The sequence below is a fragment of the Diadema antillarum genome, unplaced genomic scaffold (assembly GCF_040938485.1).
Source record: "Diadema antillarum isolate AM-2024a unplaced genomic scaffold, OU_Dant_1.0 seq00000510_RagTag, whole genome shotgun sequence".
Classification (NCBI taxonomy): Eukaryota; Metazoa; Echinodermata; class Echinoidea; order Diadematoida; family Diadematidae; genus Diadema; species Diadema antillarum.
The window spans coordinates 399,888-544,066 of NW_027271464.1; the positions used below are offsets into that span (position 1 = coordinate 399,888).

A 144,179-nucleotide genomic window follows, 5' to 3' on the forward strand; every position below is an offset into this window, starting at 1 on the left:
GCAATATTATATGTAAAGCTCTTTATCACACCTGCCAATATTCACATAATCATTATGATGTAGGAAAATAATCCTTCTTATGACTTCTAAACTTGGTATCGAAATCACTTGATAATGTCTGCCAATTTTTGCTAAATTCTTTTGTTTTATTGAAATGTTTTTTTATTAATGAAATTATTCTTTTTTTCTTGTGCCTTAACTTTTTCGATCGAGCCACCAAGACTTGATACTTGATAATTTTGGTGGCCCATGATGCAATATGTCCGGTGTTAAATACGAAACACCGAGCTGATGTTAGAGTTTCGGTGCTCGTTTATGGTGTCAGATTAACACCTTCGGGTGTCATTTAAAACATGAAATTGTGTTTGGAATAGTTTCTTAGTTACTATTCTTCGTGTTGTATTTGAACTTCAACAAGACGATCAAGAATTTCCGATAAAGTATTTGACTTTTGAAAAAAGAGTGTGAACACATTTACACCATAGTAACACCAGTTAGTGTGGTCTCCTATTGAAACTGGATGGGTGTTTATACCATTGACATTAACACCAGCAATATCAACTCAATACCATGCGGTGTCATTGTTGAATTAACACCACGACGTGCCAGGTGAACACTTTTCAACACCATCACAACACACTTTCTACACTTGTGGGTGTGGTCTTCTATTGACACTTGATTAGTGTTAGATTTAACATCCATGGTGTTAAATCTTACTTATCTGACGCCAATGTTTTTGTAGTAACGGGCCACACACACGTACACCCACAAAAAAGAAAAAAAAATGGTGTTGAGTCTTTTTGTATTCTATTTCATAAATAATAGAGTCTATAATACCTGTCAGTGGTGAGATCCAAACACAGCCTCCGGACAGTGGATCACTTGTTTTATTTCCCTATTTATACGCAGAACATCCGATACCCTCTGATCACGTGCTGATTATGTTCATTAGTGTGTAAAGAAAGAGCAAACGATACTGAATCAGGACAACGATTTTTTTTTTCTTTTGATAGAGCAGTAAGTAACGACAAGCTTTTTAATCCTATATGATGCAGTGGGGATAAAGATGACGACGCAGTTACTAATATATTTTGCCCACGTACGTAAAGTAGGGAATCAGTACGATGTCCGCGTTCGATTTTTACACACTGCACATAATAGAATGAGGCGTAAAGATAGTCCTCTGCATGCTGTGTAGTCTTTGTGGTGATGCTGCGGAAGTCATTATCACGACGGTATAGCGTTGAAAGTACTTTTTTTTTCACAGTACTTCACTGGTAGCAGTGTGATAAAAAGAATAACTTATTTTCCTCCTCCACTCATCTCATGTCTCAGTACAGTCTTGTATTATAATATGGTATAGTTTGTACATAAGAGCACATGGATAAGATTTATCGTGTAGAAGTAACACGGATTACAAAATCTATATGTGTACCCACGTGAATTGATTTGAGTTAAGGTCGGAATATAAATTCTTCAGTTCAAGAATTTCTGACAGCTTCTCTTATCTTGAGAGAATTTCCCGTGTGCTAATTATGATACTTGCAAAATTAAATGTGATGTGTCGTTAGCAAGATAAAAAAAAAGATTGCAGATCTATAGCCACGGCCTAATATGACGACGCAAGGTTGCGGACATATTATTCAGCTCCTTATCAAATACAGTTTTCACTTTTTTCTTTCCTTTTTTTTTTGTTGTTGTTGCAATGAACTTACTCCAAAAATGGTGCAATGTTTGAATATTCTTTCATTATATGGTTTAGTTGTGACAGCCTTTGTACATTTCCTATTATCATTGTATATACCTAACATCCTGTATATAGCGTTTCTTTTTTGCAAAAACCGATAAGTCCATATTTGCCAAATGGAGATATTTGCGATTAAAGGTCAAGAAAAATAAAGAGAATAATAAGAAAACGTTTGCTTCTTTTGACCATAACTTCAAAAACATAACTTTATATGTAGTGTGACCAATATATCGTTTACAAGGTACACTGTATTATTTTGTTCCTAATTGACAGAGGCCGTACTTAAAAATCTTCAAAAATGGACTTATCGGATTTTGCAAACAAACTCTTCAGACGTAACTATAAAAAAATAATGTATAACATGTGGACGAATTTTCCGATTTTCGCTTAACTTTCACTGACGTGTTCCACTACCACCTTCGAATCTACTGACAAAACATATTGTATGTAATATTTCTGTAAGATTTTATTTACTATATGTGGCCCGTAGTGGTGATTGACGGGTGTATCATTAATCGCTTGACCGCTTTGATGGTGTGGTGAATAACATTCTTCGGAGAAATGCCGCCTTGTTGCTGTAATACTATTCCACAGTTCTAGTCATATACTATTAATATCTAGTACACTGGCTTGCCTCAAAAACCGCCGATTGAATCCATTATGATATCTCTCAATTCAATTTCAATTCAAAGGTTTTATTTTCACTTCTTTCAACAGAATGTACAAAAAATATAAATTCGACATACGTTTGAAGGAATGATACATAGATAGCAAAGGATAGCATTTGTCAATAATCATTACAAATTTAGGCATTTTTCATACAGACATATTTATACATTCTGCCAAAAAAAGTGGAGGTACCCACTCAAAAGACTATGCTTGTACAACGTGGGCACCTCACAGGAAGAAAAAAAAGGTGAAAACTTAACTACAAGTGTGCGGGATGAAAAAAGAAGTGGAAAAGGGGAAAGGGAAGAAGCATAAATACAAGTAAAGAGACGAGACAACTAAGAACAAAGAGCCTAGATCAATCGGTACATTCAAGATCAAACCAACAGAGACTATTAGCCATATTAGAAGTGTAGAGCATTAAAAGCGACGAGAAAGTGATATATACAATTGTATGGAATTGCTGATAGCAGAACACATTATCTGTTCTGTGAAGGCACGTAAGTTTGCAATAGGAAAAACAGGGGATGCGATGCGGAATTCCGCGAAAGACGCGACCTAACAAGCCTATGAAAAATCAATAGCATCCTGGTGCTTACAAAACCTACTTACTGAAAAAAATAAACAAACAAAATTAATTTCTTTCTGTTACATTATAAGACTTAAGAAGGAATGATTTCAATCTTTTTTTGAATGAAAACAAAGAAGGAGCATTTTTTATGTCTGGACTAAGGGAGTTCCAGAATCTTGGGCCTGTATATATAAATGTCTGCTGAGCTAAAACCGTTCTAAGCAGGGGCAAATGAAATTCATTAGACTGTCTTGTTGGGTAACTATGGTATGTCAGGTTACGAGGAAACATAGAATCGAATATAAGCGGAAGACAGTTGTTATTATAACTATACATAAATTGTCCTAAATGAAATAAAAACAAATCCTTAATTTTCAGAATCTTATTTTCAGAAAACAAAGAAGCTGTATGAGAGCAAGGAGCGGCATTACAAATGATTCGAAGTGCCTTCTTTTGTAACAATAAAACCCTATCTAATAATGTTTGATGCGTGTTTCCCCATGCCAAGATTCCGTAATTTAAATAAGGTAGTATCAAAGACGAATACAGTATGAATAATGAATGTTGGGGAAGAAACAATTTGAACCTGTTAATGACGCCTATATTGCGCGAAATAATTTTACAAACATAATCTATATGAAATTTCCAAGAAAGTTTATCATCTACTGTGATTCCAAGAAATTTTGTATATGAAACACTTTCTAAAACAGTGTCATCAAAATAAATATCCATATTCAAATTATCTAAAGTGTTACTAAAAAACATATACTTGGTTTTATTGATATTCAGGGACAGCTTATTAGCTCGTATCCAATCTCGTAAATTTTGTAACTCCGCATTTACTGTGTGCACAAGAATATTTGGATCTTCATGTGAATAAAACACATTTGAGTCATCGGCGAAAAGTATGAATGATAACACTTGGGAGGAAGCACATAAATCATTAATATAAACAATAAACAACAACGGCCCCAATATACTACCTTGTGGCACGCCACACATTAATTCTCTCATATCAGAGTTATAATTGTTTATTGAAACATATTGTTTACAATGAGGTTTTGTAATTATATTGGGATTTTGAATGTCCAATCATAAGTAATGTTGACCAAGCAAACTTAATAATTGTCAGGTAAAAGTGTAAATCAAAGATTGCTGCATTTTTTTTTTTTTTTTTTTTTTTTTTTTGGTGGCAAAAATTGAACAGGTCCCAAAAATCAGGAGAAACTGACGGCAACGTTTTGAGGCCGATTTTTCTCCAGATTTCAACATCATTTGTCAAGTCTGGCACATTTGACAGAAAATATATTCGGACCTAGATGGCTTCACATGATGAGTTATGCATTGAATCAATTTTCTTGATGTTGGGTTTACTGACCGTTGTATACGCAAGAAGCTTCAGCAATCTGAATTATGGTTCTTTTCGACATCGAATAGGCATCATTAACTAAAGCTTTTATGGTGAACATTCCGTCTTAATTCAGTGTATATTTTGTGTACGTTCTGTGTCAATTAAGTGTACTTACATACACTGTACGTGTACCAGACGATGCCTTCATTATATATCTTTTCTACATCAATCTATAAAAATGATACGAGTTTGGTACTGTACATACAGTTATATATGATTTCTTACTGGTCCGTGTGTGAAATGTTATCGTTCAGGTCATGTTTGAGGCACGATTGACCGAGCTGTGTTCTGTATTTTCTTGTGTAATTACTCTTCTTGTTTCTCTTCTCGATCTCCGACGTCTGTGCTTTCTCTTCAACAACCCTTTTCTTCAAACCCTGACAGTAATTTCTCTCATACCTTGTCACAGACCCATACAGTTTTAGATTACAGTACATGTGTAGATGGACTTTGACACTGATGCCGTTATAAGTATCAAACTTCTTCCGATCATTCCAAGATATTTCGATTCGAATACAATGTGCCTTAATTACTTAGTGCTGCAATTATATTGTCATAATAATTGTAGGTAGAGGTTTATTATATCTTTGCTTGTGCAGCAAAAAATTTCATTTTGCATTCCATGTCAACAATGTATAATTGCAATATTATATGTATTTTTTCAATATATATTTTGTTTATACAAATAGTCATGTACAATGTATGGTTCACTGGAATAAATTTCAAGAAATTCTAAATCTTGACTAATGTCCCCTCAATGTTTCCATTCTTTTCATGTTCTTTCTTTCTCTTTATTCTCCTCCAATACTTGTTCATTTGTCTGCCTCTCACTTTCCCTTCTCCATCTCTTTCTGTGATTTTTTTCCCTGCCATTTTCAATTTTGATTTGTGTGTGTGGTGGCACAAACAGGCTGTGTGACAAACATTATGGAAGTTTATCCAACAGTCATGATACATGTATTACAGAATTTTACATTTCTCCTACACACACAGAAACTGTGACTACGTGCAGTCTGCTTATGTTAGGCTAATGCAGCAGTCATACTACAATGGCCCCGTTTCATCAAAAGATATAATCGATCATGAATTTTCTTAAAAAGTTCTGTTTACCATTGGAAGTGATTTAAAAAAAACGTTCAAGATATCAGTCACATTTGATGCATATTTGCACATCAGTTGTATCGAAAAACATCCTACCATAAAGTTATCAAAATTTTCCAGTAAAGCCTAAAATGTAAGGAGATACATGTACTATTTTTCTCACTAAACCATAATTGTAGACGGTATAGTCTAGAGTAGAAACATTTTTATTAGAACTATTGCACACATTTTGTATATTTAATTATACACTGTACTTAACATTGTTTATACTGATTCAAATTTTTACATTTGTTTTTATCCCTAACTCATATTTTAAAAATATTTTGAAGCACTAAAGCTGGGTTTTTGTTTCATCTGCAAATGGTAAATAATGCCTGTAACACACAGGCTGCCATAGACTTATGATAGAAATCAACTACATAATCAATTATATCTCTGCATAAAACAATTATGCCATGCTCAAGTCCACATAAATTCACATATTATGTGGTACATAGTCATGTTAGATCATGAATATACTGGACATTGATGAAAACACTAGTTTCAAAAGATAGAAAATCAAAATTTTCCTCATATTCTATTGTTTTCAAGCCCTGCTAAAGGAAAATGTTGACACAACAGTCATAACATAGAGCCTAAGATATACATGTATGACAAGAGTCAACTGTATACTGTAATGTTGATTTGTTGCCAAAAAACAAACAAACAAAAACCAAAGCTTAATCCATTGTATCATACTCGGATGTATAGTCTGTTGTCTGTGGAATTAACCCCCCGACTGTTCCTCCGAACAATTTCAAACCCAAAGCATAAGGTTTTTTTTCTTTCTCTCGCATCTGCACATATCTCAGACTTTCTCTCTCTCTCTCTCTGAAAGAAAAGTTTTCAGCAATTCCACAAGAACAAGAACAACAACAAAATGCAAACACATACACTAAACAATATCAAATCGTTATAATTATTATTATTTAATGTGTCACTGACATGATCTGTTACTCCCTGACAGATCACAACTTCCATGAGAAAATTTTGATCTCATTACAAATACTTTTATTGGAATCTATACATTTGTCTAGAAATTTGTGACATTTCTTAAAGTCGAAATGTAATGATAAGGGATGAGTGGAAATCTTTATCTCACCCCAAAACACACAAAAAAGACATCACAAATATAGCCTGTGCATGTTTCCAATATATTCTTCCCCTAATCTCCCTCTTTGAACAATATATCTCTCACCTCGGGTTTGTGTGTATTAACAGTACACCTTCCATGGAATATATCGTACAAAAAAATGTTGTTACCAGGAGTATCTCCGTTCGTATAAAGCTTTGTGGTGGCACACAGCCAGTATCAGAAATCCACCCTCATCCAAGAATATCCTCTCCCATAAAACATTTACATATCTACAACATGCACATAAAATATGTGTGGAGTACGCACCCTGGCATCCTACGTCGATACACCAGGGAGGTGGGAAGAGACAGCCCCACCTCACTGGATGCACCCATAAACCTGCAATACAGAGAGTAACTGACCATTAATGCATTTATACCTGTCATACAATTATTCCGGTTTTGATGGTCATTAACTGAAGTCTGTCCATATTTAGCATTGTTCAATGTGTGCATATAATTCTATTCTCCAATTCTTTGTCTATCTAATAGTGTGTATGTGTGTGTGTGTGTGTGTGTGTGTGTGTGTGTGTGTGTTTGGTTTTTCAGGCACATTAACTTGATTGTCCCTGCTCACTGAGTGATGAGGCACAATGAATGACATGAATATATTCACTCACAGTCATTGACCTATATAAACCCACATGCTTAAATCTGACCCTTTTGTGTGGCTTGGTTTCACGCTCTCCTGTTCCTGAAAGACAGTCAACTGAAATGCAGAACTGGTTCCATTGAACTGTTGCCCTTTTTGAGGTAGTTGCTACCTCTTCTCGTAGCCATCATGAAAACGACAAATTCTCTTTACCCAACCACCTGACCTAAAACACGTGAAATAATTGACTTTGTAAGATATTGCAAACATTGCATTTTCCAGTAATTGTGAAAGAATTGAACACATTTGCTTGAAAGTATTCCAGGACACTACCTTAAATTGTATTTCAATTTCAATTTCTTTGGTAGAAGAGAGCTCTTTATAGTAACTGCTGACACAAATTTTAACTGTACTGCCTTCTTCTATGACTCTGAAACACAAGTTTGCAATTCAATTTTCTCTCTCTCTTCGTTTTCAACCTGAAAATATCAAAATCTTCTTTTTCTTTCTTGCCTTCATAAAGATTATTTTATGATATTCCTGTACACGAGTCCACTTTCTCCAAAATAATATTTTGTCCAGTCAAAGCAGAATGACTTCATTGAATTTTAGACAGTCCACCGTGGCCATTTGCTCTACTTCCACATGTTTGTAGTGGTTTCTTTTTTGATTACTATTTCAATCCTTAATACTAAAGAAAAATGATTTGATATGATAGAAAAATTACCCTCACATATTACAATGAAGAATATAAAAATGCTAAGCTGAATCACAAAAAAAGAAAAAAGAAGGAATGTTTCATACTCGCAATTAATAATGATAACAAAAAATGCCTGGTGTGACCAGCTTTTGCAAGAATTAGCATTACATGTTAATTCATACAATTCTGTCATTTTGAACATGCTGAGTCCTGCGAGATGCACTCGCTGAATGTTTCAAAACATCTGGGACCTCCCATGTAATACTTTAACAAGATTCTGCACTCCATACACATCTCACTAATCCATATCAATTTAAAAGGGAAAAAAAATCTTTCATACAAACATGATCACTTCAAACCAATACTATATGCTGTTTCAAATGCCTTCTTATCTCATCATTTATACATCGAGTCTCATTCAATTACTTTTGAGTATTATATGCACAACGTACCAAAAGTGAAAAAAAAAAAGAATGCCCCCGGCACCAACGGTACCAAGAGTCGGCAAAGACATATATAGGAAAGTTGTGAAGGGAAAAGCAGATACCCAAACATCAGCAAGCAGTGCAGTTTACCCTCTTCAACAGATAAAAAACAAAAACAAAGACAACTGCTGCTAGGTTCAGCGTCGTTCATTGCTAATTACCATGGTAATTTGATTATCAATATTACAAAATGAAACTGGGTCATCTCATGATACATCAATCTACGATCACTTTCTGACGTGGCTCACTTCGGGATAGCATCTTCTTCCACACACAACCATGGCAATGGACAATGCTCTTGTTCCGCAGCATAACTACAACTGTGTGCCTTTAGGGTTCTTCCATTTGTTCAAGCGTGGTTTCAGTACCAAGGTCTACCACACTTATCATTCTAGCAAAGTAAAGACAGTTTGCAGATGGGGACTATGGTGCATACACTCACAAAAAGAAGGTCAAACTAAATTCATCTTTCCACATTACTTTCTGCACACATTTCTATGACTTCTGGCAATAAATGGTTTAGACATAGGGCTTGGCAGTTGGGAAAATTTACGTCAGTTGATAAGTTGCAGGGTAAGACCAAAAACATCAACATGTTCCCTAAAGTGGCAGCAAGACAGAGCTCCTTTTTTTCAATCTTTTTTAATACCAAAGATTTGCACAAAAAATTCTGCCCCAAATTTTTGGCATGCCTTGCGTGACACATTCATAAAACACTCTTGGAAGGACTTTCATGGTGTGAAAGACATTGGCTAGACCACGGTTTCTCTTTCAAAAGAAAGCACATGAGTCAAAATAGCCACGTTGATTCTGCATGGGACTTCACGATATCATTCTTTATTTTCCTATGCTTGTACTACTCCCTTGCCATTCTTGCCCACGATATATATTTTTTTTCCTTCTGCTGCCACAGCACAGTAGATGTCTTAGACTACGGTCCACTGCATGCACGACATGTCACGACCTCCGGTGGAGATCAGCTTCGTCGAGTCCTCGTTGAAGATGACGCTGGTCACGTGACTGCTGTGACCTTTGAAAGAGCTACACGCAGCCTGAATGACAGTAACAAAACAAAGACAAAAAAAGTAGGCAAATTATAACAAATACAGATATGGCTGATTCACTGTATTGCGATTCTATAAACAGTGAATTTCGTGCACTACCACATAATAAAGTAACATGGTAATGCTGTGGTCATAGATGGCAAACCCAAAATATTCACAGCATGAAACTTGCATGAATTGGAGCCGACAAACTTTTTTGCGGCATGAAACTTTCGGGAATTGACACTGGCATTCAATACATCGTGTAAAAAAAATTTTGCAAGTGCATTTTACTTTCAGGAATACTGGCTCCTTGCAAAATTCACAAAAGTCATGTATCATATACAGGAAATCTATGGTTTTACAGTGTGAAATTTCTCTCTGCTTCCTCAAGTTGAACATGACAATGATACAATTGCAAAATTCTAAACACCTTCAGTTTTAACCTGTTGAGGATGAGTCCTGAGTATACTCAGGCAGGTGTCTATGGGAAATGCGTGTTGTAGCAAAATCAGTCCATTTTCAACGGGTTAGTCCCACAGAACAAAAATTTTCAATGTGGACTGTCACACTTGAAATAACATGGATTTCCTGACCGCACATCATCACACCATCACACCAAAACGCCAAATGGTTTCCTGAGACTCTGATTTGATGTTTTATAAACCTGCCTTGTAGTCCGTTGACAAGATTTCTTGGCATGCGTATATATTCATCATTTCCAAATTCTCACAGTGCAGAAAACATTCCTCTTAGAGAACAATGCTGATGGGCTCATTTGTGACTGAGAGCAAAAAATGATGGCGGAGAGACAGACTAGAGGGGTAAAATAAACGGATAAATTTTAGGATTTGACCTTGACCTTTGACCTCTGTCCGATTTCACACAAATAAGTAATTGCCTGTCATACATCATCCTTGGACAAAGTTTGATGAAATTTGCTTGATGCAGTCTTGATTTATCGCATAAACGGATATAATTTCAGGATTTGACCTTGACCTCCGTTAGTGCATAAGCAATGGGGACGAACGTAAAAGTACGGACGGATGGACTACCTGAAAACATAATGCCTCCGGCACCCTTTGGGCGGAGTCATAAAAAAGCTCAGACGACGGCACTCACCTTTGGATGATTTACCGGGTACCGGAAGAGATTGACCTTTCCAAAGTCATCTCCGGTCGCCAGCAGGGTGCTTGTGGTAGACCGTGCCACAGTGTTCACATCTGTACCGTCACTCCCCTCGGGCCAGATTCCTAGAGAGCAAAAAGTTGCATAGCAGTCAATAGAAAATTTAACTCAAATATATAGTACATGAAAACCATAAGCCACAAGCACCAGGCAGTACCACATTTGTAAATGGCGGGGGGGGGGGGGGGGGGGGGGGGGAATTATATCTGTTGAATAATATTTTCATTGTTGAATTTCATGTCATGTTTGAGTATAGTCAGTTCTAAACTGTGCTGTACATCATCATTCTATCACTACCATTACACCATCAATATTATTTTTCTTTTCTTTTCAGTAAAAACAAAATATGCAACTTGCCCAGTGCTACCATACAATGCCTCAGTGGGTAAGCTGAGATCTGGTGACAGATGTAACATTGGGACCTGTAGATAAAAATCTAAACATTTAAGATCACAATCTGCAAATACATTGTAAGGAGACACCACATCTGTGAAATGTTTAAGTTTCTACAACTTACCCCCAGCTCTCTCACAGAATGTTTCAAAGGATTTATTGCCACCTGAGATGCATTTCCAGCTATTTCTACACAATTTCAGGACTGCTGAAAGGAATCTATTCTGGACAAACGGTCACTACAATGCAACCAACATTTTATAAACTCTAGGGTCCTATATATTCATTAGTGGAACAGGTGAATGTGCCAAACTGGTCTATTCTCCCTTTATATGATGAACCCGTGTATAGGGAGCGGTGGCGGATCCAGAGGGGGGCGCACCAGGCATGCGCCCCCTCTTAGTTTTTGTCTAAACAAAAGGAATAAAAAGGAAAAAATGGGGGCGCGTGAGCCCCTATGGAATTTTGTAAAGGTGCCTCCCCTTAACGGAATTCTTTGATCTGCCCCCGGGGAGATCCCTTCGCCCTAAAAATTGGCAAGTCTGGTCTTGTTGCACGACAGGAGCCCACTCACCGCAGACCGGGTAGCCAAGGACACAGGTGAAGGTGGCCCACTCAATGTCTCTCGTCTCCTTGCTGTTGACGATCTGCTTGCAGGTGGTGGCATCCCAGAAGAGGAGCTCGTAGTCGCCGGAATTCGACTGCAGCTTGGTGGAGTCGCTGGACCAGTCGATGTGGGTCACAAAGCTGGAATGTCCCTGGTAACCACAGGCGCAATGATTGAAAGCAAAACAAAACCAGAGCGAGCCATCAACAGTAAAATCTTCAGATATGCAATGATCACCTAAGAACATAGTTACACATACAAATACTTTAATTGGGAAAACTGATCTTAAATGTATTTAAAAATTTACCTTTTTTTTGTAAAGATTGAAAACTCTATTTATTAGTACCTCATCAATAAAATACAAAAGTGTCTTTACTGTAATTTTTTTTTTTGTCTTTTAGCTGCTTAATTCAGATATGAATCTTTGAGTGGTTTGCATGAAAAAAAAAAATTTGAACGATCAAACAGTAATTGCTTTAACTACAAACAACTGATGTTAGTTGTCTGTGAACCAAAAAGTAAACTTTGAATCTGCCTTTGAAAAATGGTAGTATATATTGTGTGACAATATTTTTGAAGTGGGATGAACAATGAAAGAAAAAACAAACATCAATATGGCAAGTTTTTAAGACCACATTGTGTTTTTGTGAAAAGTATGACCATACATACAGTAATATGCAATAAAAAGGTTTGGATCAAGTTGCTGCAAACAATCTACAAGACTTTCAAACTTCCAGACAAAGAAGGGCAAGAGACTATCTAGCATTTGTGCCCTCACATAGTAGACCCATATCCCCCTTCCCCCTCCCTCACTGCAAGTTTCCCCTGCTTCTCCTGAACCTCTTATAAACTTTATCCCATAATCCTAAACACACACACACACACACACATTTTCATAAGATATGCTTCAACCGAGGATATGATAGTTTGCTCAAGGTTACTGGGCATATTCCATTATTCGTTTCCGAAAAAAGTATCTTTCTTTTTCCGATATATTAGCTAATTGCAATTGAAAACCACCAAAAAATAATACTTAAGGAATAAATTCTTTAATGATACTTTATCAAAAAACACTTTAATGATATAATAAATACAGTTTAGTAAGTTAAAATCACGCTTCATCTCGTGTATACGCAAGTAGGTGCATACACAACAATCAAGGATATGTGTAAAAATTTTCAAATTTCCCCATTTGAATAGTTTGAAAACATTGCTCCTACATACACGTCCTAAATATGTAAAACGGGCAGGTGTATCATTATACCCCTAATTACCCCAATCTAAGGGCCGTGAGAGGGCGCTTTTTCATTTGTTTCAAATACTGTAAAACGAGAGATTTTCGTGTGCATTTTAATTTCGCGAATTTCGCGAGCGCCAAAATTCGCGAAATTAAAATGCACGCGAAAGTTTTTGTCTACACTACATGCATTGAACACCAGTGGCAATTCGCGAAAATTTCATGCCACGAAAAGGGCTGTCAGCTCCAATTCGCGAAAATTTCATGCCGCGAATATATCATGTTTTACAGTACTGTGAACAAAGGGTATATGCTGATAGTGTGATGTGTATCCCCGGTTGCCTGAAGTGAACACTACAATTGAAGTCGTTTGCAAGAACACGCACACACATACACACAAAGAAATCACATGGTAAGAAATGGGGAGTCCCCAACTTACAGAGCACTTGCCCAGTTTGGAGTACTTCCTTCCCTCCTCCGACACGGAATAAATATAGATGAAGTTGTCGTGGGATGCTACCGCCAGGTAGTTTCCATCTGAGTGTGAGGACAGAAAAAGAAAAGTGTCACAAGGAATGACATATTCAAGGGCTGCCAACATTCACTCATCAACATCAGGGATATTCCAGAGATTTTGCAGGGAGATATGTATGTGTGCTACAGGCAGCTCTTAGGGCAAAACAAGTTTCAAATCAAGGAGCTTGTGATATTCCTTTGTCAGGATGCGGAAGGAAATTGCATATTTCCTTTCCCTTTTCTACAACCTCCCCACCCCTCCTTACCCTCTAACTACTCCTCCCTACATTGTTCTCAACCACTTCTTCCCCCCCCCCCACATCCTTCTTACCTCTCTCCATTACACCGTACACCTTCCCTACCCCTTTCTCTCCCCCCCCCCTTCCCATTACTCCTTATACCTTTCCTACCATTTTCTCTCCTCCCAATTACTACCTACACCTTCCTAGCCCTTTCTATCCCCCTCCCCACCACTCCTTACCCCTTCCCAACTCCTTTCTCTCCCCCTTCCCACCACCCCTTACACCCTCTATACCCCTTTCCCTCCCCCTCCCCACCACTCCTTATACCAATACAACCACTTTCCCTCCCCCTCTCCATACCACTCCTTACCCCTTCCCAACCCCTTTCCCTTTCCCACCTAACCACTCCTTACACCCTACCAACAATTTTATCTTTCCCTCCCCCTCCCCACTACTCATTAAACACCTTCCCATCCCTTTTCTCTCCCCTCTGCACCACACCCCTCACACCCATCCATACCACTTTTCCCTCCCCCATCCAACCACTCCTCACACCCTCCCTACCCCTATCTCTCCCCCTCCCCACCATTCCATAACCCCTTTCTACCCCTTTTTTCTCCCCTCCCCACCACTCCTTACATCCTCCCTACCCCTTTCCCTCCCCCTCCACACCAAACTCCTCACACCCATCCATACCACTTTCCCTCCCCCATCCAACCACTCCTCACACCCTCCCTACCCCTATCTCTCCCCTACCCCTATCTCTCCCCTTCCCCACCATTCCATAACCCCTTTCTACCCCTTTTTTCTCCCCTCCCCCTCCACACCACACTCCTTACACCCATCCATACCACTTTCCCTCCCCCATCCAACCACTCCTCACACCCTCCCCACCATTCCGTACCCCCCTTTTCTACCCCTTTCTTCTCCCCCTCCCCAACACTCCTTACACCCTCCCTATCCCTTTCCCTTCCCCATCCAAAACAACCACCATGACTCATCACACCCTCCCCACCCTATCTCTCCCTCTTCAAACCATTCCTAAGCCTTACACCCTCCCCACCACTATTCACCCCCTTCCTACCTGGAGAGTATCTAATGATGTCGTGCTGCTCCTTTCCATCAGTGTGGACCGTGATCAGTTCCTGGCTCTGGACGTCCAGAGCTACCCATCTCCCGCTAGTCATGCCGATGGCCACTACGTTGCCCGAGGGGTGGAACCCAGCGGACTGGCAAGACTCCTACAGGACGAGTATGTAAGAAGAACAGACCTGGTCACACCATGCAAAACTATGCATCGCTTCACGATCTGGTACTCTCCTTCGTCTAGTTTGGAAACTGTGACAGCAAACTTCTCAAGAAATTACCAACGAAATTCATCGCAAAACTGCCTGCATGCACTAGGCAACATCCAAACAAAACCGATCTCACTTGATTTTTATATACTGACATATTGACATAAATGATAAAGTTTAGATATGCAAAGTATAGATTAGATTATGACTTTCTATATCAGGAATAACCCACATGAAGCTTGAGCTATAAATAAGCATGAAGTAATCAAATAAGTGAGAACAAAAAAAGTTCGCAAACAAATACAAAACTCACAATCATCTTTATAATAAACTAAAAACAAAGATAGCACATGGGCGATCTCTCTCAAAGAAACTGAAGAGCGGCATACCTCCATGGTCTTGCTCCAGATGGGCTTGTGCTGCTCAAAGTCCCAGAGGAAGACATTCTTGTCGTAGGCACAGGTGAGGAAGAGGGCCTGAGAGGGGTGCAGGGCCAACCCCCACAGCTCTTCTGTGTGGGCCTGGTGGAAGGGAGATATCAAGATACTATCAATCATACAGACACATAGAGACATGGCTTCATCACTGCGGTCAAAGTTACTTATATTTTTATTTTATTTTATTTTTTGGTGGTGTGGAAATTTTCACACATTTTGCACAACACAAAGCCAACATGTGCATAAAAGCTGACAAATTTTGTGCTTGTTCTAAGTCATACTATTTAAGCTCTTATTCTGCAAAATCAAAACCATGCAAAATTCATCTCATCCAGTTGAATGTGAAAAATTAATGAGAAAATTTGTTTCTACAGTAGTCTTGAGTAGAGTTATAGATTTCTCTCATCCATTTAATACACATCCTTGATCTGTCATCACATTTGAACATTGCACAGAGAAAGATTCTCACTGTTAATAACTGCAAGAAGGCAGTATTTGCATCTGCTTCTGACAAAATAAGGGGGCCTTAAATGTGATTGCTTTCAAACACCCGTGTCCTCTTAGAATGATTCTGGGCTAGTGCTGAACACCTTTTGATACACAGAAATTTCATATCCACCTCATAATTTCCACATTCCTCAAAAATAGCATTAAATACCATGACTTCTCTTTAACATCAAACTTCATTTTTGAAGGCCATCAAGCATGAATATTTCAAAAGAATGTAACATCTGAACCTGCTCTTTTGTGACATGACTCTGACCAGTGTGGTTTACCCATCATTGTAATTTCCTGCGTTGAAGTCTTCCCTTTAACCCGTCGAGGACAAGTCCTGAATATACTCCGGCAGGTGTCTATGGGAAATGTGTGTTGTAGCATAGCCAGTCCATCCTCAACAGGTTAAGACGAGTTGTGGTTTTCTTTGTTTGCTTGTTTGTGTCCCCCCCTCCCTCCTCCCCCCCCCCCCCCCAAATCAGGGATGATATTGAGTTTTGTTGAAAAAATCTGAAATCAAAATTTTCAGGTGATTTTGATACATGGAAAAGCAAAATGTGTATAGATTTGAGAAAAAAAAAGGTCTGAAATCAGATCTAAATCTACAGAATATCATGCCTGCCGAAAAAAGCTTGCACAGTACCTGGACCAGTGTCTGGAACTCTCCTTCCATGTCGCCAGTGAGCAAAGCGTTCCTCGTGGTCCCTACAAAGAAGCCCTCACCTTTGCCCTTGCACAGGGTCCTGACTGGTCCCGTCGTTTCTGGGATCTACAAATTAATGGTGAAAGAAAGAGACTCAGAAAAATAACCAAGACTTCAAAGCTTGGAGATGCTTGGCCTTTAAAAAGGTCACTTTCCATTTATTCTCATACATTGAATTTCCCTTCAATTCTTCATTTCTCTTTCTCTTGAAAACTCTATGGCAATCACTAGGGTTATGAATGAACACTCTTGGGACCTGTTGCATAAAACGTTTCACTTGAGAAAAACTGTGGTAAGAACTGAAAACGTCAGGTTAGTATTCCGTCAAAAATCAACCCGAGTTTTTCTTAGGTAAAAAGGTTTATGCAACAGGCCCCTCATGGTAAATCTGGCATCTCGGCAGCATCTACAAAATTAAAGCAAGATACCGGTAAGCCATTGAAAAACTATTTGACATCACAAACTACAAGTGCATTATGCATTGTCAAAGCATTCCTTAACTTACACATACTTCTCATGAACAGAGGTATGATGAACATGTCTAGGATTACACATGCATACGAAACATAAATCTACATGAAGAATTTTCTCCATGTTGGCCTTCCACTTGTAAACAATCCTACTTTATTTGCAATCCTCGCTTCAGCTTTCAACTTGAGAGAGTTTAGGTACAGAATTCACATTCTAAAAAATGTTGCTAGTTTGAAGATTCACGATCATAAATAAATGAGTGATTTTTAAAAATTCTTGAACTGAAACAAACAACTGTAGAAGACAAATCAAAATCTGAAATAGAAGATTTTATTTGTTTTACTCTATCTCATGAAAGACTAACAATTAATATCAAATACTGAAGTAAAAAGAGAAACTGCACAAAACTGCAGTAATGTAACTTCTGGGACTTTCTGGGTCAAAGGTGAGTTGTCTGACCTGGGTGGTTGACTGGCTCTTGTAGTCTGAATCCCACAGCACAATCTTCCTGTCCTTCCCGCCTCCAGACAGGAACGAGCCGTCATTGAACACGCAGAGTGAGAAAATCCCGCCCTCGTGGGCTCCAAGAATGGCCTGGCTGATGCGGGTGTTCCCTAACAGGAAAAAAAGAAAATTGACAAGAAAATATAATACATTGAGAAAGGAAGGCAAATATTGCAATAATGATGCTGTGGACGTTTCAAAGCACATTTACATATACATTTTGTACACCAGAAAATTGAACTGGTGGAGTGTGCTACATTAAAATTCCATATTTTTCCATTTTCACAAGACTTCTTCACATCTAATGTGACAGTCATACACTTTGTTTGGTCTACTTTGTAGACTTGAATATATATTATTTCTTTCTAATGTTTTAACAGCCAGCAAAATTATGAAGACGGGAAATTCATCTCAATTTTAACGAGTGCAAACCTCCCCCCACCCCCTCCCTCCCCACACACAGAGATAATCCTGCATTAACTAAATATTTACAGTACTTTTATACATTGACTCTTGCCAGATATTGAACTGTATTTTTCTTACCTGACAAGCAGTGTTAATGTCTGAGTTCACATTATGAAGTGGGATGATGATACAGTCTTCACAAAATATGAAGTCTTGATTTAAACTAGAAATGTCGCTAAGGCGACTGCTATGCCTCCGCCATAATGCATGATTCTCCTAATAGGTCTATAGTACATGTGGACAATGCATAATTACATTTTCACAATATTGGCAAAATATTGAAATTACATGTTTGTCACAAATGTGTTGAATGTTCACCTTCCTTTACCTAGGTTTAATTAGATGAATAGGAGAGCATGTATTTGGAGATTCAAGGACTTTAACTTGACTTTGACCCATTCATAAGTGTATGAATACTGTAATTTTCAAGGTATGGAGAAAAAGTGTAATTTCTGTATTGAAAAGTACACGGTTACCATTTTCTTTTGGCCTTTGACCCTAAAATTCATAGGATAATCACTGTCAGGCAGAACATGCATAAATATGTAGTAAGTTTCAAGATAACTTGAGCCACTTCTGAGATATGGAGGAAAAAGTTAGTTCAGCACTTTCCCTTGATCTTTGATCTTTTGACCTTTGAGGCAAACCCCCACCCCCCCCCCCCAAAAAAAAAAAAGAGAAAAAGAAACTTTTCAGATAATCTAGGTTATACATGCATACACCAAGTGTAAAAAAAAAAAAAATTGCTGGCATTACATAAATGTGAGGGAAATAGTAACAATTTGAAGTGTTGCACTTGACCTTTGACCCCTGACCTTTGACCCTATGAACCCTAGATTCTCTAGATAATAACTGCCAGTCAGTACATGTTTATATACTATGTTCCATGAAGATACCTTGAACAATTTCCAAGGTACGGAGAAAAAAAGCGAAGTTTTAATATTTTAACTTGACCTTTTGACCTTTGACCTTTGACCTCATGACCCAAAACTTTCACCAGAGAATCTTAATTGGGTAATACATGTATACACTAAGTTTCTTCTTAATATCTTCAGGCATTGCATAGATATGGAGGAAATAGTGAAATTTTACGTATTTGACCTTGACCTTTTGACCTTTGACCTTGACCATGTGCACCCAAAAGTTGATAGGCACAACTTCACCCCCTCATACACATACATGCCAAGTTTCATTAGGATATCTTCAAAGGTTTTGATAGTTACCCTGTCCACAAAATTTATTACGGACGGACGGAAGGACGGACGGACGGACGGACGGAAGGACGGACGGATGGACGGACGGACGGACGGACAACCCGAAAACATAATGCCTCCGGCACCACTTCGTGGCGGAGGCATAAAAAAAAAATCCTTGTGCCATGAAGAAAATCGTTCACACATAACTTCTCACTTTAAGCTTGTGTGAGAAACTCACAAGTCTTTTCCCACAATTGTGGCCCAAAAACTCACATTCACATACCTGCCAACCCTGAGACTTAATAAATCTGAACAAACAAAGAAAAATTATTCAAAAATCTGAACTTTCATAAATTTCATACACTTTGCTATTACAGATATTTCCAAAAAAAAAAATCAGAACACACTGAAATTGATGCACTTTCTTTAAGTGAAAAATCTGAATATTCAGATTAAAACTGAACAGTTGGCAGGTATGGATTTATTGCTGTAATAAATGAAAACTGCTATGACAAAAATGAATAGAAACTCAATATACAATTAAAAAGTGAAAACAATATAATCTACGAGGTAATATCACAAATGTTTGGAATTTCTTACATGCTTGAAAAAAGCATACGGCATGAAACTTATTTCTTCTAAAAACTAAACATGGATCTAACAATCTCTGATAAGATTATCAACCAAACTTGTTAGTGAAAACGAGTCTGACAATTTCAGTCTGCTTTCAGATCTGTCTGACCACCTGAAAAATCAGAAGTAAGTATTTGACTAATGTTTGGCTAATGTTTGACTAATGTTTGACAAATATTTGACTCACCTTTGCCCCAAATGTAGATGTTTCCGTTGGAGTCTCCGGTAATGGCATCACCATTGGGAGCAAAGGCTAAACTCAGCATGAACTTTGGCTTGTCGTATTTCTGCAAATGCATGTCGTGGAAGAGAAAACAACATCGACTGAAAATGCTGACACATAAATTTCCTTTAGCATGTGCACACAGGCTTCCTCTAGGGATGAGATAAGTGTCATATGTAAATGAACACTTTAAACAAATAAAATGTGGTTCAAATTTGCTGAAGAATCTCTATTTGACTTACATGCCGTTAGACGTTAGACGGAGCAAAAACGTGACACTTACACCATCACTATCACAATATCAGATATTATTCTTGTATCTTTTTTTTTGTTCAAACAACAAAAATGAGTATAAAGCATAGCTGCAGTAACAAATTCCTGAAATCCACTGCATCAAATTTAAAGAGAACTTCCACCAAAATAAATATTTGTAGTGTCAAGGATGTCAAATACCCAAAAAAGAAAGGACACTATAATGGCAGAGGAGTGACATTTAAAGAAGAATGCATAAATGTACTATTAACATACAAGATACCAAATTCACACGCATATCTATAACACAAGAAAAACAAAGGGGACATAATCAATAGACAGAATAGAAATGCTTGCCTTCATCTACACGAGGACAATATAGAATACAATTCTTTTTTTTTTTTTCTTGTTTGCAAACAGGAAAGGAATGATGTTCCACAAGTATAATATATCTCTCTATCACTGATTATCCTTGGCACATGTTCGAGCATGACTTGGCAAATACAAAGCTGGAAAAAAAAAACCAACAACATAAGTATGAATTCCTTCTGGCATGACCAGAGAGGCATCCCACTGAAAGGTTGGCAAACCCATGAGGCGTGGCCACCCACCACTCGTGATATCGTGTTTGCACAGTAGAGTTGCATGACACGATAGAAAGATGGGCCGAGCTGTTTTCCCAACTAAAGGGCTAAAGGGGCGTGAGCGAGGAAGAGGAAAGCATGGGAGACAGGAATGGTATATGTGTGTGGGTGCTGGGTTTGGGCTGTGGAAGAAATACCGGTATGAGTTTGCTGCCATTTTGTTTTTCTTTTTTTTGTGTGTTCCTGCTTTAAGGTACCATGATCAAAGAATGTAGGCCCCATCTTGCATGTTTTGTTTTTGTTTAATCTTTTGGCATATTTTTAAAATGCTGCCTGTAATTTACTACCATTTTTTTTTTTTTTTTGCAACATTTGCCCCCATATATTCCTCCACATCAAATAAACTGGTCACAAAGTACGGCTTTTCTATCAAATTAGTTTCAGCATTTCTGCAAATAGATTTTCTGATTGCCATACCAGAGCCTTTTATCATCTTATAATCCACTTTCATTTTATTCCTGGCACATATGACACATTCCCTGTGTGTAAATTAAAACTATTCGAATAATTCTAATTTAAATGACTCAATCAAGTCTGTGCATCATATGTGGGCTTGCACTCTTCACAAAGTAGATTTTGAAGAATATGAATGCACAAATACAACTGCGTAATAATTATGAAGTACCCAGGAACGAATAAAAGCTCTCTGAAAGTGAAACTTCCGATTTAATAAACATTTCCTGTACAAGCTTGGTGAGGTCTTGCCAAAATGTTCCTTAGAAGGACAATTCTAGGTCAGAAATGAATTGATTTTTATTCAATTCTTTTTTTACTTGCAACCACAACAATGAATTTTTCATCAAAAATTATAAATAAAATTCTGCTATGAAATGCTAAAGATTAGCTAATTTTTATTCAGATTACTTGGATGCTCCAGCAAAAACCTTCTAAACACAAAGTGGACCTGTGCGCTATACAAGTAGCCACTATTATTATTATTATTATTATTATTATTATTATTATTATTATTATTATTATTATTAAACCAAGATCCTGTCAATGACATTATTTGTCAATCATTGCTAAAGTACTAATATGATTTATAACAAGACACTAAAATGTACACTACCATAGACTGTGCATCGCATGTTTCCTTGTTACTATTAAAACATGACTAACAAAAGACATTGCCGACATCACATTGCATAGTTCCATTAATAACTGGTCCAGAATTTTCCTGTGAGCAAATGGGAAGAAATGCTTTAGTTGGGGGTCAACGTCGCCGATGCTGCGGTCATTACCTCAAAAATTCCAGACTTCTTCACCAGCTTGCCCGTGCTGAAGTTCCAGAAGTGGATGTGCCCCTTGCCCAGGGTGATGACCTGCTCTTCGATGTTGGGGTGGAACTCACAGGCCAGCACAGGATCCTGGGAACTCTGCACAGGGGCATTGTGGGTAATATATGACACAGCATTCATTAATAGCACATCGTATCTTAACCGTTGCACATTACATGCCGACATCCCGACACAATTTCAACAGACATGATAATATTGGCTTCTCTATGAACCTCCTCACTTACTATATGTGACCGTGCACCACAAAACGAACAAAAAGTTGCACACACACTGCTTTTGTGTGAGGACTGAAAATAGGTGAAATGAGTCAACCTAGCCAATCTTGACTTTTTCATATTTTCTGAAAGAGCAAGTCTTCTTCTACATTATGTTAAAATTTGGGATCATAAAATGGGCGGGAAAGTTTTTTTTGCAGTTAATATCTCGAATAGATTTTTGGTAGAATAGTGTGATTAGGTGTGTCTTTAGAGTCCCCTTTTCATTTCGTAAAAATCTTGGACACACTCTTCACTTTCAACTCTTATAACTTTTGAAAGAATGATGCTACTGCTTTAACCCTAAAAAGACTGGGCTATTTTGGTAGCTCGTCAGAAAGACGGGGGGGGGGGCCTCAAGGGCCCCCCCTTAAGATCTCGGCCGTGGATCGCACGATCGCCGCGGAACTTTGCACAATGGTAGTGTGCGATGTAATCTACAAGATCGTGTTTTTAAATTTTCCAAAATAGTCTTCTTTTACTTTATTTTGATTAATTATGATAATTTATGCGAGAAATCAGAATCTTTCATCTAAATCAGTAAATAAAGCTCCAAAAGTGCTCATTTTTGGTATAATTATTCTTCGTGGCATTCTTAGCAAATGTACTTGAAAAAAAATTCGGTATCAAAATTAATTTCTTGTTATTTTATTGTTTCATGAATTTCTTATGTATTTCTCTGTTTTTTCGACCTTTTGTTTTTGTTGTTTTTTGAAACAAAATTTGTCACAGACACTTTTTGAAGCATAATACTCCTAAAACAAACTAATTTTAGCCATTGAGAGTAAAAATAAGCATATTTATATGAACCATGTGAAAAAAATCAATTTGCATTGACTTTGTACACAAAATCACATTTTTAAGCCATTTTTGGCCTCACGTGCATGTACAAAAAGTCATGTAACTTCAGAGCCGTACCCCCAGGTGTCACAAATTTGGTGTCAAAATGTGCGGGAAACTCAAAAAGTCATGGAGCATCGCGGCGAGAGCATTGCATGTTGCAGAGTAATCGTGCGAAATGTCGAGGGGGGGCCTCTGAGCCCCCCCCCCCCCCCCCCCCCAGTGCAGTTAGGGTTAAAAGTTGGCATTAATTATGGACAGAATGTGTTAATAAGGCATGCTCAATTTCAGTTTAATCAGATAATCCCTTCATTGTTGTTACTCTGGTGGTTTACATCCTGTTTTTTGTCCCATTCATCGCACAGACAGCACAGCTTGGTTAAAATTTAGCGCTTGAATAGACACGGTACTTCAGAGCGTCTTTTCTCTGTTCACACTTTTCCTGAGTTTGTGCTTTCTTTACGATATTTAGATAGATTAGGAAAGTCCATTTGATTTGAGTTATACATCATTTGAAAGCTTAAAGTCTGGTCTTTCAGAATATGGTCTTAACTAAAATTTCATGTCTGGCGACTTTGTGTGCGTTTTGTGATGCAGGGTCACATATATGATTATTGTAACGACAATCCAATTTCCACGATATCATAACCCTATAGCAATTTATTTTAGTCAACATATGATTGCACAGAATTGTCTTTAAGATCTCCCCTGTATGGAAACATCCAAAAACAAAGTAAAACAAAGCAATCGTAACAAAGTGTGGGTCCCACACTTTATTAGAATCGCTCTTTTTTGGATATCTCAGCCATTTCAAAACCAATTTTCATCAAATAAAGGTTGAATTCCTCATAGAATTACATGCTCTTTCATATTTTATAAGAGGTTTCTCATTATCTCACAAAAAAAATGTTAGAAAGCTGAAATTAGGTCTCAACCAAAACTGTACAATCCCTTTAATCATTCCAATGAAAATAGGAATTGGGGATTCATATGAAAAAGTAAGTGTGGAGGGAATTTAAAAACAAGTATATCAATGTCCACACCACTTGCTTCATTTCAAAGGTTGTGACTGCACTGCATTTGTGATTCCATTGGTAGTCAACACTGAATCTTGGGTCTTTTGTTTTAGTTTAGTTTTGGTTTGGTTTGGTTTTTGACACACAAATGTATCTGCTGGTAAACTTTATACAATGTATCCCTTATACAGACAGAGTGTACCATACATGAAAGGGCTAGTCTCATTCCTTCAAGGAATCACATACCTTTACATCGCTCAGTTTCTTCTCTTTCTTCCAGTCCCAGAGTGAGAGCACATGTTCATTGGATTCATCCACAGCAGCGAGGTGGAGTCCAACATTCTGTAAAATCACAGTCAAGGCATCAAGGAATAAAAAAAAGACACAAAATGAAACAATAGCACAATAATGCGCTTATTGTGTACAACGCTTCAGCAGTCTACAAGTTTAGCAAAGCAAAGTAGTCTATGTTGAAGAATTACACAAATTCAAAAGGGAACTAAAATCACAAGTAGGGAGGAATTATCATGTACAGAAAAACATGTCGCGTAAAGTCTGACTGACTATTGTGACGATTATGGGCTGCCAACACTTTCATACTTAAATCAGAAAGGATCTAATGAATGATTATGGAGATAAAATGTACTTGCGTGTACATGCATTTCACTAAACATATATCATTCCCAAATCTGTGAAGCTCTCATATTTCATTGACAAGTCATGAGAAATGTAAAATATTTCAGAAAGCCCCTGGAGAATGAGGAGGACTTGGCATGTTACACAGATCTTCCCTCTAATTATCCCCTTTTAATACCAGTAATAAAAAAAGAAAAAAAACAAAAGAACAAAACTTTTCCTTTTGGGGCATCCTGCCAATGTCTATTGTTGCAGCCTTTGTGAAAAGTCATGCTCAACAAGCTAGCTCTGTCAAACTAACAGCACTGTTCCACCATTTACTCTACACTCTCTCATACCACTTTACCCCACTCTCCTATAGTTATGACAGTACAATGTTCTCTTCTCTGCGATGCTATTGGACAATGCAGTGTATGCACCCTGATACACTCAAACAGGCATTAAATTTGACTGCAGTGCAACATTGTGGGCAGAGAAATGTATCATAGCAGAACACAGCAAATCCTAGAACTGTTGTGGCCTTGAGTGATCATACTCCACAAATGACAACAGCACGCCTTGGCAATTTCCCAACTGTGATTGGGTTTACGATCAAGTTAAAGTTCCACAAGAATATTTCCACACTTTTCATTTTGTTTCTTTCTTCTTCTTTTTTTCAGTAATTCAGCTTTGCTCAAATCAGACATACCTGTGGGCTTAAGAGAGAGTTAAGTGTTTCTGTATTTGCGGTTTGTTGGGTTTTCTATTGTTGTTTCCATGGTTCAATTTTGAACAAACAAACAAACACATATTCGGTGGAACTTCTTATGATCAAGAAGCTTCTTCTAATGCCTTTAATGTGAGTGGAAATCCTCTTTGACAGTAACCGACTGTTGCTAGGTGCCTTCCATGCAAGTTGCCATTTCGAAGTTCCCATTAGACCCCATCTCTAACAGACTTCCCATAATGCTTTGCAAGTGAGCTACTTTCCCAATGACACATCTGTGTACACCACGGAAGGAATTCTATCACTTCGATACCATTAAACCCTTCAACGAACAGAAACATGGAACAGTACTGGGTATGTCTTTTTTTTTCAGAGGCCTGCAAGAGAAAAGCAAATGAGTGTATCCTGTAAAAGCTGTTATTTTTGCAAAGGTCTAATTTTCAAGAATTTTGTGAAGTACTGTCTGGCCATGAATTTAACAACATATGAAAATGCACAGGCCCAAGAGCACTTACAATAGCCTTGATGTCAAATCACAAAAATAAATCTTGTGAAAATGCCTGTGACCTCCTCATTCGTGAAAATACCTGTACGCAAAAATAACAGCTTTTGCGGTATTCTGCCGCACTTTTTGACAGGTTGCATCTGATTTCTTACCAGCTTGGAGAAGCTGAGACTACACACGGCCCTGTCAAAGAAGCCCAGGCCCAAGACATGCATGGTCTCCAGGGTAACGGAGTTCCAGATTCTCACATGAGGCTACAAGGACAAACATTAAAAACAAAACAAAAAGAGACGAATACGTTTATTTTGTTATCTTTGATCCTATATTTATGGAAGAAAAATAGCCCTTCCCCTATCCTCCTTCACAAGATCATCCAACTCTCCTGATACTGTATAGAGAGTAACCACATATTATCTACCTCACCTTACTTACAAGCACATTTTACATGCAGCTAAAACTGTTACGCTGTTATTATGTCCACACTAGTGGCCACAATAATATCATTTGTCAACTGATGATACTTGTTGGTTTTCATAAATCATTGTTAATGACTGTTATGTAATCAAGCAAAAAGTTCCATCAGAAGCCCAGAAGAGACTACATAATTGCAACATGACAAACAATTTGAATAAACTAAACAGTGTCTTCCTTTATTTAATAAAATTACAGACATGTTGCTCAATACTGGTATTTCTCTTGACACGTCTTGGCAACTAAAAGTGACAAAAAGTTTGGGTACCTTTCCTTCATCTGGATCATGACCCGCAACTTGGCCTGTTGCTATGGTAACACTATCTGGATGGACAGCAATGCTGCAGGCAAGAACATAAAAATGAAGGGGAAAATCAACATAATACACAAATAATCAAATCTGATGCAAAGTCAAGGGAAAGAGAAACAAACAAGAAACAAAATACACAATAAAACAAAAAAACAGGGATCTGATACTGCTTACATGTCACGAGACATTGGCGGAGATAGAAAAAATTATACATAAATCATTATCAAGCCCATAAAAATGTTCCACTTTGCCCTTTCTGGTAGCAAAGTGCTGGTAGAATATTGAACAGGTGGCATTGAAATATTTATTGTTTTTCTGCAGAGCAGGATTGTGTACCTGGGGGGAGTTTCATAAAAGCTGTTTGTAAAGTTACGAACGACTTACGAGTGACTGGTGATCAGTTCTTGTGCTGAATTATGGAAATTCTGATAAGTATAGCACATCTGAACTGATCACAAGTCACTCATAAGTTGTTCGTAACTTTACGAACAGCTTTATGAAACACCCCCCAGCTGGTAACATAAACAGCACTGTACATTACCCTACTATTTTTCATGAACTTTCATTACATCATATAAATTATGCTATTAAAAAGAGGATTAAAGGAAACCGTCAATGGCAGCTGTGTTGGAGCAACCAAGAGGCATAGATTGACATGTACCGGGTATTGAGCAAAAGTTTAATGCAGCCATTGCAGCAGCTATTGAACATTTTCTTTTTGAATGAGGTTTCTTTGATTAAGTCTTTCCAAAGAAGATCCATTCCAATCTTGTGCATTGAATAGGCACTGCATCAAACTCTAGCATCTCAAATCAATCAACCTCAATAACTCCACACCAAATGCACAAACTGAATTCTGCCAGTATCCCTTGTCATGTATCATTCTTTCGCCTCTTTTTCTGTCTTCTTTTCTATAATAATTTTCCCTTTCTGATAAATACCTACTGTCGAAAATGTCAAGTACAGTTGGCCAGGAGGGGCCAGTTAATGGAAGTGCCAAACTTGATCATTCACATCTTCACACAAATGCTATCTTTATATTCACTGCCTACAGTTATTATTTCTTTGCGCATCAAAAGAACAGAAATGACATGGCTGTTGATCTGCAGAAGACAGCACAGTCTAATTTTGGTGCAGTCTCGCTTATCCTCTCGTAGTGCTCCCATGCCCCGGAGGAACATTTCTGGGATAATGACACTGTGTCTGAACATTCAGAGCCTCTATCTGCCCGCAACAAAACATTCTCGAGTCTGGCGCAATTGACTGTGATGAATAACATGCTCAGGCAGCCAACTCTTGACAAAGTGCTGCATGTTTGATGAGCGATGGGTTTTGGTGGATCTCTTGCTTCAACACACAATCAGAATCTACGAGAGGAATTGACAGCATTGTACGTTCTCCATACACTGTAACCTTGGAGGCAATTTCAGACAGCTTTATGACAAAGACTGCTTCAAGGCTTTGATAGTGGTGGGCAAACCCCATTCTAATCCTTCCAGGTCCTGGGAAAATTTTTGCTCCAGATATAATCTTGATATCATCAAATAACTCAGAATTTCACTTCATATCTTATGGACCCTATTGGACAAAGACTTGATGGAACAAGTCAAATTCATCACATTTGCACAAAATCAGAAAGAAATTGATGAAAACTTGCTAATTTGAGAAATGTAAACTGTGAGTTTCTAAACTGTGTTGCTAACTGAAGGATTGTTTAGAAATTTTGGCAAATAAGAGACTTTTGACACTTCTGAAACCAAAGCATCTTTATATCAACAGCAAAATGATGAAATGAAAAAGAATATATTTTCCAATCTTATAAGACACTAACAGTGAATAGTACAAGTTACAATACAAACCATAAAAATTTAGTTCCTGGGACTTGATTAAAATTGTATAAATAAATTCTAGACTTGAAATTACAAGATCAAGTCTCACCACTTGACGTCGTCGTTGTGGCCTAGGTAGTGCCTCTGTTGCTGCTCCTCGACGTTGTAGAGGACGACGACAGCCGCCATGAAGTACACGATTTCTCCAGTCGGCAGCAGGTACAGGTTGCATCGACTGTCACGACCTCTATAACCATAACTGGAGCGACAGTTGGTTAAGGCTCACATACATTTTGTAAAGGTTAGTAACTACGCATGCTTGCTACTCTTTCTTTATGCTTTACTATTTAAATCATAATGAAAAATGAGCAAGAATGCAACCATTTTTCATTTATACCTTATATCTCTCTTGACAGTTTCCATTTGTTTGCATTTTTTAATCAAATTCTTACTACTGTAAGAGCTGAAATTTTCGCGGTGGTTTTATTTTCGCGAATTTCGCAAATCGCCTTTGAACCGCGAAAATAACAACACGCGAAAATAACAACGCGCTAATAAGTAAATTCAGTTAGACCTTCGCAAACGCGAAATTAACAACACGCTATAATGTCCTCCAAGTAGCAATTCGCGAAAATATCTGTACGCGAAAATTTCAGCTCATACAGTATTGTGAGATGTTTCTTTTTCATCTTGTTTCTCGCTCATGTTAACTTTTTCTATATTTCGTTTATTGTCTCCCTCCCATCTCGGGTCTTTTTTTTTTTTTTTGTAGGCAGATGAAATTACAAAAACGCTTCTCAGAGGAGAAATGTGTGCATCAGACGGATTCGAACTGACCAGCGCTTTGGGGAATCAGCAACAATAGATGCAACAGCAGGAATGGATTTGCTGCAAAATTTTTCGAACAGATTAACCCTTTTCATGTGAGAAGCAGATATAACAGACATCAACTGGGATTAACTATGGAGAGTTGCCAAATGTCAGAGACAATGGGTTAAGTTGTTTTAAATATTCCCTCAGTCACATAGTCATTAATATTCCATCCAGCTCCACATGAAGATGGTCAACATCAACAGCGTTACCAATTTGACAGCCACAAATTCAACTGATCACCGATTTTCAGGGTCCCACACAACATTCCATGTAAACATCAACCTGGTTCAATTTTTGTAATCATACAAAACAATGTATGTGTCTCCACAAGGGTGTTTGTATCACATGTGAGTGGTTTATGAAAATGAATTAAAATTGAATTGAAATTGAATATTGTAAATACATATACATATGACTAATGTAGGAAAGGATTAAAATGGTTGGATTGTGAGAAGTGACATCGTGTCAGGTAGTAGGCTTATGATTCAAGAATTTGACTGGCTGCTGACAGGGCTAGAATGAAATAATGTGTATTCATGTAGACCATATGGTGTAAACATTACATTTATCATTGCAGCATAACACTTGACAGTCCCTTGCTTAGGAGCTGTATTTTTTTCCTCAAGGCCATATTTTCCCTAAACACTGCTTACTTTGGGGAATATACAACTCAAACAAGGATGCACAGTGTTTTATCACATCTCTAATGAGCCAATATCTGTAAATATGTCGCAGCCCTCATTTACAGGCAGGGAGTTAAACATATATATGTCTGTTCCCCAGATACAATACATATCATACCTCCCTGGTCACAGTGTAATTACATCTTCAGGGATTAGTAATGCATCATTAATATTTTTCCCTGGCCTAGGAAGCCATCAAGTGGGATTAATCTGGATTACATCATGGCTAACGATTCATTTTATGATCTGGGCTACAATATCATCCACAGAGCAACGTGTAACAAGAGGTCATTGACTGTGGTAGTTCTCCAGTATATTACATATAAAATACTTCCATATTCCTTCAGAGTTGAGAAAAACAATTACATTTTTTTACCCTTTCATTTTCGAGAGTTAGTACTCATAGAGTCATGAAACAATACAGGGACATTGAGAATTTAAGTCCATACAATACATAATATATACCTCCTTTTCACTGGTTTTTTCTCTCTGCCTCTCTTTCTTGCGCCATGAGCATCTTTTCATGATGGATACCGGCGCATTACAAGTGTTCATATTATTATTATTATTATTATTATATGAATATTTCTAGGATAATGAAAGAGGCCTCGACTTACATCCTTCAGAAGGCAGGGGGATAATATTGCCTTTGACAAATGTCAGTGATAAGGGAATGCATACTTTTCATTTAAAAAAAAAAATCATTTTTTGCTTACTTCTCTTCATAGTTTCTACATTTTTCCAATGCTGCTACATCCCAAATGGTTGTAGCAGTATTCAGCGATGAAGGCACAAGGATTTATAAAGCAATGATTTTAAAAATGCATAACTTTTGAATGGATTGACCAATCATTTGAAAAATTTCACTGCGGATTCTGCTAGATGTAATTATGTCCTCTTATAAAAGAAAAACTTACTTTAGATAATACCACAATTTTCTCATCAACTTTTCTGATGAGCCAGCAGTGGTGGGGTATCATCAGCTGGGCATACACCACTTAATGGATCTAATCATCTCCCTAACTGGAGGAGCAGACAACCAACATCTGACAAAGCACTTGTTCTAGAGGAACCCATCCCTCCCTGTCACTACTTATTCCTCATGCAGCAATGGTGCAGGGGGGAAATTATTACACCACCACGCTATCAGATCACTTGCACAGTAGTTGGGGGAAGAAGAAAATGTATGTGTTAGACAAGGAACTCCTACAACCTTTTCAGGACAGTCTATGAATCTAAAATAACAGAGAAAACTCTAAACTTGATAATAAGTTGAAAAGAGGATACGATATCTCATGCCTACATATCATTTTTAAATAAGACTGTTATTCACACATAGATAAAGTCAATTAATATCTTTACTATTAGCTGAGAATATATGACATTTTCTCTTTTATTTTCTTTATATCATTGTCCTGTTGTGACATCAAAAACTGATAATGGCAACTAAAATTCATAACGTTTGAACATATTATTGTCTGATTTTCCTCAAACTTCACTGATGCGTTTTACTAATATTGCAGCATCTACTCAATCCACATAGATCTTGTTATATTCAAATTTCATTTCCTTAGGCTTTATATCAGGGTACATCTGGCTAGCTATGGGATCCAAGGATACCACGACTACAAGCCAATCACACATCATAGCCCTGAGAGGTGGCAGACGACCACAATGCAGGGCAGTTACTGAACCTGCCAATGTACATGCACTCGATATCAGCTCATAAATATATTCATATAACAAAATATGCATCCATCAGGCCTTTGCAGCAGTAAACTAATTAAGTAATTGTCTGTCACCAACCAGCATAAGTGAGTGTACAGGTCAACATACCCACCCTATGGTGATATACAGTGTGATGCCCTGTGCAATAATGATCATGCTGAAGATCATCTACCACCTGGGGGGGGGGGGGGGGGGGGGGGTAGAAAGGGAGGGGATCCATAACGAAATTAAGCGGATAAAAGCAATACGGAGAAGATGATTAAAAAATATCCAACCATCAGGGCAAGTTAGCTGGCACCCATTTGTTTTATTTCATTAATTATGATCAAATTTTTGAACATCCACACGGGCTATCATTATTGATATTAAAATCATTTTTGCAGACATACAAGGAATTAAAAGCAATAATTCTGAAACAGTGAAAGTGAAACATTTGGATTTAGCTAAAATTTCATACTGATAGACTTGATATTGATGAACGGTATAGTATAATTCACAGCAGATACTTTCACTGGTCAATTTTCTTGTATGTCTTCTTTGTTTCATCCTTTTTTTCTTCTTCTATCATAAATCGTTGTGGGCATTCAAGGAGTCCTAAGGCTGTAATCAGATTCTTTACACAGTTATAATCTGATGTTTCATCATCTTCTTTATTTCTATCCTGATGTGTCTAAACATATTCAAAATGCCTGGGCTCCACTTATATTTTTGAGATGTATGAAATAAAACAGACATAATGAAACACCCTCATTCTGTGATTAGATGGTTACTCTGAAACTAACCTTTATCATAACATACTGGTTGGGGAAAAATGGCATAATTAGCTGTTACCAAATAGACTGAATGCAATGGTAGCATTTCATCACAAAGAATTATCCAATATCAAGCAATCAAGAGAGGGACAGCCTGACCCTATCACCTATATGTACCATTCCTATTTGTCTTGAATGACAGACCGGTATATGGGAGTTCATTACTCCATGGAATGAGGAGCAAGTCAATGATGCAGAGGAAATAATCTTGCCAATATCACCCAATCTAGAAGACCAGCCGTGCCATCCGGCGGTGAAGCCGGTATAGGCCTACATATTGAAATCGCAAGGCGAAACAATTCCGGGAGACATTAATATTTCATCCGTCCTGCCAATCTATCCTGCATTTTCTGAAGGTTCCTTTAATCCCTCCTATCTCTTCCCCCATCCCCACATACCTATCTTACCCCTTTTCTCCCCTCCCGGCTTCCCTTACCCCCCTCCCCCACTCTCCTCTTCTCTTAGCCTGCATCATCAAACGATATGGCAACCCCACCCCACCCCACCCTTCCTGTAAATTGCTCCATAATGGGTCAGGAGGGTCTGGACACTCTGGCCGGAGTTGCTGGCGAGATTAATGAAACGGTCACCCGGTTTGGCTATTATGATAATGAATGGTGGCATCAAAAATGAGATACGAGGAAAGACAATGAGTTTGGACAAGGGGACAGTTTTGAACACAGCTGCCAGCCATAGAATAATATTTGATGCTTGGTAGGGTTTGGGTAATCTACCACATTCACTTTGCTGAAATAACTGGGCTTCTTTACAAATTGAAATACAGAATCACCTCTCCTTTCCCTTTGAAATCTTCTAGAACAGTCCTCAAAAAATGGTCCTACATTGAAATAAATGTCTGCATCTACTGATATCACATACTGTAAAATGAGGAATGTTCACATGGATTTAAATTTTGTGAATTTTGCAAGAGCCAAGATTCGCGACATTAAAATGCATGTGAAAGTTCTCGTCTACACTATACGCATTGAATGTTAGAGGCAACTCACGTAATTTAATGCTGCGAAAAAGGCTGTCGGCTCCAATTCGCCAAAAATTTCATGCTGCGAAAATATCGTGTTTTACAGTATCATGTGAATTGTTCATTCCTCTCAAAAACAGTCAAGGAGTAAGCACTTCTTGGGAGGAGACTTCAACTCGGGTTAGTCCTTGCAAAAATAAATTTAAGCTCAGTTTCGAAATGACCAACATTCATTAATTGACAAAGGTCTTATTTGAAGTTTCCAATGGTATGCATTCCATTCATAATCATACAACTTTTTTTCATTATCATATCTACAACAATAATATCATATCTACAACAATAATATCAAATTTCTTCGTCTCTTTTTTTTTTCAAAGGGTTATTTGCCTATCCTTCAAATGATTCTCTCTAGGGGACTACTTTCATACCCCTTAAAACCACTATTCATACTGGCATACCTACGTACACTGGCTATGGACACTAAGCTTCAACCTTCGGCAACCTACATAGAGGAGGAATTAGGTGTACCGTGTAATCTGATTACACAGACCAGTAATTCAAGGACCTAGGTATAATGTAAGACGTGTAATTTCATTTACTTCAGACATCCACTGCATACCCAGACACAGCAAATCTGTGCATCAATGCAGGGGACACTGGGATTCTGTCTGGCTGTTCATTTCCTCTCTTTGGCCTACTTACAAGAAGCATCAAACATAGAGTAGAATGATAACACACTTAATTGGATCCACTATTCTGAATGAAGCATGTCTTGTTCAGATACAAAATCATGTGACACAAGATACTGCAAATTTAAAAGGATGAAAATTATAGCTTATCAAAGTTTATCTAGAACTAAGTTCCCATCCTCAACCAAGCATTTTAAAATATGGGTGTGGGGTAATCCCGGAACGCACAAGAGTGATGATTCAAATTGAATAACAAAACTAACAAACAAATCCAAAATATGCCTGGTTCATACACCATTCAGTTGTATAAATGTTCAATGAAAAGGACCAAATAGTGTTTGACATACTTTTTTCCCAATCAACTCTTGATTTGATTATAATGCCCTGATACCATTCACCCACTGGGGCCAAGCTATTTTTGCTATATAACACACATTTCTTACAGACACTAACTGGAGTATATTCAGGACTAGTCTTCAACAGGTTAAGAATCACTGTCTCCAGCCCCTACCAAAAAACACTGAATGAAATGACCAGAATCCCTTATATAAGACTTTTGTCTGTGTTTTTTTTTTCCCCGCAAAGATGAGAACTCTCATTTGAGATAAATCATAGACGGTCTACAGATATAAACTAAGAGCACATGCACACAACTCCTCTAATGACACATATCACAACCTTTAATTTTTTATCATATTTAACACATTCACAAACATTATTAATTCTAAATGTTTTTATAGTAATGCATCTGGGAAAAGTTTTGTCTGAACTGAAAGAAAATAAATAGAAACATAAGTGACCCACTACCATGTCAACAAAATTAAGTCAGAGATATCAAAGCCAGAAACACGTTGGGTAGGCACAGATTAAAAAGTTTACCCCACCTTTAAAAAGTTTTGAATGAAATGACAGACAGGCGCACATGACGTCCGATGACTCATGTGCTGTTCAAACTTGTCAGAAATCTGGATCAATTCGGGTCTTATTATTTACCCCAGGGACTAATTCGGTCCACCGCTAACTGTACTTTACCTGCATGGCCCATTGATTCTTTTCAGGTGCACTTCCATTAGTGTGAAGTTGTATTGAAATGCAGAAGAAAGAAAAATGAAATGGTTACTCTTTACTGTGCAAATATTCTTCAAGGTAATTTCCTTGTTTTGTTCTTTTTTCTTCCCCCCCCCCAAAAAAAAAAAAAAAAAAAATATTTTTCTCCATACTCCCAAGCGTCCCACTGAATGTGGAATTCTATCTCCACTTGGCATGATGATCATGTGTCAATGAGCATGTTTAGATAAACTGCTAAAAAAAAGCAATCATCGCTATATCGAAAGCTATCAGTCCTAGAGGAACAGAATGTGATTCTAACTGTACATCATTCAAAGGTCAGAGGACAGCATAAAGGAAAAAGACTGGACTTTTTTTTCTAGCATACATTTCTCTTCTCATTAATTTACAGTACAAAAATAATGCAAAAAAAAAAAAACGCTAAGAGATGGAATTTAAAAATGAATAACTTTGCATCATCAAATAACATCTGCACATTTGGAACACCACACTCTACGCAATCTCAGTCCATTGTAAGACTTTGGCACACAATGGATGTTAGTCACAAATCAGCATTTATTATGCTATTCTTGCTCCTATGCAGAAATTCTAAAGAGCAGGATAAGTTACAGAAACAGAGGAGCAAGCCAGAAACAAACTCATTTTCCTGCACGCTGCGGCCTTGTGGCGAATGACTACAACGAAAAGTGATGGCCCAGGACCATATGCTATGTTTGCAATGACTGTTTGCATCGCAATAGCTTCACCCCAATTGTTTGACGTAAAATAGAAAGTAGACCGGGAAGTTCAATTTTGGTTTCACATTGTACTGTCTTTCCCTCGTAGTGTCCCCTCTTTAGTATCCCTATGTACATGTGCCAAACATGCACTGGACAAAACTATCTTCACTGAGTGTGGTTCCTTTAAAGGCATTGTTTACCATTGATGATTGGGAGCAGTGATCTAAAAAATGTTCAAGTTATCACATTTGACGCATATAGGTAGGTCAGTTGTATCACATAACATCCTACCAAACAAGTATTTTGCATTAATGTCTAAAATGTACGGAGATATCACAATTTTTCTCAATAAACCGTAACTATAGACGGTTTATTCTGGAAACAATTTTATAATAATCATTGTTCACATTTTGTATATTTAACAATACTTACATTGATTATACTGATTTAAATTTTCACATTGGTTGTTTCTATCCCTAATTCACATTTTAGAAATATTTTGAAGCACTAAAGCTGGGTTTTTGTTTCATCTGCAAATGGTAAATAATGCCTTTACAGTGAACAAACAAACGGTAAACCAAATAAAAGCAAACACATTGCATGGACACATCTCCCTATAATGATCAATAAATTTGTTAAGTGCTGCTCAAAAGGATACACCCAGTCCAGCTTGAGTTTTTCCGTCGGAGCAGGGTGCTTGGCGTTGAGGTCGTACTCTTCCACGTCGGATGGGAGGTATGAGGTCACCGGTCTTCCTCGCAGGTAGATGCGGATGTAACCCTCCTCTATGCAAATTAATGAATAATGGTAGCACGTTCACATTCAATGCCAATGCAATGGCTTTTCAATTGAAAAGTGAGGGTCACTTGAATATGTGACATGCTGGCAAACATTTCTTGGAACTGTAACTTTCATGGTCAAAGTTAACATTTCCGTACGCTTTGACATAATAACTCTCAGAGTACATCCTGTTGATATAATTTCTTTTTTGGCTATGGACTTAATCACTATATAGGCCTACTCCCCAAACCACTCACAACTAATAAGAATGTTCTTGATATAAGAGCCGATTGAAGTAGACAACATGCAAAACAAGCAAAACAAGCATGAATCATTAACTTAAAGAGAAAAAATAAACTATAAACAACATTTCTGAATCCTTTCTATTTAAATCCATCCTCTTCCTTGTTCAATATCGTCCCTCAAGTGCATTCATACCTGCCAAACTGTTTAGTTGTCCTTTCTAGTCAAACAAATCTCTATTTTCTCTTGGGCATGCGAAGAAACAATTCTGTAACAATTCAGGTCAATTGTGCTCTTAGCTATTAAAGCCATCTGTTTGCATATGATGACTTCTGTTCAATCAGTTGTTTTAATTTTTTGAATCACATATTATTTTCACTCAAATGCAGCAAAGGGAGATGACAGCAAACTCCCGTATACGAAATTTTGCTCATAATCTAATATTTCCTTCATGCTCCCCAGACCAGCAACTATGCAATATTTGGCATACCATCCATGCAGGGTAATATACAGATTGGGCAGGGGTATACAGGGGGAGAAACAACAATGGCCAAATGCGAACAGTCCAACCATTGGCATTTGCAATAATACATGAACATCAAGCACATGACCATATGCCACAATACAGTATGCAGTCTTCAGGGAATGCATGCTGTGTTAGGAAATTAACATGACATGCTTCAAATCAATAAAAGGTTTTAAACAGTACAAAAAGGGGAAAATAAATAAGTACGGTAATCACTTTGGAATGTGGAGCTCATCTCTATGTACCGTCCTCACGTAGTGATGAATAAATGAACGATGTTGCGCCAAAAAATGCAGTGATGTTTCGGTGATGAAATAATGTTAGAAATGTGGATTTTATGCAAATTTTTTTTTTGCTCTGCGGTTGTCTTCATTTGGCCTCAAAAACTTTCTTATGACATCAACTACAGCCTTACAGATTAAGATCTAAGATCAAAAATAAATTACAGTGCTGCAGATTGTCTTAACAGAAAGGCTCAATTAGTGGCTATACCTCTTTGCAAATCAAGACATGAGATTAAATGTGAGTCAGGTTTGAGTGGCATTTATAGGACCTAGTGGGCTAATAATATGATGGATTAGGTTGTAGTGAGATGACCGCGTGACTTCAGAAAAAAACAAACAAAAAAACTTCCATTTAATTTGACTTTAAGGACTCTCTGTACCGGTACTGCTGTGATGAAGTGAAAAGTTCAGGTTAATATATGCATGTTTGATGAGTAGTGTTGACTTTGGAGAATGATATTCACTTCCATGATTATGCTCCTTGAAACTTCTTACATCATTGAATCCTTCACCTCAGTCCCACATATATCAATTTGTGTTGGTGGGCAGGTTACCTCATGGCAGCCACAATGTATGATAAAAACAAGAAGTTAATCTTCAGTGTAAATTGTTACGGTAATGTGTGTATTTTTCTGTGAGTATTGTAGGTGCAACAGGATGACGGGGAGGTGTTGGATGGGAACAGTATGTGTCATGTTTCTTGCATTGAAAAAAAAAAGGGGAGAGAAAACTCATTGAAGAATGATGTGAGAGCATAACTTTGTGAAGCACACATTAAGTGCATGCCACACTACAGCAGGCGCAATGTGTTGTTGTTCCTCTGCTCCACACAAATCCAATTAGCAGTGGACAAGCTCTGCCAATGACTCAATTCCTGTGTATCAGCACACTCATCGGGGGCCGTTACCAGCGCAACAAACACCGAAAGGGGAGCGTGAAGACTCCGATTCGGAGCGAAGATTGCGATTTTGAGCACCTGCTACTTAATGTTCGTGTGCCTTTAGTTCAGTGCATGCCAGTTTTTTTGTTTAATATGTTGTGTTTTCTTTGGTCATTACTATATGGAAAACCAACCAGGAATACAAGATGCCCTTGTTATCAAGTCAATGAGATGGTTACATAATGTAGTACATGTCTAAAGAATCCTCGTTCTGAATTGCTGGACTGATTTGGGCAAAGATTGTGGGACATTTCATTATACTGTGGGTGGTTCAAACTATGATGAAAAAGTACATGATATAATCCCACGAAATTGTAAAACTGAATATAACAAAGGTCACCCATGTAGCACAGGTCTTTCTTTTCCATAGGTAATAACCTATTGCACTGCATCAACCCCTCCCTAACCCCCCCCCCCAAAAAAAAAAATAAATAAAATAAAATAATAATAACAAATAAATAAATTTAAAAAAAAATGGATGAAACACAGGAATTTAAAGAAGAACAAATGCATGACAAAGTCTTCAACTAATCCCGAGACAAGAAGCACAAGGGCAAAAATGTCATATACCCATAAACATCTTTCTGGCTTTCACCTGACATATAGTGTGAAATCAATATCTGCCATATAGGCCTAAGTTCTCAGCTACACAGACTAATTGAATTTGAATAGACATCTTTTTGTTGCTGTCTCATATTTTGATCTGAAGATTATATCAATCAAAATAAAATAATCAGCCCCAGTGACAACAAACTTCAAGAAGAAGATCATCACTGTCCTCTTTATAGTACAAATGACAAATGGCATTCTCTGCATTGCTTCATGCCGGCAGACCAACAAATCTTTGCCCTTTCGAATAACATCTTTCTGGCTTTCACCTGACATATAGTGTGAAATCAATATCTGCCATATAGGCCTAAGTTCTCAGCTACACAGACTAATTGAATTTGAATAGACATCTTTTTGTTGCTGTCTCATATTTTGATCTGAAGATTATATCAATCAAAATAAAATAATCAGCCCCAGTGACAACAAACTTCAAGAAGAAGATCATCACTGTCCTCTTTATAGTACAAATGACAAATGGCATTCTCTGCATTGCTTCATGCCGGCAGACCAACAAATCTTTGCCCTTTCGAACTGTGCACTCTTGCTACCATGCTGCAAATTCATGGAAACGTCAGAGTTTAGTTCACAGCTGACTGGTAATGTGCGACAAGATGAAATATTAAAGGGAACCGAACGGTATGGATGGATGGTCCTGGAGTATGGCACAAATGCATTATGGGACCATGAACTTACACCCCATGACTCATGACATTCAAAGAATCTCATTCCAATCGAAGATAGATCGCCCTAGTCTGATCACAAGGACATGATACTTATTTCTCCATGCCACATGAGAAGTTAATAATTGGACAGCAACATCTTTTTTTTAACCTTTTTTTTTTACTCTTTTTGCCTCATGCAACTTTTTTTCCCCCTGCAAGAGTCACTCAATACTACATTTTATTACTTTCTTACTTGGATATAATAATATGGCACTAAATAATCTGCCAATTCATCTCCAAAGGTTATATCTTGTATAATGCATTGAAGGAGGGACTTTCATTCTGCTACTGTAGTTTGCATCCTACCAAACAGGACAAACACTATTCAAAACTGTGCTTTTACAGTGTAATTGCATGCATTTTGCATATCTTTTTTTGCAATGTTCATTAAAACACCCATGTCTTCTAGGTGTTCTGGTTGATCATGAGTAAAGAAATAAATCACTACTCCTGAGGAAAAAAGACTATCTATCCTAAAGTAATGGACTAACCATCAATAAAAGGACATGAAACATAATAATCTGGGTGGGGGAAAAGTTGCTTTACTTTATACCGATGGCAGAAAAAAAAAACAGATGCAGTATTTAGAGACTCCTCAATGTATTTCCCCTGGGTAGGGGGATCTTAATTATTCTCGGTATCTTATGCTCCATTCCAGATGGTAGTTTCCACACCTGCTACTCAAGCGAATAATGACCACCTCAAGAAAGAGAGGGGGAACTACGAAGGAGCCGATTCGTTCTCCCAGAGCCCTTGGAATATGAGAATATTAATGCCGGCGCCTTGATCGGAGCGCTCTTATTAACAAGATGGCACTTGTGCTCTGACTGTCAAAGTCATGATTTTCTTTAGTTTTGATCTTTTCCTGAATAAAGAGAACATCTGCCTGAAGATCATGTTACTTGATACATGACTCATACAAAATGAAAAAAAAAAGACACACACAAAAAAAAAACACCAAAATGTTTCCTTTTCTGGTGGTAGAGCTTTTTACTGATTTCTTCCTCATATGATTGTGGAGATGGACATAATGAATATTGAAGTATCACAGAGTTCTTAAATGCTACTTTATATTCCCCCTTCAAATCAGAATAAAATTGTATAAGTTGGTAGTTTTAGGTGGTGATGTATTTCTGTACATCAATAAATTGTACTTCATAATCAGGAGGTTAAAAAAACTTTAAGTTCCTGCAAGACTCATGAATGAGGAAGGGGAAAAACATTCTCACAAGACTGATGACTGATCTTGCAGTTGCAATCAGCTGGTATATTGGCCAGCTGCCTTTACAACGTATGTCAGGCTGGACAAATACAGTGATGTAGGTGTGATTTTCTGTAACCTGGTGCTGTTGTACCTCATGTGTTGGTGTAAACAGACATACATGGTGCTAAAAAAAACCCACAACATGTGTGCTCTAGTCCGCTTTTGAAGAGTTGAGATTCTAATGATTGGAAAGTGATGAATGATCTGATGAGTTGCATCAAACAAAAACCAGGAGTTGCAAGGGTAAGAAATAAAACTGTTAAATAAAAATGCATATTCATATCCTCATGCCTGGGGGACTGATGGTGAAGTACACATGCTTGAGGCTAGCTGCTTTCTACAATTCAAATACTTCAAAAAATGGCACAAATTACTCTGGTAGTTTTAAGTAATGACTTTCGTTCCAATAATTTCTAAAAGACAGAACAGAGAAGAAATTCCAACTTGTTCTTTGTCATGTATGCAGCAAACTGTTTTATCAGCTCTTTCTTATCCTATCATGTAATGAATTATAAACTAAGGTATTATTTCCCTTCCCCAAAATGTTTGATTACCAGTAATGTGCAAAATACTAATGTTATCAGCATTGTCATGCAACATGCATCTAGCTTTAAAACAAGATTATCTGGATATCATTTGTGTTAACGTTGTTGATAATTTTGATGGGTTATTGATTGCAATGTTGTTGAGAAGTTGAGAACAATCACAGCTGTCAAATGGACCAGTCTGCTAATGTATGCAAATTTATGGATATTTTTTTTTTCTCTGAGGATCAACTCATAACTTCTTCATTGCATCAATTCCAGGCTATCAATACATTCTGATACTCAGATAGCCTACATGCATTTGTTGTTGCTATGCGGGGCAAGTCTGGGGCAAGCTTTGGGCGACCATTCTGGGTCAATTTTCAGTCCTAACTTTGCTACACCTATGTGAAAAGTGTGCGTGCAATCTGTAATGTGCTGGTAAAGCGGTTAACGATTTTGCAAAATCCTATGGCTCTACAACTGTGAAGAGACAACGTTGTACTTCATTCTGCTGTACAGATCCCTCTATGCAGCGGTAAATCTACTGGTTAATGGTCCGAATGACGGTGAAGATGGCCTACATTTTCCAATTAGTGTTAATCTGTGACGACTTCATCCGTAGCAACAGAGATCAGAAGCACTGGCCATAAAACATGCACCGGGTGTCACATGCCACTTCTATTGTCTGAATGAGTGATATGATGATTTCCCTCCTCATTAATAATTATTAATTCATGTTATCTCAACACTACAGAGAGGTACAGCTTTTCTAAGCAGGAAGCTCATTTGATCAAACGATAAACTGACAATGCACTTATTTATTTTTTCTCTTTTTTTTTTAAATAAAGGAACATTTTTGCTGTATTCAGGCACCATGTAACTTTCAATGGAAAAACACTTCACCTGTTAGAGTGATACATAATATCATTATATTCCTTTGATCAATGGGCTACAAAATTTATCAATGGGCTACAAAATTTATCAATGGGCTACAAAATTTTCAAAAAAATATCTACAAAATTTGATTCATGTCTACTAACCATAAAGATGATAATGAAAAATATTGATATTGATAATCCTAATATTAACTTTATAACCATAATATCAGCATTCCTGACAGTACTGTATCTTCATACTTTATCATCACCATCATTTATATCATTATCAATTGTTGGTTTGTTTGTTTTTTCAAACCTTTATCATCTTTGTGGAACAGTGGCTCATCTGACATCATGCCGCAATGAAAATTATTGTTTGTTTGAATAAAGAATATATTTCAATTACTATTTGTTCAATGAAGCATGCTGAACTAATTTTTACAAAAATTATAAAATGATAGCATGTTAATAGTTCATTCCTCTAATGCTTGCATGGAGACGATGGAAAAAAAAATTTCTTTCTCTCTGTAAAGGTGCAAGAGAGGCGATGGACATGTGGTAAAGGTGCCTCCGTGCTATCATCATGCAGGACGCTGGTTCAAGACTTACCACTGTTGTACGAAGCATGAGAGGCTAAACGGGCAGGCGGAGAGGATACACACAGGGGCAAGGGGAGAGGGTGAAGGGGGAGGCATTGCGAAGCGAGATTACAGACAGGGTTTGAACAATAAGACAAACAAATCACAACAAATATGCATTCAGAAAACGCCATATATATATATATATATATATATATATATATATATATACATATATATATATATATATATATATATATATATATATATTTTTTTTTTTTTTTTTTTTTTTTTTTAAACACAGCACAGGCAGCAAAGGGTAAATATCAAGAAGAAACAGTGATTTCAACAATACACATGATAATAGGGACAGAGAAAAAACAGACAACAGCAAGTCTATTTCTATGCTTGTATAATATACAGCAAATGCAAGCCAATTCCTGTGAAGTGTGATTATGATAAGTTTTTATACACAGTGATAAGAAATCTTGATACACAAGCACAATATAATCAGGGGTCGCACTTAACTTTTTTCTTAACTAGCCAGGCGGACTACTTAGAATCAATTTTGACACTGAAGCAATATTTTGGCTAGCCAGACGGACTAGTAACTTCAGAATTTTATGATTTTTAGCTAGTCCGATGTGATTTTAGGTGGCCAATGGCCAGCGGACCATCGCCAATTTCGAACCCTGATAATGCAGCTTAAACACAAACTACTACCAACAAATAATAACTGTCAGTTATGCTAAGAAAGGCGGTTATACAATGCAGCTAAACCCATTTTGGTTATTTTTTTTCCACAGTTATACATACACATTCCCTCTGGGATACGCATTCATCTTTTTTTTTTCTTTTCTTTTTTTTTTCTAATAGGCTTCTCTTTTTTTTTCTTTTTCTTTTTTTGGTAATAGGCTTTGCCTGTGGTTTTAAACATTTGAGCATTTCTGTTCAATAAATTCTATAAATTTTGATTCCCCCCCCCCCCCTAGTTTTGCTGAGGCACCAAAAGCAATTCTCAATGAGAAATGCACAGAAAATAGAGCAGGTAGCTATAGGCAATACAGTATCTGTAAATACTTGTATATGCAAGCCCACTGCAAGTCACAACTACGTGTTACTGCATCATAATTTTACCTAAGTTGCCAACACCTTGATTTGAGCTCCAGGCTTATTGATTCTTGTTCCTTTTTTTTTTCTTCGTTTTTCTTTTCTTTCAAGCGATTATGACCCTACAGTATTTCTAAAGGGGAAACTATATTTTGGTAGTGCAGGAGTGTCTTAAAGGGGCATTTCATATAATTTATATAATTTCACATCATGTAGCACATAAATCAATAGTGCCATGTATAGATTTGCGGAATTTATGGTGGTCCTTGAGCAGCTAAACCACTGAACAAGGATGATGACATAAGCGGCTCACATATTCCAGTATTGTAGCAATGTAATTCCCTTACATTATTATATACAATATTGCTTGCTTAACAAGTGTTTGATTTACATGTTCTTTCTTCTTTCGTTTTACTTCCCTGAACATCTAACCATGCATTCTTATGTGAGACTGCTGTGTCAATATCCTTGTTTGTTATGATTTGTTAAATAGGAAATTTGAATGTATTCTTATTCCTCATCCTAATCACCATAAATTCTCAAACTCTGTGCTCAGTATAACCAATTTTGATGTTGAAATGCAAAAGTCTAAAAAAAAAAAATCAAGAGGTCTCCTTTAAATATCTTGAGAGTGGGAGATAGGGATGGGGTATATGCAAAGAGATGATGACTAATCGGGCTATATTTTGCATCATTATGGCACAAGGTCTACGAACAATCGTGTCACTCCCGTTTGACCTATCCCTGACTCTGGCTGAGGTTACATTTTGCCCATGAACAGCAGCAAAGCAGGCAGGTTTTTCGCACCGCGGCCAAATAGGCAGCTCTCTCTGTACTGATAATACAGGTTCGACCCTATGCTGGATTAAAGCCAAGGATTTTGAAGTCTTTCATACATTGCAACTTTCTGTCATCTTCGCTTTCTCATTCCCATGGTGCCAGCAGAACACTGAGCAAAAATCAGTGATATCCAAATACTGGCTGTATTCCACATCTGGACAGCTGAATGACAAAGGAATATATATATATATATATATACTCCATATCTCAGAAGCAAAATGATGAAGAAACATATCAGGTATTCCATACTTTCACTGTGCTTTAATAACCAGCACAGGGTTAAACTTTGCAATCTACATTCTACACAGCTCTGTATATATCATATGCTTTCATTTTAAAGTAAAAAAGCAGCATCGATTTGTATTGAAAGTGACCAAAAATTACAATCACATTTCAGAAAATCTTACCAGCATTGTACTGAGGCTCCTTCTGGAATCTGTAGATGATGAAAGCAGCAGGAAAGATGGAGAAAAAGAGAGAGAAAAAAAAACAAAAAACAAACAATAATTAAAATATAATTTCTTACTGAATGATTTCTCCGATGGTAAATTAAAGTGTTATGATGTCTTTCTGAAGATATTGCAGGGAGCATGCATTGTTGCCTTCAATAAACTGACTAATGCAAAAGTAGGGAGTGAGACAATGCATCACATGAATTGGTTTGTCTGGGAGAGGTATCAAGTCTGACGAATCAAACATTTAAACAATAACAACAACAAAATCATGCAATATGCTCATTGCATCCATTTTGGCTTCCAAAGCCAATTTTGTCATATAAAAATTCAAACAAGTACAATATTGAGGCACACATTTACCAGGCAAGGCAGCATCACAAATAGCTGGGCAACTTGCATCTTAAATTGCAAAGGGTCAAAATTGCAAATCATGCTACCACATATCTTGATAACAACTTGATTTACAAGACTTTTTAGTCACAAATGGGATGATTTTATATCACAGTCTGAATTATTCAAAATAAATTTGTTTCAAATTCACAGCATCTCTTTTGACACTGGCATATATGTAAATGATAGAAATTAATCTAGATTTGAAAAGAAAATTTTCCAGCACATTTTTTCTTGTTCTTTTTTCATTTATAGGACTGTTTCGAGATAAGCATATTTTGAAAATACATGTTCATAAATGTTACCAAAAAAAAAATAGAATAAATATTCCTTTAGTACATTTACCAATAGCCAGTGCACTAAAAACAAAAGATTAATGTAATCATCAGTACTGCAACCTGTTTTATTTGCTTGGCATGGCCCTGGATGGGCGCAAAAAACAACCACTCATCTCATTAACTAATGCTCTTGTCCTCTGGAAACCCCCATGTTTGATTTGTTGTTTGTTTGTTTGTTTTTATACATAATTGTAGACTCAGGATACAATTTCATATGATTAATACACACCACAAAAAGTGAGATTAGTTTGTGCTCTGATCCCATGCAGCTTTTATTCAAGCTCACTCCTTCGCAATGAGGGTAAAGAACACCTGAATAATGTGCTGTTAAAATATGAATGCATTTCAAGTGTTTTTTCATACACCAGAAACCAAGATAACAGTATTTGTTAAATGACACCATGTGATATAATAAATTATATATAAATTCCCCATATACTTTATTACTCTTGACTCTGAGAGCAAATCTGTTTCCATACAATTTACAATGCTATCAATAACAGTGATTGTACTAGACCATGACTAGTGAATACAATTCTAGTGGTTGCGATAATACAAACTACTTATAAAACTCTCAAGATCAATGTTACACACTAGAAGTAGCTCCCAGCGCACAGCTTCATGTGTGCATAGCATGATTATTCAAATACTGAGATTGTGGGAAAGTAAATAGAACATGGCTCGCACGGGAGCTTGAACAGTTAAAAATGTAAACGGGAGAAGAAAAAATGGGACAGTCAGGACCGAAGAGCAAAGTTTCTTCATCATCTCAGGAGCTATAGAACTACGACAAATTAACAATCCATTCTTTGATACTAAAGTGAGGATTATGTAATCAACTCTGTGATATAACAGCATATCTTCAATTTCTTTATTGTCCGATTCTCTTATCTGCCATAACTTTCCAACTCCATTCTTAGATGTTCTTTTTTTCTATTTCTTTTTTCCACTGTATTTTGCTTTTTAATTGGGGGGGGGGGGGGGACATGGCTGCCAACATTTACCCATCAATATCAGAGGGACCCAAAGAGCAATAGGAGATACTAGTATGTTACATGAATCTCAGTGGGCAAACATAACTTTCATATCATTAATTTCTTCCTTTTTTAAAAAATTCTCTTATCCAGACCTGAAGAGACCTTCCGGGCATTCACATGTACCGAGATTGCTCAATTTGAAACACGATTGTAATTAATCAAACTCGAATTGTGTTTCAAATTAAGCAAACTTGCAGTGTGAATGCAAACTGGAATCACGGAGGGTGATTTGAAACTTAATTGCAATCGCGTTTTATTAAAATGATGGTCCAGAGGTGTTTTTCAATCCCGTTTTATCAGAATTAAGCAACAAAACTAGTGTGTGAACGTAACTGAACTCCAATCATGTTTTTGTGTGTTTGTTTTTGTTTTTTTTTTTTTGGGGGGGGGGGGGGTGGGGAGATTATGGCGACCTTCCAATCACTCCCACTGAAAGAAGTCTCAAGAGTGACTGATGGGAACATGGAAAGAAGCCAAACCTCCCCTCCTCGCTCTGAAATTCAAAACAACAGAATTCGCGAAGCCTTTATAATTTGTGCCCTGTGAACGAACGATGATTTGAATCGTAATTGCAATTGTGTTTCAAATTAAGCAAACTCGGTACGTTTACAAAGGCCCAGAGACATTTTTATGAATTTTTCCACAGAATCAGGGAGACTTGGCGGGGGGGGGGGGGGGGGGGGGGGGTTGTTGTTTGTTTGTAGACAATCAGACTTCCTCACATCTTTTTGGATATACTGAAATACACTTTTTGAAAAAAAAGAACACTTTCGAAATATAAGAATATCAACAATTTCACACTCGCGTCATATTCGCTGTACTTGGAATGCATCACAGTGGCTTCAGTAACTGTGCACCTATATATGGCGGATGCATTATAATTTGTCATTGAGTATGGATCCTCCGCACACATTCCTCTATGAAAAGTATGTCTGTCTGTGTATGGCTTGGGGCACGTAATAATGAGATATGATTACACATTTTCTGCTGGTATGCACCAGCAGTGTGCCAGGTACGAACCCACTTATCAAGCCAACACATGCCATCATGAAGGCTAATAAAACTCATGATCAACAAGAAATCAAGAGGAAAAAGCAATAAAAAAGTTAGGGTTGGGTAAGAAGTCTCAGACAGAGAGAGGGAGAGAGGGAAAGACAGAAAGACTGACAGACAGACAGGTCCGGATTCACGAAGGTGGTTTAAAGTTAAACCATGGTTTACACATATTTTTTCCATGTAAATACGATTGGCAGATTGCATGTATCAACAGGCGTCCAGTATTAACAAACGTGCGTTGATATGCGCATGTCAAAGGTACCTGGTATGCCTATATTTCCAGCTTATTTCAGACCATGGTCTAAATTTGTACCACTTTTGTAAATTGGAGTCTATGAGCCAGAGAGAAAAAGAAAGAGAGGGAGGAGAGACAGAAAAATACAGGCAGAGATGAACTCTCTTATCTAACAAACTTGAACAATCCCATGCAACCATCTCCAGTAAATGAACCCAACCCATATGCAACGCATGACAGCCCTTGCACACAAAAAGCAGAAAAGCCAAAAGCTAATTCACATAAAGTGTCTGGCTGACGATGATTCCCTCACAATTGCGGTCTAGCACTCGATCTGCCACTACTGTGCATTTATTGCAGATTTGAAAAGTTTTGAACAAGGTCTGTGTTACAATGTGTAGTTCCACACCCCTCTCCCTCCCTCCGACAAACCCAGCCAGCCAGCCAGCCAGCATCGAGACACAACTTTGTACTTTGATCGCCCCTAGTTGAAGAAGATTTCCGGAAGAGGTTCTACATTGTAGTAGACTCAATTCACAAGTCATAGTACAGGTGTGGGTGTTGCATTTTGAGCAAATAATATGATGTCATTCATCCTGCTCAGCTCATAACTGATTAAAGGTAAAACGTAGTTTCAAAATGCCTACAAAAACTGTCCATTTTCGCTCTAAAATGGACATAATGGTATGCATAAAGAAATGTGTGCTATCATACTGTAATACCACATTTCATTAATGACGACAATGTAAAATATTAGGGTACACCAAAAGTATTGTGATCTTGGAGGATACCCAATCGCAGTTCTGCTGCATAATGTTTCAAAATCAATAACAAATCAGGCCATAGAAGCAACCATCAATCTTCCTTGTGAGAGTAAATCACGTACATTTGTTGCTAAATACTACTGCTAGGGCAAAAGCAATCACTATGTAACATTCTACCTAATCGTTATCAAACGGAAAGGTTGCTAGATCATTCATTTTGGATAAAAGTTGTGTATTACGACCCAAACTAGCTTACGCTTTTGATCTCATATTACCCACGAAAACTCAGTATCCAGGCAAATCACGATATCAAAGCCAGACATGTTTCTTGGAAGAACTTTGCAACTTATTGCACACAAATTCAATAGGGTGGAAGATTATTTTTGAACCCTTCCCATGACTAGTGGAATATACATATAATCCCCTGGAGGCCATGACCTCAAAATACCATCGGTATAATGCACACACAGGTTGGCAGTGGGAGTAACTGATTTATAGCCTTTGCTTGGAATCCTGGGGGTTTCACAAATGAAGATATTGCCTTGTGTTAAAAATAGCAGTCAAATCCATGTGACAACTCCATGTTGAAATGTTCAACGCAATACCAGATACGTTTCGTATTTTGGAGTGACTAAGCTTGAATTTTGGATACTGGGGGAAACATAAACGTTCCCTTTCACTACCTATGATATTTAATTCTGAGAGAGGGTTGTTCAGATGATATAATATGTCTGGAAAGACGTTACAACTGAATGAACTGAGTTTGTTGTCGATCACTGATATGAAAATGACAAAACAACACCATTAGAACAGCCCCGACCCCTCCCCCCAACAGAACCCCACCCTTTGTTTTCAAGTCATTCAGGTAGTAATTCTTTTCAACCACTGGGGCTCATTACAATACATACATGAACCAAATCACAAGTACTGTATACGCTATATATTTCGCGTGGGTTTTATTTTCGCGAATTTCGCGAGTCCGGGAGCTATTCGCGAAATTAACAACAAGCGAAAATATTACCTTCCAAAATGAATCCCTTGCCTTGATGATACGAACATTTCAGTACTAGTATACCATGTCACGGCTTACCGAACAGACCATACTGGCTCAGCTTGTTTACGTTTACGCACGTCCACGTCTACTTACGAATACTGTAGAGAGCCAATCCATTATCGCAAGGGGACCACTCGTCAGAAATCTAGCGCGATGGACTTAACCACTTCAAAAATGTTGAATTCTAACTTACTAGTTCGCAGAGCTTGGTAAGTTTTTTCATGCAGTGTATAACTAGTATCATTCTTATTTGCTAGTAAGTTGAAAATTCACACTTTCTTTGCCACTTCATATTTTCTCTGGTCCCCCAATCGCGAATTTAACCACTCGCGAAAATGTGTGACAGCGGTAATTCGCGAAAATTTATGTACGCGAAAATTATAGCGTATACAGTAGTTAACAGGGAACTTTATACAATCCTTTGTCATCACCAATGCTTTTCTGTTTTCTTTTAAACTCCAGTACCTGGACTCTTTGAGTATCAAGCTGTAAAGGAAATGTCCACTGACTTAATTTGTATGCTAACTGGCCTAGGTACTGTATATAGACCTAATATCATGAGCATAAAGATACCACCAGCCATGGTCTGTTCCGCTCTCGTGCTATTTGTGGTCACGCTCTTTCAGGGGAAGGATGCCATTGCATACTGGTGCAGAACAAGATATTTCTGAAGGCCATCGTTCAATAGACACCTGGAAAGGACAGTGGTCATTGTTGTTGTTTTTTTCAATCAACTTAGTTTCAGTTCTGTCTGGTTGTATTACGAGCCATCATACAGGATATTTCTCTTGATCCTATTTCCTTATGTACATAGCAGTACTGATGAAATAAAGTGCATCATAAACAAGGCAATCTGGCAAGGGTTCATGTTCCAAATACAATATACAAATGACAACAAACACTTCACTGTTTCATTGGCACACTTTCCAGGCTAATCTTTAATCTATGTGCAAAAGAACAGAATGCTGGTGGTAATTTTGAAATATATACAAACCCTGACCCATTTCCTGAATCTTTGAATTGCCCAAAAGCAGGAAAAATACATCGTTATTTTATATGCATGTAATGTATCTCAGATAGATGTTATATGTGATATGTAAGACCAGGGAGGCGGAAAGAGACTGCTTCATTCAAACTCCTGGGGCACGGCTCACAGCACATTTCACGGCATTTCCAAACATTGATTAATCATTCACAGCACAGCAAATACCAGTAAGTCTCCCGGCAATTTTCCTCAGCCGACAAACGATGATATCCCTTCCTCCCCACATCAGTCATAACTTCAACAAGCTTGCCTGCTGAAGTTTCATGTGTAAACTTCTCTGCACTTTGAGATCTTCTCACATTTATTTCTGTACATTTCTTTCATCAGATCCGGCACGACAATTCCTCACACTTGCAGTACTTTATGGTCTACAGATTTTTGTCACTATTGTACAACTTTAAGCTGCATGGGATGGTACAATTGTACACCCTGGTAGCCATAATCTTAATATTACCTTAATCATTACTATTTCAAAAATATGTGGTTGTTTGTCTGTTTGTTTGTTTGTTTGTGTTATTCCATATGGACATTATCAAGTGAGAAGAAAGCAGGATTGCAGAGAGGGAGCCATGCATGATCTATGCTTTCTTTCTTGCAAATGATTGACAAATTAGTTGTCAATCAGTTACTGTCTTCCTTTCTTGTGTTTAAACTTGGTCTTCACATTCTGATTAATGGAAATACCCCTTCTCTTTCACAAGCACAGTCTCTACTCATGCTATAGGCCTACTTCCTGTGGATATCCACACAAATCAGAGCTCATGTGTTTCTGCTGTGCTAGATGTGCAAAAAACCAACCAACAAACTAGCAAACTATGGCATGAAAAAAAAAAATGGGGGGAGACATTGTTTTGGATGGAGGTACTTCTACTCTTCAAAAGAAATAAAACAAAAACTATTACAGCCACTTAAATAAATATTTTGTCTCTAGGGTATAGGTGGAATTTGGAGAACAAGATTTCGGTAGCCATGGCAACATCATTATTGCAAACTTTCCATCTGGTACTTTACATCTAATTTCCTTTTTCATTACTATTGGACAGATAATGATGAACCATAAAATATAAATGACAGCACAGGGGTCTTCCCATTTAAGAATTTAAACAGGGACGGTTACATTGTAAATTGTATTAGCTTTGTAATGCTTCATTGAAATGTTTACTCCACTTTAGAAGACTCAGTGTACACAATTTCAAACACGGCTTCTGGGTCAACTATAGAAAGGAAGAGAGTCACCGCGCGTCTCTTCATTTGCATGACGGATTACGCCATTGTGCATGTAGACCACGCATACAATGATGGCCCCTCAATTTATTGATTTACACCCCCTGAACTCATCAACCACTCTTGCACAAACTATGCCTGTCCAAGAAAACTGAAATAAAATCAATGATTTAAAGGTCCTCACTATAAACATCAGTTAACACCAACGCCGAAGCACATGATACAGTCTTCTTTGATGAAATATCTTTGATCTAAGCTGTTAGTTGTCATTGCAAATTGATTCACTTTAGGTTTCTGCTTTTCACCTTCTCTTTTTTCGGATACACATGTATCACATTTCCCAGAAGTGACATAACTCTATGTGATATAGTCTACATAATCTAGACTTGGATGTACCATTAAAGATCATATTTCTCATGAAAGAACCAGGACACTTAGTGTGAAGGACACTTTGTGTGAATGGCACTAATATATGCAAGATAGGGGTATTTTTTGCTTACCAGTCTGTGCTCAGTTACCTTCTGCACCGATGTTGTAAAGGTTATAGTATATTATAGTATAGTGCACAGTTTTGTGAAATAATGGGTGTCAATGTAACCCCATACAAACAGGTTGTTTTGTTACCCAGCGCCTCAGATGAATACATTTGATTTAAGAGACCAGTGCAAGGGGAAACTCACTGCACGGTTTATACAGTTCGCAAACTTGAAATGAAGCATTCGCGGGAAATGAAATATAAGGGCTGGATGTGAGGCTAATGAAGGACATGAATTAATCTCTCCAAATCTCGCCACACACCAACATTGTGTGAGAATTGGGCCACTGTTATCAGAGCAAGTACAGGGTGACAATGCCGCAAAGGGCAAAAATGAGGGAAAAAAAGGTTTTGACAACCCGTTGTAATTTGAGCCGGAAGCGCTTACTCCTTTTCTCTCTCTCCCTCTCTTCCTGCCCAGCCTCCCCGGATCAGGAAGCTGACACGTTTCCTCTCGCACCGTGGCCCTGCCAACGCTCCTCGTAGGTCTGTGCCTATGTACCGCTCGCGATGATTCGAGCCCCAACATATTGTCCTGACTGATCGCTTCATTACTAAACATCCCCCGCCTCGTTACATTCCCCCTCCCCCCCATCCCAACCTAAAAAAATAAAATAAAAGGATGACACACATTCTGAGAGGATACACTTTAATGGCACCTGTCTCACGCCACTAGGCATTACGATACTGCCAGGGTTGAGCATTTGGTCAATGTGGCCATACACAGTCTACGAGTGAATTTAACCAAACACACAATGTACTCAACTCTATACACAGAGAGCATTGTTACACTAGCACAAGGCAGTTCCCGGATAAAAATGGAAAAGTTCACACTCTTATCAGTGTAACAAGTTTGTAAGTGAAAAACTGAGCTGAGAAAATGGGATTCCACCAGAATTCGAACCCCAGACCTCCAGAAGATTGTAAGCATATGGAAGCTTGACTGCCAGTGAATAAAGAGTTTATGGCATTTCAGTGGTGCTGAAGTATGAGACCTTTTGACCATTAAAAAAAGACAAAAAAAAAAAATTGGAGAGGTCATTCATGTCAACATCAGTGGAAAAAGATATATTCTACAGAGTATTACCAGATATTAAGATGCATTGAAAAACATTGTTCTCCTAAGTAAAATGCAAAAAAAGGAAGAGAAAAATAAAGAAGGAGGAGGAGGTAGCAAGCTGAATCTAAACAGCCATGATAGATACGTAATGGACAAACGTATCATACATGGATTACCGGTACACAAAGTTGATCAACAAAGGTGACATACGGTAAAAACTTTAATCTGGATAGAGTGGAGCTCCCACGTATCACTACATACATGCCCTCCATGAAAACATGACCGTACTTACCCTCCCGAGCTGGACCCGGAGGAGACCCTCCTCTCCCTGCGACTCCCCGAGAGATTCGTGAGAGAGGCGCTTCGTCTCGATGATCCGGAGCTGGAATTGCCAAGTTTGTTGTCAAGAGTGAGGGTTTTATTTTGAGGGAGGGTGGGAGGGGGTGGAGTCAAAGCATGAAACGGTGCTAACTCTCCCCGCTCTTCCACCATCCATCTATTCAATATTTTACTTTCCGTCCCCTTGGGAACAACTTAACCCACTTTTCTCCCCATGCACTCAATGCTGTGAAGGTGAGAGTAGAGTACTCATCTCATTCCCAGGTTAATCTGTGATCTAAATTGTTTGCAAATCACGCCAATATCATAAGTTTTTTTGCTCCCTTGAAGGCAACAATCAGTATTACCGTACCTAATATAAAGTTGGCTGTTGGGCGCACACATGAAATTTACACTTATTGCTGGGCACAATACTGAATAAACACACTGAGTTGAAAACATATATGAAATCATGTGTGCTAACTTTCACATTCACCAGGAAATGAATCTCTGCTCTGCATCATAACATACCGGGTACAAACTATCAGTCAGTGTCAAATCACTGCACTGTGCACACTTGAAAGTTTGGCCAAGTGCCGCACTGTACGTAGCATAGGGTAATGCTCAATGTATACTTTGTGAGTGTGTATAGGTATGCTGGAGAGACTCCCGTACGAGGAAAATCTGACTGGGGGAAAAAGAGGCTTATTATTTGATTGACACAAATCTTATGATCAACTCTTTACCTTCACAGCATGGAATGCAAGAGGTATTTCCTAAATTGAAGTGTAACCACAACATATACACACCACCTGCTGAGTGAGCGATAGATAGGTATGCATGGCATGGCTCAGACCACAAAGTACACTACAACACACAGTGAAACCCATGTTATGTGCATGTGTGTTGATATACTTTGTCTGTATTTATAGACTTTGAGTTGTAGGACATTCAAAGGCAGCCCATAATCTAGTGGCAGCCATTTTTCTTTCTTCGTTCATGATTATACTTGCCTCTTGCTGCTAGCGGACCCCCCTCTCGGGCTAGTGCGGGGCCGGCCGCTGGTGGGGCGGCCGCTGGATGGTCGACTACCGCTGGCAGACATGGGGCGCCTGGGGCTAGCGCTGTTGGGGCGAGCACTCGATGGCCGACTCATAATGCTTCTATGGATGTGATTTCCTCAGAGCAGCTCCTCAACACTTTTCATCAAACAATCACAAACTTTGTGGGAATTACAAAAGCCAGCGGCTGACTCCAAGAATATGGACACTTGAAAAAGTTGTGATCAACTTTGTCAAACTGTAGAAAAGTTGAGGAGGGGCTGCCCACAAGTATATTCCTCACGACCAACAAGTGATCAACTCGACAGAACTTGCAGCAAAACCAATATCCACCAGCAAAACTACGTCCAGTAGCTCCTGTATTTTCCCTGCTAGGAGTAGATTCCGCTTTTCCATATGCACCACACCACACCCTGGCCAGTTCCTTTCCCGCTCACTCTACAGCTCTGCTCGCTCTCCAGCAACACACTCCACTGCAGCAGTACTACAACCACAGTGATCCCACACAAGCACGCACCCACATGCGAGGGAGATTAGAGAGCCAACCCCCCTCAAACCCAAGCCTTATGTGTTCAGTCAGGCTTGTCCAAGCCAGTTGACTGGTTAGAAGGAAACCATGTGACCAAAGCCAGCAATGAGCACACAGCAGGCTGCCCACGCACAGCCGAACAGCCGTCTGGGGTAGGCTAAACACACACAATAAACCAAGCCCCTGCTGAAATAAGCTTCCTTTCATTTTACCATGGAGGTACAACCTCCATGATATTACACACACATTTTCAGACATACACACACTCTTCAAAGTCTAGTCAATAGAGTATGAGCAATCAAGTGGAACACACTTTAATTCGGTCCTGCTAGCTTCTTGTCCAGATCATAAAGTACTCCCTCTATAGTCAAAAGACTATATAATCATTTCATTGACACTATGCCTATAAATCACACTAACAACTCTCAACTCGCAATTGAGACACAAAAATGATAAAGAAAGTGATACAGAATTCTCCATCATTATCGACACAAAATGAAAGCAATTCTTCAAAATTTTCAATGCTGCCTTCTGTCAGACGTCACTAGATGAAACAAACCAACTTGAAAATCAGTTGTCCACATAACACCACATACTGATGAAACTTGGGGCAAAATTAGCCAGGTATCTCCTGTATCTTTTGATTGTTATTATTGTTATAACAAAAGGTCTTATGGTGTTAGAATATAGCCCTCTTTATCACATGACCATGAATAGACTTCCTGACACCATGTAATCCCCTTTTTGTTGTTAACCTTTTGCTTCCCATATCTTATTTTCCCCATAAATTTGCTGCACGATAGAGCAAACAACTGTGAGCAATGGGTTAAACATCAATGTCTGTCAACTAGCCTGTGTCACTGCCATTTTGTTTTGTTTTGTTCTGTACAGCACCTTTTCAGAACGCTTGAAACCACTCAGGAATATCTCCAGGAAACAATGTTCTCCTTAGGCAACTTCCTACAAAAAACATGGTGGTCACAGGGTGATATTGGTAATGTTTAAGGTGCAGATAGTTCATGCCACAGAGCATGAAACCAATGTTGTCTCTAACCAGTCATGCATTCCAATTATTTGTCAAATTTTTGTTCAAACTTACATCTGACATACTGGTATTACATTTATCTTCTTTAAACAACAAACAAACAAAAAAACAAACAAATAAACAAATAAACAAACTTTTTTTTTTAAAGGGTCAAACACTCTACAAGGTTATTTCATGAAAGTTCTATCACACGATCATTCCTGATGATACAAAATAACTGTTGCAAGCCATAAAATATAATGTACCATAAGATTTTGTCAGCATTTTTGGTGAAAAACTTTACAGTATTTCAATTTCACTGCTTTGTCTGAAATATACAGCACGATCAAGTGTGTCAATTACTGGATGAATAAAGAACATGAAGTTATCACTAAGACTTGATTGATTTGGATATTATTTTATAACTTTTCATCCTAGCTCTTTTCAATACTTTTGATGCATATCAATCTAAAATACATGCATTAAGGTCTTATTTCTTTCTTTCCTCAATGACAACTATCAAGAAAACACATACTAGGACAAACAGTTAGATGTCATAGTGCCCATGATATGTACAGGACCAATCATGATCTGAAATATATCTGTAAGATAAGAGGAATCTATATGATATTGAGTATGTAAGTTCCAAGTGTAAATCAAGTTTATGGCTGGTGCAATGTTTGATAGTACATGTGGTATTTGGGTAGTATGTGCAGAGAGAAAGAGAGAAAGAGTTAAAACATAATGACATACTGAAATTGTAAGTGCACATGTATGAGATATAAGGTAGGGTCAATTTGGTTTCTGAATATTTCAGTGGGGTACATACAAATTTACTGCCCTTTTCCAACTTATGCTACCTCTATTACACAATGACATAAAAAAAAGAATATCTGTTACTTCAAAGAGCTGAAAATACAGTGTAAGCTACTATTCAAATAAAATAATGCAAACAAAATGTCAAACTAACAATAATATGTTGCTTCCAGACTTCACTGAAGAGAAGCACATATGATACCTATGTATGTCTGTTCACATTAGAGAAGGAAAATAATGTAACAGTATACTGTATACTGTAAAACATGATATATTCGCGGCATGAATTTTTTGCGAATTGGAGCCGACGGCCTTTTTTGCGGCATGAAATTTTCGCGAACTGCCACTGGCATTCAATGTATATAGTGTAGACAAGAACTTTCGCGTGCATTTAAATTTCGCGAATCTTGGCGCTCGCAAAATTCATGAAATTAAAATGCACACGAACATTCCTCGTTTTACAGTATGCTATAGGCCTATAGTGAGTCTAGTTTTTTCACAACTCAGGACTTTCTAGCAATTTTACAAGTGGTTTGATAAATTCGTGAATGTGGAATACAGTAATGAACAGAGCAATATAATGTATGTGTGCATATTGCATTCATGTCTAGATCAGAGTTAATTATTTCACATATTTCTAAATGTGACACCCAACTATCGCAAATTTTGCAAAATATATGCCTTATACAAAATTCAAAACAGATTTTAAAGAGGGGACCTTTTCAAAATCATTCCAAGAGGAAAATAATTTGTAATAGACCATCACTTAAAGGACAAGTTCACCTTCATAAACATAAGGATTGAGAGAATGCAACAATATTAGTAGAACACATCAGTGAAAGTTTGAGGAAAATTGGGCAATCGATGCAAAAGTTATGAATTTTTAAAATTTTTGTGTTGGAACCGCTGGATGAGGAGACTACTACAGCTTGTGAGTCATATGCGTACAACAGTATAAAGAAAATGTAAAGAAAATTCAACATATTTTCACTTTTTTCGCATAATAATAGAGCACTTGAATTGCCTCTTTCTAAAGGCAGGGGGAATAATATTACCCATAACATTTGTCGGTAACGAGTCAAGGGAATGTGTACTTTTTTCAAAAGATGAAATTTTGTGAAATTCTCTTTATATTTTCCTTATATTGTTGTAGGCATGTGACATCTAAGTTATTCACACACTGCAGTAGTCTTCTCATCCAGCGGTTACTGCACAAAAACTTCAAAAATTCATAACTTTTGAACGGATTGTCCGATTTTCCTCAAACTTTCAATGATGTGTTCTACTAATATTGCTACATTCTCTCAATCCTTATGTTTATGAAGGTGAACTTGTCCTTTAATTATTTCCTGTAGCAAACTCATCTCCTAAGTAAATGTGACCCACTACAACAAAAGGATCCGAGAGTCGAGGGAGGACAATTTTCTGAAAATGGCATGACATTATTCCCTTACTCTTTTATTTTAGTTTCACACATAGCAGATGCGGAGATTGCGGAGATATTGATGATTTTATTAGCACATGTCAAGTGGTTGAGGAAATCAGAGTATCGAGAAAAACGCCTTAAAAGTTTTCCTTCCGCCGCTATCATAGTCGAGGGGAGGCAAGACACTTTTAGCCGCTTTGACCCCCGCGATGTTCATTCAAGCTTAGCGCGAGAGGTCTACACAAGACCAATCAGTAATCAGGATGCCACGCACTGACCAATAAGATGTTCATAAACCAGCACTTAGTATGGGCGACAAAGGAGCAATTCACCCCTACACAGATACTGTAATTGTGTTGAAGGGTCATCTCCTTCAATAGTGGAAGTTTTAATTTCCTATAAAATCATACCATGCTCTTGACATTTAGCAAGGAAAAATTATCATTTCTTGTAAAACCAAATATTCATGGCACAATCTTTTCGCAAATTGGAGCTAACAGCTTTTTTTGTGGCACGACACTTTCGCAAATTGGGGGTTGGCATTCAATGCATTATGTAAACAAAACTATTGCGAATCTTGGCTCCTCGCAAAAGTTCCATGCATATGAAAATTTCTGGTTTTACAGTAATCAAAAGTGTAAAATATTTTGGAATTTTCTTTCATAATCTATGACTACTGGACAGCATCAATAGAAACCTTCATATGTGAATATTTAATTTTTCAAGTAGGTGTTAATCCATGACAAAGAATCTAAGGTTATATTATCCTATCTATGACAGCCTGTAAGTTTACCTGTTCACGACCCGAAAAATGCTTTGCTAATAGTGTTACTATTTCTCATACTTTGTGAAACCATGGTGTGACCAATTTATCAACATCATTTGTGTCAGGAACATGATATGTGGTTGGCAATAAATGCATCTAGTTCCATGAAAAGGCCATGATACCATTCCATTTGTTACAAGGTTAGTTTCTGGTGTTCACTCAAGTACCCAAACCGTGCATCATGTAGCACAGGGCCATTACGGAGGTAACAGTCTTGGCACATTGCCATAGCAACGAGAGTACCAAAACACACCTACACACACCCACACACAATTTTTTTTAACCCAGTCCCATCCACTTCATTCTGTGTTGGCAAAGACTCACTGAAAATGTACAATGTGGCACAAAGGAAGTAATGCATACACTGCACATACACAGAAACAAGTTAAAAGGAAGTTTCATTCCAACAGCCATGGAGAGAGGGGGGTTAGTTTACCATCACGGTGGCAAATCATCCTGCAAACGGTGCAAGTCACGGCAAGTACAATCCGGTTACAATCATTCCGCGGTTTAGGTCGGTGTTTACAATGCTGGAAGTTAGGTTTTCAAACCACGGGCTTACAGAAAAAGAGCGTAATACCTTTTGCAATCATTCGGTCAATGATGGTGTGGGTGACTGTCAGGTCTAGCCATGCCATGCAAAACCACGAGTCCAGTTACATAGGGATCAGAAATGTCATATCAAGAAGGGCAAATCACAATTAATGGAGATGAGACAGATTTAAATAAAACATGAGACACAATTAAAAGACAGTTTCTATGATATGGTCTGAGAGTTGCTATTAATGCAGACACACGTCACAATTACACAATGTTTGACACAAATCTTTATAATTGTGATGTAACACAGAAATGGGATGGTCATTAAATAAAAGGAATGGATCATTAACCTGTGCAACTGGAAATAAGATGTCAAGCACGAATAAGCTGAATGAAAACTTACATTTAATGGGCACAGCCATTTGGTTTGCAGTCATTTGTTTCCATCTCTTTTTTTTTCTTTTTACCTCAGAGATTATAAGCATTCACTCAATTTTTTATACATCTTATAAATAGCAAGCTACTATAAATACATGGCTGAAAATGTTAAACTAAAAACGATGTCTTGTGCAATAACCAAATTCAGAAATGCATGAGTAATATATTTCATGACAATCGTATATACAAGTCATAGAGTGTAACTGTTGGGCTATCAGGGTTTGTTTTGTAATTTTTGTGTGTGTTTTTGCTTTCTTGTTGTGTTCTCCCTTCTCCTTTGCTGAAACAACATAACTACCAGAACATATAAAATCACTGTCTGTAGAAGTTGGGAGTAAACCAGATTCTGCAAATTTACATGCACATGAAAATAGGATCCATCCCTTCTCTACTGGTACACAAAGGTTAATATTGCAGAAAACAATATCAAAGTAACATTGCAATTCTTGAATATATACTAGTCTGTATTATACAACAGAAAGGAGTAAAAGTGTGACAAGCCAAAAGATCACTGGTATTTGTGTAAAGTAGTGGCAAAGTTTGATTAGTGCCAGCCCACTTCAATATCTTTTTCATCAAATGAAGAGTCCTGCAGTCACAGCAACCATCACAGACCATACCACAGATTGGGGCATGCAAAATTCAAAAAAACGAAAATCTAGTCCAGCAGAACAGAAAAGTTCTTAACACAAGTATAAATTACAGACATACTGAGCAAGTAGAAGCACATTGTAGGCAAACTGTCTACACATAAAATGGCAGAGTTCTTCATATGTCTTATTACTATGATTCATTTGTAAAGATAATGAAAAGAAACAAATGTGGACATTGCATAAAAAAGAAGCATGTATCAATACATAATATATCATTCCCACATGATCCCAACATATACATATGAGAGAGAATAAAGGATTTGCTTCTACAAATGTTGTGGCTAGAAGGCTCAGATAAGATCACTTACAGTGAGCCATACTCATTGAAAGACCTGTGAATGTGTAGTTTCAGTAAAAAGAGTTAAGTGCATATTTCATCAAATTACAATTTAATTTTAATTTCATTCAATTTAACTATTAATGTTACAATCTAATTTTAATTTCATTCAACTTAACCATTAAGGGGCCCTGAAATCCAAATGCATGTTGATTTGTGTTGATTTATGATACCCTGAACATCACTTTTGCGGTGAAACGAATATCTAGAAACATTCCATATATTTTTAATGATTTTTTCTTCTATTTTTCTTCAGATTACTTGGGAACGCCCTCAAAAAATCCTTCCAAACCAATCAATATTCATATTCTTGAGATGACATCATCTGTCAATCATTGCTGAAGTACTGAAATGTTTAACAAAAGACATTGGAATGCACCTTCCCCTTGACTCAGCATAACTTGCATGTTTCTGTCATATTAATGTGACTAACAAAAGACATGGCGAGGGAACATGCAAGTCATGCTGAGTCGAGGGGAAGGTGCATTCCAATGTCTTTTGTTAAATATTTCAGCACTTTAGCAATGATTGACAGATGATGTCATCTCAAGAATATAAATATTGATTGGTTTGGAAGGATTTTTTGTGGGCGTTCCCAAGTAATCTGAAGAAAAATAAAAGAAAAAATCATTACAAATATATGGAATGTTTGTAGATATTCGTTTCACTGCAAAAGTAATGTTGAAGGCATTATAAATCAACACAGATCAACATGCATTTGGATTTCAGGGCCCCTTTAATGTTATTCATTATTTATGCCTTCATTTATTAAGTTCAGTGCATTTTTTTTTAATAATTTCATTCACACTTCAACTTCTATTTTGTCAATTGGGTTCCAGTTGCAATCATTAGTTAGTGATTCTCTAAAATCTCTTTCAAAATCAGTATGAATAAGTTTAAGCTATGCTCATGTTTAAATTATTCTGAAAATCAGTTTGTCCTTTATACTCATGCATTTAGCTTTTCATGGCAGACACTGAAGACCAGTGGATATTACAACTTTCAGAAGTTCATAACAAGAAGAATATCAGTCTCCTTTGCCAACTGGCTTGAAATGTGAAACTCCTATTTTAAAATATAATTAATTACAGAGAATCATTAGTTTGGAGGAAAACTACCTTCATCGTAAATAAATGTATAGTATGTGGCTTAAAATGAATGGACTAATAAGTCATACAAACAAACAGAACTTCTCTGGTTAGGTGATATTCATTTTAATCTGCTATAGAGATTGTTTCAACTTAATTGATATGAAGCATTATACTTGAAACAATATAATTTATTGAAACATACTGAAATGATGTTCAAAACGTGTAATTACGTCATATTTTTCTTGGGTGGGAGATGTACAATAAAGGAATGCATTTTGATCCCTATTTTTATTTCACTTTATTTCAGTTATTTATTATCATTTATTTATTTGCATTAGTAAAAAGGTGGTAGATGTGACAACAAAAAAAAAAAAACTTACTCTGGAAAGAATCCATCACTTTCTGTTGACCCCCATCTTTTCAGCCGGTCCTTCTCTGAGTTGCCGAACGACGCTGTTCTCCTCTTTGGCTCTGGTGTGGAAGGTCTCTTCATGCGGTGCCTGTCCCCCGAAGGAACGGGCGGTCTTGACGGTAGGGGTGATGAATTGAACAAACCTACAGAGGTTTGGAAGCACACATCGAGGACAAGCATTAAACAGTGATGTTATCTCCTAAATAGATGCATACCTTTACCTCTATGGGGTTGATAGTTGGAATAAGATTACAACAGGCCTTGAATGGCACATCAAAGGCTGAGAGGAAGCATTCATTGCTTTAAAGGTAGCCAAGTACAGCTGCTAACTACACACTCAGTGAATGACACACAAGCATATGCAACATCAATGCTTTTTTCTTCTTCTTCTTTTTTTTGTGTGTAAATGCATGATCTTTACTTTACACTCTTGCATTTTGAGAATAACAATCTCTTCGCCACTGACCAACCAGTGAAATAACATTTTCTGCTACAGTGAGACCACTCCAACTATTTCTAAAATGCCACAGCAGGCTACAGTTTTCCTCCATTCTCATCACACAGCGCCCTCTATATACATTGTGAGAACAGGGTCTCTCACTGTTCCTGCAGGAGTTCATTCATTTCTCTAGCAGCCTAACCACTGACAACTTGGTCCTCCTTTTGATTTAGATAGTGATTCGTGTGAAGTGCTGGATATCCTTCCTTATCTGAGTTTTAGTTGTCAGCCTCTATTTTTTTTTAAAGTTTTTGGAGGACCTTCAACGACATTCCATTACAGTTATTGAAGTCATTGAGGCTTCTTGCTTCATTCATGTCATGGGGGAAATATGAGGAATGTTTCTTTAGATGATCAAGGAGTACTTTTGTGGTTATTTTAGACAATTCCTCTTGGCACAAACTACTCCCTCCATCATGTTGATTGCACAAAAGCAATTTAGCATTGAACTATTACATAATGCACTGATTTGTTTTGCTAGCTTGTTTTGCAAAATTTCACTTACTCATGTCATTTTTGACGGTTCTGAATCAAAAGAGCACATAGCGTATAAACACACATTTCAATTAGTTTTGTTGATAAATGATTAATATTTAGTGTGTCTGAAGCTGAAGGTCTAACACAATAAATGATATCATTTTTTTAATAAGGTCATGTAACCATGTGCACTTATAAGTTTTTAAAATAAATAACCATGGATATATGTAGAAGTAGCAAATGAATGCATAAATACTGGTATCTACTGATTTATAAGACTAATTCATATCAGAACAGGATTATGATACTGTTGGTCTTTTCTTAGGTTCTATGTAAAAATGTTTAAAAAAAGAAGTACATAGGATGGTGAAACATATTTGGGAGCTTATATCTGCATGTTTGTTTGGGTTAATAACTCAGATATTTACAGGGTTTGAGACACGTATCGCCAGTACCATCACTGACAAATAATTAATGCCCTTTTTACCAGAATTTCATCATTCTTGTCCTATTTGTTTATACACATATATTTATAAATGACCATCACTGTGTCAAGTCCCGTCAGGAGGCAAAATGATCAGCTCTGGGCAATAGACACAACACATACACCAACAAGCTGATAGCAAAACAGCACACAATCATTATACTGCAGATACCTCAAAAGCAAGGTGCATAAAAAAACTCCAACTCTGCATGGCCATAACGATTCATACAAGAAGGATTCTCAATCTGCAGTGCTTTCAAATTCAGATTAGTTTCACAGCAATCTTGCAACGTAAAACTGATGTCATGCTACTAAATTCAGAGACACTACAATGTCAAGAACGCTTCAAACCTACCACATACACTATCGCCACCGGTATAGCAAATATTAGACTGATTTGCTAATAAATATATTAAAATTTTCAGCATATATTAACTTTATCACAGAGGGTGCCCCTGACGACAAGAAAGCATGTTTAACATTTGGCTGACATAACAACAAAAAATATATACAAATCTGACTCCAAGTATTGTAATGCAAATAGTATGCTAAAGTAGACATAGCTCGTTACTAAGTTTAAGGAGGAAAAATTTCCATAAATTCTCGACATTTGTAGACTAGCCCACATCACAAAGGCTTGGTGTCCTTCTTCTTCTCTGTGATTGGTATTAATATACTATCTACTTAATTAATCATTTACTTATTTACTCATTTAATCCATTTATTCATTCATTCATTCATCTATTCAGATGTATTCACACATATCTATTTCATTCATTCATTCAAACATTCAACTATTTGTTCAATTACTTTTTCCCCCTAGTTATCTGATATTAAAACAGCATGAAATGATCTACCCCACGTTTGCTGATACAATTCTATGGTGAGCCATATATTACAGAAAAGATTTGCAATTACTGAACTTTAAACGATAACTAAAAAAAAAAAAAAAAGAAGCTTGTGGTCACCACAGGAAAAGCTGATGTGCTCAGGATTATTTTTCCCTTACTGTTGGCATGGCAACTGCAATCACTGTGGGTTGTAGTTGCCAGGAAACAGGACCCTGAACTTGACAATCATAACTACCAAGAGTGTTTTGCTATACTATTCAAACATTTTAATATACAGCTCTCTTTTTTTTTTACCAAATACACAAATAAGTCTACAACAGGTCAAACACTTCCAGTTAGGAGATTGTATGGTAAGTGTGATCGGGTTACATTTAGATGCTAAAATAGAACATGCTGTATTTATCACCTATTTAATTCACATTCACACAATCTCCACATGACATGTTATTGAAAATATGCCTCGTTTTCCTGTCACATGTGATTTCTATAATGAATACTATCACTTCATGCATTCTACAAGATTAAGATGCAACATATACCACATATTCTCTAGTACTACATGTAAAACAAAATTAATGATTTTCACAAATTTTCACTCATCTGTTTATGTTACCACTACTTGTGTTCTACATATTTTCTCAGTGGCTAACATTTCATATGAACGCAAAGGCTTTACAGACAGAGCATTCTGACGGTTGCAGACATAAATTTGCTGTGAATTTCAGGGTTCACAGAAAATCCATCCAACAACATTTTGCTATATAAATAGAAATCCCTGTCATAATGTAGCATCATGAACCCTGTGGCTTTTACCTTAAAGGTTGAGATCATCCGTGATTTTCCTTCCTATATTTTACCTGCATTTTAAAAACTGAAGATCAAACTAGAATTGGTATTCCCAGAAATTTCCTGTACATTCACCTGTGAGGAATGAAAGCTTTCCAGTACATTCTTGATAATTGAAATGCATTGGGCATACCTTTCTCAGATGTGGCCACTGAAGAACAGTCATATTCTCACAAGCAAGTAAGTGTACAATTGTATGACATAGATGAGAAGAAATTGAAGTCCCCCACCCTGAAATAACCAGACAATGAAGATGAAAGAGCCTTGCCTCAAAGGACACTACCACTGCTGTCAAGGGACTTGAAGTGGAGACCTTCCATGGAGATTCCTTAGCCTTAACTACATTTAAAACTACAAAAGTTTTGTGTCCATTTTCTTTGATTACTACATGGACTCTCTCTGTAGCTATGATGGGGAGGTGTCCATTTTCAGAGCAAATGACCTCCTGAATCATTATTTCATGTTAAACTCATAAATATTGTGATCTAGGCCGAATGCAACAAACCAAGTCATGATGAATTGATTCCTGCTTGAGTCCAGATATGATTTGTGAATGTGAGGGCTGCTATATACTCTGAAGGTAACACTGTACGACAGTGACATCAGCGTTCACATATGTGACAGTGCACCTCAAAACGAACATAAAGTCGCACACACTGATTTTGCCTGAGGACTGAAAATAAGTGAAATGGGTCAACCTAGCCGAACTTGACTTTTTCATATTTTCTGAAAGAGCGGGTCTTCTTTTACGTTATGCTAAAATTTGGTATCATAAAACGGGCAGGAAAGTGTGTTTTTTGAGCAGTTTGTCTCGAACATTTTTGGTAGAATAGTGTGATTAGGTGTGTCTTTAGAATCCCTTTCTCATTTCTGAAAAACCTTGTCCACACTCTTCACTTTCAACTCTAATAACTTTTGAAAGCATAGTGCTACTACTTTGAAAGTTGGCATTGATTATGGACAGAATGTGTTAATGAGGCATGCTTAATTTAACTTTAATTTGATAATCCCTTCATTGTTGTTAATCTGGTGGTTTACTTCCTGTTTTTTTGTCCCATTCATCTCACAGCCAGCACGATTTGGTAAAGATTAAGCGCTTGAATAGACACTGTACTTCAGAGCCTCTTTTCTCTGTTCACACTTTCCTCAATTTGTGCTTTCTTTCCAATACTTAGATAGGTTAGGAGAGTCCATTTGATTTGAGTTATACATCATTTTAAAGCTTAAAGTCTGCTCTTTCAGAATATGGTCTTAAATAAAAATTCATGTCTGGCGACTTTTTGTTTGTTTTGAGGTGCAGGGTCACATATGCAAAACAGATGCTGAAGAAATGCAGTCATTATTTCCCCCTCCTTTTACTGCAGAAGCTGTTAAGTTTGAAATTTCACTTATGTGACTAAACCTGCCTGTTGCCATTTACTGGTACTCATGGAAATTGAAAACTTAACTCTTAACGTGCCATGGTCGCCGAACGGCGACCTTAGCCCTGACGTGCCATGGTCGCCGATCGGCGACTAAGAAGAGCGCAAAAAACATTGGTCATTTAAGTTCTTGTGGTACCAAAATGCGTTACAACAAGAAACCGCCACTTATATGTACTGGTAGCTGATTAGCATATCCATCGTTTCCACTGAAAATATGAGTATGCTTACATTGGAAAATTTTGAGTAAATGCGTGATTTTTCAGCTAGATGTATCTTTTTTGCGTCGGGAAAATCCGTAGAGAGCGCACCCTCTGCGAGATGTGTATAGATCAAATTTCCCATCGATAAACCACGCGTGTGTGTGCTACTTAATCTGCATGTGTTGTCTATGCGTTTCCACTCGCATTGTTCTGCTTGGGCGCTCTCCCGCGGGAGCGGCTTTCATTTTGTCCCTCAAAGAGAGTCAAGCTTTCGTTCATCGGTCAAGTCTTTCATCCTTTTGTCTTGGACAGTGAACTTCACTAATCGTCCCCACGCTAGCATATACAAAAGAAGAGCACGCTTTTGTTCTTGTCTATGCACATGTACAGTGGACACAAACTCCTCGCGGACAAAGGCCTGCCGATTTCAATAGAGTACGCCCGGCCGCAGTAGAGACAAAAGAAGGATTAGTAGGTGCTTCCTTCTCAAGTGGACAAAAGACACTCTTCCAGGACTCGACCCGGGATTTACTTGAGTTTCAAATACAGGATCTGGGACTAAAGGACACATATTTGGGAATGAATTACCGAGGCAGAAAATGAAAATGAAAAGACAATTTGAACTGCCAATATCTTTGGAATTATTCAACTCTTGAAGACAAATTTGTTATCATTTGAAAGAGGAAATGTAGCTCTAAAACTTTCTCACAGAGTCAAGGGAGCGTTCTATTGAAGAAAAAACACGACTGACTCTTTCTTTCCATAATACACAAAAAATTATAATAATTTTTTAATGATATTGATTATTTCTGCAATATTTCAGGTTCAGATAGATATTACAGCAAAGTGACTACATGACACGAAAGAACAATAATTTCTTGATATATGTTGTGAAGAACTCAATTCAAAACAGACAATAGTTTCAAAGATATGGCAGTTTTAAATTACATTGTCAATCCAGTTCGCAAACTTTCTGGCGTTGGGTAAAAACGTCTGGCACGTTAGGGGTTTTGGGTCTGGCACATTAAGAGTTAAGATGGTTGAGGGGCTGTTGCCTTTAAAGAGTTACGTTGTAAACTTGGAGTTGACTTATGGAACAGGTGCATTAGGAAATTTGTTCACCAGGCTTTGCAATAACCTTGACTTCTCACAAGCGGCACACTTCAACTTGTGGCCACAAGCGCATGCGAGCATTCTGGCGGGAAGTGTGGTGATCTCAGTAGCCAAGCTCGACTATTCACAGCAGTCACCGCTAAGACAACATTACTAAAGACTGGGGGGGGGGGGGGTGCTAACATAATACTGCTCCATTTAAAAATCCATTCTTCCCACAGGCTTATCACTGTGTACATACACACAGAGAGTTTGCACAATAAACAATGACAAGACTAATGATGCACCTTCTGTCAACCTTGAACTACCGGTATATGAATGATTAGTAGACATTCAGAATCATACTTGACAAGCTAGGTGGGTGAGCTTACATCTCTGAGATTGAATCACAAATGCAACCTATTTGCTAAATGTGAATAAATAGTGAAGGATGTACGTGTTTTTACATTGTCCATCTACTATGAGATGTCAACATGACAGGAGAATAGTGAAATGTGAACAAGATTGACTTCTATGACATTCATTTGAGTATATTCTATTTGACATTAAACATACTTCACTAACTAATAGATACCTTCATCGTCAGAGGCAAATGCGCATTAAAGACACTAAGCAAGAGAATATTCTTATGATTTTTGTGAGCATTTGAGCTATGCTACAGTACGACACGATGATGGCCCATACCTTGAGCAGGAAAAAAAAGATTGGAAGTCTTTGTGGAAAAACAAAGCAGACACTTTAATATATTGATAGAATATATTATGCATAGGGTGTTTGGGCAATGAAACCCTGAAACTATCTGATAAAAGGTGGTTAACCCTTTGAGGATGGGCAGATTTTGCTACAACATGCATTTCCCATAGATACTTGCCCAAGTATACTCAAGACTCGTCCTCAACAGGTTAAAGAAAGGATGCAGGGATTTCCTTGGTTTTTTTAATTTTCCTTGAAATCCTGCATGACAATTTGTTATGGAACTATAATCACAGCCCTTGTGAAAAAGACAAATGTACATATAATATATAATTTTTAGGCAAGTTAGAAACGAATATCATCGATGCAGACATTTGGCTATTTCGTTGCATAGAAATATTTGCAACAGACAGTAGGCTTCTGCTTGTTTTTTGTTTTGTTTTGTTTTGTTTCAGAGAAATGTCTGACTGACTGACTCACCTGGTACATCTCTGACCTTGAAGGGACCTTGAGGTATCCCTGCATGGTGGGATTACAGGGGGTGAGGAGGGTAAGAACACACCATTCATCAAAACACGCTCAAGCCATGTGCACTACTACTCCTTAACATGCTTACACTTCTAAAATGTGGCACACATGCAGTTACAAGCAGAAGGACATACATCACTTGACCTCTCACAAAACTAAAAGTTATTTTTTTATTCATTTAAAGGGGAAGGCTAGTAACTGATCAGTGGGAATCAGTGGAAATGCTGGGATATGATTGTTCCAATTCTTATGGGATTCATTCAAGAGTTCATTGTATATCTATTGTTGTGTGAAAATGATTTGCTTCAGAACGGTCTCATATTCAAGTAATGTGCAGATTAAGGCTCCGTCACTGACCAGGGACGCTAACCTGGAAGCATTAAACTGCACATTACTTGAATATGAGACCATTTTGAAGCAAATCATTTTCACACAACAATAGATATACAATGAACTCTTGAATGAATCCCATAAGAATTGGAACAATCATATCCCAGCATTTCCACTGATTCCCACTGATCAGTTACTAGCCTTCCCCTTTAAATTAACAATTTGAATAATTTTTTCCCCTATTTCTCGCATAATCATTCAGTTTCCAAAATTGTATTAGCTTCTGACAGCCTGCTGGTCTGAATCAACAGAAATACTAGTAATCAATCTTCTGGACAATGTATGATCTGCCAGTTTAAGTGTGAATTAAAGTTGTGAGGAACAATTTTGATGCTTTAGGTTAGCCATGGGAAATCAAATGGTTGGGTTGGTTAGGTACAAGGTCATGCTTTCAGTAACTTTTAATTTGTAGAGTGATGCATTATAATACAACTCAAATCAGTGTTTTATTTGTTATATACTGTGTTATGTATATGTCTTTGTATGAAAGATAAATGGTTGAGCTGGTTAGGTACAAAATCATGCTTTCAGTAACTTTATAATTATGACGTGATGCATTATAAAACAACTCAAATCATATGTTTTCTTTTTTATTTTTATATATCGTGTTATGGATATACATGTATGTGTCTTTGTAATATTTGAAGGAGACTTGAACATATGCCGCCTTGAATTTCAACGAACCAAACTTGATACTTTGCAACATTACCGATGACACCAATCACTCTTTGAGTGGTTGAAATAATACCAAAATTACATTCGCTTAAAAATTCCAACAGAAAGAGACAGAGAGGTATTGAAATTGAAAAGCCCAAGATGATGTTTGATTTTCTGCCATTACTTTTCATCATTTTTTACAAATTTTATGTGGCAGACATATATTAGAGAGAGGTTGCTAAGTGTATGACAACAAGTTAATCTTTAATACCTCCAGCCTGGCATTATAAGGTTAAGGTCCAAAACTACATCTGCATATATCTCACGACTCTGGATGGGCTTTGACAAAGAGAAAATTAATTCTGTCACTTTTTAACTAGATCTTCAGCCTCTAGACTAAGAAGATTTCATCTAGAATATGTACAGCCAGTCTAAAAGAAAATCATCCAGGGATATAACCTAATTCATCTTCCTGACTGTGGACAAAGCGAATTCCAATCTTGTTCTTTCATTTCATTTCATTTCATTTCTTTCTTTCAGCACGGCACATGATTTAGCCGACGTGCCTATTCTTCCTCATGTCCGTTCATCAGATGATTTCAGATTTTTACACTTCACTGACTACATATCTGCATGACACACTTGTTCAGTTTTGTGACCATTCATATTTCAATATTGAGTTTATACATAGCAGAATGAACTTGACAATTGACCTTCCATTGCCCTTTAATCATATTGATCATGGCATCCATCATAAAAGATCTAGTGAATGTTGATAGCATAAATCATCTCCCTTGATCAGCTATGCAAACCACATACAAACTTCCCCACAAAGGTCAGCCAAAAATCTCCCTTCATGCTGAATTTCCTGCCATGATCAAAGTCCCATCTCAGGCATATGTTTTAACATTTTAGGAGTAACTGTACTTATAAAATTAGTGAGATGATATTTTCCTTTTATTCTTCCATAAGTCAAGGTCTATGCAACATTCCTCTACAGTATTTTAAAGTTTGCAACCATTCATATCCATAACGTTCATTCTCTTGTGTATCTTAGAATTGTACTGATTAGCTGATTCATTCATTAATCTCATCACCTGTCAGGCCTTTCATCTATTCGGTTATGATTCCTTTCAGAAATGCAGGGTGGACAATCTTCTGTAACTGAAGCAATTGAAAAGCTGCATTAAATATGATAATTTCCCTTATTCAAACAAACAGGGGTTTCAGTAACTACAGCGCTCACTGGTAGATGACTTGAAACATTTTCTAAACTGGTAACTTATATTGTGCATTCAGAACGACAGACCACTTTGGATCTCTTATCTCTCCATCTTCTCTCCCCCTCTTCTCTCCCCCTCTGTCTTGTACTATGTCTTGACAACATTTGTTGTTGTTGTTGTTGCTGTTGTTGTTACTGTTGTTGTTACTGTTAATTCTTTCTTTCTCTGTTTCCTTCTCACATGTTTTGAACAACAAATACATGGTGAAATCATTCAATTTTTCTCGCGTCCAAACAGTAAATTTCACATAATTATGTTCCAATATCTGACAAAATTTGAGCATAGATTATCATTCACCAATCTTGATATTGCCAACCTCTCTGCTGCTGGTGCATTACTTTAAAGGGATAGTACAGTATTGGTGGAGATGAGAATTGGGCTTTTAACTTTTTGCGAGATACCAAGAAAACACTTATGATATAGTACAGAGCATACCATTCTAAGAGGAATTCAAAGTTTATTTGATGAAAATCGGGTTTGGAATGACTGAGACATCCAAAAACAAAGTAAAACAAAGCGATCGTAATAAAGTGTGGGTCCCACACTTTATTAGAATCGCTCTTTTTTTGATATCTCAGCCATTTCAAAACCAATTTTCATCAAATAAACGTTGAATTCCTCATAGAATTACATGCTCTTTCATATTTCATAAGAGGTTTCTCATTATCTCACCAAAAAATGTTAGAAACCTGAAATTAGGTCTCAACCAAAACTGTACGATCCCTTTAATATTGTGTGCTGCAGAACAAAAACCAAAATCAAAGGGAGGCAGCATATGTGCCTGTCTCCTTCAAAGGTGTCAAGTGAAATGTGGTGGTGAAGCGTAAACCTACATAAAATTAGTGCTGAATGCATTCATGCATAATATCAAATCTCAATCACAGGTACAGATATGAATATAATAATGCATTAATGAGACTTCACATATATTCTCATTCCCATACATGCTGAAGGTGGGAGCACCCATTTGTGAAGCATTGTGTCAAATCAGTCAAGAATAGTCATAATGTATGCTCTAGGAGGCTCAGTGCAGCAGAAAGCCACTGACTCACCTAGAAGGTATTTTGAAGCATTTGTTTCGGACCATATACAGAATAATGAGTGTGAAAAGCAAAACAGTGCCACCTCATTGTGAAACCTCATGTATTCAAAAAGTGCATGATAAATGAATCTAGATTTTTGCTTCTTGTTTTCTTGCTTCAAGTTTTGAAGTTTCAACATAAGTTTGAATTTAAACTTGATTTGGACAAGTGTTTTCTACTTTTACTGCCTTATCTGTACCCTATGTTATCTGATCTGAAGGTGATACAAAAATCCAGATTTTGCACAGTGAGAGCTTTTCCTCCAAAAATATTTCAGGTTCTTGGTACACAAAGCCTTTTCCCCCTTTTGAATCAATGTATACAAAACTAATGCACAATATCACGAACAATACATACACACATGTCAACATAACAACGAGCAACCATGCTGGGTTAGGTGGAATAGTAATATTCAACACAGAGCAGGCAAGCGGGCAGGGTGTCAAAATCAATATTACACCTCCATAATACAATATACAGAACACAATACACTTTTAATATAGAGCAGTACAAAATTGCCAAAGGAAAGCACCTGATCCACAGCCGCTCTCCTTTTGATTCATGCAAGATTCTACTAATATATATAACAGAAACTAAATAAACAAATACATAAAATAGAGTTATAGTCTGATACTATGTTTTACATGTACCCAAATCAAAATGGCAGTTTGTGGATCATGTTCTGTAAAAGCTGTTATTTTTGCATACAGATATTTTTTTTTGCGAATGAGGAGGTCACAGACGTTTTTGTGAGATGTTGCTTTCGCAATTTGACACCCAGGCTATCATAAATGCACTAATGCCTGTCCATAAACTTAAAGCCAATTCAAAGCCAATTTAATACCAGGTGGCAATATTTTCCTGTGCTGTAAAATTTGTGGTCCAACAGTCATTCGCTAAATTCGCAAAAAATTAAAAACTTGCGCAAAATAACAGAGCTTTTACAATACCTAGACTTCACCTGAGATTGCCTGAAAAATGGTTTTATGGAGGAAAGACACTCTTTATAATAAATATTATCACTTAAACTTGTAGGCCTCCAGAGTGGTTACATGTAAAACTGAATGCATGAACCAGATTTAAATTACATGTATCTACAATAACATACTGTAAGACGGAAGAAAAAAATGCCACATTCTGTCATCAAATACAAAGTCAGATATTAGTCATGCTCCAATGAGCCTACAAGCTTGTAGGCTCATACATATTACACACCAAAGACTTCATTGAGAAGGTGCGGGGACATCACGGTAAAGGATAATGAATGTATCGTTTTGCTTGATGTGTCTGCCCTTTTCACAAGCGTTCCGCCCCACAAGGCAACAGAAACAGTTTGCAAACAAAAGACGCTAACCTCAGCTCAAGAACCAAGCTCAATCCTGATCAAATTTGTCAATTGTTAGAACTCTGCTTTGAATGAATATCCACAACCTATTTCACCTCTGACGGCACTTTCCACAAACAGAGACATGGATATGTGCTATGAGCTCTCCCATCTCGCAAGTTCTTGCCAACTTATACATGGAAGATTTTGAAGACAAGGCTCTGGGTTTTCATCTTCTCATTGGTTCAGATATGTGGATGACACCTGGGTCAAGATCAAGACTGCAATTTCCAAGCACATGAATAACTTCATTGTTCATGGTTGAGAAAGCAAAGGACAATCAACTTGAGTTCCCAGATTGTTTTATCGCCATCAAAGATGACGGTACGCTCCTTTCCTCGGTCTACAGGAAAGTCACCCATACACACCAATACCTCCTGTTTGACTCCCACCACCCCCTCATTCACAAACTGGGAGTGGTAAAAACATTGTGTCACAGGGCATCCTACATTTCGTCTTCGGAGGAGGCAAAGGAGAATGAAAGAGCATTAACATCTCCTGGAAGCACTTTGCGTGTGTAGTTACCATGGATGGAGTATCGAGAAAGCTATCCAAACTGGCAAACAGCAACATTGGGACAACGAAACATGTCCAGCAGAACAGCTTCGGAGCATAGGTATCTCTCTACCTATGTCAGCGGACTTCCTGAGACAATTCAATGGATTCTTTCCGGGTACCACATTCCCATTTACTTCAAACCGGCTTAGAAACTGGTTTATCCAAAGCCAGGATAAGGTTCATAAGGAAAAGAGAACCAATGTCTCCTACACCAGTTAGTGTCAAGGAGAAAGGTGCCAAGAGAACTATTTTGGTGAAACCAAGCACCCGCTACATAAGCGACATATATCAACATCAAAGATCAGGTACACTGCACAACAATTCGGCCATCTTCTCCTACCTGAAGACATTTAAACACAATTTCAAAGACATGCTCATCAAGACAACAAGCCTCGGTGGTTTGAGAGGGGGTCCGGGAAGCCGTCTGCATCAACTCCGAAAACCCAACCCTTAATAAGGTTGGGAAACGGTGACACAACCTCTCCTCGGTGTACAGATCTGTAATCTGGAGAATTCCTTGACGACTGACTCCGAACAATAACGTCGGTAGTGCGGCTGTGACTGACTCCGATCAACGTCGGTAGTGCGTCTGCGCCGCTTGGCAACAGTCTTCCCGCCACCAAATCAGATGAGCTGATGAAGTGTCCAGGATCGGACGTAAAACCGTTCTTGGAAGTGAAGTAAGTCCATGTGAACTAATTTCATTTTGTACTGGTACCTTAAATATTGAACTTTACCTAGATGAATCAAAACTTACATTTTAAAAAAATATTCTTCCAAATAGACTCCCACACAAAATCATGATAAAAATGATAAGCAAACAAACCTTATGAAATAAAGTTTTCTGAGACCTCATGCTTTAAGACGGAGAGCCTAGCATTACTTCATTTCTTCTGTATACCAGTTTAATCACAATTCAAAATCCAAGCAGTAATTTTGTCTTTGCAGTTATTCTGGGGAAAAAAAAGGACTGACAAGGTTGAGGGTGCTTACGTTCATTTGACAATCCCGTACGCTTTGACTTGACAGCTTCAAATAAGAAACATAACAGTTATCATTTTCAGTGCTTGCTTTTTGAAATCTGCTGAAAATCTGTTTTCTATTTTTTGTTTGTTTGTAAAAAGCATGTAGTATGAAAGAGTTCTACAAATCTTGTCCCCAAACTACAACAATCTCCAGCCATGCAAAATGCAAAATGTAGAACGAAGTGCAAGTATTCTTCTTTTTTTTTTTGGGGGGGGGGGGGAGGGAAGGGAGAAAAGAAAATGAAAATACCCCATCCTACATCAACAACATAAAAAGTAACAGTGGCAGAGATGCCTGCCAAGAAGAAACTGTTCAAATAATGGTGGCTACTTTTCAGCTCTTCAACTTGCTTTCATTAAAAGAGTAATTGGACTAAATTAATTCCAAGTTGTTGTAAACCTTGTGCACAGTATAATTTCAAACTTGTGTTTGGCAAGGCAAAATGACAAAAAAACCAATATAAAAATCTTAGAATGGCTGAAAGACGATTTAACTTGTTTCAGTCACTACACCAATGTAATTTCTTCGAAGCAACTCCAGCTGTATTGGAAAATTGAAACCGTAATCATAGAAAGTCTTTTTCATAGTTGCAAGCTGTGGAATCAAACTAAAGAAAAGTTCAAAGACATGTTTATCTCAGCCCATAGCACCACATTCAGAAAATAAAGGAAGAAGCTACAAAGGCCTGTGTAACACAAATTATCAAAGTATTATGAAAAGTAATATAAATTACACTTTACTACTTATATAAAGAGCACTATGTATAGTGATTACATCTCAAAGTTTCATCATATCAATGTCTGCTTCTTGATATACATTTGATATGAATCTTTCAGACAGAAAAATGTGATCCCCCCCTCATGCACACACACACACACACACACACAATGATGAAAAATAAACTTTATGAGCAACACTGACACACTGACACACTACTACAAAACTATTCAGAGGTACATACAGCAAAAGTAGATAGATCAAGATGGGGGGGGGGGGGGGGTAGAGAGAGAAAACAAAAATGGCAGTATGGCATTCTTCAAAAGCACATGGAATGCATACCATGCTGCGTAGGCTGTTTGTCAGCTGTCTGATGGGCTGTTGTTCATGTATCAAAATACACAACCTTTCGTTACTCATATTTCTCGACTCATTAGCTATCTTTTTGAAATGACTCATGGTCACATGCATTCCACCTCTGCTGTGCTTTCCACTCTATTTCAAATAAACTTCTGCTCTAGACAAAAAAAAGCAGAAAAACACATCAAAACCCACAGCCTCAAAATGTCTGCAGCACTCTTTGTGAAGAGCCAACTTGCCATTGAAACATGAATGACAGCAGGGAGAATGAAAATGGAGCAGGCTATTCTGTCGGAATCCATATTCAGATACAATTGTACCCTCAAGCCTCAAAATGGGAGAAGATACTAACATCATGAGCACCAAATTCAATGAGATTAGCCTCATAATGATCTTATCACTTATATTTCTCCCCATGGGTAGCAAGTGCAAGTTATCAATTTTTGGGAAAGGGAAGAGCAATGAGAGAGAATGGTGAAAAATAGCTTGTCAGGGAAGCAAAGTCACTAGTTAGTCAACATCCTTTAGAAAAGCCGCTCTTCGAACCACTGATTCAAATTAAAATAAATGGACAGAAAGCTCAGCATCCAACTCCCATTACTTCACACCGAAGATCTTTGATCTTTTGAAGAGAAAGCTGCAACCCTTGACATTCTCATTCTAACAGCTAAAAATACTGCATTTCTAAATGATCATCACCTCATCGCAAGAAATCGCAAAATGATCCCCTTATATTGAAAATTGTAGATTTACAAAAATTACTCATAAACATTAAAGGGATGGTACAGTATTGGTGGAGATGAGAATTGGGCTTATAACTTTTTGCGAGATACCAAGAAAACACTTATGATATAGTACAAAGCATACCATTTTAAGAGGAATTCAAAGTTTTTTTGATGAAAATCGGGTTTGGAATGACTGAAACATCCAAAAACAAAGTAAAACTTAAAGCAATCGTAATAAAGTGTGGGTCCCACAATTTATTAGAATCGCTCTTTTTTGGATATCTCGGCCATTTCAAAACCAATTTTCATCAAATAAACGTTGAATTCCTCATAGAATTATATGCTCTTTCATATTTCATACGAGGTTTCTCATTATCCCACAAAAAAATGTTAGAAACCTGAAATTAGGTCTGAACCAAAACTATATGATCCCTTTAAGATCGATGGAGGATCTTTTTACATCATCATGTGTAAAAATGAAATTACAAGCACGACTTTTCCATGCATCACTGTTTATACATGTAGTAATCTTAAATCATTTCTTTTTTCATACACCGAAGTACCTCCACTCACTGCTTCTGTGTCTTCAGCCTACTTAAAGGAATGATATAGTTTTGGTTGAGATGGGGATTCAGGTTTTAACTTTTTGCAAGATTGTGAGAGGAATCAAAAGTTAATTTGATGAAAATCGGTTTTGAAATGGTTGTATAAAAACAAAGAGGTCTTAATAAAAGGTGAGACCCACCTTTTATGAGGGCTACTTTGTTTTACTTTGTTTTTGGATTTCTCAGCCATTTCAAACCCGATTTTCATCAAATAAACTTTGAATTCATTTTAAACTTGTATATTCTGTAATATTTCATATTTGTGGTTTCTAATTATCTCACAAAAAATTAAAACCTGAATCCCTATCACAACCAAAACAATACCATTTAAATGGTACTGATACGGATGTATAATTAGGAATTATACATAGCTGCCCAGTAAGAACCAAAACCAAGGAACAGGCATATCTCATTACTACACTAACAATGTAAAGTGCAAAGAAGTGTGTCTGCAACTTATTCTCAAGTTCGCCAAATGAAACGCATGATGGAGTGAGCTCTGACAAGCTCTTTGAACAATAAGAGACACAACAAAAGGTTCACTGGGATAGAGGCAGTATATGGATACACATCACACATCATACAGAGAAATTATGATAAACACACAAATAGCACATATTCACGGATCCACTGCTTACTACACACACACACACACACAAAAACAATTGTGCAAAAATCCTCACAAAACTTCAGTAGCACAGTGCGAAGAAGGAGGGCCACAGACCATGATTGGCACAAGCATATTATATCACCCTTCTGTTAAAGGAAAAGATTTCATACTATGGAAATGAGATGTAGATATAAATTGATACTGTACATATGTCTACAGCAAATTTGCCACCTTTTTTTAGAGAAATAAATGCTCACATTGGCTGTTCACACTGCAAACAAAAATTCAAAACATGCAAAGTTTTCACAGTTAAAGAGGATTAGGAGTGCTAGAAACTGAAAGAAAACAACTCCCATCACTCTTCTCCACTCTTTTACAATGCTCACTGTGATTTGAGAAGGTCATTATTGTTGATGTGTACGTACTTGTAGGTGCAACAAGGGATATGCTTGGTGTTTACATCGTGTGGGATGTAATACTTTCATGTAAATTCCTACTACATACTGTCCAGTAACTAATATGATACAAGAGATCTGCAATATACTATCATTAATCTCTGGAGAGTGAAGGCATCAGAATAAAAGTGACAAAAATTGATATATTTATATATTCCTAGATGTTAATATGTTGTTACTCACTGCCTTCTCTCAGATTACACAAGCATTTGTAAAATTATTGAATATCAAATCTTTCTTTGCCATATTCCAAGATCATTCAGCATGATGAAAAAGCTTTCACTAACTTTCAAACATGAACCAAAAATATATCAAATATTGATGCATTTACATCTTCATTCATGATAGGCCCCCTTAAGACAACACTTGAAATAAAGTAAGTACAGACTTACAAGTATCTTGATTGTGATATGCCATACAAATCCACTGCTCATGCCAAAAATGTCAGACAACTACACATCTAGTTGTGCTAAAGGAATGTTTCCCTTTCTGTAGCATACAGTATCCCCACATATATCAGACACAAACAGGGCTATTACATCTAACATCACATCACCAGAGGTGGAATTAATATCAAATGCAAAAATACATTCATCACAAAATGACACAAGGAATTCAGCATGTTTCTCTCAATGTCCCTACTAAGACTGTATAGGACCAATCATTAAAAGAATGACCCCTTTTCATTACCAGTGAAAGTGTCAAAGTTATGTTGTTATCAGTCAACATGCATTTACACACCCTGCATGCATGTTTGGTCACCATTCCAAACAAAACTGCAAACAAAATGTTAGCAAAATTTCAAACAAATTCGCACTTGGGCAGGCAAAGTCATTAAAAAAGTTGTCATAAATAGTGAACATGCATATTTTAGCAATCATGCACAACCAAACAGTTCAGCCACTGAATGTTATAGTGCAAGATGGTTATGCTACATGCAATATCATACACATAATGTATATAAACACATGACTAAACACAACACAGACCGATATTACTGCTTTATACATCAGACTGATTGGGAATTCCACTCACATTTTGCTATACCATTAACGTTCGCAGTCAAAATGTCAAAAGGTCAATAAAAAAAGAAGAAGCAGACTCATCATTTTAATTGCAACATGAAATACACTAGAAAGTGGAATACAGAAGAAAGGTTTGCAACAATAACAAAGAAATCTAAATGCAAAGACAAGGAGCCTTTGCTTCAGTGTCTGATTATATAAAATGTCAACTGGAGGGGCTCTATTGATGGCAGAAAATGGAGACTTGGCTTCAGGATTATTGGCTTGCGTTTCGCCCGATCATCAGAGCATTATAATGTCAGGCTCCTGCACTGCTAGCTTGATAATTTGACCTCTCTCTCCCTCTCTAACTCTCTTCATCCCAAACGTTCCAACATCCTGTTTTGAAAGATGATCATGTCAGATCGTTTGTAAATCCTGTGGCTTCAAATCAATTTGGAAAATCTTCAGCCCTCACCGCATACTGAAAAAAATAAAACCTTACGAGTAATTAGCTTTCCTGAAGAGCTGACAGAGATTGCGGTCTACATGAGCGCCAACATTATGTGGGACTCCACTGCAAGTTTTCACTGATTTTGAACAAAAATAGCAAGCCTAAATTTCCTACACACCACCACTTAGTTTTGTCTTGAACGTGCATCATTTTGATAGCTGGGAAGATATATGGCAGCCAAACTGTGAAGACACGGCTATCCCCATGGAGTTAAGTGTTAAACATGTGACAACTCCTTGAGCTGTTCTGCTCCTTTTAGCCTTTCAAAGAAGTATAAAATAGCCAATGCAAAATAAAGAGCCATATCAACCCGAATTCCTTTTTCACATGATAAACGTAGATGTATTCATAATACATGATGTGCATTGATATATCACTCCACTGTGCTTTTTTTTTAAACAAAATTTTGCATGAAGTCAACTGCTTCCTCCCTCAATTCTCCTTTAGGTTAAATGCAGCCAACTTGGGATTTGCAGTCACAACACAGTAAAGCCATAAAATTATGTTATGACATCAATCTAGCTCACGAGATCATAATCTCCATCCCTTTCCTACTCTCCACCCCCCCCCCCCCCCCCCCCAAGTCAGTCCGCACTACTTCACTACTTCACTGTGCTGTTTTGGGTGATTTTCTGTTTTTCTGCAGACCACGTTACCTCTGGTGTTATTTTTGGCGGAGTGTTCCACTGCCGCTAATCTCCTGACGACGTCAGCGAGGGCAGTCTTTAGACAGGTAATCTCGTCCTGTTGGTCCCTCACCGTCCTCTCGAGGGCAGCGACTCTGTCACTCAACTCTAGACTGTAGTCTTCATTTGGAATTAAGAATTCATCTGAAACAAAGAATGCACACAAAATCAGGATCATTTGTTTCAGAAAAATATTTCAACAACAACAACAACAACAAATACAGGTATTACAGTTTTGGAAGCAATTTTCAGTTTTCTTCTTGGCTAATATTATGTAAACATATGGCTCTTAGATGTAGTTGAATATTTCTTGCCCATATACTAAAAAAAAGGCACTTGACAAAGTTAAAAAAAAAACTGAATGAAGGTACCTAAAATTGATTCTTTTTTTGAATTGATATTTTATGCAGTGATACAACAAACTTGTCACAGTTTCACATTGCACTGCACTCTCTGACATGCTGATGAAAAATATTCTTTTCTAATCCTCTTTTTTATTTTAGAAGAAGTGGATACAGATATACAAAACTATGATTATATTTGTCGCACAACATATCGTAAAGAACAAGAGAGGTAAAAGTACAAGTATATATCTTGCTCTACCAAAATACAGCATACACATGACAGAGACATGCCTTTCACATACCTGAAATCCAATTAATGAAACAGTCCTCCCGTGTATGTATTTCATAAATTTCATTAAATTCACCTGCTATGACTATACTGTGGTATGGAAATCAACTCAGTGGTACTGGCACCATCTATTCTTTCTTGACAGAGGCAGAATTTCAGACAAAGGTATAAAGATTTATGTTGCTATTGTTGCTGGCAATACAAAGTTTGTTTTGACGACATACACAGTTTGGTTAAAAAAACAAAAAAACAAAACAAACAGAACACTTTTATTTGAATTATGTCTATGAGGTGAATCAATTAGTGAGATCAGTATAGTAAGCTACAGCCAAATTTAACCCGTTGAGGATGAGCTAATTTTGCTACTACATGCACTTCCCATAGACGCTTGCCCGAATATATTCGGGATTTGTCCTCAATGGGTTAACAGTAAAGTGTTATTCAGGCAGCAACATTATACTGCTGGACGAATAAACTATTAGGACGGATTATTATTCACACCTTTTTTAAAAACATCTATCATCTATCATTAGATCATTACAAAACCCACAGTAATTGCATAAGCACACAAATGAAAGTTCAAATATAGTGTGTATACAACTTTGCGAAGTATTTCGGTCTTTATATTATATATTTACCTAATTTTGTACCAGCTCCTGAAACTTCTGTTCACTTTGCACAGGAACCACCATGTGCATATATACAATAGGTTTATGGAAGTCTAACAGAGTATTGATACTGTTTTGTGAATGCAGATGTTTGGAATCTACTGATGAGTGTTTTATAGCAGGCCTCCACGAATGTTAAAATAAATTTTCTCATACAAGTCTCCCGCATTCTAATTTTTGCTATCTTGCATGCTGCACACGTTCGGCAAAACGAGCAGGTTACAATGTCTCAAATGTCACATCACACCCAGAACTACTGCTTGAGAAATGAAACTAAATCGCTGACACGGCTTCCTTTTCCTCACTGTAAAAGTTCTGGCAAGCTTGCTTCCTGCACCATCCCTTCAGCAAAGCATGCAGTGATATTCATTATATGATCATTATCATTAACAGGCACAGGGAATATCATCTTTTTGGTAATTTCAGTTACAGGTACTTTCTTCATTCTCAGATTTCATTATCAGGGCAAGGGCATTTCTTGTTATTGAACAATGACCATCAATTAAATGTACTTTATGTAAAGGCCCGGTCACACTGCCCAAAAGTCACACAAATGCATGAATCACGCAAGAAATTTGGTTGTGCGTGCTTGTCCGTCAAGAATTTTTGCTGATTTACGAGATGAAAATCACCGATGAATTGTGCAAGAACTACAGAAGGATCACGCAAAAATCAATAACAACGCACTTTCAGCGCATAGGCATGCAAAGGATCACAAATAGGGCGAATTCGTGGTTGTGCATGACGACTGAGGTCCACGGAAAACCATGCATAATCTGTGCATTATCACTAATGAACTGGGTATGAATCGCACGTGATTCAGGCATGAACGTGATAGCAGCAACATTTTCGCGAAAGATCACTGATATTCCACGCATATATCATGCATTGTTCATGTAAGAACTACGCAAACTACGCAAAAGACAGCACAATACTGCGTAAACTTTTACGTGAAGCGAGTTTTGAGCTGCTCAAAACCTGGAATTGCGTAAAGCGCCAATATGGTGCACATCGGCAGACAACTACGAAGGTTCCACGTCAGACAAACTCATAAAATGCGCAAATTGTGCGTGTATCACATAAGGCTCGAATTTCTTATGTGATTAATGCGTTTACGTGACTTTTGGGCCATGTGACCAGGCCCTAATGAGTTAGTGTTTCTGGTCCTTGACAATCCATCACCCCTGCCCCTGCCCCCAACCCCTTTGGCCTCACACATGATATGAATACAATTGTACTTGCTTTATTTGACAGTTTGCATCGTTTTGTTTTTGAGGGTTTTCGTCAATCACTGGCAAAATGATTTAACTGGCAATTCTGCTGATATTGAGAGGGATGTCGGCTTTTATCTTTTCTATCTGTAAAGACACGTCCTTGCCAGAATTCACTGATTTCATCCTACTTGAAGGAAACATTTGATATCTAAGCACTTTTAGGGATATCTATACATTTGTGTATGTGTGTGTGTGTGTGCATATCTTACATTTCATCCCATGCAATTAGAACACAAGTGGCTCATATACTTGCAGTTCATCTTGAGTGATTCAAGCTTTAAGTGATAACTGCTTATCCACACTTATATCACCGTTCAGAGAGAGATCTCATATATCTATTCCATTACCCATGCGATATCAATTTCTTCTCAATCAACTGAGAAGCTCCACTGAGTGAAAAGAGTAGCCAGTCTTTGCGCCAGCCTTTGTGGAAACAGCACAAGGGCAATATTACAATGTTTGCATTTTTCACATAACTTCAAAGCACATGGCTCCATGATATGGCATTGCATTCCAAAAGATATGAAGACTGTAGATTAAATAACATATCATCGATACATGGCCAAGTTGATGGATGGGACCTTTTAAATGTGTGGTATGTTTATCATTGTTTGATATTCACTGTCACTCCTAAGAGTACAGCATTTGCTGTAATCATTATCATCATAATCATGTTTACTACGCATAAAAACAACAGTTAGCAGTATTACTTTCATTGATATTACATGCACTACTTCTGTCATTACTTTAACTTATTAAATTTGATGTATTTGGTGATTTCAGTTCAGTTTTCAATAAGCATAGTTAAATATCGTAAAAGCATCAAATATATTTCACAAAATTCCAAGCCTCTCTCAACCTGAAAAAGGCAACTATTATCACGATGGTTACATAGTCCAAAATCCATAGATATAAAGTTGATAATACGAGACAGGAGGATAATATGGATATTACATGCTTATATATAGATAACTATAAAGATATATTCCACATTTCTTGGTGAGTATATATTATTCCATTGGTAATGATAAGCAGGTATAATATGTAATAGTCATTGACTAATTAGACACTTTCACATTATGAGGACCTTGACGACTTGAGATAAATAAACAATATAAATGGAATCATGGAATGACCACCAATGTGTATGAGAATTATGTATCAATTACAGTCATTTAATATCATTGCATACTTTTTTACAACCATGGCAAGCCATATCATGGGGAATGATATTTGTGAAGGTATTTGTCAATACATGGGCACCTTACCTTTGACAGCTTTGTTTTAATCAGTGGAGTGACCGACTCAAAGAAAAATATGGAATGAACTTGGAAAAAGAACTAGAAATAAACAGAAGTTTCTTCCCCCTTCTGCCTTTTGTGTTTCCATAGCAATGAAAGTGAAATTAAATTCACTGGTTTATACTGCCTTCAGGAGACTACTTATTACCTCCGCCAAGGAAGGAGGTTATGTTTTCATTACCATTGGTTTGTGTGTTCGTTCGTTCGTTAGTTAGTTTGTCCGTGTGCAAAATAACTCAAAAAGTAGTTAACGGATTGGGATGAAACTTGCAGGAAAGGTTGAGAATGACACAAGTAACAAATGATTAACTTTTGGTAATGATCCAAGAATTTTGGGGGAATTTATGAAGGATTTTTGATGTTTTGGCAGGTAGGGTCAATGAACTTGGGAGTTCAGGCTGCACACATTTGAGGTTTGTCTGCGCGCACTAAAGTGCGTGCTCTAGTTTCTGCTGGGGCAAGGCGCGCCGTGCAGCTGAAGGCTTATGACGTAACAAAGGCTTCTATATTTGGAAATCTGGCGACTTTTAGCACCGATGTTGTGTGTAGGCACCCTACGTATGATATCTCTATGGAAGAACAAGATCAGTGTAGTGGTGGAAATAAGCTTCATGCTTGGCGGAGGTCTGCGCTCTCAGAGTGCTTTTCTAGATATGAATGTATTCTTCACCCTTCATGAAACGATATTAGCAGCTACATTTTGTAAATCCAGTCATCTGCACAAAACAAACTAATCTCATGCCGATCATGAATTTTTCCTCCTTGCCCCCCCCCCCCCAAAAAAAAGGTATATATTACAAACCAAACAAAACTTTGGCACACACGTGATCACACACAATCACACCAAAACTTATATGCATTATGCAGGCAAACTACTCACAATTAAAATATAACCCACAGCTCATTGCACACACTATAAGACCTACTTTTCCTGCTCAAATTTAAGCATTAATGTTGCCCATATTAAATAGTAGTATGAAGAGCTGCCATTTCCAGACCTACACTGTATCTTCACATGGAAATGACAAGCAATTCAAACCACTCCTTGACAAAGGGAAGTTTGGAGTTTGGGAAAACTCTATATAGATGGGAAAATTGATCAATTTTCACATCTATTTTTTTAAATTTCCTTCAGAAGATAATTTTCACAGGGGCGGATCCAGGAATTCCGTAAAGAGGGGGCGCGTTTACAAAATTAAAGGGGGGCGCACGCACCCCTCCCCCCATTTTTTTCTTTTTATTTCTTTTGTTTCAACAAAAAATAAAGGGGGGCGTGCGCCGGTTGCGGTCCTCCCTGGATCCGCCTCTGTTTTCATTTACTTCCCATAACATACTTGCCTAAAATTTACTGCTGAAGGATTTACATCAAAGAAAAAGTTTTATTCAAGCAAGTAGCTTCAATATCTCCTGAAGACCTTATATACTGATTATGACACTTATAATATTGACATGTAAAAATCAGGAAAATTAAATCAAAATTTAAAGACCCACAAGCAATTTTAGCATGTGCTTCCTTAAAAAGAACTTGTGTCTACTCCCTTGCTCTTATTTGGTTGGATGAATAGCTGACCTTATACAAAATTTGACAGACTGGAAAATATTTGAATGGTATCCAACTTTCCCAGGCTATTTTTGTCTCCGTCATCACAAATAACCACTGCAGGACTTAAATAAGTCATCAAGGGTACCAAAAACACGTCCAGGAAACTATTAAGGGGTGAATCAACGGGCCGGTCAGCGTAATATTTTGAAAGTGACAGATCTCTGATTAATTCTATAATTACCACAGACAGCTATTCTATGTACATATTAATAGCTTCATGGAGCAGTGGTCATGACTGGCTTAATCCATGGTAAGAGCACATTTAGCTACATTTTGTAGTTCTCCATGGATCCTTTTAGAACAGAAGTGCTATACATTGTATTAATTCACTTTCACAAGTAGAGTCAAATCAATCAAAATGGTGATTTCATTGACATTCTACTAAAATTCCAAAGAATATGAACCATTATTTTCTCACAAGTCTCAACCTGGCATGCATACAAATCTTCACTAGATTTTTTTTTAAAGCAAATAAGATATGAGCTGTTATTCTGCACATCACATCCAATCACCACATAGAAAGGGATGCCAAGTTTGCAAAGAGCATTGTAGTATTCTGAGGGCTGAGAAGACATTAATTCTGTTGGATAAAGAGTATTGAATTAATTTTCCTGCAATAGATATGAGTAGTAATGCAATCTGGGGAAAATGGTGTTTGCCATGAAACGTGCAGTACTTTTGGAGAAAAAAAAACCTTAACGGTACTAATTAACTGCACAAAAAGTAACAGTTGGCATCTCTGCATATATTTATGTATATTAACTCAGCAATGATGAATTTGATGGGGAGACTGTCAAGTTACCATGGATAATCAAGCGGAGTTAGGATTTTCAATCTTTGTTTCTATAATTCAATAAGATAATTGTGACGTTGTAAAATCATTATGCAATATTTCATCTAATTTGCAAGCAGTTTTGACCAAGCAAACTTTTTTTGAATAGTTTGAAATGGTATTAAGGGGAGGTTATTCTTCAGCCTTAGCATTTCAAACCTGATGGATAGAATACTGTAAAACGAGGAATGTTCGCGTGAATTTTGCGAGAGCCAAGATTCGTGATATTAAAATGCAGGTGAAAGTTCTTGTCTACACTATATGTGACCCGCTACAACAAAATTATCCTAAAGTCAGGCGAGGTCGATTATTTGAAAATTGTAAGGTATAATCCCCTAATCTTTCTGCTTTAAATTGATATATAACACATTTTATAAAAATAATCGGCTGCGGAGATATCGATGTTTAAAAGAGAGCATGTCGAGACATCTGAAAAAGCACTGTTTCGAGAAAAGCGCCCTAAAAGTCTTCCTTTCGACACAATCATGATCAAGGGACACGCAAGTCAGTTTTCACCTCTGGACAATAGAAGGTAAGCCCTAGCAACCCCTGAAGAGTTCATTCAAGCACATCAGCATCGGCGGTCTCCTCACCAACCAATCAGTGACCAGGATGTGACAAGCGGCTGAGCATAGCGCACACCGCCCGCACGTGCACCAGTCGACTGGGCAGTGTGCGAGCTTCACGCTTCGGTTAGCAGCAAGCAGCAAACTGACCAATGAGATCACTCTGGTCGTTGTTAGGGGCGGAACCTATCTGTGGCGCTCAATCCAAATTTTCGAGCCAGTTTCTGCTTCGTTGAAACGCCAAAAAACATGGCTCAGAAAAACGCTATTTTTTAATCTTTCCTTTGGTCATTTTGCTTCAAAATTTCGACAGATGATAGAAGACATGTTAGACTCCAATAATATATCAAAATCAGAAAATCGTAAGTTTTGACCAATTTTAATGCTCTGACTTCAAACTCGATTTTCACGGCTTCGACAGTGCGCGACTGCAGGACCTTTTTGTTGTAGCAGGTCACATATGCACTGAATGTCAGAGGTAACTCGCGAAAATTTCATGCCGCGGCAAATGCCGTTGGCTCAAATTCGCAAACATTTCATGCCACGAAGATATCGTGTTTTACAGTATTCTGCAATGTTTCTTCCCACGACAGTCAATATTCAGATAATGCTGCAAATGTTCACACCATGGAGCGTCAAATTTTTAACGTTACTTTGATGTGATTCTTAACCCTAACGTGCCCATGCACTTACACTGTATAGCTGTAACTTGCTGTGTTTTGTCATCAGCATTCAGTTAATTTCTCCAAACCTGACTTCACTGTAAGTTAGTCAGTCCAATCAGGCATAACAATATGCCTTGGTCCAATGGGAAGACCATGGTGATGCAATATGGAATAAGAGGATTAGGTAATCTCTATTCACTGGCAATTAATTTTCAAACATCTGTGCAGATCAGCAATGAAAGCAACCCAGCTGGACATGCTAATCAGCAAGCAAAGCAGAATAAGGTTAAACACCATGTATAATTATCACATATAAAACGTTTCCCTTTCTGATTTATTAACATCGTGGATTTATTTGCCATTCAATGTAAACCATCTCTGGAACCCTTAAACCTGACTAGATTTTTGGTTTGAAAAATTGCATATATATCAGACGTGCAGATTCAAATTTCGGAAAAAAGATCTCCGACTGTATATTCAACATTTAATTTAAACATTGTCATTTTTAGATGAAGAAAAAAAAAAACGTGCCAAATATTGTGAAAATATACTAGTTGGCAACTCTAGATTTTACATACACTGTTTGCGCTCCATGTTATACAACAAGGTTAACAGGAAAGACAAGAACAAACAACACTGAGATCTAGTTATGAATCACCATTTTCACGCAACCCGCGTAAGTTGAGTTCTCAATGGATGATAAGTTAATTTCTCATATATAACATGCTTTCTTCTTGCACTTCAAACACTAATGGAAAGTGCCAAGGAACATGCTAAGCTCAGCTAGGTGAAAAATATAAAAGTATTGATAAATATCCTTCAATACTGATATAGGTAGGTTGTACTGGTAATAGAGTGTTCGCTTCTTCTATTTAATAAAAATAACCATGCGACTATAGGAATGTCAATACGATACTAACTTGGTCTTTGTTATCAGATTCCTCATTTTGACATTACGTGCATCCACTATTTGAAGACATTTCTCATCGCAAAATGAGATAAGAGTGAAACTGTGGCATGCTGTTTGTAGGTCACAGAAATTCTTTAAAAATAGTCACACGACACATGAAAAATCCCCTTTACTTTCATGTGCCAAGGATTGAAGGATTGCACAGCAAAACTACAGTGTCACTGTATGTGTGTTCTGTTTTTGTTTTTGTTTTTGTTTTTTGGTGGTTTTTTTTTGGTTTTTTGTGTTTTTGTTTTTTGTTTTTTGTTTTTGTTTTTGTTTTTTGTTTTTTTTTTTGGGGGGGGGGGTGTCATCTCTGACCTACTAGCTTCTATCCTAAGTATTCACTTTACTGCCTGCATGTAGTTTCTAGAATTCTTCTCAGAGAACTTACTGCCAGAACTTTGATTTTATCCCCCAAATCTTAGAAAGCATATAATATATATAGTGTGAGAGTGATAAAGTTTCCGGACAGAAAACAATACTGAGACGAAAACTTGAACAATCAAATGATTCTTGCTAATATTTTAAGAATATTTCATAGGTGGTTAAATCTGCCTTGGAGAAGCACAGTGATGAAATGAAAAATCAGTTTTTCCCCTTATCAAGAAGCAAAGTCAGCAAGTTCCTGCCATTGGGCAATAAACTGATTTATATATATATGGCAATATTCTGGCATACAAATCAAGTTTGCAAATATCTGGTGATTCCCAGAGTTTGCACGAAACGAGACCACCATGAAATATATGGTGCATACATCTCAGAGCTGCTAACAGTCACACATCAAAATCAGAGAAGGTTCCAGAGATCTATCATGTGTGTAACATGCATTTCAAGGTCACAGTTCACTATTCCAATGGTTTCTTATTCTGAAGGTTCATTAATCTTGACATGAAATAAGTTATTCTCAAGAATCATCATTCCCAAGGTTCATTCTTCCAAAAGTTAGTGAATCTAGACTTGGCAGCTCTGATGCAATAATAATGCATCTATTTTACAGGGTTTTTATTTTCACAAATTTCGCGAGTAGGGTGGTACATGTACTTGTCCACTGCTGTACTCCATGATTTTGAATTCAACCACTTGTGAAATTCTCAGCAAGTCCGGATTTGCAAAAATAAAATTAGACTCACTACATAATGGAACATACATTTGTACAGTACCTCAAACTCATAGGCCTGTACGTTTCACTTGATTTTTGATAGACAGCTACATGCACATTCAATCTGTAATGCCATTCATTTTTGATCAGCACAAATTTTCTTCTTTTCTCTTTCTTTTTAGTTGACCCCTTACCTAAACTCATTAAATTTTCATGCATATTTCCATAACAAAGGTAACCCAAAGGAAGTTTTGCCCCAACCTACCAACAACTACCTATAACAAGTGAAAAATCACTGCTGGCTTGCTTGTCATGACCAATCCTGCATAAATCTGAATGCACTATTGTATGACACATTCAGAACAAGCACAGGGCAATCAATAACTCATCTTTCCTATGTTAGCTAGGTCTGCAAATGTGCGCTGCTTCTTCTATAGGGACAGTCGGCTGTACAATATCCTACAAAGTACTGGCCATTGACCAGCTCCTACACACAATGCCAGTTACAATGCTATCTGCAGGGTACAGTATGTGAGGCAGTCTCGCCCAGTTGATACTAGTAGTATGTTCGGCAGATAATGCACTATCCATTAGTTGCAGACACGGTGCTAGTTGGTAGATGAACCATACCCAATTATCAGACAGAAACACAATGAGAGCTAGTGTCACTACATTAAATTCTGCAGTTTGTTGCTGTATCTTTTGCTTAAAATTTTAAGCGTTTATTGGTGGTTCTTCATGAGGAAGGGTCCAAGCAGTCTCATTCATTTGAACCTCGTGTTACTTATAGGCTTAATACTACTGTTCATTTTGGTTTCAGCATTTTTGAAAGCCTCTTCACTGCTAAGTGTGCAACTGGGCCCCATTTGACAGTTGTCATAAGCTACTGAAATCCTTGCATCTGATTGGCCGAAAGCAAATTTGTCATAAAAATGTGGCAGTTGTTACTGGTAACAAGTTTTATGAAACCGGATCCAGATCCTTCAAATGGCAACACACTTCAGAAGACTGAGGCTCCTGTTTCTCCCAAAGTGGCATCGTTCTTCATAGTTTGTTTGATTTTGTGTAGACATAATGAATTCAGCCGATTCTATCCAGCCTATCCTAACTATGCAGTCAAATTTAGAGTTGCCAGTTTGATAATAAGATAATGATTTCCTTAACACAATATCCCAAGCACCGGATGGGTTAAACCTGCAATGATAGACTTATGCTGGGCCTTCCTCCTTCACAAGCCAGTAGTATTTAACATACAGGTGGCTTCGTAAAAGTGATTACTTATGACAAGTGCAGTGCACATGACACGGAGCATATGCTCCAGGTACGTTTGCCCTCACCACAGCAGTTCTGGGACAGAGTTTTGACAGTGGACCCAATTCAACCACTGGCGTGTGCTATGTTGTACTGGATGGACTCCCTTTATATACAGTTTGTGCCCCTTTAAAGAAAGATTTGGTTTTTGTACCCAGCATAATGACTGCACTTCCCACATGTCAAATCACATTAGCGCCAAGCTGGCATTAAAGACACTGATGGGTATGAAAAAATAGGTAGGCAAAAAATATGAATGATTTAAAAAAAAAAAAAAAAAAACTGGATGGATATAATATGTAATGCGCATATCTGGTTTAGCTACCACCATAGACAATAAAAGTCTTGTGAGGCATTGAAAGTGTACAGTCCTGAATGGTATGGGTAATGGGTATGGTTGGTTTACAATAAAACCAACACAAATGTATCCCTGGAAATGTAGTGATACAGTGCCCATGTATACCAGCTTCAACAACAGACAGGACTAAAATCTGATGAGGTATTGAAAGTACATACAGTGTACCAGTAAAGTCTAAATTAGTATGGATACTGGGTATTGGTTAACTTGTGAACATGATGCAGTGATATATTGCGGTATGCACAAACACCATTCCTTGATCAATTATCCCTTCATTATGCAGTAGATAGAGCATGTATCTATACGCAATATCCTATAATGATATGCATATTTTATAACATAGTAAATATATATATATATATATATATATATATATATATATATATATACATGAGGTGTATACACCAATGAGAAATGATGACTACCAATTGAAGAGGACTGCATCACGCTATCTAGCCTTTACTGTCATTCTTGATTGCTGGGTTTTTATTTTTCATTCTTCTTCAGAAATAACTTTGCTATTCTTTACTATAAATATCCAAACTGTTTTTTTTTTTTCATCCAAATTGATATTCATCAAACAAAAGAACAAAAGCAGGATGTCATTTTAGAATCATAAGTTTTCCAATGTGAGGTAAACCAATATGATTGTGTGTTTACGGGAGTGCCAGGAGGGTTTGAGACTGAAAACAAACAAATATGAATATTCAGGCACAAAAGCTTCCATACAAGTCACAACTCTATTGTCAGTGTATGATTCATTGCAAATAAGTTGCACATACTATAATATCATATGGAATTTTGATTTTTTTTCTTCTAAATTCCTTTCATAAAACACAATTTAAACCATTATGCATAAAGAATCAATTGAGTAAGTCATTCAAATCAACTGGGACTTGGAAATAAAGGACAGATTTGTAATTCAGCTTTGATTAGAATAAGAAAATCATGCTACATGCTTATATCAAATATATGTGACCCCATTCCTATATATGCTCACACTTTAAAAAAAAAATCCAAGTGCAACCCTCTGTTGATAATGATCATCAATATGCATTGATATGAACAATATATTTGCTCAAAAGAAGTATAGATTTACCCAAGCCACTGCTATATTTATTCCATATATGAGCAGGCAGCGAGTGCTGCATCTTGTAGGGTATAGGGTGAGAGTTGGTTGACTTGCTGCGCCGTGCGAAGGCTGGGTGGACATCATCCTCGACAGAATCAACCTCAAACAGCTCGGCCGTGTCTTCCAGCAGCTTCATCGCATTATTCACCGCATGGGAGGATGTCGTCATGGCGATGCCGGGGGGAGACGCCGCCGCCGTCGGAGAGAGGGGTATCATCCAAGATAATGATTTGGTCAGAATCGCTCTGATGAAGAGGTACACAAGAGCATGGCCATGTGGCAGTTAGCTTCAGTCTGACACGGTTAACAATCTACTTTACACCGAGGCGCGAACACTTATAGGGACAATCCCATCACAACTGGCACAAATATAGATCACATTGAACACAACAGGCATCTCTCTACGTGGCAACACTGAGTGAATGGATGTGACAATGAAAGTGCTAACCAGTGCTCACAGAAACACAATCCACAGGTACGACACCACATGAATAGTAGCGGGGAAAGAAGAGGGAGTGCTAATTTGAATAACGAAAAATGTCCCTTGTATCGGGTTGCTTGTTACCAGTTGTGTTTGTCGAGATAAGCCACAGTTAATGTAGGGAATCCACAGCAGGGAGTGTACACGGCTCGTCTCCACACAAGAGCCCCACGTGTCACGGCCGCTTATTTACGCGCTGATCCACAACAAGTTTGTCCTCACGTCGTCGAGTGCGGGGCTGCTTCCATGACTAAATTTAACAGGCCGGAGCGTTGGCGATCGTTGTTTGTTGCATAGCGATGCTCCCTCAGCACGTTTCCCCTGACAGGAAATATGCCTGACCCATAAGGAGGCCACTGGGAGCATACAACGAGTCCTGAAGTCGTGAAGTTGGGGGTGATGGGGTTATTTAAAGGGGGGGGGGGGCTTTAGATTGCAAGGGTGCGGAGTAGAGAGAACTGCAACTACGCAATCATCAGAGCCCTGTAATGCTTCACGTCCTTCAATCCCTAACGAGCAGGAACAGCAAGTTTAGCACACAAAAAAAGATATTCCTGGATAGCAGTCTGTCATCACAGTGCTGAGTCTCGCTGCAAGAGAGCTGGCTGCCAGGAAATACTTGAGTTGGAACATATCCTGATTCAGTGGGGGAAATACGTACTGGATCACACACGAGTATAATGATAATCTACTGGAAATCCCCCACGAGGTGTGCAGCACGTCCAGTAAGGAGAGCGATGTTGTGGTACGCAAGGAAGACTGGAAGCAAGAGTCTCGTGTCTGTTGGCTGGCGCATTCACATAGGCTACACCAACAGTCTTTCACGGTTCACTATTATCAGCAGTCAGCAGCACCTACTAGCTTACTGCAAGTCCGTAACATAGGTGGGAACAATTTACTGTAGAGCTTGTCTGCTAAGACTTCAACCCACTCTATTTGCATGATGGACACTGAACACGTGGTCTACAAAATGGGGGCTAAGGACTGTTCTATAAAAAAGTCACTGTCTACCCATCCGGATTTAAAGTGTTGAATTCCCATGACATAGACAAAATACCATGGTGCCACGCTGATCTGAGAGTTCATTGCACTGATGGAAACAAAATCTCTGTCATCAACTTGTTAAATTCTTCTTCAGGTGTCATGACTTTCACATGGTAGGCCAAGAGCATACTATTGTATTCAAATGTATGGATATTTTTTTTTTCTCTGCCAAGGACTTTGCAATGACTTTAAACTTTAGTTACCCATTTGCCATTCAGAGTACCTTTCAATACGAGGAATCCTATTTGCATCATTAGTATACAAATAGTGAATCGTCACGAGTGCGAAGGTACAAGATTTTGCATCATCTTTCACCGAGTGTGAAATCTTGTTCCATTGCACGAGTAAAGACCATACACTATTTGTTTTATACACTACTCGAACATCAACAGATGTGGTAGACACTGATTCTTGAATTTAGCACAAAAATGCCGACCATTTTCTGTGAAAGACGAATGAGTAGCCGCACAGTTACAGTCATCGTACGTACGTACGCGAACCCGATCGGTTGAAGTTGTTTACAAAAATGAGTGACAAAAGTATGCGCTTGTAAGCGCATTTGTGATTGTTGAGTGCATACGGTAAATGTTTGTTTAAAATTGTGACATCAGAGCCATGCGATGGAACAAAAACTTCAAGTCAATCGTGAGTTTAACATGGCAGTCAATGGAAATGGATGATGTCAGCCATGCACTATCCATTTTAGCTCAGACAAAATTGCACGGCTGACAGCCACAACGTGCGATGGAACTTTTTACTAAATGTCACGTGATGGGCAGTCGACCAATCAGAAAGCTACATTCGTTTTAGGTGTTGTATAATCGCTACTATGTCAGGCAAGGTTCACGGTTGTCAAGGAACAACCTTTGTTACGGAAGTAAAGTTGAGTTATAATGGCAAAAATGTCCATTGTTGCATGAATGACAAGCCCTACAAACACTCAGTGTACATGGCCTGCATATTAGTCCATGTACACATAAAGTGAAATTTTTGCATCGCGATGCAGATCCCAATAATAAACGATACTCTTGTGTCCATCCAGGTTTACACATCACGACACAAAAGTCAAGTTTTGAAAAGTGTTAATTCAGGTGTGTGTGAATAGCACTACTGTTCATTGCTTGCTTCCACTTACAAAAAAAAAAAAAAAAAAATAGAAAGTTTAGGTAGGCCAATGTCGCTTATATACTTCATATTACAAGACATTACAAGAAGAATATGATACTGCATTAAATTTAATATTCATTACAGTATATTCATAACATTCAAGACCTGATCAAGCGGCTAGAGCAGTATTATCCATAGCTGGTCAAGGCACTTCAGAATGTAGCTGTCACAATTGCAAAAATTGTCCAAAGGCTTTATCTTATCAATCGGGCTGATAAAGCCTTCATTTATATGTGTGTAGTATCTAAGTGAAGGTTCGAGCACAAACAAAACTAGAAGAATATAGCAAACTAACATAATTTCTTTGAGAAGACATTTGAATAAACTTGGATATTTGAAGTTCATTTAGACTTTTAGATACTAAAAGGGAAAGAAGTCCCCTTCACACACATCCAAAACTAACAGTTGAAAATTGAATTTTGCAGTGCAAAGCAAAAACCCTCAATTTTAGTGTGACACAAACAAAAAAAAATTTGATTCTCGTGATATGCATTGTGATGCAAAAATCAGTCCAGCTTGATTATCTTTTTTTTTTTTGAGGAAACAGTCAATGATAGTTTGCCTTGCAATGCATGTGTGAATATCACCCCAAGAAATTATTGACTCTTTTTAATCATACCATGCAAATCGCCAAACTAGGTCTGCAAATTCAGGTGCTCAGCTTCACGCTCTGGTCACTGTTCAGGCACGTGCCTTTTGGAAATTCAAAGTGCTTGATTTGGAACCTTGGCAAATTTTCTTGGCTGTGTGTGAATTGTGGTGTACAAAACGCATGAGCACACAAACAATGATAACTTCTGTGTGTGAATGCACCTCTATTGATCCCCCTCATCAAGGGAATGGTGTGGTTAAGTTGTAAAGCAGGTGGGTTGAATAGGGATGAATTTCAGCTTTGAGGGTCAGTCAAAGTCTAATCCTGTTTGTGGATTAGCCATACTACAATGCCCAACACTAATCCTTTTATCATCAAAGTGGCTTCAAATAAGGGTCTTGAGTGCTTCAATTACTGCAACAGAGTCATCTAGATTGACCTGCTTGTTGACTTATCCCTGACTGAAGCTAGAAGCTGGTATTTTCCATTCAGGATTTTAAGAGTTGAATGGCAATATGTTCTGGCAGTTTGATCATTTAAGTCTAGGTCATCTACACAGCAGAGAGTCATCATTCCTCACTGTGTAGGCGAGAAATGCCCTCCAAGCACTCAACTTTCATAGATAGAGAGGAAAAACGAAATAATTAATAAAACATCTTAAAGAACTAGATGCAAGGTGTAGCAGCTGCAGCATACTCTTTCTCTTTACTTTCTCCTTTCAAATGTGTTCGTACAAGTAGACATAGATGCCATTCAGGAAATGTACTCTGGTTTAAGACATGTTAACATTTATCTTCAGTTTATTCCAAAATACTTTCTGACAGAAGACATGAACATTTTGAAATCTAAAAATGCTGGGCAATATCTTGAAACAGTGTTATCATATCAGCATGCCAATTAATTGAGGTGATGTCATGTCCTGGCAAAAATGTGAACATAATTTCCCTTTTCTCATTTCAGATGCAAAGCTCAAAAAGTATTCATTTGCAGAAATTAATTGTACACTTGTAATAACGCTGATGTGATGACTTCAAGGGAGAGAGGACAAAGCTGCTGAATTATGAAACACTTTCTTCATTTCATTTCTTAGGTTAAATGGGAATTTTCCCCAAATATTCAATGCATGTGGACTGAGTGAATGCAGTGAGATTAGTAAATCACATCAGTGAAGTTTGAGGAAAATCAGACAAACCATTCAAAAAGTTTCAGAGCTGCCACTTCTTGACGATGCAAAAAAAAATCTGACATCACTGTAGAACAACAATATTTAAGGCTTTATAAAAGAGATATCTGCAAAATTCATTCTTGGAGCATAATGAAAGTGCAACTGACTTTACATACCTCTTTCAGAAAGCAGGGAGAATTCTCTTTTAAAATATATATCAGTAAGAAGTAAAATTAATTTTTCATTTAAAAAAATCATATATTTTTCAGAATTCTCATTGTATTTTCTTTATACCATTGTTCTGCAGTGATATCTTATTCAGCAATGGAGGTACCACGACTTTAAAAATTCATACCTTTTGAATGGATTGTCTGATTGTCAAACTTCACTGATGTGTTCGAGGCTATTGCTGAATTCACTCAATCCACTTGTGTTATTTGGGAAACTGCTCCTTTAAAGTGCATGGAGAGTTATTAAGCAGTGTCATCATTACCTTGAAATGCAATGTACACACATATAAATTTTGATAATTATATAAGTTTTCTGAGAAAGCTCATGAAATTTTAAATTCTTCTCTTTTTTTTCTTCTTTTTTTTTTTTGCTGATTTTGACGATACATTGAGGGATATGTAGATTATAATAATGCCACTTCACATTTAGCAGGGAGTGGGATTTGCCTTTGCCTTTAACTATAAGATGACGATAAAACATTCTTTCCTGTGTCAACATGAACTCTCTGAGGCTAAGCTAGCCTGCCAATCCATGGAAATTCTTGTGAAGGTGTCCATATTTCTGTGTGTTATGCTTGGCACAAGGTGATCAGAATATGACTCACATACCGGTGATGTCAAAAAGAAAAGCAAACTGACTAATCCCTGGCATTACCAAGTTTAAAAACAGCGGTTTATACAAATGACAATGATTAGTACCTTGCATTTGAGCACTCAAGGTATACTGCCATAACATGAATGTATCACCTCAACTGCTGAAAATTTGCATATTTTTAATCCTGACATTGCTTCATAAAAGGAGAGAATAATCCATTCTTATTCTGTTGCTATGTTTCTTGATTGCAACTATGTCCTGCAATGAAATTATTTTGCAAGTATGATAATTCAAAAAATATTATGCTCACAAAATATTTGGTGTATATCTATATGTAGGAATTTACCTGTTACAGCTTAAAGGCGATGGCTAGTAACTGATCAGTGGGAATCAGTGGGAATGCTGGGGGTGATTGTTCCAATCCTTGTGGGATTCATTTAAGAGTACATTATCTATTGCTGAGTGAAAATTATTTGCTTCAGAATGGTCTCATATTCAAGTCATGTATGTGCAGTTTAATGTTTCCAGGTTAGCATGCCTGTACAGTGACAGGGCGATCGTTAACGGGCCCGTTAACGATCGCCCCGTCACTGTACAGGCATGCTAACCTGGAAACATTGAACTGCACATTACTTGAATATGAGACCACTCTGAAGCAAATAATTTTCACACAACAATAGATATAAATGAATCCCACAAGGATTGGAACAATCACCCCCAGCATTCCCACTGATCAGTTACTAGCCATCCCCTTTAACCCATTGAGGATGGTTTGATTTTGCTACAACACATATTTCCCATGTAAACGTTTGCCCGAGTATACTCGGGACTCATCCTCAATGGGTTAACTTGTGGATTTAGTGTTTCTCGAAAGTCCAAATGATGATATCAATGATGATGAAAAAATTACATTAATATCATCTAATACAAGGTGTAGTAATAGTAACAAAGGCATAGTAGTAATACAATTGAAAAACAAATATATAAATAATGACAAAATTGACAACAATGATAAACTATATCAATAATAATAATGCATTTTTTTTTTAATCACACCACAGTCATTCTGTGTTGACACACAAGGGTACCAATCCTCAGTTGAATCTTGAAAAATGATTAGCTGTTTACAACTATAATATCTTGATTTAGGAAATGAATGTGTCATTGCACACTAGTCAAAAAAATGGAGTGTGGAAGTAAGACTAGCACATGTGTGCCTGTCTCTGTGAGGTCAAGCATGCCACATACTATCATGTTGCTCCCGTGTTCATTCTTGCAGCAGATGGTCAAATGGACTCAACAGATAATGACACAGGCCGCCTGGGTATTGATTGCCCTCAGTAAATGGATGCGATCGTCAGCAAGTGCTCGTTTATGCACATCGCAGATGTACAAGACTGTAGCAGACCAGGATTTGGTATGAAAAAAAAAAAAAAAAATCTCAAATAGGCTTGAACAACCAGAATGAAATCCTGCTAACTCCAATTTCAACACTAATTGCTGATGCATTTATCACTCCCACTATAGGAATTTTGCATGAAATGCAGCAAGTTTTATTACATGACATACCCACACATCTGGAAGGTTTAATCAGTCTACTACATAAAATTCACGTATCATTATCTCAGCGAGATATAATTTTGGGACAACTAGCAGAGGTTTGATTCATACATGTGCACTAATTCTTATCCCCTGGCCCTGGGCCATAATCATCCCGTTCCAATTTTCTTTCTACCCCACAATGCCCTTTCATATTGAGCAAAATAAAGGAGGGGGGGGGGGGGAGTACAAGACTACTAATATTCTAGGAAAATAATAAGGGAGACTCAACAGATCAGAGGTACTTGTGTGTTACCTGCATCTCAATAGGAATGAATTTACTCCATATCTGAGAGATTTTCAGAGGTCTAGTTTTGGTTGTGATTTAGATGTTAACTTTGTGAGATATGATCAGAAACCATTTATATAGTAAAATGGTCCAACCTTTAATTAGAACCACTCTGTTTTGCTTTGTTTCTGAATATCTTAGCTATTTCAAAACCGATTTTCATCAGAGAAACTTTGAATTCGTCTTATAATCATCTAGGTTCTTTAATATTTAATGAGTGATTTATTACCTCTAAAAATATAAAATTTAAATCCACCATCTCAACTGAAACTATATAATCCCTTTAAATCCAGACATGAAGAGATAGTGATATTTTCAGGATGCCATCTGCAGAATTAGGGGAAATTTTGGCAGGTCTGGGAATACAAAGTGCTTTCAAATATGATGCTTTGGTGTAAGCTGGATACAGTGGAATACTTAAAAGTGGAATCCCTGTATAGCACAATGGGTGTGTAAGGTCTGTTGAGTGACTTCTTGGGAGGCACTTTGGAATTGCAGGATTACGTTTTTGCCCTGCTTTCCTTCACTCTATTCTGGCATAAGAAGGCAAAGGGTTAGATCCATGTCATATACTGCCCCTTGATTCACACGTCAGAAATGCATGTTTCTGATTAAAAACAGGATTATTTCATACTCATCAGACAGCTTCATTAGGTCACTCGTCAAGTGATGTTTTCTAGGTAGTCATTACTAATTTCAGTGTGCTGTCAAATGTGAATGTTTTCTGTGAGACGTATACAGCACATCTCTGACCACAAACAGCTCCTATGCAACATAAACAAAACAAAACAAAATCCTGCACTTGGCATTTTGGTAATTAACAATGTATTGAACAAATGATAGATTACACATATCGCTTTGAGCATGTATATAGACAGGATTTTCTCCTCTCTTGGCACTTTAACCTGTTGACGACCAGTCCTGCGTATACTTGGGCAGGTGTCAATAGGAAAGTGTGTGTTATAGCAAAATCAGCTCGTCCTCCGTGGGTTGAGCTCACATTTTCAGCTTCAGTGAAAATATGACATCAAGATTTGGTCAAATGGCAAAGTCTCATGGAGCGAAACGAAAGTGAAGCATCACGAAAAAGAGTGGTGTCACCATAGTGCTCTCCACTCCACTTTCTCAGAATGAAAGGGGCACAAGTTCCCCATGGTGTAAATGTATACCCCCATGTATCAGATGTGAAGCATGACACAAGTGCCTCAGGGATCAAGTTAAAAGACAGAACATGTTTCAGCAAGTTCAGTGACCTGGACAGCCACAGGCTATCCATTATAGACTGGATATTGGAAACACATGAATATGTGGGTAGTACTCTTGTATTTCATTATAATGATTGAGAATCATATCATATATTTCCTCTTCACATGGAGAAAGCCCCGAAGAAGCCCTAGAGAAGCTGTGACGGAAGACCACGCCAAATTTGTTACACGAGAGAAGGCCCTGACGTACCAGAGTATATGTGTGGTCTTCTCACAAAGGGTGGTACTGGTAGTTTTGATGCTATAATTTTGAAGACATGATGAAAATGCGCTTTTATGCTATCCAACAGTCCAAATACCATCAACCACTGTCTCTGATGCTGTAATAAACAAATACATGAGCAAAAGGGGATAATTAGATGTTCTAAACCCTAATTAACCTCCTTAAAGTCTACATAATCTCTTCAGGCAGTGGCCCAAAGTGTCAACTTATTTTGTTACAAACAATATTGACCATGACCATTTTAGCAGATAAAATGTCGTTCTTGATAGTATTATCATATTCCTGCCCTTACAGTCTATGGGTGCGATTATCAACTCACTTCTGGCACAGGTTAGGTTTAAAAACAACTTTCAGGGAGTTTTGGGCAGTTGATAAATGCGAAGCTGTTTTGACTATGGGGATAGAAATGCATTTCTGAAATGAAAAAAAAAAGAGTGATCACAAATGCATCTGAGCCAGAAACACACTTCTGTAGAGTTGATAAATGCAAAGTTGTTTTGAAATGTGTTTATAGCCTGAAACTGCCCACGCCAACCACTGCGAACTACACATCTCTTATCCTCAGGTCAAACCACGCAATGGAGCTGTGCAGTGACAAGGCCTCCCAATCAACTCGCCACAGCAGCATTGATAAACGCAACAATTCAAGGAACGTGATTCAAAAGGCGTTGGCAATACGCATTTTGATAGTGGGTATTGAAATATGTTTCAAACATGGGAAAGCTGATAAACACAGCCGAACATGAAGCTGGCTTTGGGAAAGAGGACTATGCACAGGGCTTGCTTATATTCACATTGCACAAATAAAAGTGAATATTGTCATTTCTAACAGCATATGAAAGCATAGAGAAGGCTGCCCATGAAAATAGTCTGTGGGCAATAATATCACATGATCGCCTTCCATCCGCCTTGCATAATTCACTTTCTTGGATCATTTCCTGCAGCATGTACTCTTCTTGGAATATTCTGGATTAGTAGAGCTGGATTTTTTTGAAAGTGATCACTCAGATCAGATGGCTGCAGAAAGTAGATCAATGCGCTCTGGCACAATATCAAATTTTGTCTCAGAGATGGTTATCGACTTGTTTCGCCAAGCTTTGCCCATTCATCACATGACATACAAATCATGCTTCCTTTCTCTCTCTCTCTTTTTTTTTTTTTTAAACTGCTGGTTAGATCTAGGCTGCTGCAGTCAGCAGTACACAGCAAAATACTCTGCCACCCACAAGTTGCTCACAGCACCAGGGAGATGAAAGCTACTTTCACTCACAAACCAAATTAATTTTCAAAAAATCAATTTTTGCAAAACCATGCATAAATAATCAATTCTTATGTGGACACACAAAAAATATGCAAAAAAAAAATGCAAAAAAAAAATGTAGCAATGCAAAAATCAATTTTGCTTGTTATCTTTCCTGTCGCAATAAGTTGCCTTGTGTGGTGTGTGTGAGTGGTATGTGGAGAAACCCTAAAATTGTATAATCCTACGGAATGCAATAAGAGACACAAGTTCTGCACACTCAGAAGCCTAGGTCAAGCTATATTTTGGCATGCGCAGAGTGGAGATTCAAATGCTTCATATGCAGCCACGTGACCTTTTTTTTCCTTTTTTTTTTGGGGGGGGGGGGCATGTGTAAACTGTGGCATATAAAATAAATTTCTACGTCACAATTCAAAAACTGATATACAGTAACTCTGTAACTCATGTACATTGTACGTGAATGCTGCCATAATGAATTCGCTAACTATCTGACAACACTATGACATCCACAATCTTTGGATGCACAACAAACTGCACTTGGTGAAATTCTGTGTTTTCATTTCAACCAAAACACTGTTTTCAACCAAAACACTGGTTCCAAGTCTTGCCCACAAAACTCGGTCCTCACACATACATGTCAGTCGTGCCATTGTCATTCACGCTTACCTGCCAAACTGTTTGATTTGCAAACTGTGAAGGCTGGATACACAGTGCGGGAACCCAACAATCGCTTCTATTTGTTTACAATCCAATTTCTCAGTTGAGTGCTTGCAGTTCACGTGTGCGAGTAGTCCACGATCTTCACTTCATAGGTCCATCTTGGACCAGGACAAATGGGTAAACCTAATTATAGATTTCTATCAGTCGGCACTCTTCGTCCCGGGGTCAAAGTCAATATACCGAGTGTCAACGTTTTTATTGCCATTGAGAGACAGGTACTTTGAAGACCAGACAAAAGCACAATGACACAAGAAGAAGAAAAAAAGTAAAACTGTTGTAGTGCTTCACAAATAGCAATAATGTCACAAAAAAAAATTCCTACACCCTGTGACACTGTAACACAATTGGACTCTGCACATTTGTACACTTGCTTGAAACTGAAAGTTACAAGGGTTTGATTTCGCAACATCAAACTAGTGTTAAAAGGGTAGCTATAATGGACATCAGTAATATATAGTCACTGAGACAAGGAATCAATCAAGGAATCATTCAAAAATTCCTAGTATCATTTTGCAAACAGGGCATGATTATTGGAAAAAAAAAGTTTGTAAGGTTTGCACTTTGCACATGATATACATTTGTATTGTCAATGTCATTATCAATGTTATGAACTATGGTCTTTGTGATAAAAAAATCACACCAAGCTATTGCCATGATTTTAAAAAACAAAACAAAAACTTCTGCTAAGCTTTTATTCCCTAAATTCATGTCTGTTTCTGTGTGAAAAATGAAAGCATGAGACGTAAGCTGGAGAATTGTGCTATGATCCTCTAGAAGGAGGTGGCTACTTTAATAGACAGGTTGGACTGTGCTCGTACATACATGTACAACCTTAAGAAGCAGCAAATAGGTTTACAGGTGGTACGAGAAGTAGCAAGCCTGTGCTGCATTCCGCTGACCCTCAAGACACACTATTCAGATCATACATATTTGCAATTGTGACAGAGCAATGCATTTGAACTCTGTGAGCAATCAATGTAGTTTCATGTGTATATCAATCTGCCTTGACTGAAGACTACCATTAATTCACACTTTTTCATACAAGTCTCTATATCGAAGATGACAACTTACTGTAAAAGTGGATATTTTCATGTGACTAATTTTTCGCACTTGGCCGGGTAAGAAGAGTTTCGCATGTTTTTAAATCCGCGGAATCAAGACATCACGCACAGGAACATACGGCAGGCAAAAATATTCGTGTGCTTTTATTTTCGCGCTAGTTTCTTGTTGCAAAATGCGCGAAAATTTCAACACCGCGAAAATTTCCACTTTTACAGTATTATACAAACTGAGCTATGTGTACACTGTAGTGATTTTAAATTTTGATACTGGGACATTCTCATTGCCTATCCAAGCATGGAACCTTACTCGAGGCAGAATCAGTCAGACCTCATTTTGATTCCCAATACCACAGGCAAGTCAGGAGCTCCACCCCACCCTCCCCCCCCCCCCCCAAAAAAAAAGAAAAAAAATGCTAATGATAATGTTTTACTTTCACCAAGAGCACACAAAGGCATGGCTCAAGTTAGGGTCAAGGAAGTCAACACACACAAACACTCTGGAGAGAGAACAATTTGCTCATGGGTACGAAACTTGGTAATCAAGAAGATGTGGCAGAGTCGGTCGTGGGCCACATTCCCACGAGAAATGCAAGCCCCGCTCTCAAACGTGAGCGATATCCTTCCACACACAGAAACACCGAGTGTCAGCGTCTCCCTCAATTTCTTTTCATAATCTGTTTTTGGGGGGCCCACTGAAAAGTTGCTTGCAAGGCACAAGTTCTTGGCACAGCATCACACGATGTGTCAATCTGGGATGCCCATGAAACTAAGGAAGACGGAGGGTAAATTAGTCTTCCTGACCCCACTCATCTTCGATACCATCTCTTGAAGGGTGCACAGCCCACATCAACTGAATACGTACAGTGCATGGATCGTTTCACAGTCTTGATACATACAGATATCCCATGATTTGGTTACATGAATCAAAGTATGTATCCTAGCATGCCTATAGTGCCTATGGTTCTTCATTTCACTATCAACACAAACAAAAGAGACAATCCCATTTAACGAATGTGGTTGGTTTCTTTAAAGCAGAGAAATGAACTTTCACACAAAAATGAGCTTTCACACAAAAATCAGATATGGTACAGTGTATGTGTTACCTATTTGTAGAAGACTCACAAATGGGTGTTAATACACCTTGCAAACAATCAATGTTATGTTCAATTGGAATTTTTGCTGGATACTTTTGAAATTCATTTGTTTGACAAGACATTGTGTCTGTACGAGATCTTGAAGTTTACAATTTCCCTGAGGACATGATTGTAATGCATCCCCCTGGGTAATATGTAGCCTACATGAATATATCACTGTATAGCTTTATGAATTTAACCTGCATAATGAACAAGAAAAGTTTGACAGCTCCCCAAAACACTGTCAAGCATAAGGGATACAGATTTTTCAAACTATTGGTAAAAATGCATACGTATATAGACTGTAGATCCCATATTTACATAGCACATAACAAACATAACAAATAAAAGTCTCAGTAAAATGTGTCCTTTTTTATCAGGTAAGTTGTGCATGCATACCATGTACAATGAGGATTGAAAATGTTACAAATCAATGATACTGTGCTATGTGGATATTTCTTTTTTTATTTCTTTGTTCTTTTTTATGCACAAACAAGGGGGACCTGCTACCAATTTGTACAAAACATTATGCCAAATGTATCTCTGCATACAGATGTATTACTATAGGCCTATTGAAATTTTGCAGCTCGTGGACTTTAAATGCAAATATTAACAGATTGCCACCATCCACGGAGATCTATTCATTCCTGCATGACTCAGGAATATCCCCACTAATACACACACACACACACACACACACACATGAATACACACAAAACCATACTCACAAGTGACTAAAATCTTCTACTTAAAACCTCAAGAGGCAAAATTCTGACACTGTACACAATTCATCACTAGTTTTAACAGACTACAGACTACCAAAAAAAAAAGCAAGTACAATGTACATTTTCAACAAGATCATGTTGTACAGATTATTCAGAAGATATGCAATATTAGTATTTTCATATAAAGAAATCTAGCCCATCGTTATGAGCAACTACGATTCCACAAATGTATAATTTTTTATGAAATGTTTAAACAGTTTGAACCATTTCTTGGCAATAACAATAAATTGCAATTCATCACTAGTTCTCAAGCTTCTGTCAATTGGAGGTTGCAATTTTCTTCTTTTTTAGTGAATAATCTGAGGATAGTCATGACATAGGTTGTGGGAAAATCTGCTCCCCTCTGCAGAAATATCTATCAGGTACAATAGATTTAGGGGTTTTCTCATTGCTGGCAACGAATTGTTCCACTAGGCAGCAATGAGCTGTGATACAATGGGACATACAATGTAAGTTCTTTCAGTACTAAACTTTATGTGACATATTGTTCATTCACAGTTCATACAAAAATATCTTTGTACATGCTTCACATCACTCAAATCTGATGAGACTAAGCAAAAGCACAAGTATTTTGGATAATATCTTTTGCCTATGGATGAAATGGCTTTTGTGTGCCCATTTTTCTTTGTCTTCTCTCTCTCTCTCTCTCTCTCTCTCTCTCTCTCTCTCTCTATCTATCTCTTACAGATTGTACAAAAACTTATAAGAAAAGCAGTGTAATTGTCTGGAATTGAGACTAAGATTGATAAATGATAGCTCATTGCCTGCACAAATGGCATTCCTGTGACATGACTAGTAACACATGCACATTTCAGTCCACATATTATAGTCTGACGAAGACCTAATACACAGACTTAAAGCTATCACCCATTCTGCAATGTCAATTTTCATAATCATGTGAAGGTATAAATCTGGGCCAAGCCCTAATTCCTAGGTGTTGGTACAAGCACGAATAGATGTAAACTTGCAAAAATAGCACCAAAATCTTCTACTGTGTCCAGAGGTCAGTGTCCAGCTGCATAACTACATGCATCAAAGTGAAATGGCAATTTCTAACTTTCTTTAAACATTGAGTGTTTGAAACCCACACATCAATGCCAAATTTTTTTGGCAGCGCTGTCTTGTGCATATCACATGGGCTCCACAAGCACGACCATGCAACTGCTCAATTATATTTGTATAGACCTGCACTAAGCAACTCAGTTAGTACCACATGAGAATATCGACCAATAAAAAATGATAAGACCTCAATTACAAAAAGCTACATATCAGCATCAGCTATATCAATAAATTGCATTTTTAAAAACAAATATATTTCATGTACACATGTACCTCAATTGTACATTTCTGATTTTTCAGTGACCACTAAAGACAGGTGGCCGCTATAGACAGGTGGCCACTAAGGCAGGTTTGACTGTATTCTATTCTGTGAGTGAATCTCCACAATACATGAAGACGTACATCCAAGTAAAATGTGCGTAACAAAGCCTTGAACAAGTGCATGAAAACTGCTGTCTTCTTCAGTTAGTAGAGGTTGACAAAGTGGCAAGAAGCACATCTGGGCACTGAACTGTTTTAAACCAGCAGACATCTCGAAGAGAAAGAACCAAGCTATGCTCACCATCAGTCAAGCTGCATGGTCTTTCCTGCACCAAATCCAATCAATTTCAGATCCCAAGGACAAGAAGTGAAGCCCATTAGCCACTTGACGCCCAATGCGGCCAGTGGCAATTGCATAGATCTTCATCCAGTAATTGATAATCAGAGTGAAAGAGCTATCATCTACAGAACCTTAGGAAGCATTCTTCACCTGAGCCCCACATGGAAGAAGAAGAAGAAAAAAAAAAGTCTGTCTCCTGACCAATTCAATATTTGTGCTTTACATTGCTGTCTCACAATTATCCACACAAAAAAGTATACTAAACTAGATATTGCAACAACCACATTTAGGAAGGAATTATAATGGATGAGTGATTACGCTAAATTACGTGTACCTACATCTATGCGATAATCCTCCAGTGGCCTATTAGACACAGTCCTAAGTGATCTGTGATTTTAAAGCAGGGTTAGGAAGTGCATTTTACTTGGGCAAAGCACTGGTATCTGATGATAATGATGTCATGTGGTGATCTGTGGGATATAAAAAGTATCATGAATATGATATATATCATGAAATCCAGAGAGTAACTTGACAAAAAAAACACACACAAAAAAAAAAACACAGAGTGGCCTCACAATCCTTTTTCTTCTAAATGATGACACCATGATAGAAAATTCTTTATTCAAATACTGGCATGAGCTTATTTGCAAACACCTAGCATTCAAGAATGATAAAATCCTATCAGACCTCCATATCTCTAAAAGCAATTTAACTCTTGGTGTGGCTTTATAAAAATAAAAGAATAATTACATAAAGAGATTATAAAATGAAATCCTAAGATGTAAGAGATGGTATCAAAAGAAGATTGATTACTGTCTTCTGATGACTGCAATTAGCTGTATTACTGCAAATAGTTCATCTGCACACTCTGTCACCCACACCTCTGGCTCTGTATATTTGCCTGCTTGTATCACGTTTGTATTCTGTGCATTTGCATAGATCTTACTAAATGGAATGTGCATGCTATCCATACTGATAGGGTTACCACCATATGGCTTAATACTGACTATCCACACTTGACATGGGGGGGGGGGGAGAGAAATGGATGATTGGTGAGAAACAGCTAAACAAGTATGATACGTATCCTGTGTTTTAGAATGGCTGGCAGGTTACTGAAGGACGTCATGTGGTTTGACTATTTCAATTGTTGCCTGGCAACAATGAGGATCTTTTAGAACCAGGTATTTAACAACTAGACATCCTTCAGTGTTGATATCCCACAGACCTTCACTGAAACTAACTCTTAGTGGCATGATACACCCTGCAGAGTATTTCTGGTGACATAAACACTGAGCTTATCATAAATTGAGGCACAAACAGCAAGACTTGAAACATAAATTAAAACTAGTATACTCTTAAGTACAAGGAACACACACATACGCACATAAAACAGATAATTAATCAGGTTAATTTTCCTTTTACTAGTTCTGCATGCCATGTTCAACAGAATATAGCCAGTTATTACACAGGAATGTGCAAGTACAGTACAGTGGACTCCCATTATAACGAAGTCCTCGGGACCGCCAATTTTCTTTCGTTATATTGAAATTTTAAACAATAAAAATACATAGAGTTGATGATGTTGCTGCCCTAAATTTCACTTCGTTGTTACCGGAATTTCATTTTTAGTGTTCGTTATAAAGGGAGTGCACTGTAGTACATTGACAGGGAAACTGTCAGGTACGGTAGGCTTTTTGATTGCGTGATGAGTACCTTAATCTTATAACATTGATACATTACATTCAGCTTTACAAAAAACACACAAACTTGACACAGACTATGATAATATTTGTACCTTTTAAAGAACTGACTCACAGCTTTGGCATTTATGCTATTCTACAAATGAGGTTTTAGGGCATCTGAATTTTGTGCAAATTATGTTCACACCAAATGAGAGTGCTTACAATCCATATGACTTGCAGGACCATTTATTTCTGTACTATGTGTGCTACTGGGTCTGCATTAGGAATAGCTGTGCCTACCAGATTATAAATGGAGAGGGGGAAAACATTGAAAATGAAGTTTCTACTCATTTTATACTGATACGCCGAATATTTCGCGAGGTTTTTATTTTCGCGAATTTCGCAAGTCAGGTGCTATTCCCGAAATTAAAAGACACGCGAAAATATTGATTCTGATCCTGATATGAATATCACGTACACATACATTTCTCTGTTCGGCTCAGTACTCCACAATCGCAAATTTAACCACTCGTGAAATTGTCGGAAAGTCCCAATTCGCAAAAATTTAGACTCGCTAAATGTAAGGCGTAGGCTTATACAGTATTCAGAAGCACACAGTAAACATTCTGTACCAGGTACTCAAGTTTAATCAGAATGTATGAATACTGTCCATCTTCTCTTCGAAAGAAATGAGTTCTATCATGGAGAAGCAACAGTTGCTAGATAACAAGTAACATGCAGTGGAACTGTGTAGCCACACCAGCTACAGCACAAGGAAACACTTCACCATTCATGCAAATGAAATAAAATGGGCCTACACACATACAGACTCTACATTTATCAATGAGCCAAAGATTTGCTACGACTTCAAACAAATCAAGACTCAAAGGAGTCTTACACGCTTTGCTACCTTCGAATATGAATTAAGTGCCCTCCAGCAGCGGATAATCTATCATGAAAAGCAACAACTAAAATGTACCACATATTGAACAGTCAGCTAATGAGGTGAGTAAACAATCCATACAGCGTGTGTCACAAATGCAGAACAAACAAAACTACTTGCAGAGCAAAGCACTGAACAAACTGAATTAAATGCACAAGCACAATGTGCAGTATCTTAGATTCTTACATTACAGCCAGACAGGGTGAAAAGAGGGAGCACTGGATTTAACCACAGGGCATTCCCCAGCACCACAATAGAAGCATTATGACACATTCATTATCCAGACGAACAAAAGAAATAAGCCCTTTGGCCAGTGATAATGCAGTAGGCCTACCCTGGAGCCATTCATCCATTCATATTGCAACAGTTATGATTTGCACTGCTGCACAGCTCACACAGTATGCAGACATATAAATGTATAGAATGAGACAATTTAGTATTGACCATTGAGAGGGAGTTGACAGACATTGACTGGAACTAGCGCCATTTGTTGTGCACTTTTAATGACTTCCGACTATTCATCTGTTTGCCCTTAGTCGAGGGTAACTATGCATACGTTTTAGGGAAGCTCAAAACGTTTGATGACATTTACGAGGGAGGTGAACCGATTAGTAGTGTTATCACATCAAACGAACCAAACGCACACATACAAATGACATTGCCCTTCATGGGAATATCACGTATACCACGGTCTCGATAAGACGAGTGGTTGATAATGTGGAAACAATTGATAAGCTCATAGCTATTGCACGTGTGTGACAAAAGGAAATTCCATGCTTACCTAGTCCACTTCCTCCACTACCATTAGCAAAGCGAAAATCGTGTGAAACTCCATCCATTTTATTTTTGGGCGATGTGCAGCTGCTGGAGTTTGTCACAGTGTCGGCGCGGCCAAGAAAGATATGGCAAAGCGCGCCGATATGTCAATGGGGGCCCTCCGGAGGTTGGCGATCGGGCTCCTCCGCTCTGATTTTCTTTCGCTCGCCAACCGTTCGTCGTGGCTAGCCTCCTCACTTGCTTCCGCACGTTGGCGAGTTTCTCGCTTCACACGTACCACGTATTTCGTGTAGAAACCAAAGAACGCTCCCTCTCTTCAATGCGGAAGATGGTAGGAGCGTCGCTGTAGCAACAGATGAGATCTTCAGTCCTCAACGCACGAAGGTGATACGACAAACGGAGAGAGGGAGGGGGAAAAAATAAAAGGAGGGAATATCCTTTTGTGTGAGTGCTGTATTACTCACGTCCGAAATATGCATATATTATCCAGCACTGTGGTGATGTATGTCTAGCTGGGTGTGCAGACATTCGCATGAATCGATAATTTGGGGCTTCAAAGCATAAACATGTACATCAACTTCATCATCATTTTCGTTATTCATTTCTGCTGCAAGATCGATACAGTGCATCCCCGATGCCGTGAGAATTGGGGTTTGGGCAAGGTGGGCGTGGTCATTTTAAGGTGGTGATGCGGACGTCACGGTCGGATAGAGTAGGATGGTATAAATCATTTCTGGTACTAAGTAATCCATCTACGTATACTTCCCCCGTGATCATTTGTGGATTAGCATTTGATAAGTTCAACGACAATTGAAGAGGGAGCCTAGCTTTCAACCAAGCCTAAAATGGTGAACTCACGACAAAAATGATAACTGCGTCCCCCGTATATCGTCACAATTTGTAGGCCTTTTATTTGGTTTGGTAATGTTTATCTCGAGATTATCTTGCCAGCTAATTGCTAAGTACAATATTGTCCATCGTCGTTTCATCTGCATTTGTTTACCTTCCTGACTCTTGCTCATAGAAAAACAGACAGAAGTTCTTATAGCACTCAAATATTTCATTAACTTTACAGACCTTTTTGTTTGTGTGACTTGATTGCTGAATACATTCCACTTTGTCCTTGACAGCACATAATTCTAATTACACTGTGATCAGAGCAAAAGCTAATTTCATCACTAAAGAACACATGAGGGAATTGTGTTACCTGTGATAACGAGGAACTGTTGACGCATCGAGTGTACGTAATATAGGCCTGTATGCCCCCCTTTTTTTTCTCCTTGTGGACGAGATCAATTTGGGTAAAGCAAAGTAAAAAAAAAAGGCAAATTTGATTTATCGCAGATAAGTCAGAATTTGATTAGGCTGTTGAAAACACGGGTTGGTGAATCTTTACTTTTTAACAAAGGGAAAAAGAATAAAAGAGGGGTATTATATGCTTGCATATGTCCGTATAATTTGCTATGATAAAACAGCTTGATTTCTAAGTGAAACTTTAGTTTGTTCTTTTTCTTCTGTGTTCATAATTGTGTGGTGCACATAGCGCCCTTACGAAGTATAAGCATGCATACAGTTTGCTTGTCTGTTGTGTATAGGCTTATAATACATCCGTATATATATAGTGTGGTGTTTCTGATACTCGGTCAGGAACAAGAATTATGTCACTATATTGTTGTTCTCAGTGGAATTATAGATAATAATGCATACAGTTGATCTGTTCTACCCATGCTTACCAACATTTTTGCAATGAGCAGGACTAGATTTTTTTTTTCTAAAGGGCACGGAATGTTATTGAGCCTTCCTTCAAAAAGAGGTACTGTAGATAGAAGATAATCCTTCAAAGTAGATAATATCTTTATGCACTTCACTAACATTGTGTGTGTATTTCAGCTGAATTGGACTGTATTAATAGGAAATAATCCTCATAATTATCTCGAATATACTGCACGCTTTCAGCATTTATGTTGTTTAGGCTGATGAGGAAGGAACTCTAATCTCATAATAATAATGATAATAACAATAATAATGATAATAATAATAATAATAATAATAATAATAATAATAATAATAATAATGTCTAAAAAGGTCTTGAGGAGCAGAAGAACTGCAAGTGGTTAAGTTAAAAAAACAACTCAAACTGGATTTTCTTGAACAAAAGACCAGACTCTTGGATTTAGCACCTTTTGGAATTAAGCTCTTTATATAAATAGACGGTTTATTCTAGAAACAATTATATATATATATATATATATATATATATATATATATATAATTGTATTGTTCAAATTTTGTATACTGTATTTGAAAATACTTACTTTAACATTGATTATCACAGATTAATATTTTTACAGTGGTTGTTTCTATCCCTAACTCACATTTTACAATTATTTTGAAGCACTAAAGCTGTTTTTTTTCCATTGGCAAATGGTGAATAATGCCTTTAACCCCCAGCCTTATTCTTTATCACAGGTCAAAACAAAAACACTTTCTGAACATATACCGATTTTATATGAATATATACCGATTTTGACGTGACACCGCAATTGTTAGATTGATTTGTGTGTGTGCGTGTGTGTGTGTGTGTGTGTGTGTATGTATGTATGTGTGTGTGCGTTGGGGGTTGAGGGTTGGGTATGGTGGAAAGGTGGGAATGACGATGGTTTGTGTTGTTGTTGTTGTCATTGTTCTTTTGATATAATAGAAATTTCATTTCCTGTTTTTTTAGTGTTTGGCTAAATTGCTCACAATTGCATATGAATTCTTCTTGTTTGTTTTGTAGTTAAAAAGGAATGATCGGATCATTCATTCTATTTCCTCTCTTCGGTTTGATTTCTGCCTTAAAATGAATTGAATGATTATTCTTGTTTTATGGATTATGGATTATGTCTCATAACTGTAGGAATATCTACATGATTTATGACAGATGTTATGTAGAATGTGTGTAATTTTTTTTTGAAATGTTATATTCTCAAAGGAAATGGAATTAATAAAAAGATCACTGAAAACAAAAAAAAGTGTGCGTGCCAAACACACACTCTCACACACACACACACACACACACACACACACCACACACGTGACACACACACAAACCTACAACAGATGATTGCCTATGAATGCACGGGAAAATCAGAGCAAGTTTAAAGGGATGTATAGATTCACATTAAACTCTTTGCCCGATAATTAGAAACCACTTATATGTATTTGAAATATCAAAAAGAATACAATTCTAGGAATTTAAAGTTTATTTGATGAAAATTTATTTTGAAATGGCTGAGATATCCAAAAACAAAGAGGTCCTAATAAGAAATTTGATCTATACCTTTTATTAGGACCATGTACTTTGTTTTACTTTGTTATTGGATATCTCAGCCATTTCAAAATAAATTTTCATCAAATAAACCTTTAATTCTCTTAGAATTGTATGTTCTTTATCATTCCAGTTGTTTCCAATTACCAGGCTAAAAAGTTTAAATCTCAATCCCAATCTCAACTAAAACTATACCATCCCTTTACTACTGAAATCATTTTTGTTAAATCTGGAGGTGATCAGATAAAAAAAAACTTTAATTACGTTGTTATGGATTTAGTATCATCATAAATATTTTGCGATAGGGTAAATGATAAAATAGGGCATTTCCAGTTTAACCGTCCGTCACGAAAATGAAAGGCCAGTTTGCCCTCATTTTTTGTGGAAGTACCTTCATAAGAATACTTTACCCAAGTAGAATATAACTATGTGTGTCTAACTTAATAGTTGTTACCAAGTTACATAATTGACATAACAAAAGACAAAGGAGGTATTAGCCTACATTCCCCATTGATGAAGGCCTAATTAAGGAAAGTCCATGCAGAGGCCTTCGATATGGGTCGATAAAATAGTGATGTTGTACGACTCGGCCTATACAGCTGTCACGTCGTCACTGAACTCTACTGTTCTACTGCTTAAAAAACAAAAACAGAATTGTTCCAAGCCGTAATGTTTAGAGGCCGTTGTCCAAGTCAAGCGATTTGCTTATTAACATAGGTCTCCTCCACCTGTATACTTAAAGGGGAAAATCCAGTCCAAATATATTATGTTAGTCTGGTAAGAAAGAGTAAAATATTACGAGATCAACGATATAATTTTGATTGAAATCGGATGAAAAATAAGGAAGTTATGACATTTTGAAGTATCGCTATTTTGGGGGGGAACAGTTCTTGAGCAGTCAATATGAATATGCAAATGGCAAAGTGAACATGTCATCCCTTCACAACTTACCACTGATCAGTTTGTACACAAAACTTTGAAATTTCCAGTATTTCATTCAAACGCAATTATACCCGAAGCTCAAATCCTGGTATATCGAACTGATCACTATTCTGATTCAACCAGGGCCCTGTTTTATCAAAATATATAATCGATTTTAAATTTCCTGCCAGAGGCTGCCATATACTTAATGTGATAGAAATCAACTTTATAATCAATTTTAACTCTTCATAAAACAGGGCCCTGGAATAACATCATAATTTTCAGACTTCAACGACAAAAACATTGATTTTTTTTTTGTTTTGTACGCGATCAATGGAAAATATTGTGATGGTATGATATGGTTAGCTCAATTTGCATATTCATATCCACTGCATCAAGAACTGTTATGCAGAAATTAGCAAAAGTTCAAAATGTCATAACTTTCTTATTTTTCATCCGATTTCAGGCAGATTTTTACCGTTGAACTCAGTAAGATTTTACACGCTTTTATCAGACTAACTTATGTTTGGACTGGATGTTCCCTTTAAAGATTTGTAGTCATGAAATATATGTATTATTCATATGATTATGTACTGAGAACTCCTGTTTATATTTCCGTGACTTGCGAATATGTTTGATGTCGTCATACCTATTTTTGTTTTATACAAGTGGAGAAATAAAACTAACTGAAATTGAATCTGAACTGTCTTGTTCTCTCAGTGGTTCACGTCGAAAAGATGACATTCTGTAATTCTGACACAGAGAGGGCGCTGTTTAAGGCGCTGGAACACGACAGAGGGAGAGCAGGTTTGTAGGGCTCACATGGGTAAATAATCCCCCATAGAGACGTAATTCAAACAATTCCATAAAATAGCTGGGAGAAATGAGGTGTTTTATCTTCACTATAACCTGGATAAGTGAGATATACCCTTTCATCCATCAAATTTCCAAGGCGGGTTCTTCAGCTCAAACTCTGTCCAAGGCTCCGCAAAGCCAGACTACGAGTTCTTTTCACTCAAAAAGTAACCCATTTTCTGTACATGCACCCAATTAAATATAGTCCCTTCAAATTCCATGAGAAAAGCTTTCATCTTCCAACCAAAATGCAGTTTGTAGAGGAATTCATACTCAATATCTGCAGCTATTCAGATTTTTGCCAAACTGCATTATTGATTTTGATTAAGTTTTTCTTCATTTATTTTGTTATCTTTGGTACGAATTTGTGAAGGGGTCTGGGACATTCTATTTTATTTACAGGTGTGAGCCATGTAGCATCTCTTTTCTATCCCAATGACATGGCCGGCGGAACCGGGGGGGGGGGGGCGTGTGCACCATACAAAGGAATACATAATGTGTCCTCACGTTGGTCCCCCCCCCCCCCCCCACACACACACACACACATTTTTTTTTTTTGAAAACCTGGAAGTATGTAAGTGGCACTAAAAAAAAAAAATAGAGATCTTGAAGTGTGATCGGGGAAGGTTATGTTTTTCCGCTGAAGACTTCTTTTTTTTTGCTTGCTTGTTAGCTCATCGAACCGGAAGTGCCCCCCCCCCCCCCCCCCCCACTTTTGAAAACGCTCCGCTGGCCTTGAATGAGGTATGGCTATCTCCAGTATTACAGTATCCCTATGATTGACAATGCTCTTCGAAATCCATTAATGAAATAGTGTAACAGTGGATCACTTGCTAATTTGCATAAAAGCCTGGAACAGGTGCAGAACTTTGTGGTGTATAGGTTTTCCAGGTCAAATGTCCACCGAGATAAACCAAATGTCAAATAGGTAGCTCAAATGTCCATTCAGCTGAATAAATGTCCATGACAGAATATGGTATCAAATTAGGCAATTCAGTGCAGGACAATGCAGTTTCTAATGTTGCATAGCAAAATATTACAGAGAACAATGCTCCGGGAAACCATTGTCAGATAATGTTTTCAAGTGTCCATTCCCTACTAGACAGTGCTTTCTTGAATCACAAAATCATTATTTCACATAGGTAATTGTATCGTTTAGGACATGTTTTCCAAGTGAACTGTCCACTGGCTCAAACACATTGTTCAAATGTTCATGTGTATTGCAAGAGAGATGAATGTATGTCCACAATACAATGCGGTTAGCAATAGGCAGTTCAAATGTCCATTATAGGTATGGAATGTCCATGTAGCACATGTCAAATATCAGACTAGGCAGTTTAAATGCCGCATAGCCAAATAAGTATCCAAATGACTGGAGCAATGTCCCATAAGGGAGATCGAATGTGACATAGTGATTTCAAATGTCCATAGTCTGAAAAACTGCTTATTTAAACCATATATAATATCGTAACCTTACATGCGTGCATAAACGCATTCTTCAGTAATTAGTCTTTCATGTACTTGCTACATACACAAACACAGGTCCATACGGTGTCAAGATAAAAACATGTTTTTATTGAAACTTTTAAAAAATGCATACAAACAAAATCAGATAGGGCTAAACTGACATTAATCTCATGATAGCATTTTATCATTTATTTTTATTAATTCATTATTTCATACGAAAGAATGAAGATTTCTGGCATGAGACTATTCACTTTTATTGTCTAAAACATAAAGGAAGTCATTTTCTTCAGAGTCTTATTTCACTTTTTTTTTTTGGTGATATTTTGCATCATCCCATACATAGAAAAAAATAGTTCATATATATACAGAACGGCCATTCTTGTATTCCCCTAATACGATTGTGCTGTAGCTCAGAAACAAATGTAAACCATGTCATTTTGATGTCAATTCGTAAGTTTCGGTTTTCTAAAAAACGTTTCCTGTCCGGCTTGTCGGACGGAATTTGAAAGTTGGACGGTTTCAATTGGGGTATAACCAATAATCATTTATCACCATTTTATCTTCTTGTTTTTTTTTTCTAACTCTTTTCTTCTCCCTCCATCCTCTCATTTCTCTTCCCCATTTTTCTCTCTCCCTTTTTCTTTTTTTTTTCCGGTTAAAAAGTGGTACAATGCATACCTTGCCATTCATTTTGAAAGTCTTGCTTTTGTATTACCTGAAAAAACAAGTTTTGTTTTTTGTTTTTTAGATAGGAAATTGAGAATCAACAAGAGAAACGAAGTTATTTCGGTGATGTCACTTTAATTTTGTTGCATAATGTTGGCATAGTCTCCATAGGCAATACTTATCATCGTGTTTTCGAGTCAAAGGATATTTGAATTACTTATGTAACATTTGAATTCCCTATGACCGACATGATACTCTCATTGACCTGAGATGACGAAAGAATTTCTTTTATGTGGACATTTGACTTGACTATGGACTGCTTATATACCTATTTGGACATTTGATTTCCCTAATGGCATTGGAATGACTATATCATACTTGCTTCGCTAGTGAATTATTTGATTCAGATAGCCTACAATTTTATGTTCTTGTGCCTGCAGAGCAAACAACATCAAATGCCAGACTACGGTAACAAGAAATATGAAATTTATTGAAATCTTTGCACACATACAAATAATATCCGAAAAAAGAAAATATATTTGTGAATCTTATTATAGGAATTTCTTTGAATATCTTTATTTTTTAAGAATGTGATTTTCCAAGGTCGGACTATTTACTTCTTCGGTCAGAAAAAAAAAGGAAGTCACTCTTTGTGATAATGATTCTTAACTCTTTTGCTTCACCCCATGAATATGTGATACTTCTTTTGTTCATTTTCTTGCAGTTCATAGATATTTTACTGCCATTTTACTGCAAATGCAAAATTGCTTCTCGAGTTTCAAATTTCTATATTTATGTATCATCACTCTTTTGAATTCCCTGGATAAAAATAAAAACTATGTTCTTCAGAAAAAGAAAAAAAAATGAGCGAGACTCGCTTTGTTTTAATAAAGTCATGACAGATTGTCTGTGAATGAAAACGCAGTTGTCTGCACCTATTCATCAGGATTTCATATTCTTGAGAAAGATAATTCTCTTTGCTGTGTTTTGGAGTCAACTGATATCAAAATTACTTACCTGGCATCTGAATCACCTATGAATGCTGTGATATGCTCTCATTGACCTGAGGTGACACGAAAAATTTACATTGTGTGGATATTTGACATGGCTATGGACATCTTACTTACCTTACAGGATATTGGTTTGCTAAGTGGACATTTGATTTCCCTATTGACATTTGAACAGGTGCATGCAGGAAAAAGAAAATAACCAAGAAATCACAACAGAAAATATATGAAACGAATTTGAAGGAAAATTTGACGAAAATGATCACTAAAAGACAAAATTGCTTTTGCTGTTGTGAGTGCAGCGAGTGTGATGCACCGAAATTGAAAATGTGTGACAAAATGACTAAATTGAACAGACTTTGTTTGAAAATGATCGACAAATGACAAATTTGAAACTAGGATTAGCCTATTCCAGATTTCTCTGGAGGAAATTGAACTACAAGTCTAAACTGAATGAAATGAAGTTTGAAAATGAACGGGAATACCTATATTAATGAAGTCAAATAATTTGCATGAATGTTTTTAGGATTTCATCCTACAATACAACAAAAAAGAAAGAAAAAAAGCATGTATCGTTGCATTGTGTGTTGCTTATTATGTATTGGAAGATGACTGGCTGGAGTCGCCTACACCACGATCATGAAAATTTTGTCTATTGACCCGTAGCCATATTGACATCATCACACTTCTTTTTGCGTCGATAGACATTAATGGGACCTGAAAAATCTGATAACTCCTCTCCAGAACATTATCTGTCTATCTGTATGTGAATGAATTAATGAAGTACACTTGTATATATAAAACACTGTATAACTATCATAATCATAATCACATAGGCCTAATCATATTAAATTGTCTACATTAATGCTTGTCTATGATTGGTCATACTGCAATCACGTGACAATCGATTTTGTTTGTTTGTTTGTGTGTGTGTGTGTGTGTGTGTGTGTGTGTTTTGGTTTTTTTTTTTTTTGGGGGGGGGTTGGTTTTTGTTTGTTTGTTTGTTTGTTTGTTTGTTTGTTTGTTTGTTTGTTTGTTTGTTTTTTTGGGGGGGGGGTTGTTTTTGTTTTTGTTTTTTGCAGCGTGTATTTAGCAATGATGTCTTTCTGGGTAATTCCAGAAGTGACTGGCTGCAAACGGGGCTAGATTGAAATGTGTGTTTATGTAGAGTTATATTTTCCCTCTCGAGTTATATCACACACCTAAAATGGCAATATCTGTACAATAGAGTCTTGCAATACGTGGTAGGTATACACGATAGTTATCCCCACTCAGATGGTCATCTATACCCCATGAGCGTTCCCGAATTTTCGGGAAAGTGGTATATTTTAGGGACTCAAGTTGGGGAAAATCCCGAAAAATCGTTGAAGTAGGGGGTCTTTTAGTATTTTTTTTTCCAGAGATATTTTTGATTAGGGGTGATTTTCAAATCTTTCCCAAGTAATCCTGAAATAGGGTTCAGAATAGGATCTGAGTTTTAAACCCCCGAAATATTCCTCGATGGGGGTGTATAGTGGGGCGGGCTTGGTGTTTATACCCGACTCTCCGGAGTCCCGAATGTGCTTAGGATATACTGACGTGCATGTTTTGCTGAAAAGCATGCCGGGCCGGCCTTCTCTTTGCAGGACATATTAGGCTACTGCACATACGTCATGCTGCTTGGTAACTTCCCTTCTAAAAAGCTCGAAAGGGGGTAATTTTGCTGGCTTTCCTTCCAAAAGCCCGTGATTGGGAGTCAAAACAATCTTAAAGGGGAAATCCAGACCAAATATAAGTTAGTCTGATAAGAAAAATTAAAATATTACGTGTTCAACGGTATAATTTTTGATTGAAATCGGATGAAAAATGAGGACATTATGACATTTTAAAGTTTCGCTATTTTGGGGTGAAACAGTTCTTGAACAGTCACTATGAATATGCAAATGGCAAAGTGAGCATGTCATTCCCTAACTTACCATATAGTTTAGAAATTTTCAGTTTTTCATTCAAACGCAATTATGCCCGAGGCTCAAATCCTCGTATATCTAACTGATAACTACATTATATTCTGAAGTTATTCAACCAGGAATAACATCATGTTTCAGACTTCAATGACAGAAACACTGATTTTTGTATTTTTTTTTTGTACACGATCAGTGGAAAATTGTGAGGGTATGACCTGATTAGCTCACTCATTTGCATATTCATAGCCACTGTACAAGGACTGTTTTGCAGAAATTTTGTAGCAAAACTTCAAGATGTCATAACTTCCTTATTTTTCATCTGATTTCAGTCAAATTTTTTTACTGTTGAACTGGTAAGATTTTACTCTTTTTTATCAGACTAACTTATATTTGGACCAGATTTCCCCTTTCACCCCTTTCCATCCTTGAAGGAGGTACATTGTATCTCTAAGAATCTGGATGGGTAGGCCTATGGTTGACCGCCCGAGTCACTGGGAGGGGGGACGGGAGCGAGTTTACATCAGATTAGCAATATTGATCGTGTGAAAACACTGACTAATTCCAATGGCCCCGCGGACTGTTCCGGAACGAGGTGTACGACTCATCTGACCATCGGGAGGTATTGATAGGCCCTACCTCCTTTTTCTGACCACGGACCTGAGGTCCATGGTCTGACTACTAATACTAGTATACCAAAGTGCCAAAGAGGTTCTAACCTCTTTTTGGACAAAGTAATAGCTCATCGAGGCGATATCACGTACGTGGGTGATACCTACCACAAATCACACATAATTGTCATAATTGTGTCAAGCGAGGCGACCTGAGGACACGCCCCCCTGGGTGATTCGTTCCTGAGCCGTGGGTTCACTTATTGAGGTGCTTCCACCCGGCACCATGCACCTCCCTGGTTGTAGATCTAGTGTAGTACAATTAACAAGGAAAAGTAGAAATTACGTGGTGCGTAATATATGTCCTACAATTAATAAGTACATGTAGTTTTGTCTGGCTTCTAGCATTCTTGTGCGCCACATACCTCCCCTATTCACGGACGACCCCCACCCCCTAGGCAGGAAACTATAGGGCCGACGCGACGTCTTGCACTTGGCAGTGCAGTGCGTGTCGCCCGATCGTTGTACCACAAACGTGGGTTGGTGTAACGTTTAACGGTTAGGCAGAAACGGGCTTGTCATCTTTCATGGAAGGGGTAAGTGGGAAAGTGCTTTGGATATCGATATGATGGACTGAAATTATAGATAGATGTCTACTCATTAATACTCGAGTTGTTTTCATTGGAACTTGAAGATGATACAAAATAGCGAAGCGACATACCACAGCCGCACAGGTATGGCATATTTATACAGCAACTGAACTGGGCTGTGCATAAAATCTAGTTAATGCAATGGGCCAATGCATGTTGATTTGTGTTGGGAATCATGATACCTCGGCTCAACATCACCTTTGCAGTGAAACGAATATCTAGCAACAATTCATATTTTTTAGATAATTTTTCTTCTATTTTTCTTTAGATTACTTGGATACGCCCACAAAAAAAACCCTTCCAAACCAAGATTCTGGTTGGGGACCTCATCTGTCAATCATTGCTAAATAACTGTTTAACAAAAGACATGGAATGCACCTTCCGCTTCCCCTCGACTCCGCATATAGGATGTCTAATATATCCCCTCAACTCAGCATAACCATGATAACTTGCATTTTTCTGTGATATTAATGTGACTAACAAAAGACATGGCGAGGGAACATGCAAGTTATGCTTGGTCTCGGGGAGGGTGCATTCCAAATCCAATGTCTTTTGTTAATCATATTAGTGCCTTAGCCATATGATTGACAGATGAGGTCAGAGCCAGAATCTTGGTTTGGAAGGTTTTTGTGGGTGTATCCAAGTAATCTGAAGAAAAATAGAAGAAAAATTATTGCAAAATATATGGATTGTTTCTAGATATTCATTTCACCGCAAAAGTGATGTTGAGGGTATCATGAATCAACACAAATCAACATGCATTTGTATGTCATATTAAACCTTTTAATAGCTTAACCACACCAGTGACCTCAGCATGGCCATGGGCTGTTACTAGTTACAGCACCCCGAGGTTACAGTGCTGTGTAATTCACTGCATCTTCACTGCGAACTTGACTGCACATGCACTGCCACTGCCGTGCACTGGCACTACATTATCATTTGTCTACCATTAACCAGTATGTATTTATATATATGTATACCAATGTATATTTGTTTGTTTGTTTATTGTTCTTATATCTTTTCTGTGATACTCTGTTGTAATGTGATGTACTCTGTTGTACAGCGTCATGAGTATCTTTTTAGGTAGAATGAGCGCTTTGTGAGAGTCTCTCTATTTGTAATATTATTTTTATTAAATGGAGCTCCACACCCCTTGCCATGCTCTGCTAAACACTCTCTGAGATCTCTCTGATGTGGTGAGATGGATCTGGGGAGAACAATACAACATACAATTTACAAAGCACAAAAGCCACCATTATCTCGGCTTCTGAAATCTAGCCCACCACTGGTGGCACTAGTGAATATCATAGTATTTGACTTTAAATGTACTGCTACAGGTAAACAATTCTGGCATTCATTTGCTCCTGCCTGCACTTTAATCATTTATTCTTGACAAGCATGATACATGTATAACTTATGAGATGCACCAAGCATGATTAACCCTGGGGCGCTCTTAAACGTGTTTGGGTCGCTGGTGCAGTTAACTTTAGAATAGATATACCTAGGTGATTAAAGGATTACTTGGTTATGAATTTCTATTGCTTGACACCAGAAAAATTGCATAGGGTCACCTTTTTGTTTCCTCTGTACTACAAATTTGATTCTGGTCATCATCTGAATGTGCTGATCAAATAAAGGATAGTCACTTGAAACCATTAATGCTGTAGTGTAGCCCATGAGGCCTGTTTGAATAAAACATTCCAGAGTAAAAATAAAACTTTGATATCAAATGCAAACCTGGAATCTTTATTCCAATTTACTCTTGGCATTCCTCTTTTAACTTGCATTCACCTGCAAATTTCTATCTTTCACTGTCTAATCATTATAGTTTGCTTGACTACAAATGTTCTATCTGCCAGTTACCTACAGCATAATTAGCTTTTACATATGATAACATAGAAATGCTATTAGCCCACACATCTGTAAAGAGTCAAACCCCTTTGTCTACAGTGTTCCGTACCAGGTAATTGCCAACGTTTTTAAAAGCAGCATAAGTACACTTTATAGCAACACGGATGAAGACTTTGCTCAAAGGACAACATTCTGGGAGTCGTAAATGTTACAGTTTCAAGGGATACATAAATGTATGAATTACTTTTACAGTCAAACCTGTCTATAGCGACCACCCAAGGGAAACGAAAAGAGTGGCCGTAATAGACAGTTGGCCACTATATACCAGGTACAGACAGGTTATCCAACTTTGTGTACCTTGCCTACATGTACACGTCATCGTAAGTACTTATTATGTATGCACACATGTGTTTCATGCATTGGACAATGCCGGTGTTTATCACTGGTTGCACAGTGATATGTGTGCAGTCGGCATTATTATGTTTGAATGAGTGATCAATGCAGTGGTGGCGATCACTGAACGTTGCCCATGAATGACTTGCACAGCTACACAAAGCAGAAAAACACGCTGAATTATTGGCTCGGCTATGGCTCCATCTGGTCTGTGGCCGCTGTAGACAGGTTAAAATCTACCGTGGGAAACAAATTTGTGGCTGCTGGCCGCATTAGATAGGTGGCCGCTATATACAGGGTCTTTAACAGGTCAGGGCTTTTCTGTTGGGGGGATTTTCAGGGAATAATTTTCCTTCTCGAAATTGAATCGCAATTTTTATTGATGGACATACATTTTCAACAAAATGGTGTACAAGTCTATGTTACAATGAAAATGCTGTGCAAATGACATTTTGTATAGCAGTCATAACAAAATGCATAGCAAATTGCTATGCGATACCAGGAAAATTATTCCCTGATTTTTCAGTGGCCGCTATAGACAGGTGGCCGCGAAGGCAGGTTTGACTGTATACGGGATATATCAAGTGTATAGTCCAAAACCAGCCTTATTGCACCATAGTACTATTTACTACTCGTGTCTCACAGGGAGTCAAATGATACCAGCCATCCATAAGAGTTGGATCAAAGTTTTGTTTTCACTGGTTTATAATGCAGGCACAGGAATAACTGCCCCTCGTAGCCTGGTTCTGGAACTGGGAACTGTCATCCCTAGCAGCCTGTTTACAATTTCATCCAGCATAGCAACTGCTGTTTCACGACGATGAGGCTGTCCACAGCACTAGCCGTCGTCACAACTACCACTGTGATTTTGACACTATCAGGACAGGCTGCTGCGTTTGTCTTCGATGGAAATGGTACGCACCTCACAGTGACTTTGAATGGAATTCTCCTCGTCCAGCATACCCCGGCATCACCCTTCCTGTCTGTTGGTAAAGGATTGTCGTCCAGCAAGAGTCAGTTTGGCAACTACAGGATCCGGGACTACGTTGAAAGGAAGGTCCCCCTCACCAGAGCCTCTGTCACCGTATCGACAGCGGAGGAAAGTGGCACGACAACCAGGGTCACTCTAGATGATGGGTGTTCACTGACGGTAAGCCTAAAAGTGCAGGGTTGATGATTAGAAGCTCTGCTTTTGATATGACCAAACACATTCCTTATTGGAATGGCTGTGAGCAGTAGCCATAAAGTTGGATTGAAGTGGTTGCCAAAACGCTTTCCCCTTGAGTACTTGACCCTCTTTGCATCAGTTTTAATACAGTCTTTTTTCTTTTCTTTTTTTTTTTGAAGTCAAATGTATGTGAACTTCAGAAAAGGATTACAATACAATTCTGTGTAGGCACTTGTGTTAAAATGGTTATTTTTCGAGTAAGTATAATTTTTCGCTGCGGCCGGGTAAGGCGAGTTTCAAGTATTCATGATTCCTCAGAATCAAGACAGCAACCACTGGAACATATGACAAGCAAAAGTATGCTTTTATTTTTCACACTAAGATTTCAACACAATAAAAATTTACACTTTTACAGTATATTCTGTGGATGTATTAAACATTTTGTGAATTGGGGGTTGTAATACAAGTTTGTGAATGGATGAATTCACAACTGAGAAACAGTATTAGTATGAGAAAGAAGCATTTTCACTTTTTATGAGAATATTTATTTTAGCAATTTCCACTATATGGTATACAACACAATTATGAGAGTACTTAATTTTACAGGTATTGATGAACTCACAAGATTTGCAAAAATAAAAACATTGCAAAGTATACCGCATGTTTAGTATTCAACCTAGCAATGTTCTTTAACTTCAAAGGGGAAAACAATAGATGTGTGTAAAAGAAGAATTTATGTGGGTGCAAAGCAAAGCGCATACAAGTACACAATGTTAATTGCATATCTCTGTCATACAGAATGTATTTTGCCACCTTATATGGTGAATATCAACGTCAAAGTGTTTGATCTTTCATGTTACTGAAATTTATCTCGAGCATACCAATAAAGACAAAAATTCTTGTAAAAATGGTGCCATACTATAAAACCGGAAATATTTGTGGGCATGAAACTTTCACAAATTTTGCAAGGAGCCAAGATTCACATTGTAATAAATGCTTGTGAAAGGTTTTTGTGCACACAATGAATGGAATGCCAGGAACACTTCATGAAAGTTTCATACCACGATATAGGCAGTAGGCTCCGATTGGCAAAAGTTTCCTGCCACAAATGTTTCTGGTTTTACAGTACTCACAATTCAGGTTATGGTTGTTGGCACCACATATGAAATTTTCAAACATATAATCTGTGCACATTAAAAACTTCTCAGGTCGCAATAGACTTTGTGGCAGCATCGGGCAAGCACTACATGCAGTTTGGTGAACTTCCGGAGGATGTGAACAGGGTGTGGCTTCGTCTCCACGCCGAGGAGGGAGAACATGTGTACGGTGGAGGAGAGCAGTTCACCTACTTTGACATGAGGGGACACCTTTTTCCCCTGTGGGTCCAAGAGCAGGTACAAAACTATACAGTTGAATACCTCATATGATGGGGAAAAGAAAGAGGAAAACAGGGCAAAATCTATTTGTTTTTGATAAAGTTTTGTGAATTTGTCCATCCCCCTTAGTAGAACACTGTCATGATATTTACCTTCACCAAAGTTGATGTTATAAAATGGCTGGAGGAGGATTCCATTTCCTTGAATGAGAGCCAGAAGGGCATTATTGCCATAAACTTTGTTCTCTGTTAGGAACTGGTGGTATAACAGACAGATGATATTGGAGATCTTTTGGTACATCAGTGTGCATCGTGTGTGCCTTGCAATCAGATGGCTCCAGTTTGAAGCCCAGTTAGTCCAAGTGAGCAATGTTGTGTGTAAGCGTGTTGTCTAATTATACAGCAAGAGGTGAAAACCCTTTCCTAGGATCAAATATAATATCTGGGTCAAGAGTGCAGGAGAATCACAACACTCATAAAAAAAATCTCACGTTGGTATTTGCAAAGAGCAGGGTGTTAACCAGGTGAAATATCTTGCCCCACATGCTCACAGTAGAAAACAGGATAATGGAATGATGCTGACCCTTAAGTGGTTCCCCATGGTGACCGGCACTTGTCAGTAAATGATATCAACCTACAATTTTGTAGCATCACATTGTGCCATTTGAGAAAAACACTGATCTCACACCTCCATGTTCAATTCTCACATAATATGCACCTTAGGGTGTTGGCAGAAACAAGAGTTCCCTCATCACGCTCCTCGCCAACAATCGTGACAATGGCGGTGGCGACTATTTCACCACGTACTGGGCCCAACCCACCTACCTATCCTCCAGGAGGTACTACGCTCACTTTACAACCAAGGACTACTCCGAGTTTGACTTCCAGGCAGCCACCTTCCACGAAGTCTACCTGTGGGGCACCTCTCCAGGGAGCATTCACTTCTTCACAGGGTCGTCTTATCTAGAGTTGATGGAGAAATTCACCGGTTACCAGGGACGACAGCCTTTGCTCCCTGATTGGGTGTACAATGGGGTTACTCTGGGATTGCAAGGCGGCACAGAGCGCATGCTGAAGTACTTGAAGTTGGCCCAGGTAGGAGATTTTGAGTGAGGTGGATTTATAACCAGATAATTTTATTTTTGAATAATCAAGTCAAAAACGTGACATACAGTAGATTAAATGATATGCAATTGAAATATGTTATGATGTCTTTGTATTTAGTTTGAATTTATTGTTCAAAGCTTATTCCTGATACTTTCTGTTTGAAATGTAAGAACATTTATGAATGCAACTTTTGTATAAGAAAAATAATCATCTGCATGGCTTTGAGAGGAAAGAGAAAATCTGAAAATCAAAGGTGGTACTAAGTGTTACAAAAAACATTTCCCACTTTTGATACTGTTCCCTATGGGAACCTGGTATACCATGTTCCCGTGGCGTTGACTGATATACAGGAACCTGGACCTGCCAGGTTCCCAAAATGGAGACAGTAGTGGCCTAAATTCATGTTAATTTGTGTTATGCTGCCCAGAAAAATGGCTTTGATAAAAAGCCTAGAGCTTCTATCTATATGTATTTTCTTCCTGTATGAAACTGTGTGTATCGCAGTATCATTTGCCTTTTCTCCACTGTATTGTGCACTTGCTTTGCTGTAAAACTCGTATAAAGATGTACAGTGTGTCTCTAAAAAAAGTAAACCCAACTTCAACGGCAAATTTTCAGAAAACTATAAAATATTTACATATTATTTTTTCATGGTTAGATAGTCCAATAAGTCCTCTGTCCAATGATGCCATGTAGGTTATGTAACTCTCATGCATGACTGAGCATGATTCAACTTAGTGAATGGGTGTGAAATCATCACTGTGGCAAGTTTCGTGATCAGCATACTTTCTGACATTGTATCAGATGGCTCTTTTTGTTGGAGGCTGCCTGTCGGGGGAACTGCACCCGAAAAGCCTATTGAACTTCAACGAAACTTCTTGTTTCTTGGTATCGAGTTACTAGGAATACTTGATAGATTAAACGAGATTTAAATGAAATTTAACATTGAAGTTTAATCATAATTCTACGAAGTACTAAGCCTAATATGAGGAATCATGTCTGGGTTGTACACCTGTCACCGATCAGAGAACGCCACACATTCAAAGTATTGTGTCCTTATTCAGATGCAAATGAGTACCTGTTCATGTAGTGTGTATAAGTAGCCTGCTCACATCCGTACACGTCAGTATTTAAAGTCAGACTCATTCAACCACAGTAAGAAGGGGCGGGCAAGAAATTCATTCTCACAATCACAACTCAGTGCAATTCATGGATTACTTAGCACTCATTCACGTCAGGAGACGGGATGAACCGTATTATCGGGTGGGACATGATTCCTCATATTAGGCTTAGTACTTCGTAGAATTATGATTAAACTTCAATGTTAAATTTCATTTAAATCTCGTTTAATCTATCAATTCTACTTCGTACAGCCTAATTTATTCGGAATCATGTCTGGGATTTCAAAGACGATGGTTGAATGAGACTCAGCAAGCAGAGTAATTATTTTGTTCGGGCATGATCAAACTTTATTCATGCAGGGGCTCCATTGCCCGTCTTATGACTCATGAGATTGAGAAAGGCAAAAAATAACATGACTCTTACTCGAGAGATGAAATATCAAGTGACTTTTTCTTCAGTTCAATAGGCTTCTGATAAAATCTCGCGAAAGTTCTAGCAGAGCTCCATCCTTCTGTGGAAAGTATTGTGTCTATATCCGTCCCGCCTCTTAGAGCGGCACTCGTAGAGGCGGCGCGAGTACTGTGCCCTTTATATGTAGCTGTGTCGATACCGGCTGACTGGAGGACGCCTTTAAGCCATCGGCTAATCGTTTGGGGGGAAACGTTACGATGAGGGCGATTGACAGAGAGAATGAGGTACCGATTCCCGCTTCGAAAACTTGCCGTCCTGCGAAGATATTCGCGTAACGTTTGGAGAACGCAGATACGGTCGTCCTCTGGGTATGCTGACAACTGTATCGCCGTAGCGAGTTTCCCGGGCCTGCTAGTTTTAGTGATGTGGTTAACTGAAAAGGTGACTGATGAACTCGAGACCGATGAGTCATGTGGAACTATGTAGGCTATAGTATGTGCTCTCTGACTGAAGACGAGGGCAATGAGCATGACGAGTTTGTGAGACAACTGTTCGAGTGAAATCTTGTCGTTAGGGCTGAGCGTGCGAAGGTAATTCAAAACCACGGCGACGTCCCAGGTAGAGTTGTATCGAGGTCGCGGTGGTCTAGAGTTGAAGACCCCTCTCATGAATCTCGTTACGAGTGGGTGTGATCCGACTGGATGGCCGTCACACGGGAGCAGAAACGAAGATAATGAGCTGCGTAAACTATTCAGAGTGCTGTATGCTGCGCCAGCGTGAAACTCCTCCGCCAGAAAATTAAGAACGATGCTTACATCCGAGCAAAGTGGATCGCTTTTCCACGTACAACAGAAACGGCGCCATCTCCTGTATGCCGAGTTATAGCACCTCTGAGTTGACTGTCTCCATGACCGCATGATGATCTCGGAAGCTGCATGTGAAAGGCCTCTGATGCGTAGGCGTTCCCGGACACATGACATGCCGCTAACGTCAGGTGATGTGATAGCGGATGTTGGCTGTCGGAGGAAGGGAGAGATAAAATTCGGTTAGCGGGAGGCAGAATCACTGGGTGGTCTACTAGCATGCTCATTAGCTTGGGATACCAACTTTGTGTCTTCCACAAAGGAAAAACTATGATGGCCTGAGCCTGATCATTAGACAATTTCCGTAGAATTTTACTCATTAGGCAGAAGGGAGGAAAGATGTAGCTGCGAAAGCGCCCCCAATCGAGGCAGAATGCGTCGGTTGCCATGGCTTCGGGATCAGGACGCCAAGAAACAAAGGGAGTCATGCGAAAGTTCAGGCGCGATGCAAATAAGTCTACCTCTGGTGTGAAAAATAGTTCAGAGAGTGAGTCGAAAATATGCGCTGCGAGCATCCATTCAGTATTCAAATTAAATGTGCGCGAGTAGCCGTCTGCTATTGAATTCTCAACGCCGGGAATGTGTACGGCGGACAGCCAGATGTTTCTGTCTAGACACCAGAGCCAGATTGTGCGCGAGATATTATGTAACTCGGGGGAATGGCAAGTCCCGAAGTGATTAATGCACGACACTACTGAAACATTGTCCGATTTAACACGAATGTTAATGCCAGATTCGTTTGAACATAGTGATTGGAGGGCAAAAAGAACTGCGAGCAATTCGAGATTGTTAATGTGGAGATTCCTTTCTCCGGAGCTCCATTGTCCGTGCGTGCTGCGCTTGTTAGTCGGGCAGTAGACGCCCCAGCCTTCGAGAGATGCATCTGTCTCGAGTTCCAGGTCAATGTTCCGCATGATAGGCGAAAATGAGTTACTTGAATTTGATGCCCACCACTGGAGGGCATGACGTGCCTTATCTGACAGGGAAATGATAGCTTCAAAATCCCCTTGATTGCATTGCAAAGCAGTATTTTTCTCAATTTCAAGATCCCTCCGAAAAATGGCCCCATAAGGAACAGCGATTTCCGCTGCAAGGACGAGCCCAATAGCGCGAGATAGCGAGCGTATCTTCGTTGTCTGTTTATTTATCAAAGAAATGCATGTTTGGATAATAGTGTCGCTCCTTCTTTCTGGGAGGCTGATTGTCATAGTTACTGAATCTATAATGAAGCCCAGAAACTCAACATTAGTGCGGGGCTCGCACACGGACTTTTCCTTGTTAATGACGAATCCAAGTGACTCAAAAAGTTTGATTCGGTTCTTAACATTCGCCGTACAGTCGTCATAGCTACGAGCGATTAATAGGGCGTCATCGATGTAGTTACATGATACATCTCCTAAATTGCGGAGGGCAGCTATTGGGGGTTTTAGTACTTTTGTGAACACCCGGGGGGCACTGCTCAGTCCAAAAGGCAGAACGCGAAACTGAAACAGTTTGCCCTTCCAATGAAAGCGAAGAAATTTTCTATGTTCTGGTGCTATCGGTATGCTAAAATACGCATCTTTCAAATCGATAGACGCGAAAAAACAATTTGGTTCTACAAGGAGGAGTGCCGATTCAAAAGTCTCCATTTTGAAATGATGATATGAAACAAACTTGTTCAGGCCTTTCAGATTAATGACGGGCCTAAAAGATCCATCTTTTTTAGGCGTTATGAAAATATTAGATACGAACTCCCCGTCTTGGTGGAGGCATGGCTCAATAGCGTTCTTATTGAGAAGCTTCGTAATTTCATGGTCGATAATGGTAGTTTCACGAGGTGAAAAACTTATTTCGTTTGGAACGAAGTTTTGAAAAGGCAATTGGTCAAATTCAATATGGTGGTGTTGTATAGCGTCTAAGACCCACTGGTCAGACGTAATCAGCTTCCAACTATCCGCAAATTGAGCCAGCCTACCTCCCACGACCGGGGGAGGCGAAGTTTTTGAAGGCAATTTACTCACTCCGTCCTGTGGACGAGTTACTTGTCCGGCCTCGGGTTGTCTCTGCCTGGACGGCCGCGATATGTCGGCGCCCGTCGGCCGCTGAAGTTTGGGTGCTGCCTGGGTGGAAACCTCGGAGAGGAGGGAACGTCGCTCCTCCGTTGCGGGTACAGATCGTATCGTCCGGCGTGCCCGGGGTGTCTCCTCGGGTAGGCGCCCCTATACGCCTGCCTGAAGCTCCTCTTAGGGAGACTGGTGTTGCGAACACTCAGTCCCAGCTTCTCGGTGTCACGAAGTTCTTTACACTTTTGTGGGAGGTCGTCCCCGAACAGAAACGTGGATGGTTTCTGCGCCATCTCTTCGGAACACAGCGGGCGGAACGCCGGGCTTAATTCGGGTCGGATGAAATCCCTGCGTTTCGCATTCAGCTCGACGTTTGCTGCTCCGATTAGGGCGATACCATCGAGAATGAGTTTGGACGCCCGGGAGGAAAGGGGCGTATTTTGCGATAGCAGCTCGTCCGCTGCTCTCGCAAGGGGCGTCGTTGCCGTCAAAAAAAGGGACTGCACCTTTTGTAGTTTCGAATCTGTCACTCGTGTTTCGGTTTTTAGTACGTGCCATACTTCTGGGTTAACCCTGCAAGTGGAAACGGCATCGCAGTTGGCAGGCCTTGGATATGACTCCTGCTTAGATTTCAGAGTGGATTCTTTCAGTTTCACCCGAATGAGTTTGTTCACAATATTAGCAAGCCTGTCGCTCACTGCTGCTCCAACGGGTTCGCTCTGGTGATCCACCATATCAGAGAACTCGCCGAGAACCCCGCTGTCCTGCTGAACCAGATCTTCAATTTCCATGTCGATGTCGTCGTCACGGGGTGGTTGCTCTTGCGGTGCTGGAGGGGCTTGGGTGTCCAGCAAGGACATGACCGTGGACTGCAGTGTGGAAACGGCAGTTGCGAGTTCTGAGAAGCGAGACGCGGAGCAGGCTTCGTTGGGGGGTGCGCCCAACGCCGCCGGTGCAGTCATCTGGGCGGGGATCGCGCCCGCCAGAGAGCCAGCCGGGATCACGCCTGCTGAAATGGTTGGGGCAGGGATAGCGCCTGCTGCTGTAGTTACAGCAGATGCTTCGGGGGGATGCGCCCCTGCCTGTGGGCGCGTCTTCTTGCTCCGGCCCTTGGGACCTCTCAGCTTGCCTCCTGAGTTCTCGTTCACCAGCTGCATGTCGCTCGGTATTGGGGAGCACGGTTCGTTGAGCAGCCGCTCAATATCGCCTTGCAGGTCTTCCATCTCAAAGTTCTTCTGGTCGGCCACAAAATGTACACTGACGTGTACGGATGTGAGCAGGCTACTTATACACACTACATGAACAGGTACTCATTTGCATCTGAATAAGGACACAATACTTTGAATGTGTGGCGTTCTCTGATCGGTGACAGGTGTACAACCCAGACATGATTCCGAATAAATTAGGCTGTACGAAGTAGAATCTCTGCTCAATTGTCAACTGTACCATGTTTGGAAAGCATGTGAAGTGTGCCTGTGTCAGGAACAACCTTTGCTGAAGTTGTTATGCAATCATAGGCCTAACATGTGACAAAAATTTAACTTCAAATATGCCCTGAATGCATGACAATAGCAAGAAATAACTTGCCACAGTGATGATTTCACACCCTTTTACTAAGTTGAATCATGCTCAGTCATGCATGAGAGTTACATAACCTATGTGGTATCATTGGATAGAGGACTTATTGGACTATCTAACCATGAAAAAATAATGTGCAAAATATTTTATAGTTTTCTGAAAATTTGCTGTTGAAGTTGGGTTTACTTTTTTTAGAGACACACTGTACAAAGCGATCTAGGATGAGCTTGGTAGATATTTGATTTCGCTGACCCCATTCATGTGTGTCTTTTACATATAACAAAAGAGTTTGTGAGCCCATCAGCGCACGCTCTATTTATACCTTGCGCCCGATCGATATTTTCATTGTTCGATGGCACATGGTTGTCCATGGGAAGGGGGCACATGTACCGCTTGACTGCTTTCACACAGGTGGATTACCAACCTGTCCGTTCTCTGTCGACCTGCAAAAAGAATCTCATATGGGGGCATTGAAGGCGCTTCAAGAATTGCTAGAGGAAAGGGTTCATAGTTCAAAAACTTTATATCAGATAACACTGACATTGTTATGAGAAATAGCTGAATAGTGCACAATTTTATTGGGGATGTGCATGCATTTTACCCTTTACCATGAATTCAGACTAGTAGTGCCCAGGGCAATCCATCATGAATTATTAATAAAGCATTGATGTGCATTGGAGCAAGTCCAGAAGCCTAGTCAGCAGAGCTCTGAAAAGATGGTATTTGTGGTATTCATGTCTATTGTTCAGGGTCATTGTAAGCACACACTCACATACACTTCATTGGTTCTTGTGTAAAGTTCAGTTTTGTAAAGAGGGTTCAAATTTGACCAAAATCTGGAACCTAATTTTGAAATTAATCACAGATTTAACGAAACTGATTTATGCTTTCATATTCAAATCACTTCCAACTAAATTGTACACTATTCAGCTATTACTCATATCAATGACAGTGTTATCTGATGTATAGTTTTTGAACGGGAATCATCATTGTAATGATGATTGCAATTCGTCTTTAGAATTATCGGACCTTACACACGCTCGCTCGAAAACTGTGATGAGAATTTGAATTCTCGAGCGAAGGCGTCATGTAGTCCTTGGTGACTTGTCAATCAAATAGAAACGTACGATCGAGTGCATGCATGTTGCGCGCGTATTATCTACGGAAGTGCTTGAAAGGTCACGTAAGCTCCGCCCCTCAAAAGATGTTTTGGAGGTCAAGCATTACACATGCAAATTTCGCACCGTAATTTGAGTGAAATTTCACTGGAATTCACCTCCGGACTAGAATTTGAATTCGCGATTGTGATTAGCATTCGTGATTCTAATTTACTTCCACACGTGCTAAAAATTCGTCATTAGAATTATTTTTACTGGAATCGTCATTCAAATGACGAATTTTTGACCGTGTGTAACCGCTCTTAGTATTTGTGAAGATAACAGTAAAGTAGTCATTATGCGAAAAATAGCTTGATATTCATAAATAAAGTGAATTACACATTTCTGGAAAGCTGAAGTCTGTAAGAATATGAATAATTAAGTTTCAGAGCTTGAAAAACGTTCCCTCAAAATTCCCTCCTAGGCGGGGTACAAAGATTTTGACCATTATTTTTGTCAATTTTTTTTTTTTTTCAGAAATAGAAACTCTGATTTGTTTTCTACATCTGTGCTAAATTTCAAGTTTTTCCTTTTGAAAATGTAATTTTAAATCCCTATATTGGATGGCACTCGTCAGTTTCGGTTTTGTTGTCTTTGGGAAATGTGTGTTGTACCAAATTCAGCCCACCTTCAACGGGTTATGTATTTCTTGACTGCCTTATCTAAATTTTTAAGAAAAGACAGTATTCCAGTTAAACGTTATGTAACCAGCTCAAACACAAAATGCAGGACGTAAATTGTATACTATGGATATGAACACTTCCATGGACTTGAGAGGATAACTTGGTATTATTTGTCTTCCAGGGCAGTAAATACTATCCTTCTGTATCTCTTTCATTCAAAAAGGACAATGATATCAAAGTAAGCAGCGTATGGATCCAGGACTGGGCTGGCCGGATCAAGACCTCCTTCGGCAGACGGATCTTTTGGAACTGGGAGTGGGATCCGAAGCATTACCCAAACCTGGACAAGGTGGTTGCTGACCTGGACCAACAAGGAGTCAAAGTCCTGGTGTATGCAAACCTCAATCTGAACCGGGAAGGCAATCTTTTCAAGGAAGCGGAAGGCCTAGGATACCTGATCCTTGACAAAAGTGGCAACACCTACATCCTCGATTACGGCGAGTTCTTCTGCGGCATCGTTGACATCACCAACCCAGCAGCTGCCCAGTGGTACAAGGACCGCATCATCAAGAGGAACATGATTGACCTTGGACTCGGAGGGTGGATGGCAGACTTTGGGGAGTACCTCCCCACGGATGCCGTATTCCACAATGGTATGTCAGGGTCAGACCTCCACAACATCTGGCCGACCCTTTGGGCACAGATCAATCGGGAGGGGGTGGAGGAGGCGGGCAAACTGGGAGAAATTCTGTACTGGATGCGAGCAGGCTTCAGCGGGGCACAGAAGTATGGCGTCATGACATGGGCTGGCGATCAGTTTGTTGATTTCAGTCTCAGCGATGGGATTGCCTCTGTGATTCCGGCCGCTCTGTCTCTCGGAGTCTCTGGATTTGGTCTCTTCCACTTTGACATCGGCGGCTACACTTCGCTGTTTGGATACACCCGTACCCCTGAGCTGATCTTCCGCTACGGCGAGATGGCGGCATTCACATCCATGATGCGTACACATGAGGGCAACAGGCCTGATGAGAATCTGCAGATCTACTCCAATGACTGCACGCTGTCACAACTTGCTTACCATACAAAACTGTACCGTGGCCTGAATGCGTATCGAAGGACTGTCGTGCGGGAAAACACAGAACAAGGGATTCCCACTCAGAGGCCCCTCTTTGTGCACTATGAGAACGATCCAACATCATACGGGATTCAGTACCAGTACCTCTTTGGGCGAGACCTCCTGGTGGCACCAGTCCATGAGGCGGGCAGGGAGACTTGGGATGTCTACCTCCCTCCTGATAACTGGGTCTTCCTGTGGGATGAAACTGTAACCTCCAAGGGGGGAGAAACCGTCACCGTCCCTTCACCCATAGGAAAGATCCCCGTCTTCTTCAGACAGGAGTCAGTGTGGGCAGCTTCCTTCCGTGCACTCAGGGATATTAAGTTGAAACAATGTCTTGTTGAAGGTAAGGATGAATTGTAATTGGGCTTAAAATTTCCCTTGAAATGCAAGAAAAAAGTAAAATTTGTGCCTTCACTAGAAATGGAAGCCAGAGGTCAAGTGCTATGTAATCATGCATTCAACTGTCTGTCCATCTGCACTCAATTCTGTCTTGTTATAGATATGATTGAGAGCCTTTTGAGGTATCTGAATCACACTTGACATACTTTTGGTTGGTGCAAATTCTAAAATCCCCCAACATATCTTTGCAATCTTCTCTGCACACTTTGAACAGGTTGAATCCAGTGCCCATGCGATGTTGCCTCCCTGTTGCAAATGTGTGTGCGCGCATGTGCCACAGAGCTATTAGTAGTATTAATTTGAGCACATGTTTGTATGCAGTAGTTTCTGTGCAAGTTTACCTTTGAATGGATCAGGCAGTACATTAATTTTCATGCAGGGAAATGTCAAATCAAATTCTGTTGTTTCTGTGAATTGGATGAAAACACAAGTAAGCACTTAGGCAGCGCAAATGCAAGAACCCGCGATGAGCTACTCGGCGCAAAAAAAAAAAAATGAAATAAAATAAATAAAAATCGCTGATTGATATTGGTGTTTACAGTATGTATGTGACTGCACAAGGATGATTCAAAAGACAAAATTCACACATGGAGTGATGAATTATGAAGCATTTGATTTTCAGTAATATTTTTTGGGGTATGATGTTGGGTACAGTGATTTACTTATATAAAGATTTGGTGGTTGGTGGTAGTGGTGGTTAATCAAAGGTCACAGTCAATTTAAATTGAGATTCGATGCGTGAATGAAGAAACTCCAAAAACTACTTTAAAAGTAGTTGCGAAGGAGAAAGAAGAAAAGGAACAGATTAAAAATAAAATTGATTCCGAGATAGCATCTGTCTTTCTGAAATTGCAAGCTATGTGTTTCAAGTGTAAAATGTATATCATAGGTAGTATGTGACTCATATTGTGCAGTTACCATATAATTCGTGATTCACTGTGATTTAGGGAATACTTGCCTGTAAGTACATAGTGACCCAAAATTATAACCTTTGACCATTACAATCACACCCTTGGACAAGATCTTTGACCCATGTTAGCTCCTCTTGATCAAGGTGTATAGATGTATGTGACGCAATGCTGGGGTACAGTAATGATGGGACCCTCTATGAGAACATTGTTGATGCTGAAGAGGCTACCCTGTGTGGAAATCAGACCTTATCACTGCTGTCGTTAAACAAACCCAAGTTAGTTATATTAATCCGTTGAGGACGAGTCCCAAATATACTCGGGCAGGTGTATGTGGGAAATGTGTGTTGTAGCAAAATCAATCTGTACTTAACGGGTTAAATATGTATATACCGGTACTTATTAACAGAAGTTACCTGATTGAAAGAGAAGGTTGCAGTTAATTTGTAATGTAAGCTAACTGCAAAGACATTCTCAGGTGAACATGTTTATAATTGTTATGATGGTTAAATATTCACTAGCAGTGACAGCAGCATCTACAAAGGTCTTACCTGGTGTATTGCAAAATATTATGCGAGAAAAAACACCAAATACAGTTTCTTCCAATTCTGGTACTGAGTCATTTTCCGTTCGAGATTATACCTTATACAATGTAGATGTAAGTGAGAGAGGATGATAGATTTGTGGTGAAGAATTTACATTGTGGTAATTTCTGAGAGAAACACTCTTTATTCTGAACTGAATTGGCAGCCCAACTACAGGCAAGTAAAAAGGGAGACGATATATGGAGAAATAAGAGTTTTGGAAACTTAAGTACCAGATTGATGTTTTAAAGTCATTATTTTGTCATGATAAAAGCAAGTAATTCCATGACCAAACCTGCTGTCATCTGAATTCATTCTCAGACAACTTGTGTAGGTCCTTTGACAGGGGCGGATCCAGGAATTCTGTAAAGGGGGGGTAACTATTATTTTTGGTGCCACTTCCGATTTTAATTTCATTTTTTTCTTTTTATTTCTTTTGTTTTTAGTGATAAATAAAGGGGGGGGGGGCGTGCGCCTCTTGCGAGCCCCTCTGGATCCGCCTCTGCTTTGAGAATGTTGCATTTTTAAGCTTTGATGATGCAATAGATGCTCTACATATTTCTCCAGGATTTGATATAGATTTTATTAATTTGATTGACAAGCTAAGGCAAGACAGGGTAATTCTTACATTTGTATTATGTATATCAAGATGCAATACATTAATTAAATGTGCATATTTCTTTCATTATACTTTCTATACTTATAGAAGCTCAACTGCTTATCCAGTGGTGAGCAGTGGTATGTACACAATAAAATGTGTTTTCCTATCTATTATTGATATAATCTAAATACATTATTATCGTGTCCTTCCAAAGAGCAATTTCTTCATATAGTCTCAAAAAATACTAATGGTATAATGGACAGAAAACATTGAAGCTCTAACGAGTTGGCCCAAAGGAGAGGTTCTTTAACTCTTCAAGAGATGTTGCACTGTTGCATAAAGATACAAAAAAAGGTTTTGTTTATTCAAGATGTGTACAGTGCACTCCTGTTATAATGAACACAGTTGAATTCATTGCTGCTCAGCAAATTAAATATTCAGGTCCTAAAACTTTCTCTATAATTATCTACATTATGCTTTATTTGTTCAGCAGTAACAAAATTTCAATGTAACATAAGAAAACCAGCAAAGTTCTGAGGACTTTGTTATAACAGGAGTCGCTTGTACAGAGCCACAAAAAAAGGTGTATTTTATGGACGTGGAGGTCACTTGTGTTTGTTTGCTTGTTAGCAATTCATACATTGTTAATGTCGCGTGCATTCCCCTTGAGTGTGTGAGTAATATGTATCTGATTTAGTGAAGTTATCATTTTTCCAATCATTGCTTAGCATAATGGGATTTAATAATATATACCTATCATGGTTGTGTCTGAAAGACTTACATTGTAAATGTACATGAGAAGGGATTGTTTTTCCTAATATTTGTGTCTGCCA

The 144,179-nt window shown here is 38.1% G+C and overlaps 2 protein-coding genes across 5 annotated transcripts; one reads left to right on the forward strand and one right to left on the reverse strand.

Annotated features, from left to right (window-relative positions):
• Positions 1 to 7,169: 7,169 nt before the first annotated feature.
• On the reverse strand, positions 7,170 to 96,170 carry LOC139734108 (77 kDa echinoderm microtubule-associated protein-like). 3 transcript variants are annotated; one of them, XM_071644922.1, is made up of 22 exons: positions 95,910 to 96,170; positions 83,519 to 83,692; positions 71,445 to 71,483; positions 64,346 to 64,520; positions 55,199 to 55,288; positions 46,121 to 46,149; positions 43,795 to 43,818; positions 37,071 to 37,197; positions 28,968 to 29,117; positions 26,988 to 27,060; positions 26,401 to 26,502; positions 24,648 to 24,743; positions 22,235 to 22,369; positions 20,062 to 20,161; positions 17,536 to 17,690; positions 16,546 to 16,671; positions 15,360 to 15,491; positions 14,760 to 14,916; positions 13,357 to 13,454; positions 11,648 to 11,831; positions 10,615 to 10,745; positions 7,170 to 9,501 (listed from the first exon to the last, which is right to left on the reverse strand). In XM_071644922.1, the coding sequence occupies exons 1-22, from the start codon at positions 96,157 to 96,159 to the stop codon at positions 9,376 to 9,378; spliced, it is 2,673 nt and encodes an 890-aa protein (XP_071501023.1). In that variant the 5' UTR covers positions 96,160 to 96,170; the 3' UTR covers positions 7,170 to 9,375. The 3 variants fall into 3 exon arrangements, with proteins under 3 accessions (XP_071501023.1, XP_071501024.1, XP_071501026.1); XM_071644923.1 differs by lacking the exon at positions 43,795 to 43,818 and having other exon boundaries at positions 95,910 to 96,169; XM_071644925.1 differs by lacking the exons at positions 43,795 to 43,818; positions 55,199 to 55,288; positions 64,346 to 64,520; ... (1 more) ...; positions 83,519 to 83,692; positions 95,910 to 96,170 and adding an exon at positions 56,238 to 57,014.
• A 29,682-nt stretch (positions 96,171 to 125,852) lies between these two features.
• Positions 125,853 to 143,357, forward strand: LOC139734091 (sulfoquinovosidase-like). Of its 2 annotated transcripts, none has more exons than XM_071644904.1 (5): positions 125,853 to 125,987; positions 129,000 to 129,435; positions 130,662 to 130,847; positions 131,552 to 131,923; positions 139,958 to 143,357. In XM_071644904.1, exons 2-5 carry the CDS (start codon positions 129,106 to 129,108, stop codon positions 141,212 to 141,214), a joined length of 2,145 nt encoding a protein of 714 aa, XP_071501005.1. In that variant the 5' UTR covers positions 125,853 to 125,987; positions 129,000 to 129,105; the 3' UTR covers positions 141,215 to 143,357. The 2 variants fall into 2 exon arrangements, with proteins under 2 accessions (XP_071501005.1, XP_071501006.1); XM_071644905.1 differs by lacking the exon at positions 125,853 to 125,987 and adding an exon at positions 126,018 to 126,125.
• The last annotated feature ends 822 nt before the right edge of the window (positions 143,358 to 144,179 follow it).

Excerpts from the sequence above, each read along its gene's own strand:
- LOC139734091 (XM_071644904.1), top strand. The coding sequence starts at position 129,106 with ATGAGGCTGTCCACAGCACTAGCCGTCGTCACAACTACCACTGTGATT. Across the intron at positions 129,436-130,661 it reads ATGATGGGTGTTCACTGACG|GTCGCAATAGACTTTGTGGC; the intron begins GTAAGCCTAAAA and ends AAAACTTCTCAG. Across the intron at positions 131,924-139,957 it reads AGTACTTGAAGTTGGCCCAG|GACAATGATATCAAAGTAAG; the intron begins GTAGGAGATTTT and ends TCATTCAAAAAG.
- LOC139734108 (XM_071644922.1), bottom strand. The coding sequence starts at position 96,159 with ATGATACCCCTCTCTCCGACGGCGGCGGCGTCTCCCCCCGGCATCGCC. Across the intron at positions 26,503-26,987 it reads ATGATCCAGATGAAGGAAAG|CCTCATGTGAGAATCTGGAA; the intron begins GTACCCAAACTT and ends TTGTCCTTGTAG. Across the intron at positions 9,502-10,614 it reads ACCCGGTAAATCATCCAAAG|GCTGCGTGTAGCTCTTTCAA; the intron begins GTGAGTGCCGTC and ends ACTGTCATTCAG.